Raw genomic sequence first — 123,313 nt, forward strand, 5'->3', positions numbered from 1 at the left:
CAGGGTCGCGTCATACTGACAATTCTGCTGAAGGAAGCCAGCAGACCACAGCGGAGCCGGAAATGGCAACTTCAGGTGTGCTTAACCGCGTTAGTTTTCTAGTTCAAAACTCGCTCCCAGTAATTGCATTCAGATCACGTGACCTACAGCAAAGGTGCGAGGATTGTGCCATTTTATTTCTGGGTTTATCAGCTATTTAAAAAAAAAAAAAAAAAAAAAAAAAAAAGTAATGAGTGGCGGATCTTAAAACCGCCACCACAGACACTAATTTTAACCCTGCTGGTAATTTGCAGACGCTGATGACGCCCTTTCCAGTGTTCACATAACTTCAATACAATCGAATACACTGCTAGGGAGGGGCGGGGTTTATGAGGGGTCGGATTCGGGTCATTAAAACGCTCCCAGTCAAAGTGATGCTCAGAATTCAGAACTCAGAACTCAGAACCCTGGAATGGGAAACATCTGCTCGTGCGGGACCGGCCTGGACCAGGCTGTGATTGGCTACTGGAGGGCAGCGGGTGTGGCCGTCGATTTAAAGCTGTGACATCACTTTTCCTGACGAAGGGAGACTCAAGCTTCTCAACACAGGGGGGAAAAAAATACAATAAAACAAATTCTGAAGGTATTTTTTTTAAAACAGCCCAAAGAAAAAGATGAAATAGGTGGATAACATTTTAAAATATTTCTTTTGTATTAGGTGTTTTTTTTTCTTCTTTTCATATGTTGCTGGGCTCTTCCTGCAGGATTTGGGCTGCCGGCGGAGCTGGTTTGTTCTTGCAGAGTAATTAAACATCGCGAGGTAAGGATTATTCGTTTACGGTCTTTCCACGGCTCCGGTTTTTATTTGTAATAACATATATTAGTGTCGAGCGCTATCGCTGTTTTTCGTGTCTTTGTTTCGTCGCTATAACAAAGACTGGCGACAGTATCAGTGCGGTGTAAATACAGCGGTATTTAAGCTCGTATACGGCGCAGGGTTACGTTTCATTTTACAGTTAATTAACTATACAAGCGCCGGATACAGACCGTGTATTCAGCGTGGCTCGCCTGTGTGAAAGCCGGCTCATGGCGCACTTTATTTTTATTACAGTGTTTATTTATAGAACGCAGTTTTGTTTGTTTGTTTTGGTTTAAGAGTTAATATGTGTTTTAATAATTCTATCGTTTTTAAATGGTGTAAGCCGTTCTTAATTAAATTCTCTCTCTCTCTATCTCTATCTATCTATCTATCTATCTATCTATCTATAACAAAAAAACGCAGCACAGTTTTGAGCAGTTACAGTAGCTGTTTAAAATGCAATGAGGGGATGATTTAAAACAATAGCTTATTGGCCCTGCACAGGAAAGCTGTGTGTGACTAAGATAGATAGATAGATATAATATACTGTAATGGGTTTCACATGTGAACATTTTCACATGCAGCTTGACTCACTGACTGGGTTAAAACAAGCTCTTTTATTAACCCACTTTTAATTCTTCGTATTTAGCTGTATATTACACAACCTACACTACAGTGTGCTGTGAGAGATGCACGGTCATTGATTTCTTTAATTTATTTTTCTTTCACCTACTCAAGGTCCGAGCGAGCCAGTAAGATAATTTGATGCTTCTTGGGGGGGGGGAAATCAATTTTCCCGCGAACAGGTAAATCAATTCGCTCTTTTTTAGAATGAGGTATTGCGCGATACTCCTAACAGGGTAGCGTATGAACTAGCAGCGGTGTATTGTGCGTTAATCTCTTGCCTGTTTGTCTTGTTTCGTGATAAAATGCAGCCAGCATCGTAGAAAAAAAAATAACTAGCCCTACGTCTGTACCAGCTGTGCCCCCTCTGCCTGTTAACACAGGGGCATTTCCACAGGCTGGCAGCTTCACAGGAGAGCTCAAACCACCCCCACTGCAGCATGGGGGAAAAAAAACCAAACCAGCAGGAAATCATAAAACCGGCCATGTGCCTTTTAGATCTGTGCTTGATGTGTGTTTCAGCTTTGATTCTGTCAGTATGTAAATGCTGTCGAGGATCGTATTGATTTAGCAGAAGCCAGCCGACGCACAGCAGAGCCTCGTAAATAAAAGGGATTAAATACTGAAGCAGTAACCAGTGGCACTGTGGGGCATTGCCAGACATTACAGAGTGGGTTTCTGGTCAGTAATGAGGCAGAGATGGCTCTCAGTACAGTGGTGGCGCCTGTACTTCCTTGTGCTGTACCAGGCAGTTGCGTCACAATGATACATGTGTCGTTGACTTTTCTTTTACTGACCCCCGATTGGCTACTCTGTAAAAGGTTCTATCTTGGCATTCACTTGGTGATTGTTTAATTGAAAACAGTGCCTGGGCGTTTGCTACAAGATGCTCGCCTGCATGCTGTGGGTACCGGTTGGTATATAAAGCCTGCAAGTATTTTCTTGGGATATGCATGTGATACAGGTTGTGAGTGTTTTTTTCCTCTGGAGAACTAAAATAATTCCATGCCTAGTGTGTTTCTTGGTGTGTTTTCGCTCCCAGGTGCAGGTAGATTTGTGTTTCTTGATTGTGTTTTCGCTCCCAGGTGCAGGTAGATTTGTGTTTCTTGATTGTGTTTTCTCTCCCAGGTGCAGGTAGATTTGTGTTTCTTGATTGTGTTTTCTCTCCCAGGTGCAGGTAGATTTGTGTTTCTTGATTGTGTTTTCTCTCCCAGGTGCAGGTAGATTTGTGTTTCTTGGTGAGTTCTCTCCCAGGTGCAGGTAGATTTGTGTTTCTTGATTGTGTTTGCTCTCCCAGGCGCAGGTAGATTTGTGTTTCTTGGTGTTTGCTCTCCCAGGTGCAGGTAGATTTGTGTTTCTTGGTGTGTTTGCTCTCCCAGGTGCAGGTAGATTTGTGTTTCTTGGTGAGTTCGCTCCCAGGTGCAGGTAGATTTGTGTTTCTTGATTGTGTTTTCGCTCCCAGGTGCAGGTAGATTTGTGTTTCTTGATTGTGTTTTCGCTCCCAGGTGCAGGTAGATTTGTGTTTCTTGATTGTGTTTTCTCTCCCAGGTGCAGGTAGATTTGTGTTTCTTGGTGTTTGCTCTCCCAGGTGCAGGTAGATTTGTGTTTCTTGGTGTGTTTGCTCTCCCAGGTGCAGGTAGATTTGTGTTTCTTGATTGTGTTTGCTCTCCCAGGTGCAGGTAGATTTGTGTTTCTTGGTGAGTTCTCTCCCAGGTGCAGGTAGATTTGTGTTTCTTGGTGAGTTCTCTCCCAGGTGCAGGTAGATTTGTGTTTCTTGATTGTGTTTGCTCTCCCAGGTGCAGGTAGATTTGTGTTTCTTGAGTGTGTTTTCTCTCCCAGGTGCAGGTAGATTTGTGTTTCTTGATTGTGTTTTCGCTCCCAGGTGCAGGTAGATTTGTGTTTCTTGATGGTGTTTTCTCTCCCAGGTGCTGGTAGATTTGTGTTTCTTGGTGAGTTCTCTCCCAGGTGCAGGTAGATTTGTGTTTCTTGGTGTGTTTTCTCTCCCGGGTGCAGGTAGATTTGTGTTTCTTGGTGTTTTCTCTCCCAGGTGCAGGTAGATTTGTGTTTCTTGGTGTGTTTTCTCTCCCAGGTGCAGGTAGATTTGTGTTTCTTGGTGTGTTTTCTCTCCCAGGTGCAGGTAGATTTGTGTTTCTTGGTGTGTTTTCGCTCCCAGGTGCAGGTAGATTTGTGTTTCTTGATTGTGTTTGCTCTCCCAGGTGCAGGTAGATTTGTGTTTCTTGGTGTGTTTTCTCTCCCAGGTGCAGGTAGATTTGTGTTTCTTGATTGTGTTTTCTCTCCCAGGTGCAGGTAGATTTGTGTTTCTTGATTGTGTTTTCTCTCCCAGGTGCAGGTAGATTTGTGTTTCTTGATTGTGTGTTTTCTTTCGGTGGGGTGGGCTGGTTTTGAATAAACGGTGCTCTTGTGTAGATCTGAAAAAGCTGCAGAAGCCTCCCATGCCGCACCCCAGGAGGAAGGGTTCTGTATCGTTCCTCCACGAGTCCTTGTCGATATCCATGAGCTCTTTATCACACCCCGGAAACTCGCCGCTATTTTTTTCCAGGCAACAGAAGCAGTGTCTGTTTCGATGGCTTGCAACTCATTTGCATGCCTCTGTTTGTTATAAACCCCCCCCCCTCCCCTTTGTCAGTTCTGGAGGTGCAGAATGGTTGCAGTTTAGAAACCACACTAGTTACCCCCCCCCCCCCGCCCCCCCTAACTCTGTGACTTTCAGATAACACAAGCATTCTTTATATTACATTGTGTGTGTGTGTGTGTGTGTGTGTGTGTGTGTGTGCATTCTACTCTCGGTCAAGGGGTAGCTGATTCCATATTTAGCCTGCCAGCTAAAGTTCGCCTTCCTGTTTTCACCACAGGGGAGACTACATCCTCTCTAGCAGCCCCTATAGAAAGATGTAAGTTTGGGAGGGGGAGCGGCTGGCGCCCCCTTCAGCACCTCCAATATATAATAATAAACTGTCCCTTGAAATAGCTTGATCATTTTTTTTTAGTGATGAAGACTAAAGTGTTCTTAATCCAAACTGACCAGAGTTCCGGAACCACAGGCTCAAATATTCTGACGCCTGACCTGTACATGTCAGCTCTTCATTTACATTCTGTATTCCCTCTCAGCCAATCGGAGTGAAGGATCTGCCCCCCATTGTGATTGCTTATGGGTTAGTTAGTGTGTGTGTGTGTGTGTGTGTGTGTGTGTGTGTGTGTGTGTTTCGGTGCACGCAAGCCCAAGGCCCTTTGTGAGATCAGCTTAACTGTAGCAAGCTGGGGCACCTAGAAATGGGAAGTGACGAGGGCTACTGAAGAGGCTGTAGGCTACACTGAAGCACTCAAGCAACCTCATATCTGTTTATTTCCCCTTTCATTGTGTGGTGGCAGGAAGTTTTATTTTATTAACATACATAAATATTCAGGAGCTGCTGAATCGAACCCAGATCTCCTGGGTGCACCAGTCCAGATGCTCAACAAGATGAGCCATCGGGCAAAGCTGTCATTCCTATATCCTGCTAGAGAAGGATGTGCAATTCTGTATTCCATTTTTACCAAGAATGGTCCCATTAGCCCTGGATGCGCTGCTGCGCTTCACAGTGGCAGATGTCCCTGTGAATGTGTTTGCAGTATTTCAAAGCAGTTTAAGATGTCCTCTAGACAGGACTGCAGTGTTTATAAGACAGCTTTTTATATTGCAGAAGCCTTTTGTAGCTGTCATTTTTAGAATATCCTCCTTTTTAATTGGCTGTCCTGGGACGGACTGAGTTAGACAAATATGCAAATACATTTAGACAAGTGTGTGGACACCATACCAAGGACGATGTGCCAGCTGGATGCATAGGATTTCCATTTATTAATCTATTTCTTAAGAAAAATAATGCTTTCTTCCACGTCTGTGTGACTTAACTTCATAACATAAACGTGCAGACAGACGTCTGAGCCCAAGCCTGCGCTTAGCGTGTAAAAGGGGCTGTTCTTCTGCACAACTCCTCTCAGTCCCAGTTATGAATGCTGATATTCAGCTGATTGCTTACAGATGTAGCTTTTACCAGCCTGCCCCTCGTTCTTAACCCTTCACTACCCGCGGTATGTGTTTTTATTAAATCTCTATCGCAATTATTTTTTTAAAATCACATTTAGAATTTTTTTTAAACGGTTTGTGTGAACTCTGTGGATGTTTGAGAAGTATTATAAAATCATTATAAAATAGTTACATAGATTACTTGGTACAATTCTACACGCAGTGACTGAAGGGGATATATCTATATAATAAGCATAGCAGTGCCTTTCATTGTCTGTCTACCTACCTGTTGGAGATCATGCTGTGTTTATAACAAGGGTACACAAAGGGCCCTGGATTAGTGATCTAAATGGTGGTGTTTTTAAGATCCGTCTCGCTGCTCTCGTGTTGTTACGCATGGAAGATCTTCAGGGGAAGATTACCAAGCCTGGTCATTATTCAACCCGCCAGGAATACAGAGGAGAGGTGTCTGAACGCGATGCCAGGCACGTCCAGCGACCTGCCCTGCGATTGGGATGGAACTTGGTACAGACATTCCGTCGTTCCTGGCATTCCATACTGAGAGTGTTGCATCGCCTAGAATTTTATTTAACATCATGTAATCAAAGAAACTACAAAATGAGATTGCAAAGGTCTACCGGAAGCCATAATAGCAGTACAGTATTGCATGTTAGATTTCGAAATGTCACATTTATTCATTCATTCATCAAAGCGGTGTGTAATTCAATATGTTAACGTAACATTATACAGCAGGTTTCGTTCAACCTTTTATGAAGCTAAATGAATTCATTCTACGGGGCGATTGCAAAACTTTTTCACCAGACCTGTAGATCTGCATGCCATTGCGTCTGTAGTTTTGCTGTTTCTAAAGTAGGTTAAGGAACACGCAGAGCGTGGCTGACCGGGGTTGAAAAGTGTACTGCTGCTCTTGCTACGAGCGCCACGTTTTCAAGCGCCACGGCGCTGTATTGAAAGCCTGTTGGATGGGGATCAAGTCAGCGTGGCTTGTGGGCTGATTTGAAGTACGGGTTCAGTAAATAGCTGAGCTCCACTCCGCTCAGATGTGTGTAGGCCTGGGAGATGGGTGTCAGGCCGGAGTCTGCTGTGCAGATGTGGACAGCTGTGCCTCCCTCCCTCCCTCCCTCCCTCCTCTGCAGCCGGCGAGGAAATCCAAGGAGCTGATTCGCTGAAAGAGAAAGTGTTCTGAGGTCTTCAGAAGCTTTGTGGATTTATTTATGTATTTAAGTTATGAACAGGAAGTTCTGTAACCTGTTTTATTTATATACATATCATTTTTTTTTTTTGAGGATGGGATAGTTGTAGTACATCGTTAACGGACTGCGTTTCAGTCTTTTTAAAAATTTTAATCGTCTCCTTTCGTTTTAAGTCTTCAGTTTTATAAAACTGTAAGTGGTTGAACTGACTGTTTGTTTTTGAAAAAGGGGCGAATGGATCTTAAGATTTCATTACTGTGGCGATCCGTTCTCTGTACAGTTTAGAACAGAACTTCTACACCAGTCCTGTCTTCATTAATACTATAAACAAATGTGTGTGTGTCAATGATTACTGTTCTGAAACTGGCTCTGGGGATGTGAAAATACATTGTGTGTGTGTATACAGTACATGCATTGTGTGTGTGTGTGTGTGTGTGTGTACAGTGTATGCATTGTGTGTGTGTGTACAGTGTATGCATTGTGTGTGTGTGTGTGTGTGTATACAGTACATGCATTGTGTGTGTGTGTACAGTGCATGCATTGTGTGTGTGTGTACAGTGCATGCATTGTGTGTGTGTGTGTGTGTACAGTGCATGCATTGTGTGTGTGTGTGTGTGTGTGTGTGTACAGTGCATGCATTGTGTGTGTGTGTGTGTGTGTGTGTGTGTGTACAGTGTATGCATTGTGTGTGTGTGTACAGTGCATGCATTGTGTCACTGATACACGTCGATACAAGCATGCTGACGATGATGATTCGAGACAATCTGCTGTGGTTGGGTGTCCAGGCAGTCTGTATGCTGAGGTGCTCAAGCCAGTCCTTGTCTGTGTAACACACAGACCTTCATGCAGTGGAGAGGCTACTGTAAAGAACCCTGCGGAGGGATCTTACCAGTGTGTGCAAAGCATCTGCAGCTCCGAAGGGGAAGCGATGCACAAATATATACGTAGATGTAATGTCAGGTTGTTTCGCCTGCTTTGTTATAAATGGCATGCGGGAAATTGAAAACGCGGAACTGAAAGAGTCGTTGTCAGCAGCAGCATTGTTACTGCAGAATGGCGCGTCGGCATGCAGGCTGGCAGATACACAAGCCCTTCAGCCTCCTGTGTGAAGAGTGAGCGTGCAAACAGCATTGTGATTTACACCAGGGTCTCCGAGGAGGGGCTGCAGAGCTGAGCACAGCCTGGCTGTGCTTAAACACAGAACCGGGACCAATTCATTGTGAGAGAGAGAGAGAGAGACCATCTGTTAATTCATTATTAATATCCTTGATGAATCATGCAGATCCTCATCAGAATTCTTCTTTCCTTCATTATAACAATTTATGATCCTAGAAAATCTTATTCTTTTTGGGGAAGAACTGATAGACTTTATAAATGCAATGCTTTATTTAGATTGACATACATAGATACATACATACACACTCACACACAGATATATACACGCACAGATACCCATACATACACACTGACACACTGACACACACAGATTTTCATATATATATATGTGTGTGTGTGTGTGTGTGTGTGTTTTTTTTTTCTACAAAAATAAAAACTGTTCTGAATTCCGTGTTCTGTGTTTCAATGTTCGAGATGGCTGTCAGGAGGGACTTTTCTGAGCACAGAAGATTTCAGCTCGTTTCAAGCGGTGTGTGGAGAAGTTGCTTCTGAATCAAGCCCTCAGTTTTGATTGATTGATTGACCCAGACTCTTCTGAAACCTGATCTTTATCTCTTCAGCAGGGATTGCTTGGTAGATCACACCCACACTCTCCTGTGGACTAGCTGGGGAGTCAGTAATGTGATCCAGGCCCGTTCCTGACCAGGCGTGTTTGTTTTCATTGAAATAGATGCTTGGTTAATAGAGGAGAAATGTACAAGCTGTGAGGAGTTGTATGTATAGAGGCTATTGTAGTCCTGCACCCAGTTCTGAATTTGATAGATTTTCTTTAGTACATTTTCAAATTGATTTACGTTTTAAATATTTAAAAAGCAGCTATGTCTCTGGTTAGTTTTCAGAAAGTAGTATCCTGTTTAGACCTGTGTGCTCCACTGATCGATAGTTCTTGGTGATGTTTAAATATAGATCTGGGTGATATTTAAGTAGATAAACCCCCCCCCCCCCGCCCCTCCCTGACTGATGCAGTCCCTCATCCTGCTTCCTTGGGCTGCACAGTTCAGTCCTGAAATGCTGCTGAGAAAGATTACAGCTTACCAGCCCTGTGGACAAGCGGAGCGCTCAGTGCAGTGCAGTGTGCTTTCACTTCAATCTGCTTTATAGTCAAAAGAAGTTAAACTCTTACTTGTGCTATTGATGCAGTGTGGTGGTGGGGAGGGTGGGGGGGGTGATCAGTGGTGTTCTGCAGTGTTGACGATTCAAAGGAAGGTCTGTCTGTGATTGCTGCTTCCCATCGCTGGAGGGCATGGCTCTGTGTTGGGATAGTGTTGCTGCTTCCCGTCGCTGGAGGGCATGGCTCTGTGTTGGGATAGTGTTGCTGCTTCCCATCGCTGGAGGGCATGGCTCTGTGTTGGGATAGTGTTGCTGCTTCCCATCGCTGGAGGGCATGGCTCTGTGTTGGGATAGTGTTGCTGCTTCCCGTCGCTGGAGGGCATGGCTCTGTGTTGGGATAGTGTTGCTGCTTCCCGTCGCTGGAGGGCATGGCTCTGTGCTGGGATAGTGTTGCTGCTTCCCATCGCTGGAGGGCATGGCTCTGTGCTGGGATAGTGTTGCTGCTTCCCATCGCTGGAGGGCATGGCTCTGTGTTGGGATAGTGTTGCTGCTTCCCGTCGCTGGAGGGCATGGCTCTGAGTTGGGATAGTGTTGCTGCTTCCCGTCGCTGGAGGGCATGGCTCTGAGTTGGGATAGTGTTGCTGCTTCCCGTCGCTGGAGGGCGTGGCTCTGTGTTGGGATAGTGTTGCTGCTTCCCGTCGCTGGAGGGCATGGCTCTGAGTTGGGATAGTGTTGCTGCTTCCCGTCGCTGGAGGGCATGGCTCTGTGTTGGGATAGTGTTGCTGCTTCCCATCGCTGGAGGGCATGGCTCTGTGTTGGGATAGTGTTGCTGCTTCCCATCGCTGGAGGGCATGGCTCTGTGTTGGGATAGTGTTGCTGCTTCCCATCGCTGGAGGGCGTGGCTCTGTGCTGGGATAGTGTTGCTGCTTCCCATCGCTGGAGGGCGTGGCTCTGTGCTGGGATAGTGTTGCTGCTTCCCATCGCTGGAGGGCGTGGCTCTGTGTTGGGATAGTGTTGCTGCTTCCCATCGCTGGAGGGCGTGGCTCTGTGTTGGGATAGTGTTGCTGCTTCCCATCGCTGGAGGGCGTGGCTCTGTGTTGGGATAGTGTTGCTGCTTCCCATCGCTGGAGGGCGTGGCTCTGTGTTGGGATAGTGTTGCTGCTTCCCATCGCTGGAGGGCGTGGCTCTGTGTTGGGATAGTGTTGCTGCTTCCCATCGCTGGAGGGCATGGCTCTGTGTTGGGATAGTGTTGCTGCTTCCCGTCGCTGGAGGGCATGGCTCTGTGTTGGGATAGTGTTGCTGCTTCCCGTCGCTGGAGGGCATGGCTCTGTGTTGGGATAGTGTTGCTGCTTCCCGTCGCTGGAGGGCATGGCTCTGTGTTGGGATAGTGTTGCTGCTTCCCGTCGCTGGAGGGCATGGCTCTGTGTTGGGATAGTGTTGCTGCTTCCCGTCGCTGGAGGGCATGGCTCTGTGTTGGGATAGTGTTGCTGCTTCCCGTCGCTGGAGGGCATGGCTCTGTGTTGGGATAGTGTTGCTGCTTCCCGTCGCTGGAGGGCATGGCTCTGTGTTGGGATAGTGTTGCTGCTTCCCGTCGCTGGAGGGCATGGCTCTGTGTTGGGATAGTGTTGCTGCTTCCCGTCGCTGGAGGGCATGGCTCTGTGTTGGGATAGTGTTGCTGCTTCCCGTCGCTGGAGGGCATGGCTCTGTGTTGGGATAGTGTTGCTGCTTCCCGTCGCTGGAGGGCATGGCTCTGTGTTGGGATAGTGTTGCTGCTTCCCGTCGCTGGAGGGCATGGCTCTGTGTTGGGATAGTGTTGCTGCTTCCCGTCGCTGGAGGGCATGGCTCTGTGTTGGGATAGTGTTGCTGCTTCCCGTCGCTGGAGGGCATGGCTCTGTGTTGGGATAGTGTTGCTGCTTCCCGTCGCTGGAGGGCATGGCTCTGTGTTGGGATAGTGTTGCTGCTTCCCGTCGCTGGAGGGCATGGCTCTGTGTTGGGATAGTGTTGCTGCTTCCCGTCGCTGGAGGGCATGGCTCTGTGTTGGGATAGTGTTGCTGCTTCCCGTCGCTGGAGGGCGTGGCTCTGTGTTGGGATAGTGTTGCTGCTTCCCGTCGCTGGAGGGCGTGGCTCTGTGTTGGGATAGTGTTGCTGCTTCCCGTCGCTGGAGAGCGTGGCTCTGTGTTGGGATAGTGTTGCTGCTTCCCGTCGCTGGAGGGCGTGGCTCTGTGCTGGGATAGTGTTGCTGCTTCCCGTCGCTGGAGGGCATGGCTCTGTGCTGGGATAGTGTTGCTGCTTCCCGTCGCTGGAGGGCATGGCTCTGTGCTGGGATAGTGTTGCTGCTTCCCGTCGCTGGAGGGCATGGCTCTGTGCTGGGATAGTGTTGCTGCTTCCCGTCGCTGGAGGGCATGGCTCTGTGCTGGGATAGTGTTGCTGCTTCCCGTCGCTGGAGGGCATGGCTCTGTGTTGGGATAGTGTTGCTGCTTCCCGTCGCTGGAGGGCATGGCTCTGTGTTGGGATAGTGTTGCTGCTTCCCGTCGCTGGAGGGCATGGCTCTGTGTTGGGATAGTGTTGCTGCTTCCCGTCGCTGGAGGGCATGGCTCTGTGTTGGGATAGTGTTGCTGCTTCCCGTCGCTGGAGGGCGTGGCTCTGTGTTGGGATAGTGTTGCTGCTTCCCGTCGCTGGAGGGCGTGGCTCTGTGCTGGGATAGTGTTGCTGCTTCCCGTCGCTGGAGGGCATGGCTCTGTGTTGGGATAGTGTTGCTGCTTCCCGTCGCTGGAGGGCATGGCTCTGTGTTGGGATAGTGTTGCTGCTTCCCGTCGCTGGAGGGCATGGCTCTGTGTTGGGATAGTGTTGCTGCTTCCCGTCGCTGGAGGGCATGGCTCTGTGTTCGTGAAGATCGGATACTCCCTGATTTTTGTGGCTTAATGACATCCTGCTGCATGGTGTAGATTTCTTTTGATTTCAAGAGAGGATGTGTTTTTTTGTTCACCCTCTGTGTAACCTCACGGCACACTATTAGGGTTCATTCAGATTTCAACATTTGGCTTGTGTCCCTACAGCTGAAACGACTGCTGGGAATGTGGACAAGCTTCCCTGTCAACTGTCTGATAAGATTCCACACAAGGGACCTTTCTTTGTTTTTGTAACATTTCTGCAATGATGTGCACCACAGAGGTTTGAAATTCACTGACAGGTTGTCAGTTTCCTCCTGGTGATGCTCGAGTCGCTCGCGAATGTATTTGAAGAAGAAACCGTTTGAACAGCAAGCGCTCGATTTTCCTTGCGTACCTTCAGGGGTTAAACCAGATACTTTGATAAAGTTTGATGCTTTTTTTTTATTGCTTTTACAATATTACAAAATTTATTCAGCGCAGTGATCTGCCTGTCCTCAAAGACCAGAAACTGATCGTTCAGGGGAAGAAAATCGCTTCAAGTTCTTTGCAAACAAACAGAGTGCATCATTACTGCTTTTGAATCGGTGGTGTGCATATTTCGGTTTATATAATCTGAGGCTCTTCTGGGTCTTTTTTTTTTTTTTAATTTGTATTTTTTTCCTTCTGTGTCGCGGCGGCGCACAGTTTAGAAGAGTGAGACAAACAGAAGCACAGCTTGAAGCGGCTGCTGCCCTTTGCACTGTGCGTCCTGTCGTACCAGCATGCACTCCACCTTCTTTATTACCTCTCGAGACGCCCTTTACTGGCTAAATATAAAGCTGGGGTCTTTTTGTTTGTCCACAGGCACAGATCAGAACAGTTGTTGACCCCCCTGCCCCCCCCCATACTCCCTGGGCTGGCCTGGCAGCCTTACTTGTTTACCTTCTGTGCTATTACTGAAGCATTCTGTTATTTATTAGCAACCTCCCTGATCCAGGGCATTTGCAAACATTTTCTATTTTGTAATTAAGCATGCTGTCCGATTTGCAACCACACAAGCACGTGTTTAATTCCTTTGTTCTTCCAGTATAGTCAGAGACACTTCATGTAAAGTATTATCATAAAATAACTGTGTACAGTAATAAATATTGGTATCTTACAAACACTTCTGCCTGTAAAACTACGCCCAGGGTAATTGTAGCCCCCACTTTGCTTTTAAATCCAGAATATTTATTTTTGGTTTCGGTTCGCATCGCACAGCTCTTGCCACTCCAGTGTGTCTTGTTTTGTTTCCGTGAATTGACCTTGCTTCAAACCGACACGATGTGCACTCCCAAGAAAGGGGACCGCGCTGCAAGTATGCGAGGGATCGGAGCTTCCTTTGTTGTAGAATCTGGACCTAATGATACACTCAATCCTTTTGTTTTCCTCCCTGAATTTATTTTTTGACCCAATTCCTTGACCGTGCGTGTGGGTTTTTATTTTTTTAATTTTAAAACTAGCCTGTTTCCTCTTGTTTAAGGGTGATGTTGTTATTTTCTGTCCAGCACTTGCGGGGTTAATGCAGATCTGTGTGAAGCTGGCAGCAGCAGCAGCTGTTGTAGGAGCCTCTCTGTAAACCCAGCCTCTGCTGTAGTGCTGCTGCCGAGACAATGGAAGCAACAGCAAGAGCAGGGATCGCAGCACACACTCGCACACAATGCATGGAGGAGAGACCGGCCCTGCCTCTCTAGACAGCTGAACACCCTTCAGAAAGGGAGAGCGGGCAGCCCTGAGGGGCAGGCGAGGGCCGGCTTGCGCTTCTGGATTTCACGTCTCAGCATCCAGGGTGATCTGCAAACAAACAAACGAATGAATGAATTGCTGAGTGCGTCTCTACTGCTGCAACGGGAAAGGACAGCGGGGTGATGCTGCAGCTGCAGGTACCTAGAGCCCACTAAAGCATGTTATTGTTTATTATTATTATTATTATTATTATTATTATTATTATTATTATTATTATTATTAATGTTATTAGGATGGATGAGATCCGGGGGTGAGAAAAAGCAAGACGAGGAAGATTACAATTAGGAGAGCAGACTGTGTGTCTCTCTGTGTGTCGGTCTGTCTTTATTTCTGGGGGGGGGTGGGGGTCGAAACAAGGGGATTCATATACAACAGTACTTCATTTTTCTTGTCTCTTTCCTCTTTATTTTCCTGTCCTATACAGTAGCACGTGCCTGTGTGTTTTGTTCTTTGTGCGGCACAGCATTGTGATGCGCTGGTTTCGGAGTGCATGTGGGACTCCATGCAGAACTCGTGAAGGGCCTGCAGGGATGTGAACACAGGCCAGCTTGGGTCTGAAGGGCTGCAGCTACAGTGGCTGCTACTGGCTTCTCCGCTTCAGAGCTGCTGTGCACATAACATATACCCACACATATATGTATATGTATGTATGTATGTATGTGTATACACACACACACACACACACACACACACACAGAGTAGGGGGACACGGGACATTTGTAATCTAGTTTATACAGTCTTAATTTTCTCTGCAGCACAGCAGGAAGCCTGAGCACAGCAGTACAGCACAGCAGGGAGCCTCAGCACAGCAGTACAACACAGCAGGGAGCCTCAGCACAGCAGTACAGCACAGCAGGGAGCCACAGTACAACACAGCACAGCAGAGAGCCTCAGCACAGCAGTACAGCAGTACAGCACAGCAGGGAGCCTCAGCACAGCAGTACAGCACAGCAGAGAGCCTCATTTGATTGATGTATTTTACCAGGCGTCTCTAATTGTGATTTACATTACTGATTTGTTTCTAATTATATAAAATGTACACAAGCCTGGGTTGAATTCTATAGAAGATATAGATTTTTTTTTTTTTAATTTATGTAATAATTACACTTCCATTAACCCTGATGGCTTTATAACACACATGCAGTAACTGCCTTTTAACAAGCGATCTTTCAAATAATAGTTAATGAAGTGCTGTTTGTTTTGAAGGGTGTTTTTTAAAGAATAGAGGAGGGAGTTTATGCAACGGCTGATTTGCAGAATTCTGCACTGAAGGAGGGGGGGGGGGAGGGGGTGTGTGTTGTGTGATTTACAGACCAACACTAATCGTAAATAAGGAACATAAGCTGTCAATTATTTAATTTTGATTTTAATATTCATTAGCTTGTGTTTGAATAATCAGCCGAGCCCAACTCATTAGACTGGTTTACAAATGGGCTGTCGGGCAAATTCACTAGACGACTCCTTTTGTGGTGGTTGGCAGGAGCGGGGGAGGGGGGGGGGGGGGTCCTTGCCAAGTCTCCGGAATGCCCCAGGGGCTGCTGGGAGGTGGAGTTTATTCTTTTGATCACCTTCGCGTCGGCGCTGATCCTCTCAGCAGGGACTCCTCTCCATCCTATCACAGCTTGCCTGCTAATTCTGCCACGCTGTTCTGTACATTAGCAGCGATTTGCAGGTTGTGTTGCTGGGAGACCCAAACAGAACCACGATTTGGGATTATTATTATTATTATTATTATTATTCTTTGGTGATTTTAGCAGATGCATTCACAGCTGCTGCTGCAGAGTCACTTCCAATAGGACCTCATTTGTTTTGAGTCTCATCCGAAGGACGGAGCACAAGGAGGTTCAGTGACTCAGGGTCACACGAGCCCCTTTCTTTAACCGCTGGACCACAAAGCCGAATGGAAACGTCTGGTTTTATAAAGTCAAACCCAATCCCTGCTGCATACCAGCATGCAGAGCTGTGTGTTCAACGCATCTCCATCGGTTTTGCTGAAAGGGGGAAATTGCTTCACGTCAGCCTGCAAGGGAAGCTTCATATGAAGTCTGTGATGCAGTATGTTTCAGTGAAACCTCATTTATTAAGGTCTGCTCATTGAAATGTCCTGAAAAGGCAGGTGGCCTCGCTGCCTTATTTTGAGTTTTCTCGGTGATTTAGCCTCATTGAGTCAGCACGTCCCTGAGGCCAGGAGTTAACAAGTCTGCAATTAAAACAAAATAAAAGCCAGAACTCATCAGCATTTATTATGGAGCGTGGGGGCGGGGGGGCGCTTGCATGAAACTGACCCCTGAACCCTGCGTAGTGTTTCTGTCGCTGACTCTCTGGGTAACGGCTGACTGCAGTTCTGAACGTGAGCCGCTGTGATTTAGCCATGTCTCGTCCTTTTAGTTCTCCTGTCCTGCGTGGCGACATCTTCACATTGCCTTGAAGGTCCTGCCAGGAGGGATCAGGCTGTTTCTTTGATTGGTGTGTGTGTGTTTAACCCGCTTTGTCGTTGGGTCTCTGCGTAGGCACACGAAGCAACACATGTGGAAGGAGATTTAGCTAGAGGGTGCAAAATGGAAAGCTTAATAATAAAAAAAAACTGGAACAGAAGTGGTGAAAAAAAAAAAACCTTCACTGGTGCAGAATATATAGTGCAGCCCATGAGTGTTTACAAGCCAGTGTCGTCTGCACCCCGAACAGACCTGAAAATAGAAAAGCAAACATCTCTCGTGGGCTGGAGGAATGCAGCCACCCAGTACGGCTCCATTTTGCTCCACAGGTGGGATGTCCCGTCGCTTTATTTTAGGACCTCCGGAAGTTGCTTGTAGGAGCTGATCAATTAATTGCATTCCGAGCAGGAACTCCAGCAACTGCTGTGGAGGTGCTGGTCAGTGTGAGAGAGTGCTGTGGAGGGGCTGGTCAGTGTGAGAGAGTGCTGTGGAGGGGCTGGTCAGTGTGAGAGAGTGCTGTGGAGGGGCTGGTCAGTGTGAAAGAGTGCTGTGGTGGAGCTGGTCAGTGTGAGAGAGTGCTGTGGAGGGGCTGGTCAGTGTGAGAGAGTGCTGTGGAGGGGCTGGTCAGTGTGAGAGAGTGCTGTGGAGGAGCTGGTCAGTGTGTGAGAGTGCTGTGGAGGGGCTGGTCAGTGTGAGAGAGTGCTGTGGAGGGGCTGGTCAGTGTGAGTGAGTGCTGTGGAGGTTTTGAAAAGGGGACATAAGGACTGCTGGCTAAAAATAAACTTAGTCATGAAGTTAGACCAGGGCTGGCCACAGTTGTCCCTTCCAGTCCTGCTCTTTGTTCTAAATTGTTTAATTGAGTTGCTGTTGGGTTGGCAGTGAAGTTGGTTCAGGATGCGAAGTGACGAAGGACATTAGTGACTGTTTTCAAGAGCAGCCTCGCACCAGCGAGCGGTGAGAGGGTTTGGTTAATTTTAATCCGTGATCGTTGGTGCGTTCCAGTATATGCTAATCCATTCACCTAACGGGTTATAAAACAAACTCCTCTCCAATTAAACCTTCTTGCCCTCCCATTAAGAGGTTAACACAGATCAACGATCCACACAGCGCTGGCATGATCAATACTCGCAGTGAAACCACGGTGAAGCATCTCTCACGTTACGAGGGCAAACGGTCAGACTACATTAGTGGGAGAGGTGTGTGTGTGATATATATATATATAATATATAATATAAAATATCAAATTAGAAGTCTCAGAATAATAATACTCCAAGCCCTGAACTAAATAACCCGCCTGTTTTTGTATTTGAGGGTAAAGAACCTGCCACAGTGCCCTGGCTAGATGCTGAGGATGCTCATGTCCTTTCTCTACTCTAACTGGGGCAGTAGGGGGATCTCCTCTTACCCCTGCTAATGACACTGTAAATCCTCTTGCTAATCCGGGCTCGGGTTCCTCCTCTTGCACCCCAGTTTTCAAGCAGCAGCAGCTCCGATCTGCAGCGAGAAGGGCTTGCCCTGGTGGCGCGCCTGTCAGCTGTTGCATTAACTGCAGTATCCTTCTGAGAGTCTAGAGCGTCCGAGGTAACTTTCTGCCGCTACTCGCTGAGACTTCTCAAAGAATATTCATGTCGTCTGCAACCACTGCAGCTGCTACGGGGGAAGCATTGCCTTACCTTAGTGCTGCATTCCCGTTTTTTCGTCTTTTGCGTTTCCAGACACCGCTGTCTCTCTCTGCTATTCGCTTGTATTGGGTTTGTGTGTATTGGTTGGGTAGAGCTGGTGATTTTGTTTCACTGTAAACGGTATGATAATCTCTACAGTTTAAAATTAAACAAGGACGCAGAGGGGAGTTGGTAGGGGACGGTCTGCCAGCTGTGATGCACGTTTTTATTCATTTATTTATTTATTTATTTATTTATTTATTTATTGATTGATTGATTGATTGATTTTGCCGTGTGCTCTCTGCAGGAAACCATGTCCGACGCTGCAGAGCACAGGGAGTGCACCGACGCCGGGGAACCACCAGAGGGTACCAGCGAGCCGCGCGTCGCCGAGATGGAGGGAGGAGAGAAGAGCGAGGAGCTGCTGGAGAGGTTAAGAGTGCTGGAGGTGGGAGCTGTCTTAAATAGTTGTACCGATTTGCCTCTTTTTATACTGACTGAAACATCGTTGTGGAATTTTTTTTTTAATGCTGGCAGCCAATGCATTCCCTCTGCATGCGGCTCTGTAGGTTAAACTGCGAGAAGGGAATGGAACCCTGTACTGCAGCAGACCTGAGCTGTGACGTGCAGTTCCACTGCTATCCACGAGGTGGCAGCAGACAAGTCTTTCTGTCTTTGTCCGAGGCAGTAAGAAGGCACTGAAATTCTATTCAGATTTGATGTAATTTTTTTTATTTTATTTTCTGAAGCAGTGAAGTCGTTCTCCTCTCATGATGATCTGTGTGTGTGGGATGAGTGGGGTGTCTCGTTCCCTCGCACGCTGCCTCAAGCCTCTCATGGGATCCCTGTCAGTACAGTACAGGCTTCCAAAGCGCCTTTCATCTCAAACTTCAAAGCCGTGCGGTTCTCTTTCTTTATGTGGTTTTGTTTTTGTAGAAATGTTCTGCCTTTCTGTCGGCAGTCTGAATTTATCAGCATTTAACTTTCTTTTTAATGAAGCCATGAGGTTGCTGTTAAAATGCTCCAACAAAAACCGACTCTGTCTGATCTCTGCAGGGGAGAGATGGTCAAGTCAACCCCTGAAGTGGGAGTGGCTATTGCAGGTTACCACCGGCGACAGAGGAATTGAGAGTGGAAAATAGAATGTCTCCCTGGAATAGAACGACACCACCATTCTAATCACGCCCCTTGAAGTTTATCTTCAGCTATGGATGGGGAAAATCAAATCAATCAATTACCTTTTATCGCTCGGCACACAATATTACTTTATATTTCCTCAATGCAGATATTAAATGCATAAAATTCCCTTGGGATATAACCCTTCCTTTTACTCCTCGTATTCAGCACACATTACACAGACACGTTCAATTTCACTGAAATATATAAACAAATAATACAAAAATATATATTTATCCTCCCTTCTCCAAAAGATCTGGTCGTATCAGCGGCTGAAGTAAAAATGTCTTTAGAAATGTAGCGTCTCATTTCTCACAGGAGAGCCAGGGATCCACACCTCTGAATATTAATGTCAAATTGCATGCTCAAATATGCAGTGTGTGAGGAGTCTTACACGTGAAACCGAGGTAACACTTCACGTGAACTGTCTTTTTAATTGCTGTGTCTTTACATAGTCGTTACTTACTAAACACACATGTACTTGCACAATTGCAGTGTTATAAAATAGCGTGCATGATCAAGGACGGAGCCCGGAATGGCTGTCTGCTAATTGAAGCTTTTAATTTTTCATTTCCACGAGGTTCCTCTGCAATCTGTTGTGCCCGCACTTTCATTTCCTCAGGTAGCTCCGTGGTAAACGCACGCTCAACACGTGTATCGCTTGAGAGAGTTTTATTTTCCTCTTCATATTTAAGAGCAGCCTTGTCTTGCTGTGTTTTCTGTGCCTGTGACAGCTATTCATTTGATCCCTATTAAATTGTTCCTGCAGTTTCATTGTAATGTGCGATGGCTTCACTTTGCGCGGGTTATTAATACCCTACCTATGCCCTGCTTGTCGCTCACACTCTGTGTCTTAATTATATATATATATATATATATATATATATATATATATATATATATATATATATATATATATATATATATATATATATATATATATATATATATATAAATTATTTGCACGGTATTACAGTGCCAGTGAAGAAGGCTTGAGCAGATTGATATCTCAGCCTGTTGCTGGTAGTCCAGTAATATAAAAGTTCAAGGGTCTTCAATCCTTCTGTGTTATACGAGATACATTCTCACCTGAAGTCCTGCAAGCTATTTAAAGTAAGCTGTCTTGTCGCTGCTGAAGTAAGCAGTGGGGTCTCTTGTTACTGGGATGCGGTTTCAAACACACTGAGCATGCACATCCAGGCCTTGTGCTTGAACCCACTCAGCCACCAGGGATGAAGCAGGACCTGCCTCCCTGCCAGTCTCTCAGCACCAGACGTGGTTGTGCTAATTTCCTTTTTTTCTTTCTTTCTTTCGTCACGTTAGGCAGAGAACTCTGCTCTGGCCCTGGTCAACGAGAGTCAGCGTGAAGCCTATGAAAGATGTTTGGACGAGGTAGGTTTATTCAGAGCTGGGGAGGGAAAATATTAAAATGGTTTGATATTTTGTACAGACTCATTTCAGTCCTCTGATTTGGTAAATGTTTGACTATACTGTACACACAGAGGGTCTCATTAATCAGGCTTTCCATCGCACAGGCTGAACTGCCTTACTGTTTGCTTGAGCCTTTTGATAGATATAGGCTATGTAGATTCTGTCACACTTTTAATACAAGCCTATTTCAACCTAAAAAGCAAACCCTTAAACAGCCAGCTAGCTACCCTCTGTTAATAGCAATGTGTCTCTGAGAGGTTTGCAAGAAGACACGTCTTCTAGAATCGCTGAAATCGAGTCCTCTCCTCCAGCGGGTGACCGATCACAGATCATGATGAGACCGGGATAATAATGTGATCCAGCTCAAGATTAGCACCGCAGGCAGCCTGCACTGGATTGAACAAGGAGACTGAAGGGCTTGATAGACCTGTCAGCTGTGTGTGTGTGTGTGTGTGTGTGTGTGTGTGTGTGTGTGTGTGTGTGTGTGTGTGTGTGTGTCTCTTTCTCTCTCACTCTCTCTTCTTTATTTATATTATTCAAGGTGGCCAACCATGTGGTACAGGCACTCCTTAACCAGAAGGTAAGTTTAAGTTTATTTTGCTGCTTCATTCCACACTGGCCAGCAGGGAGTAGGGAGGGGGAGGGGGAGGGGGAGGGGGAGGGGGAGGGCACTGATGCATGCACGCTGGATTCTTTCAGATGTAACTGTACTCGGAGTTGAACTGCTTGTCCCAGGGCAGGAATGTCTCGTTCCTGTATTTGACGGGAGCAGCACGGGGTACAGTACAGTACTCTGCAGATCTGCTCTGTATATTTCAAGGTGTCAGTGTTTTATTGTACAGGCACTGTAATCATTGCCAGCGATTACAGGATTGGGAATGTCATGCTGTCAGTTTTAATGGTTATGATCATCTCCTCCGAACAAACCAATCTCACAAAAAGCAATTTTCGAGGAGAGGTTTTCAGCTGAGAATCGATTCCGCCCGGCACGAAGCCTGTTGGCTGTTTGATTTCTTGGTATGAATGAGTGCTTTTAAAGCGGAGTGGCTGCCTGGTCTCCCTGCAGGACCTGCGTGAGGAATGCATCAAGCTGAAGATGAGGGTGTTCGATCTGGAGAGGCAGAACCACACCCTGAGCGAGCTCTTCCAGCAGAAACTGCAGGTCACGCCCGGCTCACTGGTGCAGGTGCGTGGACACGGTGTGGGGGTGGGGGTGTGAGCGTGCACATTCACAGCGTCGGCTCCGTTGGTATTCCACGGCTTGTTGATTTGCTGGTGCCTGTAATCTTGTTTGGAATCTGAATGCTTCTTTTTTAATAGAAGCACGTTGTCATGTAATTACCAAGGAAGTAAATCAACACTCTCTCTGTTTCTGTAAAATTAAAATGACAGCCCCCTCTCCGTCCTCCTCTGGGTTCCTCAATGTAATCTCTACCTGTGCGAAAAAATAATTTGTGTTTGAAATAGAATCTAGGGAGCCCTGTCCGTTTTTGCTAAATATAATAAGTGTGTGGAATGTGATGCCGTCTGCTGTGAATGCAATTTAATTCTCTTTTAATGGGGGTGGAAATAATGGAAGCTGACTGGGGGTTGATAATGTAATTGCGCACGGGATGGAAAAGCAAGCTTAACAGGGAAGAGATGTGAATCCACAGCCCCCTGTGTGTGTGTGTGTGTGTGCGTGTGTGTGTGTGCGTGCGTGCGTGTGTGTGGAGGGGGGGTGGGGTGTGTGTGTGCGTGCGCGTGTGCGTGTGTGTGTGTGTGTGTGTTTGCGTATGCAGACTGAATATGTTTTATTTAGTTGTGCAAAAGATTTAATCAAAGTAAGATTTCATTAAAAATGCCAGCGTTGTCTAAGAGCTCTTGGTTAGAGAGACGGGGGATGCTATTTGACTTCAGCCTTCAGTTACACACCCTTGAGCCTAATCTTACAATGGAAATGAAATGTTGATTTTTTGTATTTAGCAGACCTCGGAGCCCGTCCGAGAGCAGGTATGGGATGCTGAGCTTCGGGACTCTGAGAAGACGATCGACTCTCTCACTGGGGCGCACACGAAGGTGAGATCAGTGGAGGAATAACAGCTCTAATAATCCACGGTGCCAGCATGCGCTGCACAGCGAGGATCTCTTCATCCACACAGCGGAGCGCCACACTGCAGCTCTTTCCATTTCAAATGCACAATAATAATAATAATAAATCTGAACGAGTTCGGCGAAAGGTCATATTTGTAGACCAGTGTTATTCATGTCAGCCACTGGTTTAAGTGGATTCAAAATAAACCATAAACTATAATGGAAACCTGATACCGAGGAATTATATTTTAGGACCCTGCAGCTTTCCGTACAGAACGCGTGCGCACACACGCACAGATATGAACAGAACACACACAGGTATGAACAGAACACACACAGAGATATGAACAGAATACACGTGTGCACACACACACACACACACACACGCACAGATATGAACCGAATACACACACTCACACACACATATATATGAACAGAATTAAATGACGATGACCAGTGAGGAATCAAATCCCTGATTTTAATTTGAGGGCCTTTCATAAAGTGTGAATTCACCTGACTGTGTCCATTCTGTAACGCTTTCCAGCTTCAGACCGGAGATTAATCGGGCATCCACAATTCTGTCCCAGCTTCCAATACTGAACACGCTCCCGAGCCTTTCCTTAAGGGAGTGCGGCTCAGACTTTGAAATGCACTCATGTGGATGTTTGCAGTCTGTGCTTCAGCCTTTAGGAATAAACGAATAAATAAAAACTAATAAACAAAAGATATGAGCCGCCCGAGCGGAGCGGAATGGAAGCCCAGGACTCTGGATTCGTTCCCCGCGGTGACTGATTGTGTTTGTCAAGTCGACATCATCAGAGGTGTCGAATTGAATATGGATTCTTATTCTCTCTCGAAGTTCAGATTACTTTATTGGCATGACAAGTTCAACAAGTTTTTTCTAAATATCCAGTGTGTTAGAGAACACGAAAGAACAAACCTGAAATAAACCGAATGATATTTGTGAGTCGGTCTCATCTCCCATGTCTCTGGCCCTGTGGCAGGACTCTACAGACTCTGCAGCTGTTACTGCTTCCTCTCTCATCTCTCCCAGAAAGACCTGCAGTTTCTTCTTGTGTGTGTGTGTGTGTGTGTGTGTGTCTCTGTCTCTGTGTGTGTCTCTCTCTCTCTGTCTCTCTCTCTCTCTAGCCTTTGAGACGAAGCTTCATTTCTGAGATCTCGCTGCCATCTTCCTTCCGCGGTTGCTATTGATTTTTCATTCGGCCCCTCAAGCAATGCAAGATTACATCAAAAACGTCACTTATAAAGTTGTAGTCCCCATATTGCGGTGTTCGCATTAAAAGCTGAATCTACACGTAATTGGCAACTAGTTTCACAGAAAGTTGCGCAACCAACAAAGCTGGCTTTAGTTTATTCTGCCCCTTCGTTTTTACTGAACAATGTTAGAATTTATATAAAGACTTTACATGCAGTAGATGCTGTAGTAAGGATGCAGGTTAAAATTTTATTCAGTTTTTTGTTTTTCTTTTAAGCCAAAAAGTCTGAATATTCCCAGTATATACTAAGAGTTTCTCATTGAGTTGCCAAGCTGTATTTAATAAAACAAGACAGAATCCACTAGGGTGCCTGTGACTTATTTAAAAAAAATTATATATATTCAGCAGATTCACTGTTCCAGGGAAACCTCTTCAAATTACAGAATTAATTACTACTTTAATTAAAGCTAAACCCTCCCTGGGGTTGGTTGGTCACGTATGGCTGAGTCTTGATTTGCATTTCTCTCTCTCTCTCTCTCTCTCTCTCTCTCTCTCTCTCTCTCTCTCTCTCTCTGATTCAGTCCTTTTATTTTGTTCCTCCTTGTCTGGAGCTTTAGGGCACAGCTTGTGCTTCACCTTGAGGCAGTCTGCTCAGGGTTGTGTGCTGTACGCATGCAACAAACACAAATTATCACAGATATTGGCATAAATAGACAGGAACCATATTAATCCAACAGCAGTTTTTAAAGGTGTCGTACCTCCCAAAGAATTTTTTACATAAAAGCTTTTTTTTTTTATTTTTTGTTTTTGTTTTTTGTTCTCAACAGTTTCCTTGTTATAAATGTGTCGCTTTTTCCTCTTCCAGACCGACGGTGAGAGAACGAGCAATGGCAGCACCGGAGCCAAGGCCCCTGCGGGCTCCATGGACGCGCTGTCTCCGTTCTTCAAGAAGAAAGCGCATATCCTGGAGGTCCTGAGGAAGCTGGAGGAAACCGACCCACTCAAGTTTCTCCCGTCTTCCAGCCTCTCCTCCTTCAGGGACTTCGGCCCGACCTTTACGGGGCACGCAGGGCGGACGAGCCTCGATTCGGACATTCACGAGTATGTGAACGGGGAGGGGACGCTTCCCGAGGACAGCGGGACGGAGTACGAGAGCTGCCAGTCCTGCCTGATGTTCTCTCACAAAAGCTTGGACGGCCTTTTCAAGCGGCAGCAAGGCGACTCTGAGAACTCCTTTGCTGTGAGCCCCGCTAAAGAGGAGAAGCCGAGTCCTGCGGACTCCAGCAGCACAAACCCCAAACACCCTCCTGTTTCGGGGCGACCCGTCCGAGCTGCAGACGGCACAAGCGACCCCAGCATTCACGGTAGCAGTACAGCAGCAGAGACTTCTTCCTCGGATGTTGGTCCGAGCCCTGGTGCTGAGCTCAAACCTCATTCGGGCACAGAGACGTACCTCAGTTCCCTAATAATAGACGTAGAACTAAAGGGGTCTCGTAGCGGGGAGCCCCTAGATCCCTGCTTGGTTGACGGGAAAATGAACCTTTCCCTTAACATCCCTGGTGCTAAAATCACTCCTCAGTGTAAATCTGTACAAAGTGAAAGCTGGAATGAAATTTCTATTATGGACAATTTGAAGCACATGAAAATTGCAACTTATCAGAACTCAAGTGGAGGGCCAGTTATCAGCACAGAGGAAAATTTCCTCAAACTGGAATGTTACAAAGACTACAACAGCAGAGACCAAACCGAAGGGGCAAATACAAAAACCAGCCTATATACCACTACCTCAAATCTGACTGTTTCAGGACAATCCGACGCATCCCAAATTGCGTATTGCGAGCCGGAATCTAATAAGCAGATCTGTAATGGTTCATACTTTTCTAACGAGGCTTGCTCCTCCAAAAAGGTCTCGGTGGACTTGCATTTGCCTTCAGACTTGACCGAGAAAAATAGCCTGCAGCAGTCAACTCCAGGGAAAGCTAAATTGATATTGAGCCCCACCTCCCCTTTGGGCTTGGCCGAGCCCAAGTCCTCTCCCATCTCCTCCCCGTCCCGGCTGCTCAAGTTCCTGAAGATACCATCCATGGGAGAGAGAGTTCAAGCTGCAAACCCGCTGCGGCTCAGCCCGCAGCTCACACGCAGCTCGAAGATTCCGTGCAGGAACAACAACTACGAGGTCTATCACTCTCCTGGGATGGCACGGAGAGCAGTTACTGCCGAGTGCGACAGACCCCAAGCAGCTTCAACCAAGAACGATTCGTATCCTTCCACACATTCTGCGCCAACCTCTCCTCCAAAGCCTGAGGCCAATCTGGCAATGCAAAGCGAAACCACTTACAGCAGCCCCTCCGCTCCCAAAGCCAGCAGAGACCCCAGTGCAGCAAACTCTTCCAAACTGGTATCTCTGGGCCAGCCGGCCAGGTTCTCCCAAAAGGTCCCAAACTATGAGAATGTATCTGACATTTCCGCAGGCTGTGCCAGTGAAGGTTCGATACAGTTTCTACAAAAGGTGCACCAAACTAAACTCCCTTCCTGTTCAGAAGCGCCTTTGAATTCCTGTCAGTCGGCATCTTTGGACAATAAATTGAACAGCCCTGAATGGCAGCAGGCTTATTCGGAACCCCAAAGTCCAGCCCCTTCTGCAGATGCCATATGCATCTCTGTTGAAGTGGATCAAGAAATGTACACTGAGAATCCGGTGTGGTACAAACTCCATGATCACCACAGTTTGCCCAGTGTGTCCGTAAGCCACAAGTCCCAAAACAGTCAATTGTATTCAAGCATGAAGGACAGGCAGTTTGAGAGAACGCTGCCGGAATCTGTGGCGCAGAACGTTGAGTCGTCTCTCCAGCCTCCCGCCTCTAAGAAAGCAGAGGCTTCTTCCTCGCACAAAAAGCCAGTAGTTGGAAAACCTCCGAGTGAATCTGGCCATCTTCCGTTCAAGGAGCGTTTAGCCGCTCTAGGGAAGCTGAAAAGTACTGAAGACCCACCGCAGCAACTTGGGACATCTGGCCTGGCCTCCCCCTTGGAAAAGAAGGACATTCAGCACAACGGGAAGTTCTCTTCACCCGGTAATAATGAGAAAAGTAAAACGGCTGAAAGGCAAGGCGACAGGAGCGCTGGGGGTCCAGACCCTAGGCATTCAAAATACACAGATTCCCTTGACGGCAAACCTCACCCCAAGCCAAACCTGGGCGGGTATGGGCAGAAACTCCAAGGCCCCTGTCCTGCTTACGAATCTGGAGTCAAGTCTTTCCAGTCGAGCTCCTCAAACCCCAGGATGGAGCTTGAAACGTATGCTTCCAGAGCCTATGTAGCAAAAGCAGAGATCAGTAAAAGCAAGGCTGGCGTGCCTTCCTCCACTTCCTCTCCAGACTCGCCTCAGGTTTTGAGAAACTACATGAAATGTGTGAACGCTCAGAGCCCTTCTTCCAACAATAAAACTGTGACCAGCCCCCAGGGCAGTCCTACCAAGGTACCTTCCAAATCTCCGTCCAAACCTCCAGGCCAGGCTTGTCCCAAGGGAGCAAGGCAAGCGCACGAGGAACTGAGGTCGTCCGCGTCTCAGAAAAGAAGCCCAAAGACTTGTCCAAATAGCGAAGCAGACAGAAGCAAGATTCAAGAGCTCAACGAAAAGAAGAACCATGCGTACCCCGAAAGCACTTCCCCTTCCTCCACCAAGGCTCCCCAGCCAGATCTCAACGGTGACAAGAGGCCTCTTGCTCCAAGCATCCAGTCTGCCATCGAAGAGAAGGTCATGAAGGGGATTGAGGAGAACATGCTGAAGCTTCAGGAGCAGGACCGGGGTCAAGTGGCCGAGGTCAAGCAGAAAGCGTCCAACGGGATAGCCAGCTGGTTTGGACTAAAGAAGAGCAAGCTGCCCGCACTGAACAGGAAAGCTGAGCCGTCCAAGTTCAAGGAGGACAAGAAGGAGTGGAAGCTCGGCGCGTCGTCGTCCTCGTCTTCCAGCAAGGACGCCAAGAAGAAGCTGGAAGTGGAGAGCCTCAACATCTCCAAGCTGATGGCCAAGGCAGAGGACCTGAGGAAGGCTCTGGAGGAGGAACGAGCCTATGTCAACGGCATGGCCCAGGACAAGCCCAGCGGCAGGGGGCACCCTCGCGACGTCGTCGTGGAGCAAACGCAGAACGAACTGTCCGTCGTGTACAGACAGGTGGCCTCGGATAACTTCATGCAACAGCTGCTGAACAGGTAAGATCAAGGAACTAAAACTAAGTCAGAGTTGTTCAAAGGAATTCTTCAGTGGTCATTTTGAAGACTGATGCTCTTCTCAATACATTTTTGACTGTATTGAGTTAATAAAATACATCCCAATTCTTCCATTTTATACGAGGATTGAACCAGTGCAAGATAGAACTGTAAAAAAAAAAAAGTGAAATGTTCATATTGACTGACAAAGTAAAGGCACAGTGTGCAAAGGAAAGATTAAGCAGTCGTGTCTTTTTTGCATTTGCTGACTAATTTATTTAGAAATGCAAAAGAAACTTGAAGTTCCGTGACCAGCGTTTCAAAGTCTTCAAGACGTTTCTCAATCCAGCACGACCGAGTGTTTTTAATAGTTTTGGATAATTAATTAGAAGCTGGTGGTCCGTGACCGAGGAACAGAACTGGCTTTGCAGCGTGTCTGAGAGAGAGATCAAGTCTAACAAAGGTCTTCATAATCTGCAGGGTTGATGAAAGGGATATTCCCTTTAGTAACTGTGTGGACCACAGACGGCTCTCCTTCGACTCCAAGAAATCCCGTCCCATATTCAGCTCCCAGAGGAATGGGGTTATCAGCCACATTAAGAGCAGAGAAGACTTGCCAGGGGTAGACAAGGTAATGCGCCCGTCTCTGTTCAACCCCCATGTCTTATGAAAGTCCGTTTTTACAGAAGAGTTCCCATGCTCCCCAAGATCATTAAATATATTTTAACTAATTTTATTTATTTAAGGGATTGGATCTGGTCAGCAAAGATGACATCACTGCTGATGAAAGTTTGGTCAATTCTCAGCATTTTGCAGGTACCGTGCTTAAGTTTGCTATGACACCGACACACACACATGCAATCACAGACACACACCTGTCTCTCTTTCTGCAGATCTTGCATTGACTCTAATGAGGTGTAGATTTTTTTTTTATTCTAAGCTCCAAAGACATGAATCTTGGGCATAAAGGAAATGCATTTAAAGTTTTCATTTAAAGCAATGGTTTTGGTCTCGCTGTGGTGAGCAGTTGATCCAAACACACACGCTGTCACCTACTGAAGTGAGAGCCTAGAACACAGCTATTACCATCATTATAAGATCAACATTTGTGCATATGTTTTGTATTTTTGAATCCGTGTAAAAATACATTTTGCAGTTCCTTCTCCTCCAAGCAGATTGTTAAACACTTTTCATCCATCACATCTTCTTTCCCCTTTTCTCTCCTTTCCTTTCCACTCTCATTTCAATCTATACGTTTCTCAGGTTCTGGTTCTTCCACAAGGACTCTGGACAGCGGGATCGGCACCTTCCCTCTGCCCGACTACGCCGGCAGTCCGGCAGGGAAAAGCATCCCGAAAGTGAAATCCCGGTGCGAGCAGGAATCCAGTCCCCAGGGGAAACTCGGACCTGGAACAAAAGTGCCCCGCAAGGCCAGAACCCTGGAGAGGGAGCTTTCCTCTTTGGGTGAAACGTTTGCCCCGGAAAATTACTTCAGCCCTGCCCTGTACAGCACAGCGTTGGAGAACAAGGGGTCGTCGAGTCACCTTTCAAATGCCGTCCCAGGAGGTGACTGTGTCTGTGCGTTTTTACATTGCTGCTGTATAACCACGTATTCAGAACCGCTCCTATCCCCCTCTGAGCCCCGGGTCTACAAATCTGGATATAAAAACTGTGTGTTTTAAAATAATAGTTTTATTTAGCCTGTAATATTGAGACTGCGGATAGAATTATAACATGAGGAATTTACTGTAATCCGGGAACATGGTAATTCTGCTGGAAAGACCTGCTTTGATAAGAACCTCCCCCCCTCTTCCCTTTCCCTGGATATGAAGTTTGATCTCGTGACCCTTCACGCTTTCCTTCTCCCTTGCATTGCAGATGTTGATGCTTATGGAGCTCATGTACGATCCCCATCGTCCAGGCACTGGACCTTCCCCAATCTGAAAGCCTCCGGTGCCTCGACCGACGTGGATCTGGGCGTGGCTGGGGACTCGGACACGGCGCACCACGGCCCACAGCTCGGAAGGGTGAGCGCTCACGTGTCGCTATAGTAACACGGCCTGAAGGGCGATGATGATGATGATGATATCACCTGTTCAGAATAAATACCTTTTAATCCTGGGACACTGATGTATAAATATCAATATTCTTAAATATGTGTGGGTATAAGTTTATACATACATGCATACATTTTATCTATCTATCTATATATATAATATATATATATATATATATATATATATATATATATATATATATATATATATATATAGATATAGATATTATAACACGGTTGTAAGCAATGTGCTTTATTAACGAGAATACAAAGAGGGTTTGTGAGATTATAAAATATTGAAATAGCGCTCTGTATATAATACTAATTCATTCAATAAATGATGGTATTGACGTTCTCTATGGTCAGGGGTATAGTTTTATAGCTGCTCTGTCCTACAGACCAGAGACATTAAACCAATTCATTCATTTTTTGTACTGTACAGCAGGAGTTGATGGAATGTCCCCAGACGGACAGCGGATGTACCTGCAGGGTGTTGATGTGAGAGAGTGTCTAGTATCTGTCACATGTGAGAAATGAGAGGAGGGGGGCAGATTGAGAGAGAAGTGAACCTTTTAACAAAAACATTTGCCTTCCCTGTCTCCTCATTACCCAGCAGTAACTCGGGCTGTGATCAATAAAACAGTCTGAAATAAACCAGAAGCTCTCACTGCACCCCCACAGTCACGCCAATCCAGCACTTACCAGTCCTGACAGAACATCAGCAGAGGTTACTTCTTAATGAAGTGACATTGAATCCAAGACGGGCGTGTGTTGAATTCTCTCTCTCTCTCTCTCTCTCTCTCTCTCATCACTGAATTGAGATGGTTCTTCTATTACCCGGTGTTGATACCTGTGCTTTGTCCGGTAATGAGAGTCCCGAGGACATTATTATTATTTTCACGGAATGTGACAGATAAAGTTAGATTCTGTAGTTATTTAGAACTCTTCCAGCCGTGGGTGAAATGAAATGCGATGAAGGCTCAACCCACGACGCATACTAATGCTGCAGCCCGACCGAAGCTTCACTGCTGGAGACTCTCAGTGCTGTGTGTTTGTGCCCCCAACCCTTTTCCCTTTAGTTGAGAATCTTTTTTAAATTTATTTTAATACAATAGGTATTTATTTTGGGGTTGAGTGTTGATGTGGTGTGCTGTTGGGGGTGGGAGCCTCTTGCCGGATCGTCATTGTCATGAGAATTTGTTCGGGATAAATCAAGGTTTTGAGTTCTTGATTGATCTTTGAAGCGAGACGACAATTTCTTATTTTATTTTCTTATTTCTAATGCTATCTACATTTTTTTTTTTTTTTAAATATATATATTTTAAACGCGCGAGTTATGGCATTTTAAAACTATGAAGTGGATACAAGCTGTCTGCTGGATCGCAAAGCACTGCTCTTCTGAAGATGTAATTGGTTGGTAGAAGAAATGCTTTTGAAAAAGTGAAATGGAAATGATGCTCCTGTCTTGGAATGTTAGGGTGCCATTGAAGAGCTGACAGAGGGACTCTCATTAGGGACGGTTTGCAGAAAAGAATTTTTCCACTCTGCTTTTAAAAAGACAGGGCCGGGGGAGTGCGAAACGGGCTGGTACAGAAGCTTAAGAGTGATTAACTATAATATGAGACGGACTTAAAAAAAAAAAACAACAGGGAAGAAGGGAGGGGGGTTGGGGGAGAGAGAGACACGAGCTTTTAATTTGTAGCTCTAACATCTGCATAAAGAGGAGTCCTCGAGATCAGCACTCTCATCATTTCATGTTTCATTTGCAGGGGCTCACTTTGAGGAGTAGCGCCTTAAATTAACAAAAAGAAAAATTCTGCTGAAGTCATGAGCCTGGAAGCGTCTCCTTTACTGTTCCTCTCGACCCGAACCTCTAGCCTTGTAAATATTTTAAAGTGCACAAGTCATTCCTGTTTAATATTCCAGCAAAGAGGACGTTCTGTTCTGCAGTATCTGTGCAGTGACGAGGGTTGACAGCTGTTTCTTGTTTTGTGTTTTTGTAAATAAAAGATGAAAGCTGAAGGAAAGTTTCAGAGTCTCTTAGCTGAAGACTTTTTGACTTGTTCAGAGGACTGCGCAGTGCCGAGTGCTGGTGTGACAACAGAGCTGCCTCTTTGAGTCTCTTGTGTAAAATGCCCGTCGAGCTACAATGCTGTGAGGTTCAATTGGCAGCTGAAACCCACCTAAAATAGTAAGTGTCTTACCGTTGTGTTAGCAGAACACGTGAAGGGGTTAGCGGGTGCGATTTTTATCGGCTTTTGAAGGTTTTAAAGTTTGGGGCAGAGAAAGAATTTGCAGAACACAATTCCAGCCAGCTGTCGATTTAAACGGGCGATATCAACGATGGGCTGTTATATCTGTATTTGGTTAAAAGGGTTGGAGAGGGAGAGGAAGCGTTTTAATCTAAATGCAGATTATTGTTCACTGCCTGGTTTCCATGGGAACGGGGAGATGGAGATTGGACTGGCTTTTGTGCTTCGTAGGAGACAGTCGGCCAGGTCTCCTCAGGACTATGGGCTTGTGAGGGAAGGGCTGACAGGCTGGCTGGTGCTCTTGGAAACGTAATGGAAAAGCGCCATCGCAATCGGCAGGGTATTTATTTCAAGCAGAATCGGGCCTGCTGCTCTGAAGAGTCACACTTGGCCAGCCTTGTACAAACAGAGGCCAGTAAGCAAACCGTTTGTGTGTTTTTATTTTTTTTATAATGAATTTTATCCCTTGTGTACTTATCTTTTTGATCTGCAGTATTTCTCAAGCAGGGGGATGGGTGGGCGGGTGTAGTTTGGGCTTCCCCACAGCCGGAACACGTAACTCAGTAAAAACCATGCCAGAGTTGTGCCTGGCTGCTGTAGAGTTCGACTGACCTTCAAACCCTTCTGGTCCCAGGAGTCTCTCTTCTGGTTATGTGTGTGAGGAGCCCATAATTCTCTTGCCTTTCCATGCCTCTTAACCCCTGAAGGGACACAAGGTCAGTTCATTTTAAACCCTGTTTCGTGCACCTCGTTGTAAAAATAAGAAAGCATCATTTTGTTTTTTATGGGACACGCATGCGTTTTTAAACAACTGTATTTCACAATGGCTTGTGATTTTACTTCAGGCAGATGTTTGCCTAAAATGCACAAGAGAGTAATCGAGTAGCTCTGGATGATTATTATTATTATTCTAGTCACTATACTAAACTCTCCCGTGGACGTTCCTGTCATTCCGACTGAAATTAATTTGTCCCGATGTTTGATCTGAGATGCAGGAGCTTAATTAAGAGAGCGTGTGAGATGCCATCGGGGAGGGGGGATCGAAGCTGGAAGCGTGGCGCTGGGGTCCCGAGTGAGGGCTCTCTCTTGTTTTTTGTTTGTTTGTTTTGAAAGATCTTTTTAAATATTTAATGGTATAAAGGAAGAGATCAGGGTTTTGTAAGCAGGCTGGCTGCTTTTGCATCTCATGTATTAAACATCTGAAATAGCCGTGCCACATGCAATTGAGGTGTGGAGGAGAGGGGAGAGGGGGGCTTTAGAAAAGTAGTTTTATTATTTAGAAATCTGTGCTTTTGAATTTTTTTTTTTTCTAGCTGCAAGCAGTGTTCAATTCTTTTAAGTCACCCAGAATGACTGATGTGCTTCAGACATGTGTTGCAGTATTGTATTGTATTGATGGCTCTTTGAATTTCCTGAGCAACTCTATGGCTCTTTGTAACCCTTTCAGTCCTGAATGTCCTATTGTAAGGGACTCTGCATATAATGCACAGTTCACAGTCTACCTCTGTAAAGCACTTTGTCATGGTGGTCCACTATGAAAGGCGCTATATAAAGGGCAGCAGTGTGGAGTAGTGGTTAGAGCTCTGGACTCTTGACCAGAGGGTTGTGGGTTCAATCCCCAGTGGGGGACACTGCTGTTGTACCCTTGAGCAAGGTACTTTACCTACATTGCTCCAGTAAAAACCCAACTGTATAAATGGGTAATTGTATGTAAAAAATAATTAAATAATGTGATATCTGTATAATGTGAAATAATGTATAATGTGATATCTTGTAACAATTGTAAGTCGCCCTGGATAAGGGCGTCTGCTAAGAAATAAATAATAATAATAAAATAATAATAAAAAATAAAGATATTATATTATTAATATTATTGAATGATCTTCGTGGCGCTGAAGGTAGAACTCCTTTATTGAGTAAACATGAGAACAGGACATATATATATATTTTTTTTTACCTGTGTATCTACACGACCTCAGACTGGAGCCTAGGAGTCCTGTGAGGTTCCAGCATGGTTTCCAGCTGTGCATGTTAACATCAGGACTGTGAAAGGGTGAAGGCTGGACCTCTGCGCTGTCAAACTGCTTCATTTTTTAAATGTTCTGTTTGTTCTTTCTGATAGAACGTGAAGCCCTGTGCCACGCCGGGCCGGGACCCCGGCTCCTCCACCAGCCTGCCCCTGCCCCCCTCCCTGGGGCTGCCCCTGCCCCCCTCCCTGGGGCTGGGCCGCCGGGTGAAGGGCCGGGCCTGCGGGTCCGCGGAGCTGGGGAAGGACGGAGGAGGAGGAGGAGGAGGAGGGGTGGAGGTGGTGAAGGAGCGGCAGGATGACATGCTGTCCCCAAATCGGCCCTCAGTCCTGGAGACCCCCGAATCGCTGAGCGACTCCCTCTACGACAGCCTCTCCTCCTGCGGCAGCCAGGGCTGAGCCATCGCCCTGGGACAGACGGACAGGAGCCTGCCTCTCTCAGCCGGACAGACGGACATGAGCCTGCCTCTCTCAGCCGGACAGACTGACAGGAGCCTGCCTCTCTCAGCCAGACAGACGGAGCCTCACTGGGAAGACTTGATCAGATCTCTACGTGTTTGTGGGCGTTCGGACTTGTTGAATGCAGGCATTGTGACTTCCTTGCTGAATGGGACACTTAATGGACTGGTGTGTTTGTGGAAGGTGCTGGACTGATGGTAAAAAGTGCTTTAATCCAGAGAGCAGGTACAGTACCACGCTGACACGCATACATACGCACGCACACACACCATCGCACTTGCACACGCCCCTTAGGAAGAGGAAAACATATTACTGGAGATTTGCAAAAATACAACATTAGTAAAATGTAATGCTGCCTCCAGATAGGGATGGGTTCCTATAATTCACTGCAGCAGCTTAACCTTCATTCTTTGCTGTAAAAAAGGGTGGGGCCAAATTAGAGCTGGGAGTTACCATCCAAAACTGGGTGTGATCACAATGAAAATGGGCGGGGTCAAAGGAAACAGGAGCTATGTAAATGCATTTCTGACCAATAGCAAGCAACTTTTTCTTCTTCCTACCGTTTCAATTGACACGCCTCCTGTTTTGTTTCGCCCTGCCCACCATCCTAGGGGTTGTGATGAAGCCTGTATCCATTCTGCCAGGGCTGCACCTCTCCTGCTTCGTGAATGAACTCGAGACATTCAAATCAAGCACTGTACTGTACTGTACTGTCCTGTCAAACTGGCTCCATTCACCAGCTCTGGATTAAAATCGCCTCTTATTAACAATATTAAATTAAATTTAAAACAACGTACGCCTTGTGATGTTTTTTTTTTTCCCCTTCGCTTTACCTCTGCATTTCCCAGCGGTATCATAACCCTGCCACGGCTTTCGTGTGTTCTTTACCCGTGCTGATGCGAGAGGTAGAGGGGCTCTTCTGATTCCTGAGGTGGCAGGACGGGACAGCAAAGCAATGTGATGATCCTGAAGTGTGATGCCGTGGAATGCTGTGCCCAGCGGGTGGGATCTTGTAGCAGCTACAGGACGTTTTCATTTACTGGGCTCGTGCACTTCAGTCAGACTTCCTCAGGGTGCTCATTCGTAACACTCCTGTTATAGGAACTTTTTTTAAAATATTATTTTTTTACTTTTTTTTTTTATGACTTTTCATAGGTTGGGGTCACAAACTTCTACATGGAGAGTTAAGAACTGTGAGATGTTTGATTTATTTATGTGTGATCTTGTATGCAAACGTAGCGCCCGTTGGGGCTCTGGGTATTGGGTGGGAGTGGGATATAAACTGCAAGGTAAAATGTACAGTTGTCCCAGTCTCTGATGGTATACTTAATGTCTTCTCATGAGCAACACTCTTCCCCCTCATCACATCACAGCTTCCTGAAAGCACAGATCCATTCGGAGCCAATAAGGAAACAGCCTGCATCACACAGGGAGGTGTGAGGGTTGTTACAGCACTCTGTACAAATCCCGTGGATTTAAGACAGGCTGGTGAAACTGTCAGTCAACCTACCCCCCTCCCCTATTCAAACGAATGCAGTCACTTCATGATAGACCAGCGTACTAATAAGCCTGCCCTATACTCTGAGTCTGAAGCAGTGGCTGAAGGGGTCTGCCAGTGACCATCAGCAGGCTGGGTACCAGTCCATTCAAAGTGAAAATAAAGGACCGGAACCCAGAACAGAGAAAAAGCACCTGGGAGGAAGATGTTAGGTGCTGGATATCCTTCGAGGAGCCTCGCTGTCTTTATTTCAGATTGATTGCAGAGTGAGGGCCCGGTTGAAACCCGATAAAGACTTGGGTAGCGGCATGCAAAGTCTTTATCTCACATGCACAGACACCCGCAGCACGCACTTAGAATTCGTGAAATACGTTTTTTGGAAAAACAAATAATCTAGCATCATTCATTGCAAGGCTAAAGTCACTTCCCCTTTAAGACGACACTGTATCTTGGAATGAAGGGAACAGGAGTTAGCAGGCAGGTGAACTGCATTTTGGTGCGTGGATAATAAACGACTCCTGTGCCTCAATTCAAATGGTAATTAGAAGCGCACGCAGCCCTGTTGATAATGGAGGAGCTGCTTCGAGGTTTGAACTCTGAAATGCAAAAAGGAAGTTGTTAATGAGATTCTGCAGTTCACAATGGAACGGGTTTGCGCTGGAACCCCAGGCTTTCAAGGAGGCTTTCACCCAGGCTGGCAGTGCGCGTGTGCGCCCACACAACAAACACGGCTTGCTTTTCTGTAACCCCTTTAAAAAAAGTAATGCGGCCAAGAATGGGGAAGCGAAGGGAAGGAGATGAAACGAGAAGAACTGTACAAGCTAATTTGTAAAAATGCCCTCCAGTGTTGTATCCGTAAGAATGCAAACGTTGAGAATAAATCCGACACGTTGTTACAGTGGTCCCTTCTCATAATGTTACGTTAACCTTTTAAAAACGCGGTCCTGCTTGTAATTCATTTTAGTGCCATTGCGCTACTCTCTCGGTAATAATAGCAAAGTGTACTAAAGCATAGGTAAGCATTGCAGAGAATAGCATTAAACTTAGCAAACTGTGGTAAAAGCAGGGTAAACTTTTGGTAATGCACAAGGCAGGATCTGTTTGAAAACGACACGCTTTGTGACTTGTGGCTGCGTGCGTTGCGTTGGGACAGGGCGAGTGGGGTGTGGGTTGCGTTGGGACAGGGCGAGTGGGGTGTGCGTTGCGTTGGGACAGGGCGAGTGGGGTGTGCGTTGCGTTGGGACAGGGCGAGTGGGGTGTGCGTTGCGTTGGGACAGGGCGAGTGGGGTATGCATTGCATCCACACCAGGGGAAGCAGTCCCTTGTCCTAAAGCAGGGGTGCCCAATCCTGGTCCTGGAGGGTCAATGCCCTCCTGGTTTTTGTTCCAACTGTACACTAAATTGCTTAATTGGACCGATTAAGCTTCTAATAAGTGCTTGATTGGTCCAATGAAGTAATTTAGGGGACAGTTGGAACAAAAGCCAGGAGGACAGAGGCCCTCCAGGACCAGGATTGGGCACCCCTGTTCTAAAGGAACATCGATCACAGCACCAGTTCACGTGTGTCAGTGGAACGCAGCAGCGTTCTGGAACGCCAACACGTTCTTTAGAAGGCAGGATGGAATGGAAGTAATGTGCAGGGTGCCGTAAAGCAATGGTGCACATCAAACACTCCTCTGTTTGCTATTTGTTGAAGCCCTCGGTGTTCTGCGCTGAGCTGCGCTGCACTGTTTCCAGCTACGAGTGATAACAGATGGACAGGGCTCCACAAAGTGCTACCATTAGGAGTTCAGCGACCCTGGAAGTGATTCTGAATACACAGGACACAGGACAGGTTTCTCCTCTCAACCCTTCCTCACCACAGCACTGTATGGGGCATGTGCTGAACAAGATAATAAAACTGACAGCTTCCTCTTTCTAAACATCTCATCCCCTGTTATTACCCCCACGCTTGTTTTGAAACGCGATCATTAGGAACGCAGTCTGAAAGCGATGCGTGGTGCACGCCTAATGTATGCAGGATATGAAGAGGCTTTAGTAAGAGTCAGCGAATGAGGCGAACAGTCTAAACGCGCGTTGATGTCACATTAGCGCGGTGGTGTGGATATATCTTCTGCAGGCTGGTTGGCATTCAAAGCCGCTGTGTTAAAACACTCTCTGTTCACTCCGTGCTGAAGGACTGTGTGTAAATCAGCCTCTAGCTCCTGTACAAAGTCAACCAAGTCCTTTCTCCCAAATCATTTATGTGTATATTGATTTAAACATGTTCTGCTCTGGGCGCTTAAACCCACAGACGGGTAAACACAACACTACAGAATAGAATTATTGATGGGATATTATTACAGAACAAGCTGGCAGGGAGACTTTACAGTCAGCTCACATTTTAGTCTGAAAACATGGTTTTATTTTTTATTTTTTTATCTGTATTGGTTTATCTGTTTTTACAGAATTCCAGCTACAGAGCTCAGTATCCTATGTCACTAACCAGATTGACAATTGACGCACCAACACCATTCAAAGCACATATAGAACCCATTCAATTAACAAGGGCACTACAGAACAGCGCAACGAGGTGGCGTGGGGGTCGGAGTTCATTCCTGTTTTTCAATTCCGATTCCTTTTTAAAATCCATTCCTAACACGTTATTAAGCAGAATGGCACTCGGCAGCATGCTGTTCAAATGAGCTTCTCACAGACAGCAGCACCAACACGACTTCAATTGAAGCCACTCTCTGTAGTCCATTAAACTGACTTCCAATGAAAGCAGCTGTAGAATCACAGCTATTACGAAGTCTCTAAAATACACATTCCAGTTCCTTTCAAAAGAAATTGGAACTGGGAATTGATTTTAAAAGGGAGCGGGGATTGAAATACAGGAACTGACCGCCTTTGTGTGTGCTTGCAAAAAGCAAACTCACCAACCAGAAGAGCAGTCCGAGACAATGCAGCACATACAAAGCTGTAACATGTAACTAATATGATTCCTCTGAGAATGTCCCATGTTTCTGTGCCTTGTCACTGATCTCTTGTAATCCCAGTGTAAGGAAGGCAATCCTACTCCACTATCCCGGGACTGTGCGCTGGCAGAAATCTAATTAAAACAAAGCGCACGATCTCCCTGGCACACAACGTCTTTAATGGGAAGCATCGCCGCATTCACGCATCAGTGAAAGCACTGAACACCCACAGAAAGACGATGACAGGAAAGTCATTTTCAAGTCTGGGATTAAAATACTGGGGCTGCCTGCATTTCAATCACACTGTGTGTCTGCTTGAGTTACAGCCCTAGCTCTGCATCATTGTAAAGGAAAAGGCGATTCGCTGATGAGAGATCGTACATTGAATCATGACATGTATTTACAAAAGTACCTAGCAAGTCCATTGCTATGCCACTGAAGAAGTGAACCACCTAGTGCGTCCTATAGTCAATTTAGCAAACTACTACTGTGACCATTAGTGTGTTTACATTCAAAGCAGCTCAACGCCTCTCCAGTCAATGATGTGTCCTGCACAGAATACAAGAGATCACGCTCGTGATAAAAATCACTCCTCATAACCTCACGCACGTGTATCAGTCACACTGATACCCACTCCGCTTAATATCACTGCGGGAAACACAAAATCGCAAGAACAGAAGGTTGCCATGCAGGCTTCACATCGTATGATTTAGCATACAGCGCATAGCGCTGCAGTATAATCATAGCAAAAGCGTGGTCAAAATGCAGAGAGATTGCAGTCTGTGCAACACAGAGTATCCTATCATTCTAGGACAGGACTGTCTGTGATATGAACTTTATCAACATAGGCTCCCCAAACCCGCCCTGCCCCCCGTGGCGCTAATACTGCAGCGGTGTGGACGCGCTCAGGTTGCGGTAGTGTTCGCTAGCGTGTCTTGGTCGCTGCACGTTATTCGTAAGAAACGCCAGGCAGGTATAGTGGATTATTCCGCTGGTAATGCACACTAGCTCTGATAGGTCAATCGCACGGAGATGGGCGTCGTGTCCCTGAAGTGGCACGTCACGATGAAGTAGAATATGATTTTATTATGTTCAGTCCCCTTTGAAAGGAAAGGCGACAGTGTCTCTTTACCTCTGTTGCTCCAAGCTGGATCACTTTAGTCGTCAAAACTAGTCGTAGGAAAGTCGCTTCTCAAGCAAGCCGTATTTTCCCGGTCTCCGCAGCCCAGCCAGCTCTCTATACCTGCCGGTCTGTGTTGCTCCTCGCACCGCTCCGGGCTGGACCGGGCTCCCGGCTGGAGGATCTCCGCGGCGGTTCTGTAATATCGATTACTGAGATTCATTTTATTATTGTTAGTATTAAAATATGAAGAAACCTTCTTAACACTGGCAATGGACCTCTTGAGAAAATGAACGTGCTAGTCTATGCTGCCCTGTACGGATGTTTAATCGCGTCAGGTAAGCTAGTTTGCTCCGGAATGTTTTTTTTGCTCTTGTATTTTATAGACGGTTCGGTTGTAAAGTGCGCATCGGCAGCGCGTGCGGATCAAACACTATTCAGTTAACTTCTGTTATTAAACCTAAATATGGGTTCGAGATAGAAAGTGCCGAACTTGGTTACATTCGTTTTTTTTTTTCTAATACCGTAAAAGAGCCAATAGCTGTTGGAAGACATTTGTATGGATGTATTTATATATTTTCGTATCTGTGATATCGAGGCGTTTTCTTTAACACACACACGCCTGCATTTTCAATGTAGTTTTAAAAGTTTGAAAGTACTGTTGTGCTTCGGATTAATTCAATGCTCGTTTGTTCAGAAAGAAAGAAAAAACTGAATTAAGAAGCGTTTTATGTAATTACATGCTGCTCATAAAACTCATATTTTATTATTATTATTATTATTATTATTATTATTATTATTTATTTCTTAGCAGACTTATCCAGGGCGACTTACAATCGCAAGCAAATACAAATACATTCAAGTGTTACAATATAAGTCATACAATAAGAACAAGAAATACAATAATTCAAATAGTGAAATACAAATATTATATAAAGCGTTTTAGAAGAACTTTTTTGTATTTAGGTCATAGGAACGTTTTTTTGTATATCAGGACAGAGACGCTAAAGGACGTTTTTGGGGGCTGCTTCGTAGCCTCTGCAGCATTCAGTTACTGTCCGTTCCAGTCTCAAACATACCTGCTGACTGCATGCTAAGGAGAAGGATTCCTTGCCACCCTAGCCTAATTGCATTATTGAACCATTAAAAATTGAAATCGATTTTTTTTTTTTTTTTTGGTTTGGGTTGTCAGGATGTGTTCTGAGTCGCCTGGGTAAAGTCGAGAGCTGCACAGTCCATTCGCAGCGGTAACCTGTGCGGCTGTATAAACCGCTGAGCTACGGGCATGCGGCCGGGGTGCAGGCGTGTTCGTGGGGGAGGCTTCATTATTCAGTCCGTTCCGGGTTGTTGGCTCCCAGGCTGTTTGGAATGACAGCCCGTCGCTTCTTTTATCGATCTGCCGCGGGTTTTCACAACGTGGTGTGTGCGTGTGCATGTCTCTGTGTGTGTGTATCTCTGTCTGTGTGCGTGTCTGTGTGTGTCTGTGTCTCTGTGTGCGCGTCTCTCTGTCTGTGTGTGTGTCTCTCTGTCTGTGTGTGCGTCTGTGTGTGCGTGTCTCTCTGTGTGTATGTCTCTCTGTGTGCGTGTGTGTGCGTGTCTCTGTCTGTGTGTGTCTGTGTGTGCGTGTCTCTGTGTGTGCGTGTGTGTACGTGTCTCTCTGTGTGTATGTCTCTCTGTGTGCGTGTGTGTGTGCGTGTCTCTCTGTCTGTGTGCGTGTGTGTGTGCATCATAATGAAAACTATAGCGTAGTAACCCGTTGTTTTTACAATGACACGCTTCCACAGCAGCTTGAATCCTCGGGAATGCCTCATTAGCACCGCAGAACCCGTCTAAAACTGTACCACTGCATTTTAACACGCCCCTCCCTCCTGTGGTCGTACCGTGAACTGCATCCCTCATTGCAAAAAATAAATCCGAGTGTTTTGCATAATTTGTGGGACACATCACCTTAAAGGGTTAATGGAAGGGTTACACATTTTAAGACCTTTGCTGCGACGCCTTTACGTATTATTTTTAACCCTTGCATTGCATCTGGGGTTGCAGGCCTGCCGCTGCAGCTGCAGTGCTACCACTGTGAAGAATACTCACTGGACAACGACTGCTCCTCGCCGCAGTTCATTGTGAACTGCACGGCCAACATCCAGAACGCGTGCCAGAAGGAGGTGCTGGTCGGCAGCGACGGTAAGCGAACAACCCCCGCAGCGCGGAACTGTACCTCTGTCGCAGTGAAACAGGACAACACTGTAGCACATTGTAATACAGTGAAAAAGCAAGGGGTGCAGTGTTTAATAAACGTTATGCAAGAGATCAACGCACAACAAGGTGAAGCCTCTCCGGGTTGAAACGTGTTAGGCGTCATCTGTAAGTGTGCGCTTTTATTCGATGTTTTTTGGATGTATAGTAATTGTTTGTAATTATTTTATTGCGAGTGTATTTTATTGAGTATGGGTTGTTGAGAGGTCTAGTGCGCGCTCTATAAGCTGTGGCTTGTCCTTCTTCGGGCACAACAAAGTGAAAATACTGAAAACTACAACGGGATGACCTCCACCTCCTAAAACAGTGTCCAGTACTTTAAAAGCAAACAAAAAAAGTCACAGAACAACTTAAACAAGCTGTTATTTTGAATATTAACGAACCCTTACCTCTCTTTCACCCTGACAGGTGTGTCCTACCGGAAAGTCTGCGCTTCCTTCACCACCTGCCTGATCGTGTCGGCGGGGTACCAGTCCTTCTGCTCCCCGGGGAAAGTGGGCTCCGTGTGTATAAGCTGCTGTAACACCCCTCTGTGCAACGGGCCGCGCCCGCCTCGGATCTCCGCGGCCGAGTCGCTGACCCCGGCGCCTCAGCGCACGGCTCTCTCGCTTGTGATTGCGCTGCTGCTTATCACGGACTTGGTTTAAACTCGACACGCTGATTATGAATCTGCCCGTTTTTTACATAATATAAAATCAACCAATTCTTTGAAAGTAAAGGAAGGAATCAGATGGATTTGAAACCCCTCTCCCTATCCCTATCACCCAAATGAAAGACCGGCACAGCAGTGCATTAGCACGCTGCACCACGAGTAACGCAGACTCACCTGGGCGTGAAATCATTATTACATTTTGCGATGTGGACCTGGCGAGAAATTGCGCTTCATTGTGACTTGAACTGGATTCAAATGCAAACCTTATTGGTCTACAAGATAATTTAAACAATATTCTGAAAAGCGAGGGATTGACACCCGTGCCTCATGTGGGACTTGAACAGATTACCCTGGGAACCAGTCCAGTTCTCTACCAACTGAGCCAGCCAGAGTTTCTTAACACACGTGTAAAATGCCAACTCGGTCTTCAATGCATTCTTTGTACAAGATGTAGAGGCAGACTGAGGCTGGATAACAGTTACAAGACAAGACCTGAACCACAGCGCTGGGGTTTACTTATCAATTAGTATTATTAATTAGCTCTATAGCAGAGAACACCAGTTGTACTGGACCTGGGTGTTGCTCTGGGTGTCATGGCAACCGCAGTCCCCCCCCCACCCCCCATATTTGAATAACCATAATATTGAAAATGCCCTAATTTTAAATATCCATGAAGTATCTGAACTAGCCCCTATCAACAAAGACAAACAAGTCAGTATTTCGTTTTAATCAAAGTTTATTTTAACAAATGAACATTTCTCTTTTATTTATTTTTTATTAATGCACGATTTATAACCCCAATCCCTCCCCCTCAAAAAGAACAAAAAAAAAAAAAATCTTCACAGCGTTAGAGATATGGTTCACTTTTCTTATTTTAAAATTGTGAAACTGATCCTCAGCTATCAAATAAGACGTATTATTTTCTCTCTCTAAATAAAATAAATGCTGATAGCAAAGTTTGGTAACCTGGTAATAGTAACATTGGCACTTTGCAAGGACAGAAAGATTCTTCCAAAGCATTAGGAAATAAGGACGTTTGGCTTCCCCATAGTCTCACAATGAAGCTGATGTTACTGAAGACATGAGCAGGGTTCAAAATGCAAAACCTGACGAGGGGTCAGCAATGGCATTGACTGGGGTGCAATCTGGAAGAGACATCTGTGCATGAAGAGGCTGCAGAGAGCGAATGCAGGGACAGCAACCCTAATTTAATCAGAATTCAATCAAACCCCTCCCTGCACTATCAGCCTACGCAGAAGCAGAATCACTTCGAACAAAAAAAAAAAAACATTAACAAGTTTCCTTTAGTTTTTAAGGTCAATGTGTTTTAGAATCCCTACACAGGTTGAATATATTGAGTAAGATGATATTTTAAACACAACACAGGGGGCTGGGAGACTGAAGAGCACTTCAGCCCAATCCCAAACTTGCTAATTCTTACAAAAAATATAAATCCAGCTCGGATGCCAATTTCAATCTATCCTTAGTTTTTATTTATTAGTTTATTTTTTATTCAAAACATAACATATATAAATGAACGTAACATCCCAGATTGATCTGATCAGGAATTAAGACTTCATCAGTGTATAAAACTGAGCTGTGAAGCAGTTAAACACTACAGCAGAAGCGTGTGCCATGCGTTCCACGCAGCTCACACGGCCCTTGCGTTTGGTGGTAAATCTAATTTAATCCTAAGTGGAACTGAAAAGCACCCTCTTCAAACGGACGGGGGTCCCTGGCATGCTTTCTCATTCACTTCAGTGCCACAATGTTTAAAACCGGGGTGCTACGAGGGTAAAAAAAGATGGGTCACACTGATCTAAAGAAACCGGGGTGCTACGAGGGTAAAGAAAGATGGGTCGCACTGATCTAAAGAAACCGCTCTTCTCTGTCACAATCACAGGAGCGAGGCCAATTAAGATTTGCTTTATAAAAAAAAAAAAAAAATAGCAACCGGACAACACTTTTTTTTGTTAAGTCTGTTAACCAGCGTGTTTTTTTTTTTTTTTTTTTTAAATAAACAGCCCCTCCTGCTGGACGAATCCAATCATGACAGTTCTGCAGCAGAGAATGCAAGGTCTGCACTGTGCAGGAGCCCTAAACAGAAATCACATCATCACCACAGTTCACATCCCTCCTTAAAACACAAACCTAATGTGAAGCCAAACTCCCACAAGAAAATATTCAAAATGACACATTATACTAGAAGAAAAAACGACTAATTAAGAAGAAAAGACAGAAAAAAGCACCAGAAGCATATTGGATACTACTCCTCGTCTCAGAAGGTTTTCCTTTTAATGCGAGATCAAGTTCACAGCCGCCTTCAGAGTCCCCTCTACTTCCGTTCCTTTTTCTTGTCCTGTTTAATAAAAGTCACATTGAAATTGAGCGGTTTAATAAAAAGGAAGGCGTACAATGTGTCTGAAGATATGCAAGAAGAAACAGCGACTGTCCTGGAAAATGAAACCAGAACGGATTCGGCAGTGGGATATTTCTAAAGTGTTTTACCTTCTCGTTCATGGCAAGGATGACCATCAGCTTCCTGAAGATGGTGACAAAGTCAAGGAAGAGATCCACGCAGTGCCTAGGAAGGGATGCACAGAAAACGAATTAATAAAACGCCATACGGATCCCACCTCAACGGACTTCTCAAATGAAACCCTCACCAGATGTAATCCTTGTCTCCCATCTCTGCCTTCTCGATTATAAGCTGCGTGTCGAACAGCACGAACGCACACATGAGAGCCAGCCCGATGTACAAGTGAGCCTGAAAGCAGGAGGGAGATAATATTAGGGTAACACAGCGCACGATGAACAGGAAAACGGGGCGCTCAACAGTGTGAAACGCTATTAGAGGGATGCTTATCACCTTGTGCACACCACACTGAAAAATCAAACTGCTTAAACATCCTACCTTGAAAAGCAGAGCCGATCCATAGAACATGTTGAACAGAGAAAGAAGAAACAGGAGAGACAAGCCAGACATAAGCGTGCCTAGAAAAAAAAAATATATATTATAAATCTTATTTAAGAAACGAGAACGTGTGCTTCTGTGCTAAAAAGCTCCTCAGCTGTGTACATTTTGTACCAGTTCTAAACACAAGAATATACCTGGAAACAGGGATGGAAATAAGACTCCTGTTGCACAGCAGTTTCACCCATTCCAAGTTTTACTATGAGCTTCATTAACCCCAGTGTAGAGGTAACAAGCTCAGGTGTGTCTTATTAAACTCTTAGTAAAACCAGGAAAGGATCAGACTGCTATGCAATGGGAGTCTTCTTTCCATCCCTGTTGGAAACACATGAACGAAAGGCTCTGCCTTACCTCCGAGGAAGAGATAACTCCTGCGCTGGGCGTACATGGCACTCAGTGTGAAGCACACAAAGATCACAGACGTAGCCAAGAAGGCAGTCAAAATGATGCTGGCAAAAACAAGACCAATGAAACGATCACAACGGAACATCATCGCAGCAGTAATCCCACGTGTACTGCAAACTAAGCACATCCTTTCTGTGAAGTACTACATTGATTAAACGTTAATGCTGCACAACTAGTCCAAGGTTATTTTAGGAGCTCGTAAGCTCAGCTTTTTTTTTTTTTTTTTGGTGGTTAGGTTTATATTCCTTCCACACGTCTGGTTCAGAATACTGCGTTACCTGCACTCCTAGAAGACCCAACACTTACAACAACTAGCAAATGCATTTTATCTTGAAAGCTGGGTTCGAAACGTAGTCCCAGAACATGCGCATGTTTAACAGAAGGGCTATCTTCACATTAACGGTGCACACATGACACAGCTGTACAGACATTTGCTGGAGAGGGTTTCACACGGCAATCTCTCCTGATAAGACATACCTGGGATTAATCGAAATGACAAAGTCCATAGTCGGCCCCAAGCCCACACCTTAAAACAAGAAAAGAAAAATGTTACATTGTACTTACTGGCGATAATTAAAAGATGGTGAAAATACACACAAACCTACCTACATATCATTTATTTTATGTACTTGACAGACGCCTTTATCCAAGGTGACTTACAGGTGTTACAGGGCAGCACAGAGTTACAATGCAAGCTCAGTATTTAAACACAGTGTAGTTTACAGTGAGTGCAGTGATACTACTAGAATACAATATGAACTAGCATGCAGCAAGTTAGGATTACAACACATTAGATCTACAAGGACACTGTAGTGCAAGAGTGCATTGGTAAATGAATGCAAATACTCAATGCGAGAAGGTTGAAGCACAAGGACAAACTGAGCTAGTACCAGCTCTTCCAAACAGCCAGCTCTGCTTTCTGTTCAGCAGTCTGAAAAACTGATTGATCAACGGCAAGACCACCAGCCAAAACAAACAAACAACTGTGTTCTTTAACAGGTCAGTTTAACAGACATCAGAACACATTCCAGAGCAGCAATTCAGAGGCAGTCCGCTGAAGAGCTCATTTGACGTCTTTTAATCGCTTAAGACGACAAGCATTCAAATCCGGGGGCTCTGAAATGTTGACTAGTTTTCCATGTTAAAACGTTTACAGTTTCATTAGACATCACTAGCCAGTAACGAGCAGCCTTTTTTTTGGCACAGACTGCAGGCGAAGCTGCTCTTTGATACAGTGGGGTTTCCAGGAACCAAGACGCTGATGAAACCAAAAACCAGCTGAAAGACGACACACACAAGCACTGTCCTGCTTCTCGAAGCCTTTATGCGGGGCTCCATTCCAGCTTTAAGTGGCAGATCAATCACAGCTTGAATTCGAGCCTCTTCTGCAAAGGCAGGGTTTGAATAAAGGAGAACACAAACGGCTACGCAAGGTCTCAAACCATTCCCTGATTACTGGGCATGAAATGAGCCCCGCCCCTCCCCAGTCTCTCTACCTGTAAGGAAGGCAAACCCTGAGAGAATGGCAAGCCGCTTCTTCTCTGTGTCCGGACGGTGTGGGGTCATCCCCAGCCAGGCCATCAGTGCCAGCGAGCCCAGGAGGGACAGCAGACCCCCCTGCGGAGAGAACAAGGTGCAGCTTAGCTTTCCGAAAGCCCTATTAACAACATTAAACTCCTAACCCATCACGACCAAAAGCCCTTTCACAACTGACCGTGAACAGGATAAAACAGTCTCTCTGCTATGTCAGTCATCTGTCATTCCTCAGTTAAATCAGCTGCAATGATCTGAATGCTATGTCAAGCCCAGCCCAGCCCACACTGTGATGAAGATCAATTGAGTCCCACTGTACCCCTTTTAGACACCCAGACTACCACAGACTCCTGTTGCACAGCGGTTTCACCCATTCCATTGTGAAGCTAGTGACATGCATCTCCTGGTTGGTACCTGGAAGAGTCTGAGGACCACGTGCACGTACGCTCCTGCCGCTGCCATGAGCATGCAGATGGCCAGGCTGGAGTACACATTCCTCAGGTGCTGCTGGGTGGAGCGGGAGCTGGGGGGTACACACACAGATACAGATACAGATACAGACACATGTACAGACACATGTTCATATAGATACAGATAGATGGATGCAGTGTGTCTGGGTGTTTCTCTTTCATCAGGACAAAGATTTCAAACCCAACACAAAGCTAAAACCAATTTGTTCAAATGAAAATAAATAAATAAATAAATAAAATAATAATAATAATAATAATGGTTTAATAGTCCAATTATATGATTGACCTATAATACATGTTCATTATATTATATTATATATATATATAACACACGAAAGTATATACTTGAAGTACTTACATTTGTGAAAATTTAAACAACGCGTCAAAGTTTATATTCCGGTCAAACGCGTTCATCTTGAGATGATTTTCTTGGGTCTTATCTGTATTTCAATCCAATTACCTGCAAAAAAGGGTAATAAATACAATGTACTGCTCCATTAAACACGTGGCTGATTTAACAAGGCAGGGGAACGTCGATTTGCACAGTGATTTGCAACTCAAAGTGAGGGCGGGTTTAAACAGGGCTGTAGTTTTAATAAAAGCGAGACGATGTTAAGGAAACTGCGCACTGGTAATAAACAAAACAAAAAAAACAACACGATCGGTACACGTGAGGTTTGTTTCGGGACAAAGTCTAACTTGTTAGTTATTAATTCATTCCATCTAAATGCTCGATCCACCAACTGAAATAAGTACGATCAAAACGACATCAAACGACACTTGTGTTTAAAGGACAAATGATCCAACGCTACCGGCAGTGAAACTGGGGCTGGGGTAAAACCGACAGCGGGCGTCGACCAGGATTTTGGGTTTGACATCAAGTTTGAATCAATGAAAATGAATCAGGAACGAAGCGGCGGTGCAGATTGCGAATCGGAAGTTTGAGCAGGCGAAGTGATTCAGATAACGCCAGTACCAAAGTCCGTCTGTAATGAATCGACTAGGGCGACAGTTACAGCAAGAGACGTCTATACATTCCGCATATTATCCAATACCTCTCAATGACTCAATCGCCCTTATTTTAGAACTATTTATATAAAAAAAACGTCAGATTTTTTTCAACCTCCCCCAAACACGATTTTGATTTGCATAAAAAAACCTTGCCCTGTTGCTGTTCTAAGCTCGTTAGTAGCTGTCATAGTGACTAAGACAATAACAGCTGGTCCCCTGTGTGAAGGATTGCTTCGCCGGTTAGCTTGCAGCAGCAGCAGCAGCAGCAGCAGCGCGCTGATGAAACGCAGCGGTAACTGGCGCGTGGAAATCGGAGCGGACTCGTGTGATCTGACGTCACAGGGAAGGGGGCGTTGTCAAGGCAGCCGAGACAGCAGGGCCTAAAAAGGAAATCGAGGTTTATAAAACCGAAAAATGATCCTACTTCAGCACTAAATACTGACAGCTCGCACTTATTTATCAAGAAGGCGGCTTGTATGCCACAAATAAGTCCGAGTTTCTTATAAACCAGGCGAGAATTGGGTGTTTTTTTTTTTTTTTTTTAAACTCCTTCGCTGAATGCAAATTTAAACAAAAATAATTCTTTATTTGACAAGAGTCGTCATTCTCCGATTATACAAACTTAAAATCAGAGATTTCTACCTTGAACTGTTTGATGTTTAAAGATGCAATGTTATTTTAAACCCCCACTATCGACCCGTACAAAAAACCAAAACAAACTGCGCACTCGCACTATCGTATGAGAAATGCAAATCCGTTCACATATGATATACCGGTAGTTGATCAACTTGTTACAAAAGCGGACATAAGTCACAAAACGCCGAACATGATTTAGTAAAATCGTGATCTTACTTTCTCTTTCTTTTAAGTTTTTTTTTTACATATATTGTTTGGAAACACTCAAAACACAGACCGCATCGTTAATAATACCTTACCAAGCGAAGAACACGGTATTTCAACACATCCGAAACACTGCGACAATCGTGTAAAACACCTACCCGCGTGTTTTCAATCAGGGTTTTGAACGCTTTTTTAAATTTGATATATATTCGCTTTCTTTCTCTTCACAGCTTCTCTCGCTCTCCCGTCTCGAATTATCTTTCCAAACTCTGCCCCTCCGCACGGTATGTGTCGGTCAGCACGTAGCCGTGCGTAGCGTCATACGTCACGGCAAGTCTATTTTGACCGAGTCTGCCTGCTGTTTTTTGGATATATGTTCCTCGTTTTTAATTTTATACGAATAATTTTTTGGAATGATATGCAGCACATATACCCACAATGTTAGGTAAACGTTGACTATTTGGTGGTGTTGATGTTCTGCTTTACCCATGACACGTATGAACAGGAACGGGATATTCACAGAGATGCAATTCATCCACTCATCGTTTCTGTGAAGCATATTCATCAAATAAAATGCGCACAACATAAACCCATTAGTATTTTGTTTGAAAAGTAAACGGGAGAGATACACCAACGCCTTCAAGGTGTTTAAAAATAAAAAAGCAAAATAAAATAAAAAAAGACTTTAATTTATTTGATTTATTTATAAAAAATAATACAGTTCTAATACATCTGGTATTGTTTTATATGTAAGTCGTTTATTGTACAAAGAGATGGACACCCTCGTATTGCAGAGTGTGTTCTTATGTTTTGTTAAACAATAACACATATTTAAAAATAAAACACACAAGAGTATTGTCTACACACTAAGCAGGACGAGGTCTTAAAGATATCAGCCCTGCATCCGATACTTCAAGGATGGCAACGGCACTCCCATTGCTTAGCGATTTGATCCATTCCTGGTTTTTACTATGGAGTTTATCAACACACCTGAGCTTGTTACCTATACACACTGTGGCTAAGCAAGCGTGTAGTAAAACCTGGAATGGGCGCAACTGCTGTGCAATAGGAGTCTTATTTCCGTCCGTGGTTTCCTTTACCCCTCGCTGGCTTTTTAAAGTTTATGACGGTGCGGTTATTCCAACACACGTCTGTTGAGCGAAAGGGCATTCTCAGCATTTGCCACTAGGCGGCAGTTTCTCTCTTGTTAAATAATATGTTTAATCCGGGTCTTCAGACAAAAACAGGAGCGTTTTGAAGGGGGTTCTGGAGTTTTTGCATACCGTGATTGACGGGCGGAGCCACCAACCAGGACCGCCTTTCCTAGGGCTGTGTGGGTGGGGGAGGGACACAAAGTGAGCGCTGTAGCCTCACAATAATAATGAATGGAAACTCTAAAGTAGCAAGTTGGGTTACTGCGTATATTAATTGATCTGCAAGCGGATACAACATGTAAAGAAAACAATGATTTTAATAATTCGGGCACGCGTTTTAACTAAGGGAAAGACACAAACCGAAGAATATGGAGAATAATGAAATATAAAAAAGAAAAAAGCATGTTTTAAACGCATTTATTTTGAAGTGGGAGATTTTATAACTTACAGATATTGAAGTGCCTTTATGTTATTGTTTTTAAAACAATACATTTGATTTACGGTATGCGTTGAGGAAATTGATTCGTCTGACGGGTTGCCTCATTCCGAACTGGATTCGTAGTTAATTTAACGGATTTATAAAGTTCTGTTTCAGTGGAATTCGTACAAAAACACAACGAACGGGGTCATTTTTTAATGGATTTTTTTCTCTTGGCTGAACTTTGTGAAGTTTCCGAATTGTAGAGGAAAACAATTCAACAAGACTTCCCTTTGGGGAGTTGATTTCTAAAACCGGACCCGAGCACAAACCGTGGAAGGAAATCGCGTTTTGTCCTCTAAAGGGAAAATGGGGAATGTGGAAAGTTTGGATGATCAGACGGATTTGAAACCCCACATCATGCCACTGAAACTCCCCATGCCCGAACAATGCGAGCTGGAAGAACGATTCGCCCTGGTTTTGGTGAGTACTTTTGGATATTTTCCGTTCTGTCGCACTGTCGGTAATGATTCGGACTGGATTTGGTAGTTATAACGGGTACTTGAAGGACCGACTTGCTTTTGTGGTCCCGTCTTTGTTTGGGTATCCCCGTGGGAATTTCCAGAACTTTTTTATTTTTTATTGTAAATGATTATATTTTTGTCGACTTTACTCAAAACACGAAGTAGTTATCTCCATTTTCGACGCCCGGGTAACTTACACGTCTTCCAGTTAACAATGGAGCTGTATTTCTGTGTTTCTCCTTATCCTGTCTGAGCAGATGGGAGGCTGGCTCGCTAGATCTGCCTCCACGGTGCCTGCTTCTTGAGCGCCGCGATTGTACTTGTAAATTCACGTCAGGTTATTCCAATTCCGCTGAGCATTTACTTTTGATGGGGTTGGCTTTATGTACGGGACGTGAGCCGATCGATTCAAACAACATATTCTATTTATTTAGCATCACTTCGCTGTCTGTACAAATGTTGCTGTAAAATGTACATCCATCGTCTGCCTTAAAACAAAAACAAAACAAAAAAAACACAGGGGTGGGGGAAGTTTAAATTGTTGTATTTATAGGGAAATAACCGTCACATTTCAGATAGTGGAGTTTTGTAATCGAGCTAAGATGCGCAGCGTCGATAGTTTCGGTGTAAATAGCGGCCGCCGCCGGTCGAGGTGTTTTTAATCCGGCGGGGGTGCAGTCTGATCTCCTCCCTCAGTCTGACCTCCTCCCTCCTCCCTCTCCCACCGCAGTTACTGTTCTCCCGGCCGCCCCGTCTTTATTTAGGAACAAAAGAGGTCACCGCTGCTACACCCCTCTGTTAATTTGGTGTTTGTTTTTGTTTTAACTTTTGCGTGAAACAAACGACTTTCTTCAGAACCCCTGACTATTACACAGTTAGGGTATTTGAACTGTACTGTGTGTGTGTGTGTGTGTGTGTGTATATATATATATATATATATATATATATATATATATATATATATATATATATATATATATAATTATTATTTATTTCTTAGCAGACGCCCTTATCCAGGGCGACTTACAATCGTAAGCAAATACATTTCAAGTGTTACAATACAAGTAATACAATAAGAGCAAGAATACAATAACTTTTGTTCATTTATATATATATATAAATTGGTCCACATGAGCGTGTGGTCGATTTGAATCCATCTTTGTCAGTTCTTCTGTTTTGAGACAAGGCAATCCACGCTTCCATTGTTATTTAAACATTTTCCATCTGCGATAAACAAACAGAATCTGCGGTCTTTATCTCACAGAGATTAGTTTGGTCCGAGTCGTTAAACACACACACACACACACATTACCGCAGAGCAAATACACGGGTACAGCGAGGGAAGATCACGTGTGATTGATTTGCATTGCGCATGTGTCACACCAGCGCCACTGTATCGCTAATAGGTGAAGGCACCAAACCTGTTGAAAGGGCGTGGCTAATAGCGCCCACGTGACTCTACCCTGCCACTCAACTCGTTCATCTCATTAGGAATCAGAAGTGCTGTAGGGGTGGCAGTAAGACTCCCATTGCATAGCAGGTCCACCCATTCCAGGTTTCAATAGGAGCTTGGGGAGCCTCTGTGTGTTGGCCTCTCGTTTGGAGCTCCTTCTCTTTGGAACTCGCTTCCAGGATGTAGAGTCTGTCCAGATCTTTTAATTCAAGCTCTTTCGCTGTTTTGGAAAGCGCTGTCATTGCAGCCCTGGCCTTGTTGCACACAGAAACACTGGAACACGGTCAAAGGTGTTTTAATCAAACAGAATACCGCGTCTTAACCTTTTCAAGCTTTCTAAACATCAAGGGGTCGTTTCCATGGCGCTGTGTAAAGCAGTCCCTGCCCTGCCCCGGGTTCTAGGCCAGCGCTGTATAATTTTCCTTTGAACTGCTGAGGTTGCTTGTGCCGACACCACAAGACTCCCGTGTGGTTACATTGATCAGCAATCCCAAGAGCTTTTCCAGCTCCAAACTCCTCCAAGAAGTCTCTCAGGCTGGAAGATCCGAGCTGCCTGGTTTCTGGGTTTAAGCAGTAATGTGATAGCAGTTATCTGGGAGAGAGAGAGGAAAAACACATTGTTTTGTATTTCCAGGCTGAGGGTCTGTATGCACAGCTAAACGCAGGGCTCTGTAATGGATCCGTTGATCTCATTAAAGCTGCTGCTTTGAGAGGAGAAACATCAGCGGCTGCCCTGCTCCACAATCCCATTTCCTGTACAGAGCAGCTGGTTGAATTCCACAGAGCAGAGTGAACACAGTTTCATGATCAGTGTGAGAGCGTTCGGGATATAAATATATACAGTTTATTGAACTCCCAATTCCCACCGCATAGCCCTGTTAAAGCTCTTCTGCTGTTCACGATATTACAATCAGTGTTGGCATGGCTGCAAAGTCATGACATCATCCTGTGGAGCACTTCAGCCTGTAAGATCTGTGCAGAGGGAGATGAATGCATTATTGAGAGAGCGCCGTGTTTGGGGCAAATCTTCCAGGTCCAACTCTGTTTTTTCAGTCCAGAAATGAGCGATACTTCCATTTCTAAACCGTGTCATTGGATCCCATGTGATAGTCTTTCTTTCTTTCTTTCTTTCTTTCTTTCTTTCTTTCTTTCCTTTGAATTCACACATTTGGTGGTGGTTTCAAATCCGTTCTCAAATAAAACAAAGGGTGTTCCATTCCGCAGCCTCTAAGGTGGTTCCCAGGGTTGTGTGAAGGCCATTGAAGGATTACCTGTGATTATTAAAAGTGCCCAAGCTGTGCTGGCTCCCATTGTATTTACTAAACGCTGTTTAACACAAAACTCACGCATGTAATACACACTCTGCAGCTCAATTATATACTGCAGCCCCTTTACTGCACCCACTGGGTTTAGTTTAGTTCCAGGTAACACATGAGCCTCTTGAAACCCAATGCCTAGGGCCCGGTTACTATCCTGTCGAATTCTGCACCCTGCTAAATGATCCTTTTCTTTCCTGTCCCAATGCAGTGTGTAACGCACGGGGCGCTTCAGAGAGCAGGTGCTTGTTGTAAGGCAGGTGGAAACGCACTGCAAGAAGCACAACAGAAGGCTTGGAAATCACATTAATGGGGTGCCTTCAGTGCTGGCTTTATAGCAGGAGATGGATGCCAAAATGGGCAGCTGCAGCTTTCTAAAACCTATATATATATGTATAATATATATATATATAATGTATGTATTTTTGTATGTATGAAATGCTCTTGTTTTTCTAGGAAAGCAGTACAGCTGCGGGTGGGGAGTTTGTTGCTGGATAACTTCACTGGGACGACTTGTTCTCTAAATATCTTGCTATCCCTGAATAGAAAAGCGTCTCTTCTTCAAGTCCGATCCTCTTGTGAATGTTTGCAGGTGTTTTCCTTCGGAGTGGCTAAACATCCTCCAGTGTTTTTTCAGGAAACCGCAGCGTGTTTAGAGGCACAGCCTCTCGCATCCCACTGTTAGCATTTAAACAAGAAGGTGCCTGATTTCAGAGCTGGGCTTCAGTTCATAACCTCATCACCTAACATGACTTGGCAGCAAGCTAGCAAGCTAGCAAGCTAACAGCGGCCGAGGGCTGATCCACAGCAGGCGTCTCTCTCTAGCTTCCTCACTGGGCAGTCAATGCAGGTTTGGTTGTGGACTGTTGTTTTGGTTGGAAATCCTATTCAGGAAATGGTATACTCTTGTATCCCGTTTTCGTTTCTTACTCCTCCTACTACCAGCTGCTTTATAAAGGAGTAGCCGCAGTCATCTAGGTGTGCTGGGGAATGTGTTGCAGGTGATTGTTAAGAGATCTGTCTCTGTAGTATTGCACTACATTAAGTATCAGCTGAAACATTTAGGTATTTGACTTTTAAAGAGGTCATAAAACTGGGCTCTATCAGTTATCATGGAAAGGCGAATGCAAAACGTTTGGCTCTCAAGGTGTTTTTTTTTAAAGCTGCTTGATCTATGTACATGACCTTGCTTACAGTATGAAAATGTTACGTATTTGGATCCTACCTGATTTCCTAGATCATTGCCGGGTATATCAAACTGAAATGTATTTGTAACAGATGACTCGGAGATACAATTAGCGATGCGTCGTTTTTCTGTGTCGCAATTAAAAAACGAAATGTTTTATCTTGACAAAAGCGAGCTTTAATAAGAACAAACCTGCAAATAATTCCATTAAACTGGGTTTGTCAGTTTAAACCCCCCCCCTAAGTGGGGTCTAAGCTGTCCGGTATAAGATTCTTCCATTGAATAAGCCCTCCTGGTGTTCAGAATGGTCTTGGGGGCACCCAGTCGCGAAGCCTTGGTTGGGTGATCAATGGAAAACAACACTTTAATAAATGTAATGTAAGAAGTCCTGTTTGGGTAACAGTAGCCCATGACCCCCATTAGCAAGGTGAAGTAATGGACAGCAGACACGATTAGGGGTCCTGATGCTAATAACGGGGTTCTGCATCCACCTCCACAGCTGTTCAATGTCATTTCAATGTCATGCACGTGTTGTTTTTTTCAGATGCTAGTTGGACGAAGTCTGCTTTTTTTTTGCCAGTAGACCACCCAATGACATTCAAAAGAGGCTTTATTCACAGTTTTTTTTTCCATTTGTTCCTTTTCCTCAGCGATCTAAAAATGTGGTGGGCCTTGCATGACCTTTGCATTCCCGCGGAGTGCTTGAAAACACAATACGAACAGCGGCTCGCTTTCTTTCTGGGGATGTAATAAAAATAACCTTTGAAGGGAGTCGCAGACACTGGATTTATATTCTAGGTGGCGTTGTCTCCTCCTACACTGAATCGGATGAAAACCTTCAATTGAAAACTGCCTCTAGCTCTAAATAAGTGTTGTGTTCGTCCCAACTGCAATTTAAATATACAGGGGACGGCAGCTCCTGCATTTATCCCAGGCTCAAGATATTATTTGAGGATGAACAGCAGTTAAAGATGTGCAACAGTGTAACGAGCGCTTACTGTACCCACAGGGGCTGCTTTTCAAAATCCCATCTTCTCCTGTGTGTGGATGTCATCCTGCACTTTCAGGATTAACATTCACAAACAAATCGGAGAAAATAAATGACGCGCGTTTTGGATCGACTGTCGGCATTTGTGGTGTCAAAACAAAAACAGGACCACCAGCTGTCCGTCCTACAGGATTGCAATCCAGGGATTGTGCAGGGAAATCCTGGAGGTGTGGCTGCACGAGAGTCCGTGGTTTTATTTGTGTGTGTGTGTGCGTGCGTGCGTGCGTATGTGTGTGTGTCCGAGTCCTAAAGGCAGACCTGCTCCACTGGGGTGAGGGGCTGGAATGTGGACTGGTCCCCGGGTGGGAGTCTGCTTTCCTCTCCCAGTATAAAGGGGCCTCTGTCAGGCCGTGTTGTTTTTAAGGCAGCCCCTGGCTTTTGACTTTGCTTGACTCCTTCTTTTTTGAGTGGTTCTTATTTGCTGAAGGGCTTGTATTAGGTCTGTGTTGAGGTGCTTTCACCTGACTACAGGATCTGCTCTTCACTCCTGCCTGCCTGTCACACAGTAGACATGCCCAATCAGCCAGTGTCTTTATAGTGGTAAGCACCAGCACCATCTGGCGCACTGCAGGGTATTGCTAGCAAAGCAAAAGCAAACTTGATGCAGGGTGGCAAATCACAAGATGGATTTTACAAATATGACTGATCTGTGTTACATGTACAGCTGGCAGCTGGAACTTCAAATGTCTTTAACCAAATTTCAGTCCATTGCACTGATCTGATTGGACTCAATTCAATAAAATCCTTTCCGGTCGCTATCTTTTTTTGATTTGCAAACTTTTTGATGTCAGGTGAGGTTGACGGCGTTTTTTCATTTCTTTTTAGTGCACGGTTTGCTTTGCTTTACATTTAAAGAATTCCCCTTTTCCTCTACGTGCAGAAGATGACACTCGTTTCACCAGGACAGCTCCTGTCCAATCTGACGTCCGGTCCCACTTCCAGTGTATTTGTGGGAAGTGTGGGAGGCAGCATCCCGTTTGCAACGCCTCCATGTAGACAAGCACACGTCCCATCTCTGAAAACACAACACAATGGGACAGATCCCAATTAGAAACAGGTACCTACCATCCCAGCATTCCTGATCACATACCGGACGTACGTCTCCTCCGATTGAAGGGAAAAGATTAGAACACGAAACCACTGAATAGAAAAATAAGGACTTCCCTTTTACTGTGTAAGCCCCGCATTGCATACCACACGACTCACAGTAGCTTTTATTCAAGGAGAACAATCGCGATCTGTCTGTCGTTCCTGTAAGGGGTGTTAGACAGGGTTTATTCAGGTTCTGTGCCAGGTTTGCACCACTTTGGTTTTTGCAAAACGACAAGGATTTCCTCCACAACATTCTGCCATGTTGCTTCACAAATGAATGGAGGTGCTGCTCAGGGATGGGTTTGGAAGGCGGGTTGTCGTTTGTTGCAGAAAACTAGAGCAGCTCTCCCCAGCGGATCCTCGATAATTGTATTTCTGTTTAATTTTAACCCTTAGATTTCCATCGTTCTTCGACCAGTCTTTTTAAAGAGCAGAGCGTCACTGCCACATGTTAACCCCATTGTCTGCCCTCCATCCCCCTTCGGGACCCCCCCCTCTCCCTCCCGTTTACAGCAGGGACGTGCTCCCTCTTTCAGCCGGAGTGGTGATGTCATGTGTTTGAAGGATTGCCTTGATAATAAAGGTGGAGTTATGTGTTGAATGCTGGGATCTGTGTCAGCAGCAGCAGCAGCAGCAGCAGGGCTGGCGAATGCATCAGAGACTGTGATGTGTGATGGATGGGGTTAGGAGACGATGAGATCACAAAGTAAATGAAACCCTCGATGCTGTTGGCTTTCTACTGTGCTGCGCTGGTAATTTCTTTAGCAGGTTTTTCTTTTGGGATGGCTGGGTTTTAAAGGCTTTGGCACATGCTAAAACGCTTACACAATGCTGAATTGAGGTACCGTACGCTCTGCAGATGTCAAACGATTTTAAACTCCTCAAAGGTATTGCGTTTGCAAGCATCCTGGACTGCAGGGCAAGCTGGTAGTTTTAAAGGCTTCCCATCCAATGTCTCTCTTCCATCTCGAATTCTCTATGATTATTTTCACCCTGGTTATGCAGCATGAATTTCCTGAATTCAAAAAGAAACCCCAGGAAGGGGCAGTCTGATGAACAGCAGCACAGGGTCCTTTTTTTTTCCATAGAGGAATCCAACAGAAGCTATTCATTATTTTGCCCCACAGTAAGCTAGAATTAAAAAGCTCGTTTAGGATGGACCCACCAGGCCAGTAATTGAAAGCTACGGTAGCAAGCAAGAAGCTCAGGCAAACCTTTTACCTCCTTGAAGATTTAGCATTATTCCAAGGGCATTTTCTACGTCAGTGTTTACAACCATTTCAGCCCTGCTGTGCTTACATTTCCCCCATTTAATTCCTTTGCTTGCATTTTTAAAATCTGGCTTCCTCATGGCGACTCCCACTGAAGGATGAAGGCAGGGCAGGAGCAGCTGCAGGTCAGGGTTCAGAGAGTATGAAATGTGCCAAAGCGTCATTTCATTTCACAGCTGTGGCAGACTAACCCCTCCTTCAGTTGCTGTGCTTCCAGTGTTTGCTGTCCGATCCAGTCTGAATGTGTAGCAGATGAGGATTGATTAGACGGTAAGGGAGACTTGTATGAATGCACAGATATTTGAGAAGAATTCCGTGTTTTCATCCCAGCCCCGGAATTCACTTTCCTTCATTCAAGTACACCCTTGCTTAGCTACTAAGAGCTGCTGTGCAGGTGGAGGTGTCCTCTCGAGTTTCTTTCAGGGTCTGCTTTCTGTGTTGTTTGTGAAAAGGCATCATCAGAATAGGTTGGTTTGCTGGAACTAGTCCTGCTCATTTCTTAAAGCCCTCGTTAATTTATCTTTGCCGTTTGCATTTTGAGGTAAAGGCCTTCATTTGCTTTGAATGCAAAAGCAGCTTTTAAACCACAAACTTTTCCTGAAAGCTTAAACGTCTACCACAGAGCAGCGTTCCGGCGAACCAGCTGTGGATTGTGTTCAGGGTGGCCCAGTGCAGCAGTCATAAACCCAGCCTGCGGATTTTGAGAAATGGGTTAGAAGAAACCAAAATAAAGTGCGTCTTTCACAGCAAAGGCTGAAGTGGAGCGTGACGCTGCGACACGGGGAGAGGACCAGAGAGAGGCTGGGAAAGTACACTCGCTGGAGAGCAGCAGCTCGCTGCTTTTCATGTGGGATCCCCTGAAGTTCTATTCTAGACACTAATTGCTCCTGAAGACATGTTTCATATTAGTGATCTCCATGACGGCTTCTCTCTCTCTCTCTCTCTCTCCTCTTATAATGCTGTCAACAGTTCTAAATGAAGAAAGCTCTTAAGCTGTACCCCAGGGCACAGTAGTAATCGCAGTAGTAGCCCTATACTCTAGAGGGTGTGTGTTTGTGTGAGTGAATTGGCTGTATAATACTAATGGATACATTCCCATGGCTGTTTGAATATTACTGCTACTCCCTCCTGACTCTAAAGGGCCTTCATAATTGATTTCCATTACAAAGATCCCTGCACATGCAGCTCAGCTTGTGTGTTCTCGTAGGCGTGCAGTGCACCCTGCGCGCTGTGCAAGCTGTGTTAATAACGGGTGCGTTGATTCAGGAGGGTTCGTTTCGGGCTGGAGAGCTGTTTAATCTCGTTGCCAGGTGATTCCGGGCTGCTCCAGTGCCTTACGGCACGATCGCATCCCGCTGATGTTTTGGCTTTGCCTTAAAAAGATCTGGGAAGCACATGGATTGTTAAAGGGCTGCCCTGCAGATCAGTGGAGATGGGGGGGTAAACGTGGAACGAATCAGGAGAGGATGTCGGGCTGCTTTAGAAGTAATATGGTAGGGATTTAGTGGAGGAGCTCTTGTATGGCTTGATAAAACCTGTTATGTTATACAAGTAATTGCACAAGCTGAATGCAGGGGTCCTGTGGCAACACCTCACGGACCGAGGTATTAAAGGCTATATCTTGGGAACACCTCTTGTCCACTTTTGATGAAACTAGGCATGAACGTAAAAAGCTATTCCACAGTATATTGTGTAAGATTGCAGGCATGGACGTTGTACCTGAATTCTGAGTGTTTCTTTAGAAAGGGGATACATAGAAAAACTGGACTGCTATTTAAATTCATTTCACTTATTGTAAAGCTTATAGGACGAGAGGACCAATTTAAAACACCTTAGATCTCTGCCGTTATAGAAATATTATATATATGTTCTGTACAGTGGAAAATAAGAACCTGCACGCACACGCACACGCACACGCACACGCACACGCACACGCACACGCACACGCACACGCACACGCACACTGGGAAGAAATGACACACAGTGTAAAAATAGTGTGCAGAAGCACATGCCTCTGTTAAAGACTGCTTGCTCTCTGTGTGGGAAGCCTGTGATCGCCAGCTTTATGATTTCGTTGGCTTCCTCTGTGTAATCTCGCTGTGATAGACGTCTCCCGCCAGCGTGGTATAGCAATGCGATCTCGCCTCATCTCAACTCTCTTTTTTTTTAATTTTTTTTTTTAGGCGCTCTGGGTGGGTGAGACGGGACAGCAGTATTCTGCACCTTTGTTTATTTTGATTAGGCTGGTATTTAAGTGAACTGATTTGACTGACAAACGCATTTCTTTCTATATATAATGAAATTGATGGCTTTTTAAATTGCGCCTCTCAACTGTTCCCCACCCTGAATTTCGCAGACTGAAACAACACAGCTAAATCAGTGAGGTAAAATGAGAGCCCCGACTGCGCATGAATTTATAGGCAATTTGTAACCATTCGAAACGGGAGACATTCCTTCTCTAATTCTTGCCAGCTGGGCTGTGTTGAAGTTGGCTGTTTGCTGGGACAGAGCTCGACTTGTTTGGGACTTGACGACTGCGCTGGTGGAGTCTGCTTTCCTGCTTTTTAGATGCCAAAGAAATTCAATTCCAAGTCCTTGCTTCCCAAGCGAGTCTGCAGCGTTAGTGGAGATCAGCTTGTGGTGTAGGAGCTCAAGTGCATGATAATGTATTGCTCTCTCCTGACGTTTAACTCAGGACTTATTCCACAAGGTGAAAGGAAGAGGCATTGAGGTAGAGCTCAAATCTTTACACTGCGCTTCAGGGCCGCGGGGTCTTTTCATTCCAACTTCAGCTCTCAATTAAATTATTTGTTCAATTGGACATTCATATTTTTATGAAGGTATTTCACAGTTGATGCTTTTCAAAATGCACTTGATTCAAACATTTTGAGGCCTGGAGAGAAGTGTTAAATGTGTCCAATTAATCAAATAATTCGACCAATTCAGTAATTGAGAGCTCTGGGGTGGAAGCAGACACTGAGTCTGACTGCCCTGCTCCAGGGTGTTCGAGTTAGGGTTAATATGTAATGAGTTCATCATTGCAAATCCCCTAAAACTCCTTGATTGCAAAATTAAAAAAAAAAACCTAAGGTTTTCCCCCACCCCCCAAACAAAATTTGCACCCAGATTTCCCCCTGAGCACTTCCCCATTCTGGCAGCACTGCTGGGGGTCGCTGTGTCATCCCAGCATGATGGCACAGCAGCGTGATGAAAAAGGGGAAGCGCCCCTCTGTGTTAAAATAGATGTTGGCAAATGAACGCCTCTGCTTTTAAAAAGTCCAGCTTGACTCGTGAGACCTTGTGATGCGCGCTCACACAGTACAGAACAGAGCGTGAAGGGGCAGTCATGGAAACTCCCCGTGCTGCAGGAAGACACGGTTCTTCCTGAACAGCCTGCACTGCGTTCTCTCCCACGGTGCAGCGACACAATTCAGAAACTGAAACGCCCAAAGACAACAACAAAAAAAGCGGGTTCAATTGATCTTTCCTAAGCTCTCCATTAACCGTACAATTCCAACTGTACGCTAAATTAATCAGTTGGAGCAATTAAGCTTCTAAAGCACTTAATTGGCCCTGTTAAGTAATTTAGGACACAGTTGGAACAAAAACCAGGACTGACAGGGCCCCTCCTGGACCAGGTTTGGAGATCCCTGATCTAAAGCAGTGCTTCCAAACCCAAGGTTTGTTTTTTTTGGCTGTTGAAGAAGTCTGTTCACATGCGCTCGTTCTCGTGGTTTCTCACACAGACGCTCTGCCAGGAAACTGAGCCGCTTGCAGGAAGTGATGTCATGACGTGACTCTGCTTGGTTGCCTGTGCAGGCTCTGAGATGTCTGCACTGATGGGATGATAATGATTATTATTATTATTATTTCAGAGGGACCACCTACTAGAACTGACTTATCAAACTAAATACAGTCTGTACTACTAGAGAACCACACAATACTACTGTTGTCCACATGTTTGGAAAACCATAAAAGAACAGTGAGAAATGAATGTGTCCACTTTGCAGTGTCTGGAGTGTGGTGTGCTGCTATGTACATGTTGAATCCCTGGAGCCAAGCTCCAGGGATCTCTCTAGCCATCCATACCAGTAAGCAATGGGTACTGGTGGGTTTAGTTGTTCAAGGGGCCGAAACCAGCATGCACACATTCCTCTTTTTTTTAGAATCATTTTTGGTCTGGTTTAGATACAGGTAAAGAGTGCCCTAGCAAGACGTTCTCAAAGGAAAGCGTCTCTCAGTTTTATTTGGGTGCTGTGACACGGTTTAGCGAGTCTGAGGCGATGTTGTGGTTTTCAACAGCAGGTGTTGCTAAGGATGTCTGTGTCGAAGCACAGGAACCCACTTGAAAAGGCATTGCGTGGTGCGAGTGTTTAGATTTGACTCAAAACTGAACTTCCTGTATCTCCTGCAAGTTCCAAATAAAAGATTTATTTCATATTGTGGGGGGTGGGGGGGTGGGGGGGGGGGGCGCTTTCATTGCAAAAGATATTCTAGAATGGAACACAAGCATGTCGTCATCGAGGTGCTGGGATGATTGCTAGTTCCCGGTCGTGTGTTCTCTTGATGGGAGTTAACTGAAATCTTCTGTTTCTCAGCTTTCTGCAATGGGAAGTGGGTGAACCGTGCAGGGTCGTCTTACTAAGAGAGCAGACTTGGGGAGGGAGAGCGGGCTGATCAGAAGTCTAGCCAGGGAGGTGATTAAACAGCAAGTCACTGGAAACCCAGCCAGGTGCTTTATTTATTTAGGGGGGGGTTGGGTTGTAGAGTAGAAGGGGCTTCCTGACCCTCAGCATCTGGTTCATTTAATGGTAAACGGTGAGGCACTGGCAGACGGCAGCGCTGACACACATGAATTAGACGGACTCTCCCCACTCGTTTCCAGAGAGACCCGTCCCTGAAGTTCAGAGCAGCAGATCGGAGACGCTCAGTGTTGTGATATTGTGCTGCTTCACTCTGCATCCCCTGATTGCTGCAGACCTTGCAGAAGAGGCCGTGTCTGCCCCCCTCTCAGCTGGGACCGCACGTCTCTTTAGGGCTGCAGTTGGGATGCCGTCCCGGTCCCCTGCAGCGCGGCACATTAGCGCTCTGGCGTGTAATTAGCAGCACATCAAACGCGCCCCCCTCCTCTCGTCCTCCTCCTGGCTGGAAAGGCAGTCTTGGCGATCTCAGACTCAGAGCTGGCTTTAATCCTGTCAACAGGAAACCCCCTAAGTGCTGTAAATCAGCATTTCAGTGACCAGAGAGTTTCTTCAAATGGCTGAAAATGTCTGAGAGCTTCTTTTGTTTTTTTTGTTTCTTTTTTAAATGGCTGCAGTTTTACATTGGGTGAATCCGTGGTTCAGTTTCTTTATGGCAGATTACAGTAACGTGTGTCACAGAGACCACTGGACTGGACACAGCAACTCGTAGCGAATTGTAACGTGTCTCTCCAGGGATGAAATCACTTTGTAAACCTCATAGCTAGGAAACTCATTTGCTGCAAATCTGAAATGCCTTGTTTTGCATTGAGGAGCGCGCATCGATCCACAGCGGGAATGTAGTTTAACATCGGTGCTGCTCGCTGTGGCTCTTCTGTTCGTGATGAAGGAAGAACATCAGTCCCTGACCACATTCCGGCGCCTCCTCAAGACTCACCTCTTCAGAAAGCACCTGTAGAACTCCTCTGTTTTTCGCCTGGGACACTTATCACCCTTCCTTAAATGCGCTTTACTTGCTCTTATCTGCCCCCTATTTTACTGCATTTAATCCTGTACGTCAGAGTACTGTAATCTGCCAAGTGTTTAATCTGTAGTATTTTGTATTTAATCATATCCTGATGTAACTATCACTGACACTTATCTGCTGTATCATTGAATGTATTTTGTCACACTTGTACTTGCTTGAACCAAAGTCATTGTATTTATCTTGCTCTTAATTGTATTATTACTTGTACTGTGATTCTTGAAATCTATTTGCTTACGATTGTAAGTCGCCCTGGATAAGGGTGTCTGCTAAGAAATAAATAATAATAATAAATAATAATAAGTAGAACAACGAGAGGAGACCACGCCTGAGCCTCTCTGTATATTACACTGTATAAACAAGCAGCCATGGGAGAGGGCTGCCCAGAACACAAGGGGTCAGTCAGTGTGCTTGAGTGCGAAAATAAAACCATTACTCTTTGAGGAGCAAACGATTCGATTGAATCTGTAATGCGATTGGCTGATAGTGTTGTCTGGAACCAGAAGACTGGTTCTGCACAGTTGAGAGTTCAGAATGTCAGTCCCCACCCCCCATTGGTTTTGCCTCGCTCTCCTTACTGCTGAAGTAGGTATTTGGGTTAGTTTTAATATTATTATTTGTTTATTTAGCAGGCGCCTTTATCCAAGGCGACTTACAGAGACTAGAGTGTGTGAACTATGCATCAGCTGCAGAGTCACTTACAATTACGTCTCACCCAAAAGACGTAGCACAAGGAGGTTAAGTGACTTGCTCAGGGTCACACAATGAGTCAGTGGCTGAGGTGGGATTTGAACCGGGGACCTCCTGGTTACAAGCCCTTTTCTTTAACCACTGGACCACACAGCCCTATGGTTATGGTTGCCCTACGGCCCTATTAATTGTAGCCTGTGGTTTCCACCAGCGTCGTTACATAAGGAAAGTCAATCCCCTTTTTTATTGGAAAGCAGGGTGGTTTTAACAAGTTGTTCCTGGTCGTTTCAGAATTCCATGAACCTGCCTCCCGACAAGGCCAGGTTACTGCGGCAGTACGACAACGAGAAGAAATGGGACCTGATCTGTGATCAGGTAAGTGTGGGATCCAGCAACACTTCCTGCGTCTCTCTCTCCTGCCTTCCTCTCCCCGTTTCTATGTCCAGACACGGACAGGAATGATAAGGGCAGGAGACCTCTAGCGTCAGAAGTGATGTCAATTCTCAAACAAGTGGGGTCTGTATTCATGATCTTAACAGAAAGGGAGGGGCGGCTCGATGTCAATGTGTTCTTATTGCACTGTATGTTTGTGAGTTGATAAATAACCCCAGATGGCTTTAATATAATGAGCTGTAGAGATCATTCACAGACACCGTGCCCCGCAGTAAAGCGGTAGAATTAACAAACAGCTTTCCTGTTGTTTTTCCAGGAGAGGTTTCAAGTGAAAAACCCGCCTCACACCTACATTCAGAAGCTCAGGGGGTTCCTGGATCCAGGAGTAACCAGAAAGGTAAAAACCATTTCAATGCCTTCCTTCGTTCGTTCGTTCGTTCGTTTTTGGTAGATGTGTATTTATTTTAACTGCTTGTCTCTGCCTTGCTCAAGTCTGACCAGCAATACAGCAAACTGTTCAAAGGGCTTGCAAGACAGGTCGAGAACGTCCCTGCACTGTCGCACTCCTAGTCGATTTGCAAAGTAGCTGACTCAGACTTTCAATCTGCATTGACAGAAATTCAGGAGGAGGGTCCTGGAGTCCACTAAGGTGCTGAGAGAGCTGGAGATCTCCCTGCGGACCAATTACATTGGGTAAGAACCGGGACTTCTCTCTTATTGGATGAAACAGGGATGATTGATGTTAACCGGGCAGCAGTCTCCAGTAATCACAACTGCTAGATTGCGTTTGTATAACTTTGTTGTATTACTATAACCCTAAGGGCTAAGCCTCGACCTCGTGGTGTTCTGTTACTGCTGGGGGGGCGGGGGGGGGGGGGCGGGGGGGTGGGGGTACAGTGTGGATTTCTGCTATCGCCTGTATAGTGCTTCCATCTGTCTGAGGAAAAGTCCGCTTTAAACAGAAGCCGTGATCAAAAGGGACTTTCAGATATTGTAAATGCAGATCTTCTAGACAGACCTACATCCAGGGGAGGATTAACAGTTCTGTTTGGGTGCGCAGCCAAGGGATAGAAAATACATTTTTTTGGTGACCTTTTAGGACAGAATGTCGCCGCTGACCTTTTTTTTTTTTTTACCTTGACCTGGTGCTGGACAACAGAAGGTCAGAGCGGTGGCCTGATTTGGGTGTGCGATCGGGGGAAATGAATTTCGGAAATGCGATTGTGTGTGCCAAGCTGGGAGGAAAAACCTCCCTTTATCTGCTGGCCAATGGTTTCCTGGTTTCTGCTGACTGCATCAGATGGGCTGATCAGGACTGTGCCCTCTCTCTCTCTCTCCTCTCTCTCTCTCTCTCTCTCTCTCTCTCTCTCTCTCTCTCTCTCTCTCTCCTCTCTCTCTCTCTCTCTCTCTCTCTCTCTCTCTCTCTCTCTCTCTCTCTCCTCACCCGCAGTCCTGGCATTGCTGTGCTCCCACCACCTGCCTGTGTGTGGAGGAGGATGTTGTGCAGTAAACGGCTGCGTGCTTCTCTGTCACAATGGAAGCTGAACATGTGCAGCCTCAGCACTCCGCCCTGTGGTAATCTAGTCACTCAGAGAAGTCGTGCTGTGCTTGTGTCGGGGGGGCTGTCATTGTTTGTATGTGACCATTTACACCATTCCAAAGTTTCAGGATGAGATCATCTCATGAACTCAATCCAGCCAGGATGGTAAGGAGGTGCCATATCCAGAACTACATTCCATCTCCAACCTCCCTTAGAAACGATATCCACCCAGAACCGTTAATCCCCTTCCAGATCCTTCACTTCCAATCAGCACCGTCCTGGCGGTGGCCCTACACCTTATTGACACTGATATGGCAGGTGGCTTTCATTTTCTGAAGGTCACGTTTTTTTTGTTTGTTTTTTTTCTTTTCCTAAATTGGCAGCCTTTGTTGGGAGAGACTGGGAAGCAGGATAAGGCTGGTAGTACTTTAGGTTAGGAGCTGGGTGTGATGGGATAATAAACCCTTGGAATGAGAGCCGCTGTTCCGTTGCAGTTGTGCAGTGATCAGTGAAGTAGTCTTGAAGGTTTGAAATGGAGAGTGGATGTGAGGCGGGGCAGGGCGGCCATGTCTGGTTTGGTGGCGTTTGGAACTCTCTCACCCTGGAGTTAAAGCTGTGAGGAGTCAGAGTTCAAGACTGAACTAAACAAGAAATATTTACTTTCGACAGTTATCTGTCAAGTTGTTGAATGGGTTTCCACAATTCTTTTTTTCTTCATCTGAAATGTGTCCAAACTTTGACCCCTGCGATTTTGTTATTCCTGAGCGAGCCAAATTAATGAACCCGAAATAGCTGCATCTGGTCAGACAGGAAATAGGGGGAGGGGAGGGGAGGGGGAGGCAGACAAGCAGGCGGGGGTCCAGATATCCCAGTGAGGAAATGTGAGAGTCGGGTCTCTCCTCAGCCAAATCACAGTGGCTCAGAGATTAAGGTTCTCCTGTCTTGTTTCTGAATTAGATCGGCAGGAAATGAATATTTTTTTTGGTTTTAATCTCTGCAGAAATCATGGGTCCTCGAAATGGCAATTAGTGCTGTTGTTGGGCACTTTCATTTCAGCCCTCCCTCTCCTTGCACAAAGACTTCTCGTCAGAAATAGTTTTACTAAGTTTCTTTTAGCATTGCTGCTTAATGTACCCTAGCGTGCTTTATAGATCTGGATGAGATGAAGCTAGGTATGGATCTCTGAGGGACTAAGTTATCGAAAGCTGTAGCATCTTGGAACCCCCCCAGTTAAATGAAACTTGTTCATGCTGTTGGCATCTTCTTCAGTGAGCTATCGAAGGCTTCATCGTGAGAATCGGTTATACATCCACACATGGGCATTTCTCTGAGTTCTTTTATTTTTCTTTCTTTATCATAAATCGCAGGCTTCAGAAGGTCTGTGTAAGCTTGCTGATTTGATACATAAATAGATTGGTGACTGATGTCTGTGGGTTTTTGATTGCTACAGTGTGCGGTTTGTTCATTATTAGAGTAGATTAAAGGGTATTTTTGTGTGTTCCACCCTATGGCATGGCGATCCCACAATCCTCTTTTCCTTCGAGTCAGTGTACAAGAGCTTTCTTCAGAATGACAGCACTGAGTGGAGACATAATTACACCGGGGGGGGGGCATCGCTGTCAACATTTTCCATGTCTCTCTCTCTGTCTGTCTCTCTCTGTCTGTGTCTCTCTCTCTCTCTCTCTCTCTCTCTCTCCCCTCTCTCCTCTCTCTCTCTCTCTCGTGTGTAACCACACAGGTTCCAAACTTGAAATAGGTTTTTGTTTTTGAATGGGCTATACCTTTTAGGGTGTCCATCTAACATACTGGACCATGTTCACAAAGCATTTGCAACGCAAACAGGAAGTTGGTGTTTCAAAGCTTCATTTTAATAAAAGCGTTGCATCTTCTAGTTCAGTAACATTACCAGTTCATTTGTTCCTTTAACACTTTTTCATGTTTATTAGTGGTTCTGGAGCAGATGCTGTTTGTTTGATTTACATTGCTGTCGTCTCACCCCTAAACTACACAAGATGAGATCTCTTCTAGAAGAAGAGCCCCCCCCATATACACACACTTCTTATAAAGCACACAGTCATGGGTTCTGCTGGGGAAGGTTGTATATCTGTTTTCCCATTGGCCATTGTAGCTTCTGCTTCCCAAGGAAAATGCTGACACCCGAATGTAAAGCAAAACAAAACTCGATCATGTGTTTGCTCGTGCGCCGCCACAGACACTGAGTGCGGATGCAGGATGTTTGCAAAACCACCGAATAAAACGGCAGTCTGTTCAGCTGCAGCCTTTATCTTCAGTGGCTGTTTATAAAAACTGCGACTTGGAAACCCGCATGAAAAAAACAGAGAAATGTTCTGCTGTCTGCTTCACTGCATAGAATAACTTCTAGTTCTTTCTTTCTTTCTTTCTTTCTTTCTTTCTTTCTTTCTTCCTTCCACTGGAAACTGGTGTCGTCATAACAGAAGGTCACAACTTTAATAAAAGAGAGATTAATCGCGGGTAGGGATCCTTTTCCAGAGTGTGAGTAATGCTGCTGTGGTTTAATGTGTTGCCAGACGGGTAGACCGCTTAACAGTGAGACTAACAAAGTGACTGGTAATGACAGGACTGCAGCCAGAGCTGAGAGCTGCTGTCGTCTCCCCTTTTCACTGCTCGCTTCCAATGCAGAACCTCCAGGCAAATCGCTTGACCACAACCCTGCTGGTTATTTGATTGTAGTGTTGCCCATATTAAATATGCAATCAGTCCTTCAGCTGTCTACGCTGTTCCTAGTTAACTAAATCCTTTCAACAGCGTGATTCCAGTGCAGCCTGGATTCACAGCAGGGTGGGATATGAGGACCGTGAACCTTGATGCTTCCACCCCTGATGTGTTAAAACATTGCAGTGCTATAACACTGAAACGAGAGCCTGTGCTTCTGGGGAAACGCGACACGCCTCTTGTAGCTTGTCTGCATCTTTTTGAGTAGATTTTCAAAGGAGAATGGGGGGGAAGAAAGCCTGATGCCGTCCGTCTTGGTTTAATCGCATGCTGGTTGCCCACATAAACTGCCATTTTAATACCAGCATGAGTCACTGTGCTCTGCTGAAGAACAGGAAATGAAACAAATCACTGTGGTTGACGTACAAGAGCGATTACATGGGATGGAACACAGCTCGGCTGAACCAAGGCGGTGCTGGAAGGGGAGGGGGAGGGAGTTTAGACCGAGTGATCCGTTATTGAAACTTCTCTTCAAGGGGATTGTCGGGTTCACCTGCCAGTAGAAACCCCAACAGACGTGATGACATCATTTGAGCCAATTTTCCAAAGACAGTATTTTTAAATGTGGCCGTTCCCAATTAGCGTGACCCTGCATTCAAAATACACCTTACACAAAGATACAACAGACTATTCACACTGCCCTGCCACAGGCCCTGAAACTATCAAACCTGTGATCCTAGGGTAGTCGTTCTGTAACATTACTGAGTTCAGAGTTTAATATAAAGTGCCTCCCCCCCTCTCTCTCCCCCTCTCTCTCCCCCTCTCCCTGTCCTGCAGGTGGGTGCGAGAGTTCTTGAACGATGAGAACAGAGGTCTGGACGTGCTGGTGGAGTACCTGTCATTCGCTCAGTGTGCCGTCATGTAAGTACACAGGAGGAGAGAGGCTTTGTGAAGCCCAAGCTGCATCCAGATAGACATGCAATTCATAGCACTGCTTGTGCTACTGAAATAGGCTTTAAACCACAATAGGAATCATTGTGTCTTTATGTGAAGAGCGTGACATCATCTCCCTGGACAGCCGTGCGTCGGGGAGTGAGACTAGCGATTCCTGCAGGCTCTGTTACAGCAGCAGCGGTGGAAGCAGCAGTTTAATGGCATCCGGAACAGAGCTGCCAGCAGTCTGCTCCAAACAGAAAAGTAGCCCCGGTCTGAAAGCAGTGTTGGGCAAGCTTACATTGTGAGCTTTCTTTGTGCTGTCTGAGCTGAGGAAAAGCGTCTTCGAGATCCAAAGTCCGTTTTCCTCCTTTATTCACTAATATCAGGTTTGCTGACAACGCAAGCCGAGGGTTAATTGAGATTACAAACAAAAATATCCCAGTTTAAAAAAAATAAAATAAAAATCCCAAAAAACGATGTCATCTGTTTAACAATCCGTGGCAGATTTGAACACTGCGGGCTTTACATTTCTAAACACGAGCGGATCTCTGAGCTCATTTCACTGTGTTTTCTGGGTGTTCTGGTGCGTCTGTGAAGATCTGGGGTCAGGAAATCCTGGGTTTGCTCAGCGGCTGAGTCACTGTGTGAGCAGGGGGGTAAGCTGCTTGACCTTTTCCCCTCGGTCCAGCCCAGCTTTAAAACTCATGAGAACCAGGATCAAACTGAAAATGAGATGACTCATCTCAGCTGGACTGAGATCATCTCTATTTAAAAGAAGCTGTGTAAGGGGGAGTTGATGACGGTGTTGTCTCTCCTGATGTAGGGAGATGTATTAAGTCATCTCTCATGAGTTGTTTTCACTTGCGTATTTCAAGAAGGGTTTCCAGTTTTGTTTCCACATCATATTGTGTTTATGTACTGCGGAGCGCTCTAGCAGTATAGGAAAGAGAACTCCACTCTCAACACTGCAGAGCGCTCTAGTAGTATAGGAAAGAGAACTCCACTCTCAACACTGCAGAGCGCTCTAGCAGTATAGGAAAGAGAACTCCACTCTCAGCACTGCAGAGCGCTCTAGCAGTATAGGAAAGAGAACTCCACTCTCAACACTGCAGAGCGCTCTAGTAGTATAGGAAAGAGAACTCCACTCTCAACACTGCAGAGCGCTCTAGCAGTATAGGAAAGAGAACTCCACTCTCAACACTGCAGAGCGCTCTAGTAGTATAGGAAAGAGAACTCCACTCAACACTGCAGAGCGCTCTAGCAGTATAGGAAAGAGAACTCCACTCTCAGCACTGCAGAGCGCTCTAGCAGTATAGGAAAGAGAACTCCACTCTCAACACTGCAGAGCGCTCTAGTAGTATAGGAAAGAGAACTCCACTCTCAACACTGCAGAGCGCTCTAGCAGTATAGGAAAGAGAACTCCACTCTCAACACTGCAGAGCGCTCTAGTAGTATAGGAAAGAGAACTCCACTCAACACTGCAGAGCGCTCTAGCAGTATAGGAAAGAGAACTCCACTCTCAGCACTGCAGAGCGCTCTAGCAGTATAGGAAAGAGAACTCCACTCTCAACACTGCAGAGCGCTCTAGTAGTATGATTGAAGACTTCTCTGTGTTTTGTCTAAATGTATTATTTTCTTTTTCATACTACTGTATCGAGATACAACTGAAAACAGAAATCCTGGTCTGTGTGTTCAGAAATGGGACCCTGCCTTTTACTACGTGGATTTGAAATCAGTGAAGCATCTTTATCTGTGTGTGTGTGTGTGTGTGTGTGTCCCTGCCTGCCTGCCTGCCTGCCTGCCTGCCTGCCTGCCTCCGTGCTGCTGTAGCCGTGCTGCGGTTGTAACCCCGCCTGTCCTGTTGTTGTCGTCGTGTTTGTGATGCAGGTTTGATTTTGAGGCTCTGGAGAATGGGGAGGATGGCGTGCTAGACAAGTCGAAATCCTGGAGCAGGTCCATTGAGGATCTGCACCAGAACTGTGCCCAGCCTTTCAGCAACAGCCTCGCTCGCTCTGCCCGCCAGTCTGTCCTACGGTATGTAACCCAGCGAGTCGCTGCTGCTCCGATCAGGGGTGCAACAGACAGGCAGGGAGGAGCCTGGAACACAGGGGGGAGGGGCCAGCTTTCAGTTGTTCTGAAACGAACCCATGTTGCATCCCTGCTGGGCGCTCCTGCATTGACGTCTGTGTTATGCTAATGCTGGTTTGCTAATGCAAGTTGTGTTTTGCCTGTCTTCAGTTGAATGTACATGATAATATGCTTACTTCTCTTCCAGGTGTTGTGCTCCTAATTCAGGTTCTTGTGAGCTAATCAAAGGGACAGTGAAGACTAGCCTCATTATTAATGAACCTCTTTCTCTCTGCAGTCCAGTCAAAGGTGACCAAGGAGAACGTGTGCCCTTCTGTTTCTTTACAATCACAATGTTACCAGGATCTGCTCTCTCTCTCTCTGATATAAACAGAGACACCTGCAGCATGATGGACACACTTTAGTGCAAATGCTTAGCGCCTCGCATGCTGAGGCAGCACTCCTCTCCGCGCACACTTCTCTACTGAACGACGTCACTTTCCGTTTGAGGTTCCACTGCTTCGTTTTCTGCTCTTAGGTCACCCTGTATTTAAGGCATGCATGTCACCCTCCTGGCGTCTCGAGATCTTTTATAGGATCAGATTTTACTTCAATGCAAACATTTCAGAACTGCACATGCTAAAAGTTCACAAGTTCTTTCCACAGCAGGTTTGATTCAACTTTAGAAATCATTTCATCCAGACCCAGAGTCAAATAAAAGGGGTATTTTTATTTGCTTCCTCTTTCCTACTCTTTCAGTGCGAGAGAAGAAGCACTGAGGTGTAAAACCGTGTCCCTTGTCTGTTGTAGCTACAGCACGCTGTCAAACAGGAAAACCATAAAGAACTCTCGTCTGGTGAGCCAGAAGGATGACGTGCACGTCTGCATCATGTGCCTGCGAGCCGTCATGAACTACCAGGTACAGAAAACCGACACCACTCGCTGCTGCCTCTGCGCTCAATGGATCGCAAAGTCTTTACTCCAGTGCACCAAAAATAAATACATAAATAAATAAAATAATTGAATTGTGACAATACTGCAGATTGCCACAGCAGCTTGTCTACAGCAGCTGCTCACCCTGTCCTGTAGAACCCCAGCAGCTGCTCACCCTGTCCTGTAGAACTCCAGCAGCTGCTCACCCTGTCCTGCAGAACTCCAGCAGCTGCTCACCCTGTCCTGTAGAACTCCAGCAGCTGCTCACCCTGTCCTGCAGAACTCCAGCAGCTGCTCACCCTGTCCTGTAGAACTCCAGCAGCTGCTCACCCTGTCCTGCAGAACTCCAGCAGCTGCTCACCCTGTCCTGCAGAACTCCAGCAGCTGCTCACCCTGTCCTGCAGAACTCCAGCAGCTGCTCACCCTGTCCTGCAGAACTCCAGCAGCTGCTCACCCTGTCCTGTAGAACTCCAGCAGCTGCTCACCCTGTCCTGTAGAACTCCAGCAGCTGCTCACCCTGTCCTGTAGAACTCCAGCAGCTGCTCACCCTGTCCTGTAGAACTCCAGCAGCTGCTCACACTGTCCTGCAGAACTCCAGCAGCTGCTCACAGTCCCATTCTTGCTCTTTTCCTTTTCAGTACGGCTTCAACCTGGTCATGTCCCACCCTCACGCCGTCAATGAAATTGCACTGAGTTTGAATAACAAGAATTCCAGGTAAGGAGGAAACGTTTCTCGTTGTTTCTCTCCCATCTTCATTACATTGCCAGTGTTGTTGGGATTGCACAGCCTTGGCTCTCAAGGCAGGGCTGTTCTGGGTAAAGGGAAGGGTGGTGACCTACCATGGGGTTGAGATCTGGGGGGGATTAACTGAGATAGAACAGGCAGAAAACGGACAATTTGAATTGCAGGAGCTTTTCTATTGGATTATTATAATATATTTTTTATTGTTTTGCAGAACGAAAGCTTTGGTTCTGGAGCTCCTGGCCGCGGTCTGCCTAGTGAGAGGAGGCCATGAAATTATCCTGTCCGCATTCGACAACTTTAAAGAGGTAGCTTTCAGTGTCCAGGTTCTTGCTTTCCTGCTGTGGGTTACCAGCGTGTGGTTCATGTGGAATCACTGGGACCAATGCAAAATGAACAGAATTTAGATTTGTTTTATTTCACATCATGCAATCAAAGAAACTACAAAATGATATTGTAAAAGTCTACCGGAAGCCATAATAATAGTACAGCATTTCATGTTGGATTTCGAAATGTCTTTTTTTTCAATTTTTGTCAGTTTTTCATGAAGTAGATTATTATTATTTTTTAAAGGGTTCAGTTTGACACCGTTGTGTCTGTGTCTGAGGATCGGTGGTCTTTCTTGTTTTGAGCACTGAAGTCTCCAGCAGCGACGTGTTCCCTGAGTCTCTTAAAACAAACCCAGGCAGAACGACGTCAAGTGATCAGGGGAGCCTCTTTCCAAAGCATCTGTCACATGACTGTCCACATTGAAAACAACAGATGTCAGCTAACCCTGGCAGTGATAAGGATCTCCCGGTCTGCCCGTGTGTTTGATTCCTCAAAGGAATCCTCAGGCTATTGTTTAGGGGCTCCATTCAGCAATCCGGAACCTGCCAATTAAAAGAACAATCGGAATGTAAATGCTTCTCAAAGTGAGACCCAGCTGAGTTGTTGTTGTGTTTTTGTTTTCCTCTCAAGTTTTCACCTGCTTTTAAAATGCTCCCAGCTGCAACGCCTGAATCCATTTGGAGCGGAATTCATTTGAACTCTTACTATGGATTAGAATCCATTCTCCCAGATAGTCAAGGTCTCATAGATTAAATTGCACGGGTATAAAGAAAATCAAATTTTCTTCCTGATGGTAATCTTAAAAGACTTGAACTGAGCCCTAGAGGTGTGATGTTGTGTAGATCACTCTCCAGATACTGGATTGATTGTTTTTCATTTTGAACACGTTCAGGTTTGTAAGGAGAAGCATCGCTTTGAGAAGCTGATGGAATATTTCAGAAATGAAGACGGGAACATCGATTTCATGGTGAGTCGTCCAAAGTCTGATCACATGTGTTTAACCTGGAAGTCCCATTTCCTGATTTATTGATGACCTGTGCTAGACTGCGCAGGCCGAGGTTGAGACATTTTCACTGTGGAATGAGTGCTTTACCTGCATACCGATACACTGCAGATGGAAATTACTTTATAGATGGATGGATGGATGGACAGAGAGAGAGAGGACTGGACGCCCCCTGTTGGATTATTGATGACATTACTACTGTACAGATAAATAGCAAGTTAAATTCTTGGGTTGAGTGAGCTGTACCCAAGCCATATATAACCATCATTTTCACCCCACCCCAATGCTTTTTTCATGCAATATATATATATATATATATATATATATATAGCTATTGTACAGTAAGCTGATGCTGGCGTGTTTTCTCTGCAGGTGGCCTGCATGCAGTTCATTAACATCATGGTGCACTCCGTGGAGGATATGAATTTCCGAGTCCACCTGCAGTACGAGTTCACCAAACTGGAGCTGGACGACTTCCTGGAGGTGAGGCTCACTGCCTTCTGCAGGGCTAGAAATAAGACTCCAATTGCATCGCAGGCTGGTCCCTTCCAGGTTGTACTGTGAGCTTCATTAACTACCAAGTACAGGTGCCGTCAACTTATTAGAAATCACACGAGTGATGATTAGTACTTAGCGGAATATCTTTCAAAACGAAAAATATTTGTATTTTTGTCAAACCTAACTTTTACCCCCCTGCTAACCGAGCCCGGGTTCTGTGCCTGCAGAGATCGAAGCACACAGAGAGTGACAAGCTGGCCGTTCAGATCCAGGCTTACCTGGACAATGTGTTCGACGTTGGGGGGCTGCTGGAGGACGCAGAGACCAAGAACGCGGCTCTGGAGAAGGTGGAGGAGCTGGAAGAGCACCTGTCCCACGTAAGAGACACGCTGCCACGTGACTGGAGAGCCGGGCAGACCTGCTGACCCCCCCGTACTGCCTGCAGCATTCTGCCTGGGCGCCATCCAGCCGAGGGGTGTTCACAGTTCAGAGTTCATACTTTTCAATGTGCTAAACCATTGCAGTTGCTCCTAAATGCTATCCATTGCCAAATACATCAGCTGTAGTGTTATTAGATTTAAAATATCACAAATCTAGCAGTATATCAGGTTATTAGGTCAATTCCTCAATGTACAAACATGAGGGTCTTTAACACTATTTTATAGAACCCACCCCGTTTTTTTTTTTTTTGGTTTCACAGGGGATAGCCCCTTGTTGATAAAAAACCATGAAAATGAAATCTGTAATTTTGGGGGAATTTGAGTGGATAGAGTTTTTTCCCTCCCTAGTCAGTATGAAAGTGAAAGTGAATCAAAGTTTAGTGCCTGCCTCCCTGCCTGCAATGCTGTGTCATAACGCGCTCCCTCTGCATTATTAATGTATGAAGGTATTGTGTTGATTTCACCCTCTGAGCAGTGCTGAGCAATGCCCAGGCCACTCTTCTGCAGTGTGTGGGATGTTTCCAGCACGGCTGACTCGTTCTCTCATAGAGATCTCTGCTCTCTCTCTCACAGTTAACAGAGAAGCTGCTGGACCTGGAGAATGATAACATGATGAGGGTGGCTGATCTGGAGACCCAGCTTCTACACAGAGACAAAGAGCTGGAGCTGGTGAAGGTAAGGGGGCTGGGGAGGGACCAGGGAGCTGGCAGCTACACAGGGCGGGGGGGCCTGCAGCCCCCCTCTTTCTGGTTCGAACAAACGTGCCGGAATGTTTAGAAAACATTTTCATTGTTGTGACCACACCCCAGGACTGTTTGGGTCTTTTTTTATATTAATATTTAAATATATATGTAATCATATATGTTAATGTGTATAGGCTGTTGGAGGGTGGTCGGTTGGGGTAGGGTAGGGTAGGGTGGGGGTGGGGGTGGGTGGGTGGGTGGGTGGGTGGTGGGGGTGACAGTCCCTGACCCCAGTAATGGACTTTTCAAAATCTTAATTTTTTTTAATTAAAAAAAAAAAAAAAAAAAACTTTTACCAACATTTTACAAATTAATTAAAAAAGCAAAGGATAGATAGATAGATAGATAGATAGATGGATACACACACCACACCCTTACATTTATTTATATACTGTATCACACTATACCACAAATGCTGCTCTGTACTATTTTTACCTGAATGAACATGCATGTGAGAGTTGAGGGCTGGGATCAGTAAGACTCTGGACTCCACCCCCTCTGACCTGGCGCCCCCTGGTGTCCCCCCAGGAAACGTACGAGTCGACGAACTCGCAGGTGCACACGCTGCGCCGCATGATCAAGGAGAAGGAAGACGCCTACCAGCGGCAATCCAACATCGAGAAGAGACTGCAGGAGCTGGAGCAGCAGGGAACCATCCGCCTTCACAAGCAGGCCGACGGGGACATTGACATCGTGCCTCTGGGAGGAGGAGGAGGAGGAGGGGGTACAGGGGGAGGCTCGGGAGGGCCTGGAACTGTGGAGACGCCCTTCTCAGAACCTGCACCCCCACCCCCGCCCCCACCCCCACCCCTGCCTACAGCAGGTACCGTACTCTCGCTCTGTTTGTGTCATCGATTGCATCCCCCGATGGTGTTGGATAGCCGTGCCACAGAATGGCTGAGAGAGAGTTATCTGACTGCCGACACGCATGCATTTGCTGATCAGATCGACGACGAACAGGATAAAGTGCGTCTGTGAAACGCACACAGTGGATAGCTGGAATCGCCAGACGGTGGGATGGTTTGCAAGGTTTTAAATGGTTCCCCCCCCTCTCATTTCTTTGTGTTTCCAGGGGAGAGTCTTCCAGCGCCAGCCCCGCCCCCTCCTCCGCCCCCTCCCGCAGCCCCGCCCCTTCCTGGAATGTCGCCTTCTGTCATCCTGAGCGTCGGCCTATCGGGTGAGTCCGTTTTGTAATTCCACCGCTGCGTGTGTAATTGTGTCGTGTTAATCACTCTCTCCGTCGACCCTGTTCTGAATCTGGTTCTGTCTGCCGGACTGATCCGTCTCTTATCTCTGCCTGATCTTGTTGTCCCGCTGCAGCGATCCGGATAAAGAAGCCCATCAAGACCAAGTTCCGTCTGCCGGTGTTCAACTGGACAGCTCTGAAACCCAACCAGATCAACGGCACGGTCTTCAACGAGATCGATGACGAGAGGATAATGCAGGTGACAGTCATGTTTGATAGTGCAGCAGTAGAAGGTTTTATATATAGATCTCTCACTGTAGCAGCATATTTAACTCCCGTTTTGTGTGTGTGTGTGCTTCTTTTTGTTCCCCAGGAGCTGGATTTGGATAAGTTTGAGGAGCTGTTCAAGACCAAGGCTCAGGGGCCCATCGTGGACCTGGTGTGTCCCAAGAGCAAGGTGGCGCAGAAGGCCGTCAACAAGGTGACCCTGCTGGAGGCCAACCGGTCGAAGAACCTGGCCATCACGCTGCGCAAAGCCAACAAGAGCACGGAGGAGATCTGCAAAGCCATCCACACGTAAGAGCAGCCAGGCGGCGATTTCTACAGCATGAACACGGGAGCTGCACGAGCCCGTCACCCCATCATTCGGACCGGGCTCTCCACAGAAATCAGGTGCCGACAGTCTGGGGAGGCTCACTGGGGTCCATCGGGCTCATTTACCATACCGAGGGAAACGCGAGCTGCTTGGGTTTGAATGGATTCTCTAAGAAAAGCAGCAGTCGTCACAAATCCGGGTTTATTCACTTTGAATGGTAAATCAGCCCAATCCACGGCAATGACACTCACCTGGCTGTCAGCACTTGGATTTTGTGGAGCGCAAAATGTGAATAATCGTTTCACGCATCTCCTAATAAACACACTGACTTGTTAAGATTTCATTTGGTTTATTTGCCCTTCCCTGCTTATCAGCATATGCCACAAAACCGAAAAGAAACCCCACCCTCATTTGTGCTTTCTGTTTCGGGTTCTTGTATTGAAAAGCGTACTGGAAGAAACGATCATGCTTGTATCTTTTGATTTATATATATATATATATATAAAAACATGTTAAAAAAACAAACACATACAATGTTCACCTATGTGTAATGCAGAGTATATCCACTGGGGGGAGTGGTAACCCTTGACTTCTCGTTGGCGTGGTGGTTGGCAGGTTCGATCTGAAGGTGCTGCCCATCGACTTCGTGGAGTGCCTGACGCGCTTCCTGCCCACGGAGGCGGAGGGGAAGCTGCTGCGGCAGTACGAGCGCGAGCGCAGGCCCCTGGAGGACCTGGCCGACGAGGATCGCTTCATGCTGCACTTCAGCAAGATCGAGAGGCTCACGCAGAGGATGAGCATCATCACCTTCATCGGCAACTTCAACGACAACGTGCAGCTGCTCACGCCGGTACTGCGCCGCCAGCACGCTCTCCTTCTGATATATATGTGTGTTCCAGACTCCAACTGCAGAGCAGCTTCATCCATTCCACATTTTAATACGAGCTTGGTCAGCCGCAGTCTGTATAGGTAACGAGATCGAGTGTGTTTGATTAAACTCCATAGTAAAACCAGGAATGGATTGAGCAGCTATGCAACAGGAGTCTTCTTTCCATCCCAGCTTACATTTATTTATACACTGTGACCCACTTTATCACAAATGATATATCTCACTGTTTACCCCAAACAAAGCCATGCATGTTATTCATTTTATAAAGCTGGCAGGTTGTAATAAGGGGAGGGGGTGGGGGTGGGGTCTTATGCTTACAGGAGTTCAAGTAAGGCTTGAGTTGAAAAGAACTTCTGTTTTCCTTGAAACATTCTAACCTGTTTTTCTTTCTTTCGTTTAGCAACTGAATGCCATAATCGCAGCATCAGCTTCCGTTAAGTCCTCGCAGAAATTAAAGAAAATGTTAGAGGTAAGAATGCTCAGTCAGTCACTACTTGATTTATATTGCGCCTTTCATACAGAAAGTGTATCGGAGCGCTGCACAGGACAACACCGGAGCAAACCAAATGCAAGACGTTTGAGGAGAAATGATGATGATGATGATGATGGTGATGATGGTGATGATGATGATGATGATGGTGATGATGATGATGGTGATGATGACGATTGTGAGAATAACAGCAGCAGTACTGACTGTCGTAGTAATAATGGCTTTGATTTTAAGAACGCAGGTGTATTATTTTTAACAAGCTTCTTGCACTCTCCATTACAGATTATCCTGGCCTTGGGAAACTACATGAACAGCAGCAAGAGAGGAGCGGTCTACGGGTTTAAATTACAGAGCTTGGACCTGGTGTGTGTATTATTATTATTATTATTATTATTATTATTCTTATTATTTTAATTATTATTATTATTATTATTATTGCTGGATTGAAGCGAGTGCAGTACTTGCTCCTTCGTCTAGCCCTGTGCAATTGTGTTACTTTACAGCTGGGATTGAAATTTGCATAGCAGTTTGATCCATTCCTGGTTTTACTAGGAGTTTAACTGCAACCTTGTTGTGTGGTTCCCTTCTATTCTGCCCCACCAATGATACCTGGATGATTGATCAGTTCTGTATCGGAGTTTTCCCCGACAGACACAAATCCTTTTTTTTTCTTTTCGTTCTGTTTTGAAGCATTTCAAACAGACTCTCATTGTGAGCTATGTAAACATCACCCACCACTGACTCAGAGTTCAGTATTAAATTGCAGTTTCCTGTGTCTCAAGGGAGGGGGGATGTAGAGGGGGGGTGGTAAACCAAGCCAGATGCAGTCTGTGTTGAAGGCTGTTTTTCCTGCTTCACAAAGGCAGGTTGCTTGTTGTTTTCGTTACTGCTGGCTCTCTCCAGATGCCCCGACTCTGACCCCAGAGTGCTGTGGGTGTGCCCCTATCTGGGCAGGACCTGACACGGCTACTCTGACCTCTCCCAGCTCTCCGTGCCAGCTCTGTGTTAGGCTTGGTGTCAGAGCTGGTTCTAGTCATTCTGTGTTCGTTTCCAGCGTAGGCTGTCACCATCCAGCGTCCTGCTGCCAGGGGGTCTCACCGTCTTCCTTTATTAGCAGTCGCTTTCCTCTCGCTTTATTTGCTGTTCGGTTATTGAACAGCTGACCTCCGTAGGAAACAGTGGGAGAGGAGGGTCCAGTGATGGTGTAATAAACGGTATACAATGGCATGTGTTAATCTGGAACCTCCTTGCTCCTGTGCATCAGGCTGCGTTCCCCTCCTTCCACCCGCTGTGTTCCTCTAGGCTAAGTGTTGGTTTCTCTCCAGCTCCTGGACACCAAGTCTACAGACAGGAAGCTCACCCTATTGCACTACATAGCCCTCGTTGTGAAGGAGAAGTACCCCGAGATCTCAGCCTTCTGGAACGAGTTGCACTTCATCGACAAAGCGGCGGCAGGTAGAACAATGCAATACATATAGAACCTGATATTGATGCGATCCAGCCATCGGGAATGTCTTTATAATATACAGCACTAGACCCTGATATTGATGCGATCCAGCCCTCTGAAATGTCTTTATAATATATAGCACTAGACCCTGATATTGATGCGATCCAGCCATCGGGAATGTCTTTATAATATACAGCACTAGACCCTGATATTGATGCGATCCAGCCATCGGGAATGTCTTTATAATATACAGCACTAGACCCTGATATTGATGCAATCCAGTCATCGGGAATGTCTTTATAATATATAGCACTAGACCCTGATATTGATGCGATCCAGCCCTCTGAAATGTCTTTCTAATATATAGCACTAGACCCTGATATTGATGCGATCCAGCCCTCTGAAATGTCTTTCTAATATATAGCACTAGACCCTGATATTGATGCGATCCAGCCATCGGGAATGTCTTTATAATATATAGCACTAGACCCTGATATTGATGCGATCCAGCCATTGGGAATGTCTTTATAATATATAGCACTAGACCCTGATATTGATGCGATCCAGCCCTCTGAAATGTCTTTCTAATATATAGCACTAGACCCTGATATTGATGCGATCCAGCCCTCTGAAATGTCTTTCTAATATACAGCACTAGACCCTGATATTGATGCGATCCAGCCATCGGGAATGTCTTTATAATATATAGCACTAGACCCTGATATTGATGCGATCCAGTCATCGGGAATGTCTTTATAATATATAGCATTAGACCCTGATATTGATGCGATCCAGCCCTCTGAAATGCCTTTATAATATATAGCAAACCCTGATATTGATGCGATCCAGCCCTCTGAAATGTCTTTATAATATATAGCAAACCCTGATATTGATGTGATACAGTCCTCCTGAAATTTCTTTGAATCGGATGTTTAGGTATAGCTCTGCTAGAAAAAAAAAAAATTCTGGAAAAACCAGACCAAATCTACAATAATGAGCACCCTACACACAACGTGTTCACGTAGTGTTAATCAATCAATCAATCAATCAATCAATCAATCAATCAATCGATCTCTCTCTCTCCCCCTCCCCTCCCCAGTATCCCTGGAGAACGTGCTGCTGGATGTGAAGGAGCTGGGCAGGGGGATGGATCTGATCCGACGGGAGTGCAGCCTCCACGATCACGGGGTCCTCAAGAACTTCGTCAGCGCCAACGAGGGCAGACTGGAGAAACTGCAGAAGGACGCCAAGACTGCCGAGGTACCAGTCCACACACTCCCTGTCCCCTGCATCTTGAGATCAAACTAGATACGCACCCAGGCTTGAGGCTGTCCAGCACAAGATCAGCTAGCCTACGTTTGCCAAACTTCGCACGGGCAGAATATTTATCTAGTACAGCAAACGCCCTGCAGTCATTTGACAGGAAAAGCAACCAACCCCTTTTCCATGTGGGATGACTTCTGGAACGTTGACGGTAGAGTGTTCTAAGCCATTGTTTTAAACGCTGCTTAGTAATCACTAGACCAAACACCTGACCCCCCCCTCTTCTCCCCCCCCCCCCCCCAGGAGGCCTTCAATACCGTGGTTCGTTACTATGGGGAGAATCAGAAGACGACCCCCCCCTCGGTATTCTTCCCTGTGTTTGTCCGCTTTGTGAAGGCCTACAAGGTAAGCTCTATCTTTGTATACAACTTGCAGGGAACAAGCAAAGCACACACGGGGGTTTGCGTTCTATTGAAAGAGGGCCTCACCAGCCGAGCGCTAGGAGGAGAGCCGGCAGTGGAAGGAAGGGAGGAGCTGCTGCTGCCAGGCAGGAAAGAGGGCTCCGACAGAGGGGAGTAAATCTGTCTGCATCGGGAGCGCTTCTCGCTGTCGGATAGTCTCGTTACAAACAGATAGTCAGCGGATCAGTTTACATTAAAACAGCTCCTTTTGCATCTTCATCAGCTTCAGTATGAGGTTTAAAAGGTGTTTCGAAGACCTCTCTGGTGTTTCCCATTCTCAAAGCTGGAGAGGAGCTGCCAGGCTCACGAGTAGCCCTGGCTTCCTGAGATTGTTTGTTTGCTGCTGATTTATTAAACTGTGTTTGCTTCGCAGCCGTCTGGCACCGCTGTAGCTGGGATGGGGAGAATAATTCAATAACAGGACAGCTGTTCAAGATCCAATTAGAGTTTGTTTTCTTTTACTTGTTAATGTGAAGCCAGGCCATCTAAAGAATGCATTTACAGTATTTAGTTTTTACAAATTCAAATAAATGTATTATCCGGAATATTCTTTAAAAAAAAAAAAACACACCTTTTTTTAGATGGCTTTAAATACTATAAAAATTTGATTGCACACCTGTGTAGTCTCTTGTGATATATTTAAGTAAATTAAGTTTATATATCAGTGCTTGCGATATCTTTTCCAGGCAGCAGATCAGGGTGATGCCTTCAGTTTTAGCGACCGGAATGCATTTGTGTGTTTTGTCATGTCGGTGTCAAAAAAAAAAAAAGTTCATCAAGTGACTCTGAACTGCTCTTCGTACTGTGACTGTTTCACTATAGTGCGTTAATGAACTGAATGAACTGAGCCACTCGGAGCCTCTTAACAGCATGCTGAGTTCAGACAGGAGCAGTGTTATTCCAGCGCTGTCGGGAGATGCGTCACGTTGATTTCTTTTCTTGTAATTCAAAGGAAGCGGAACAGGAAAACGAGCAGAGGAAGAAGCAGGAGGAAGCCATGAGGGAGAAGATGCTGGCACAGGAGGCAAAGCAGCAGGATCCCAAGGTAAGAGTCCTGCCAAGAATGAGCTGTGCTCTAGTGTGTCTCAGTGGGAGTGCGCTGTGCTCTAGTGTGTCTCGGTGCGAGTGCGCTGTGCTCTAGTGTGACTCGGTGTGAGTGCGCTGTGCTCTAGTGTGTCTCGGTGTGAGTGCGCTGTGCTCTAGTGTGACTCGGTGTGAGTGCGCTGTGCTCAAGTGTGACTCTGTGTGAGTGCGCTGTGCTCTAGTGTGACTCGGTGTGAGTGCGCTGCACTGTTTCAGTATAGCTTGTTTGCCTCCATCAGTCTCAGGTCCAGAAGAACAGCAAGAGGCAGCACCAGCAGCACGACCTGATCACTGAGCTGAGGAGGCGACAGGCCAAGGAGCACAGGCCGGTGTACGAGGGGAAGGACGGCACCATCGAGGATATTATAACAGGTAGGGCAACGCGCTCACCATTCAGGCGCTGTCTTTTTCCAGTGTCTGTTCCTGGTGTGATGTTCTCTCTCTCTGTCTCTCTCCTCCGATCCACTCCCTGCAGTGCTGAAGAGTGTCCCGTTCACGGCCCGAACAGCCAAGCGGGGCTCACGGTTCTTCTGCGATACGGTCCTCTGTGAGGAGTCCAACTGTTAGTGCCCTCTCCGCCCAGCAGCACCCTGCCAAGGTCGAGCCTTCCCCCTCCCCCAGTACCTCCACCTCTCCATCCCTTCCAACTGCATGCATGTCTTACATAGAGCTGTGCATGCCAGCAGAGTCTCCAGCCTTCACTGCATCCAGCCACCCATCCATCCATCCACTACTAACCCAGACCTTCCCTTCTCATTACTACAGGATCTGTCTGCAACGGTATCCTCCGAGTGCTGCTGGATCGTTACTGCAGACACAGACACAGCCAAACCCCTTTTCAAAGAGTCTCTTAAGGTGCACCGCGGTTCAAAGCAGTGTTGCTAGGTTACGGTTGTGGTTGAAACTGCAATACCACCTTAAATCCGGCACCATTTTAAGACAATGATTTGACCTAAATTGCAGTTCCCCCGAAAGCAAACAGAACTTGTGTTGTTGCTTCAGTTTCTTTAGCATTTAAAAAAAATCTAAAATGAACAGGGATTCACCAGCACACAGATCTAGATTTGAGTCATTTCAACTTTTATTATCAGTTCTACTATTAGTAGTCCGGTCTTTCTGAAGGTGTTTGGCTGTGTCAATTTTAAAAAGAAAACACACGACTGTTTCTTTCATTCATGAATGAACTGTGCCTTTTATTTCTTTCAGTCTTTTTTTAACCCCTCGCTCACCCTTCACTCGTTGTCTTTCTCCTTGCAGCTGAAAGAAAGAGGCACCTCATTAAGTTATCAAATTCTAAACAGCGGGTAAGACTGACCAAGTGTCGCCACTAAGCAGCAGCAGACAGCAGACAGCTTGCCAGCTTCACGCTATAGCAAACCTCATTCCAATACAGCAAGAGAGGCTTTCTATTGCAAAACAAGTTGCAGAACTAATGGATTTCTTTATTTGTAGTTTTAGGATGTCTGACACTGCTGTTCCATTCCACAGCACCTTTTAATTCTAGATTCAAACTCTTGGGGTTATAAAACTCTAGATACAAATAACTGCTGTTACTAATCAAATGCTGCTTTGCTTTTAAATGTGGTTTTAAAAAATGCTTTTACCAAGTCCGGTGCCGAGCTGTACTAAACTCATTAGGAATGTTTGTCAGCTGCAGTAACAACGTGATGCCACTGGGTGATGCTGTGCAAGAAATGGTGCACAGTCACAGCCTGATAGAGTTGATAGAAATACATCTCTGCCCAGCCTCACAACTCCCTCAACCCTGCCCTTTATCAAGCTGAAGTCTGCAGACAAAACCACCCAAGAAATCCATCTCGTCACCTTTCAAAGCAGGCTCCTGTCTTTAAATAGAGGTGTATCAGAGTCCTGCTAAAAATTAAGCAGATAGTTAGTCTAAGGTGCATAAAGTCCATTGCAGCTGGTTGCTTGTATTATAGGCTGATCACAAATGGTTGTCTCTTAAGCTGAGGGAACACAAAGCCACTTTTTCAGGAGCAGCGGCTTGAAACCTGGTTCCAGGAGACCTGAGGCTTTACTGTATCAAGTCTCCCCTGGTGTGCCGTGCAGCGGCTCCGTGTTCCCTCAACTTCACAGAATGCTAGTTTGCAGGCTGCATAATGTATTGCCAGATTAGCAAGGCAAAGGGTCCAACAGTCCAGCTGCTGCTTAAAATAATCATACGCGAGCAACAACCAGGAGCATGGTGGACTTGATTCAACCAGGAGGCGCTTTGCTGTAGACATCGCTGCAGAGGGTTCGAAGCACCTGCTTTCGCAGAGAATCTTTCATAGCCTCGGAGATGGAATGGAGAGAGCCGGTGCTTGTGTTTTTTAATATATATCTTTTTTCACAGATCTCAGGAACCAGCCCTTTCTACGAGCTGATGCGGTGATCCGGAGCGGCTGGAGGAGAGTGTGAGGCGGGGGGCTGGAGTTCCCTCGTCTTGGAGTTCACCCCTCCGCAGCAGACTGGAATCGGATGGGATTTTTCAGAAGGAATTTGGAAAATGCCCCCCCCCCCCCCTCCTCCTACCCCCGCCTCCCCAGGTGACCTTGAAGGAACGAGGCTGCTTCCTCCTAAAACCAAATAAGACTTTCATTGTTTTTCTTAAAAAAAAAAAAAAAGACATTCCTCACAATATTACAGTATTACTGCTAAGGTGTTTTAGCCATAATTTGTAAAAAATTTTAAAACCTATTTTAATATTATTTTTTTACTTTTTATCTTTAAATATCCAATACTGTAAATTGACTGTGTTTAGCCTCTCCGTGTTTTGCCCTTGCCCGCTTATACTGCACATGGAGAAAGCGATGTGGTTGCTTCTCTGATGTATTTAAGGTGTTCACGCTAGGCCTAAGCTTCTAGCGTTCAAATGCAAAATACCCTCGTTTCAGTTCCGGAACGCACAGTCCTGAAGATTCCGAATTCCCACAGTGATCTCGTCCAGCTCCAGCAAACATCCTCCCAAGCCCAGCAGCACTGCACAGCTTTTCAATTCATACCCACGCCTAGCTGGTACCTGCACTCTACAGTAAGAGCAGACTGGATTGAGAGCCTTTTATTACAGAAATCTTCAGTGCAGTTATTAAGAATAGGACCTGAACACAGGGTCCCAGAATGTGGGAGTGCTTGAAGCCTGTTAAATACACCAGTTGAAGAATGAAATATCGTCTGCAGCCCTGCGATTTGTATTCTTCGTTTTGTTGTCTTCTTGTTTTCAATTTAAAGGATTTGCATACAGAGATTAGGCTCTGCCCTGTGCCAGTTTAATCACATGTTTGCAGCTAAACCTGCATTTTTTTCCTCTAAACACTAAGTGGCTAAACTTTTCAGTATTATAAAATTGTCAGTATAATTTTAAAAAGGCATTTGATTTCTCGAAGGCCACACCCAAAGGTTTTCTGTGCTTTGAGGAGCGAGTTCTCTTACTCGTACGGTCCTGCATTCCCGAAAGGGTTTATCTAAGAACACAGCACCTCTCCTTGCGTTAGAATTGAACCCCATGGCAGCCCCTCTCCTGCTGCTAACGCCTGCTGTTTTGAGGGTAACAGAAAAAGCAATGGAAGCAGTGTAATGTATCATAAACACTGCATTTCACGAGAGAAAGTGAGGGAGAGATGATTTCAAATAGCTACTCAAACCTTAAGCTTTTTTTTTTAAAAGCAATGCACACAGCTGTAGGTCTCTTGAAACTAGTAATACCAGAGATTTAAATAGCTAGCCAGTGCATTGGAAATTGCTTACCAGGTAACTGTTGTGCAAAAAAAGTCCAGTGACATGAACTAGCCACTGTGTCTGTGTCTAACTGTCGTTATCAGAATAAAGAAAATGATGCAGCTGTTTTTAGATTTTGGTTGTGGGACAGTTCAGACCGGTTGGCTTTGACCATTCGCTAACGGCTGCTGTGTCCTGGCTAAGACAATCTGGGAGGTATTACTAACTTCAGTCTGTTTGCAGCTCACATTATATCCAGCCTGCTACTCAAAGCGAGATCCCAGAGCTCGTTTCTCATTTCAAACAGAGCCTCCTGTCTGTCGGGCCGTTGCCCTGTTTATATCGTTCTTGTCTGTTGTTTTATGTTTAGCTACGAAAGGGTCTCGGTGCAAAAAATATACACTATCCAGTTAATATTGTATGATAAAGATATATCCATCCCCCTCTATATGTGTTGTAAATGTATAAAGTAAAGCCTTTTCATTCCTGTGTAACACTTTATTTTGTAAAACTATGCCAAACCAGATTGAGGCTTCTAGCCCCCAGATCTTATATTCTGTACATATTCTTAATAAATTACCAAAAAAAACAAACAACAACTTGATTTCTGGTCTGAAGTGTCGTTGATTTAACAAGCTCGCTTACCTTGCAGCAGGAGGTGGTTATTCTGGAAGTTCTGATTGAGAAGCAAAAACGCAAATTTAAAAATGAAAACAAAAACCTACTCACTTTTTTCCACACCCTAAAAAAAACCGCATTACACTGAAGGCAGTATTTAACAATGGCCATGTAATGTAACAACCTTCCTGAACAGAGCTTTAAAACTGAACAGCTCTAAAATTATTAAAATCTAATAATCATCCACTGATGATGCAGCTCTATTGCTAAAAAAACAAAAACACACATACTTCATTGGGAAACGTGTCAGATCTTTTAGAATGGTTTTACTGTCAAAAACAAACCTGTTCCCATCCCAATGGAAAATGAGCTTGACTGAGCGATCCCTGTGCAGCACAAGATAAACGGACAGAAGAGCTTCAGCGGCTGCCTCACAGTCCAGTGAGTCGTGTTCAATCCAGAAGGCAGGGCTCTCGTTTCCAGATATTCCAGCACCCCTGAAAATCTCACCGATTTGGTAAACGTGACCCTTTTAAACTCCTTTATCCAAGACCCTCCTTTCCCACCGTGGAGAAAGCAGACGTGTGCAACTGGGAAATGTCAGCAGAATCGTCTGAAGCTGTTTTTGTAGGCTGCTAAGTCCATCTACATATGACAGTTGCTTCTGGGTTGTCCGAATGCTTCGGTCGACCCTGCATGATTTGTGGAGAGTACCAGAAACATGGGGGGGTCCAAACTCAGCAGTGTTCCTCACATGGGCTCTTCTCTGGACTGGAAGCCCCCCAGCACTGCCCAGGTTTGTGGACGCTCCCTGGAGTAGGAGCCTCGTCTGATCACTGGTCATCGCCCAGCTGCTGCAGGAGGGTCCGTCTCCTCTTCTCCAGCTCTCCTTCGCTCAGCTCGCTCTCAGAGGTGTCCCATCCTGTCTGGAGAACACAAGAAACTTAACAACCTGCTCGTTAACATAACAAGTAGCTTTCCCCCAGTCATTCTGCTTCGTTCTTTGGTGTAATTTCAAGAATGCCGGTTCTGTCACCCGAGTTCATGAGCTGCGATTCAGTTCTAGTCGCTTGCCTGAGATCCATGCAACACAGGCTTGATCAGCCAAACCCCAACCCCAAGCCTCCCCTGTTGAAACCAAGTTCCAAGTCTTCCCAAGGAGACCTGGGACTCTCACACCTTTGTTGAGATTCTTCCTCCCCCGCTCTGCTCACCTTCTCCTTCTTGCCGGAGCGTTTGGGTGATTTGTGCCGCACCTCGGCCCGCTCGCTCTCCCTCTCCCTCTCCTTGTCGTTCTCTTTGTCCTTCCTGCTCTTCTCCTTCTCCGGCTCTCCCTCCTTTTGGGGAGTGTTCTGTGGGAACAGAAGCTCATGGTCACTTCCCTGCCAGCTCCCCTCCACACACACTCCCGGCTGCGCGAGACTCACAGATCTGCGTCTTCTCTTTTTGCTCTTCTTCTTCTGCTTCTTGGATTTCCTGGAGCTGTGATCTTTAAAAGAAACAAGGAAACCACGAATAGTGATCTGCAGTGTTGAGAGCTGATTAAATGGGGAGTGCTTGCGCTGCTGTACTGGAAAGCAGCCCCCAGATCGGTGCTGTTTTAGGGACAGCATCCCACCCAGGAGCGTCCCTGCTGGAGGTACCTGATTCCGGGGAGGAGGAGCGCTCGGACCCGGACTCGGAGTGGTTGCGCTGCTTCTTCTTCTTCTGGGAGCGGTGCTGGTGATCGTCATCCTCAGACTCCGAGCCCTGGAGGGAGAAGCAGTCGACAGTGTGAACACATTGACGGGACAGAGAGGATTCGTGACGCGTTCAAATCACTGGCTTGTGCTGCAGAGGCTCAAATTATTAATGCTGCATGAACCCATTATTCAGATAAAGCTCTCCACACGTCGGGGTCACTGGTGTTGATCAGGCTGATTTATCATGTGAAATGAGGGAGGGAAAAGCCGCGTGGGTTTGTGTGGATCGCCGTTCTCTGAAGAGTAAGAAAAGCAGCAATCATTGCAAACCCAAGCAGCTGTTTCTTCACTTGTTTCACGTGGAATGGTAAATCACCAATGATTGTCAGCTCCTGATTTCTGTGGAGAGCTGAGCGGTTCACGCAGCACTATCGGATAGCGTGGTTATTTATTTTTCTTCATGTTGGTCTGCATGAAGTTAACATGCTTCTACCCTAGAAGCAGCTTTGCTAAACCCTGGTGAAGGGCTCTTACCGATCGGGAATGGGATCTCTTGCGATGGTGTTTCTTTGACTTTTTCGAGTGCTTCTTACTCTTGGAGTGGTGGTGCTGGCACTCGTTCTGCAGGCGAAACAGAAAGAGAAGAGGTAACCCCCTCGACACAGAGAAGAGAGGCACCGCTGCTGTAGAAGAGCTTCAGCAGCCTCACAAGGAAACCCCTCCCCGGCCCCTGGAATTACCTCGAGCACCTGGGTGAACTCTTTAAAGAGCCGGATCCGCTCCGACTCCAGAGTTATCTGATCGAAGGCAGAGTCAGTGAGAAAGCGCTCCCGCACCTGCGAGAGGAAAACAGAGGATTACAGCGACCCAGCGTCCAGACACAGTAAAACCATCCAACACTCTTCCTTTACATCTTCCACGCAGCACCCCGCCTGGTTCACAGCGTGCCTGCCTGTGAAAACGACCTCTCAGGGATGCAAACACGCCGAGACGGAAACGTGCTGGAAATCAGCCCTCACCTCCTCCCAGCTGGAGTCTGGCTCGAGGAGGGGCGCCGCCTGCTTCAGCATGCTCTTGAAGGCCGCTTCCTTCCTGCGCAGTTTCCGTGCTTCCTCCTTCTCCCTCTCCCTCTCCCGCGCCTCTGCCTTCTCCAGCAGCTGCAGAGCAAACACACAGCGCCCGGGACTTGAGCAGCACCACCCAGCAAGAACACAAACAGCCCTGCATTGCCGCGACAGCATGGCATCACAGATCATTACAGCCAACTGGTTACTGATTAAAAGCACTGGCCTGACACTATACAGACTGCACAGGACCGGACACGTTCTATAGCAGCGCTTTTCAAAGTCTTTTCTAGACTGGCTCTGAGTTTTTTTTTTTTTTTTAGCAGAGATACTTCGGGCACTCACACTGTTGAAGGTCAGTTTAATGTTGCCAGCGTCCAACGTGGCAGCTCTCTTATCGAAGCTGATGACGTGGGCAAAGTCTTCAAACGTGGTGTTGACCTCCACTGTGAAATCCCTGTCCTGCAGACAGACAGACAGACAGAATGACTTGCCTGTATACACCACTGTCACAGACAGAGTAGAATGTGTTGGTAATCACATGAAATAAAAAGTCAGTGGTTGGTTGCATTTGAACGGAGTAACAGCTGAATAACTCATTTCTATTATAAGAAGTAAGATAACAGAAACAAACTGTAGTCATGTAGTCTTAGAGTATAAATACCAGCAACACAGACAGAGAAGATCCCAATACCTCCAGATCATCAGTATAAATACCAGAGATAGAGGCGACACAGACAGAGAAGATCCCAATACCTCCAGATCATCAGTATAAATACCAGGGATAGAGGCGACACAGACAGAGAAGATCCCAATACCTCCAGATCATCAGTATAAATACCAGGGATAGAGGCGACACAGACAGAGAAGATCCCAATACCTCCAGATCATCAGTATAAATACCAGGGATAGAGACGACACAGACAGAGAAGATCCCAGTACCTCCAGATCATCAGTATAAATACCAGGGATAGAGACGACACAGACAGAGAAGATCTCAATACCTCCAGATCATCAGTATAAATACCAGGGATAGAGGCGACACACACAGAGAAGATCTCAATACCTCCAGATCATCAGTATAAATACCAGGGATAGAGGCGACACACACAGAGAAGATCCCAATACCTCCAGATCATCAGTATAAATACCAGGGATAGAGACGACACAGACAGAGAAGATCCCAATACCTCCAGATCATCAGTATAAATACCAGGGATTGAGGCGACACAGACAGAGAAGATCCCAATACCTCCAGATCATCAGTATAAATACCAGGGATAGAGGCGACACAGACAGAGAAGATCCCAATACCTCCAGATCATCGGTGTGTCAGTCCGAGGGCTCTCTCCAGGGGTTCAGGTAGTCAGTTGATTATCTCTGTTAATACTAGGTGACACGTATTGTATCTAAACAATAACGTTTAATGTAGAATGTAATGTGGGGATTTTGAGACCAGACCATTTTAACAAAGTACTTGACTCCATGTTTACTTCAATTCATAAGCCTTACACTGCTTGTAAAAGAGACACTGATCCCAATGCTATCACATCGATGACAACATCAAACAGAGCAGAACGAACACAGGACGCACCACACATTGCGCAGGATCACAGGAGAGGGGTTGCCACGGAGACAAAGGGAAGCGCTTACCTTCAGAATGTCTTTTAGAATGTTCTTCTCGTCATGGAAACGGGCTTTCAGATCCTCAACGTAAAACTTAAACAGATCTAAGGGGGTGGAGCCTGGAAAGTGAAGACCAGGAAGAGGCGTGTGTGTGTCTTGCACTGTATAAATTAGATCAACTCTGCTTCACCAGTTTTCGGGCTATGTCACTGTACTGCCACACGAGGGCGATATTGTGCCAATATCTTTTTTTACTTCAAAACAAATGGGGTCCCCAAAAGTGACAAAGAAATGTGTAATTTAACTGTAAAATCGATCCATTATATGGTATAATTACAATCGTGCAGGTGTGCCATGGTTCAGCTACAATTACATTGCAGTTAATGTGTTGCTGAATCCTCGGCTAATGCACTCTTTGCATTGCTAAGTCATTGTAAATTTAACTTGCTGTAATCCTAACTTGCTGCATCCTAGTTCATATTGTATTTTTTGGATTTACTATAAACTACACTGTGTTTAAATATGCAGCTTGCATTGTAACCCTGTGCTGCCCTGTAACACCTATAAGTCCCCTTGGATGAAGGCATCTGCCAGATAAATTAATATTACTAATTCCCAGCTACTGTTACCCCTGACCTGGCTGTCCCAGCAGGCTGGCGAATCGGAAGTCGCTGCTGACGGAGGGGTAGAGCTCCACCCAGGTGGACATGGAGTGCAGCTGCCCAGTCTCATGCAGCTCTTCCAGGGAAGCCTGAGAGAAACGGGGGGCCAGCTTTCAGCTTTTACAGCATTGTCTACCATCCAGAACCAGGGATGGAAATAAGACTCCTATTGCACAGCAGTTTCACCCATCCCAGGTTTTACTACCAGCTTGATTAGCCCCAGTGTACAGGTATTGTATGCAACGGGGAGTCTTATTCCCATCCCTGCATAGCTATTGAAAACAGCAGTTCTCAATTACAACGGTGAGCTCGTGTTTCCTGCTCTGACCTGGAAGTACTCTCGGTTCTTGCGTTGCTGTCTCCGTTCTCGGAGCCGGGTCTTCTCCCTGTCCTCCTCCTCCTCCTTCTCCAGCGCGCGGACGTGCTCCTCGAAGCAGATCAGAGCGTCCTCCTTGTCCATGTCTGAGGACACAGGCAGGGAGGGAGTCCCTTAGAAACGTTCCCCCGCACTAACAGCACAGCAAAGTGTAATAAAGCACAGTGAAAGTATGGTAAAGCATTGTAAAGCACAGAGGGGTCTGGTAAAGCATAGACAAGCATTGTAAAGCTCAATACCTTTTTTTTACTGTTATAAACTTCAAATCAAGTCCCCTCTTTTCCCTTCTTTTTTCTAGGTTGAAGTCATTACTTTAACCTTTCCTCTTAGCTCCTGTGACAGAGTCCTGGGGTCAGCCTAGCTGCCCTTCTCTGCACCTTCTCGAGTGCAACGGTGTATTTTTTGTAGTGAGGAGACCAAACCTGCACATACTCTGCAAGTCGTGGTCCCCTGCGAAGGTGGGGTTGTCCATGAGGTTCTGCTGTGCCTCTGACCAGGTGGTCTGGTAGCTCACGCTGGTCATGCTGTCCAGAATGCTCTTCAGCTCCTGGATGTTCCTCTTGCGGACGTGCTTGGCCTCTTCCTAGAAGAATAAAACAGGAAAGGCTTCATCAGCTACAATGCCAGAGTCCAGGGAGTTGTTTGTTTTTAAGAATTCATTTCAAATAAAGCCGAGTGGGGCTTCAGGGTAGAATGTTCATCCCACAAAGCTTCAAAAGTGAACGAGTCAAATCAACGTTTCAGTGCCGTGCACCTATATCGGGATTTCACAAGACATAGAAGAGGTGGGATTCTAGCGAGCGGCACCTTGACTTAATATAAAGCTACAAATCATCAATCAATAACCGTCGCGTTTCTTATGATGTTCTCAGAAGAGAAACAAAGTGACACCGTTTTTATTTTTGATGCTCCAGTTCAGTCGTTCTGGTTTCTGGCAGGAGAGGATGTTACCTTCTCTTTCCTGGCCAGGAAGAAGAGCACATCGTCGTAGATCTCCTTGCGCTCTCGCTCCTGGACCACTGCCCACACCTCCAGCTCCCCAAACATCTGCTCTGCTTTCCTGGGGCAAAATGAAACAACAAGGACAGCTTCTCAAATCAAGCAGAAATCAGAGCGTTCCTGTGTGAGAGGACTTGGACTTCTGTGTGATTTTAACAACTCCAATTTCAAAATCCCACTCTCTCTCTCTCTCTCTCTCTCTCTCACCTGTAGCGCGTGGTGGAGGTCATGCGTTCGTGTTGCTCCAGGTATCTCTGCAGCCTCTCCTTGGCCTCCTTGGCTCTGAGCCGCGCCTCCTCCTTCTCCTCCTTCTCCCGCTGGGCCTTGTACGCGTTGAAGGCCTGCTTCTTCTCACTCAGCTTCGGGAGGGCGCTGTGCGGGGAGCAGGAACACGGACCATCACCCTGACTGTCCTCCCCACGCAGCACACAGAGCCACCTCCAACACGCTTTCAACCTGTACCTGTATCTGGGGTTGTTGATGATCATCTTCATGGCCTGTTCCCAGGATGCATTGGAGGGTATCCCCTGTGAGAGAGCCAGGAGACAGACAGAGAGAGAGAGAGTGAGGGTGATGTAGAGAGCGGGCGGGGGGAGAGCAGACACTGGGTAATCTCAGCCTCCGTCCCACACCTTGTCCTTCAGCAGCTCTTTGAAAGCCTGCTTGGCCTCCTCCTTGGTGCTCCAGGTGTAGGTCCTCTTCTCCGGCTCCCTCTTCTCCTCTTCCTCCCTCCTCGGCTCGCTGCGTCCCGGCAACAACCAACAGAAACAAAAAACGTTCTTAATGCCCAAAGTATATAACTTGAACACTCGATCACAACACACGCACACACTCGCAGGAATATACACAGATACACAATCTCTCCCCGTCTCTCTTTTCTATTGCTACCCCGGCGCTGAGCAGCCTTGACTTGGTCTGGGAACAGTCTGAAGTCCTGTGGTTTCAGATCCAGTGCTGATGGAGTGTTTAAAGCCGAGGATGATGATGATGATGATGTCTGCCTGGGTACCTGGCTGCCTGTTCCTCGGGCTGCCCCGCTGTCACCCCCTCCTCTAGCGCAGCGTTCCCCCCCTCTCCACCCGGCAGCGAGGACGGGGGTTCCTGCTGCTCCTCCTCCGAGGGGGCGGGCTCGGGTTCCAGCGAATGGACGGACACCACAGCACCCCCGGAGGCCACAACTGGGTCTGCAGCCGAGAGCTCCGGGGACTTCCTGGAGGAGAGAGAGAGGGTTCAGACGAGTTTAACAGCACACGCCTGATACCTAAACACACTGCGGTTAATCAGACTCATAGTAAAACCCGTCCCAGAAGTTAAACATATGGGCCACACCAAGCAGCCCTAAAAGATGGGAAAAACTCACCCAGCTGCTTCCTCCTGCTTGATCATTCCTGCGGGGGGAGAGAGAGCGAGGGGAGTTACTTTCTGATTCACCGACACTAACAGAACAGAAGCTGCACTGCTGGTGCAATCCTATCACTGTTCAGATGCCTGCTCTCAGAGCTGTTTCATACCTTCCAGCTCTTCCAGGTCCTTGGGCTTGGTCCAGCGAGACTCCTTGCTCTGTGAGTTGTAGTAGTAGGGCTTCCCCGTGTCCGATCGGTACTCTTTCCAGGGGCACTGAGACAGCAGGAGCTGCAGAAGAGACACGCGATCGCAAATCGCAACGCTTCCATTCGAGGATCGATCAGCTTACAGCATGTAAACCGCAGCCTGATTTTACACAGTGTTTTACAGCACTGAGGAATCAACCTGGGCTGCATCACCCAGCGATCTGTGGTTATCCTGAGATTACAAATAAGCCAGGGATGGAAATAAGACAGTGTAGAGGTAACAAGTGCTGAGGTGTCTTATTAAACTCCTAGTGAAACCAGGACTGGATCAAGCCGCTATGCAATGGGAGTCCATCCCTATAAGAGGCTGATGCAATCCAGGGGGACTCCCTGATGCTGTAAAAACTAATAAAATCTAGGAGAGGAGAATCATGAATGGAACCCACCCCCAATTTATTTATTTTTACCTCCGCTTTAGACTTGAGCTCGTCTGGTTTCTCCCAGGTAGACTGCTTCGATTCTGAGTTGTAAAAATACGTTCTCCCATCGGGGGCCTTGTGCTCCGTCCAGAGAGCCTTCTAGAGATGCAGACACAGAGTTATAATGAAAGCAGAGAGGGAGGCACCCGCTGGAAAACACTGCAGCGGTGTGACTGTCTCTAACCCGGCAGAGCCATGCTGCCGCGGGGGACTGCGAGGCGAGCTCCGGAAGCTCCTGGACGTACCTTCTTGGATTGCTCCTGCACTGGAGAGCTGCCTGCAGGCGCTGGCTGCTGGGAGGTGCTACCCGCAGGGTTGGGGGTCTGACAAAACAGCAACAAGAGAAAATTACCAGTGGGTTATCTGGGGTGGGCAGTTGTAAAATATATTAGGCTTTGATTGGATTGCTTCGAAACATTGTGATTGAAAATACATCGGAGCTCATATACTGTATATAAAGCAAATGGAAGGGGGAGAGAAAGGCTAGTGAATCAACTCCCTTTTAATTAATGCCAGGGGGTCAATTGCTTGTTAGAGGGGGTGCAGATTTGTAACCCTTTCAGTCCTGGCAGGACCTTGAGGTCCCACCTTATCTTGGCGCCCCATGTTAACACAGGCTGTCGGAAATCACATTGGCACCTCACGGGACTCCTCGGTCCCAGTCTGAGGTCGTGGAGAAATATATGTCAAAATATATATATTGTCCTGTTCATTTTTATTCAATAAAGGAGTTTATTCTTTAGCTCGATGGGAAATGTTAATCTTATTCGTTATCCTGATTAAATTACAATTTGAAATCACCATGAATAGAATCCCACAATCAAGAGCCCTTGAAGAGCTCCATGACACAATGTAACTAACCAGAGCTCCATGACACAATGTAACTCACCAGAACTCCATGACACAATGTAACTCACCAGAGCTCCATGACACAATGTAACTCACCAGAGCTCCACGACGCAATGTAACTCACCAGAGCTCCATGACACAATGTAACTCACCAGAACTCCATGACACAATGTAACTCAGAGCTCCATGACACAATGTAACTCACCAGAGCTCCACGACGCAATGTAACTCACCAGAGCTCCATGACACAATGTAACTCACCAGAGCTCCATGACAGAATGTGACTCAGAGCTCCATGACACAATGTAACTCACCAGAGCTCCATGACACAATGTGACTCACCAGAGCTCCATGACAGAATGTGACTCACCAGAGCACCATGACACAATGTGACTCACCAGAGCTCCATGACACAATGTAACTCACCAGAGCTCCATGACACAATGTAACTCACCAGAACTCCATGACACAATGTAACTCAGAGCTCCATGACACAATGTAACTCACCAGAGCTCCATGACACAATGTAACTCACCAGAGCTCCATGACACAATGTAACTCACCAGAGCTCCATGACACAATGTGACTCCCCTGAGCTCCATGACACAATGTGACTCACCAGAGTTGCCGGAGATGCTGGAGAAAAGGAACAAAAAACAGGAGAGAGGAGATAATATTTTAGAATTATCTTTCATTTATCAAAAAGCTGCAAAGGTGACACTATATATAGACCAGCCAGGCTACCTGAATCTCACCCTAACCCTTACCTTAATCTAACCATCACCTTACTCTTACCATAACCCTAAACCTCAGCATTAACAATTTTCAAATAGATAAATGCAATATTAGAGGCAGAACTGTCCATGGCTGCTAGGAGAGCAGATTCCTTTAGCTAAGCCAGGAGAATGCTGGGTTTGAGCGTTCCTCACGCAGAGATTTTTAAAATGTCAAAGTTATCATTTTATTATTTTTTTTTACAGCAATGTCTATTGCTTATCAGCTAATCCCCACTCTAACCAGCCAGTAAACAGAAGCCGTTTAGGAAAAAACAAAGATCTCTGAATAAAGCACCTGAAGAACTCACCTGTCACAGAGTCTGATCCTGATGTAGACGCCTGCGGTGGAGAGAAGTATAGAAAAGGAAACAGTATTTAAATCATCAGGTCTTCTGAATGCAATTCATAAATGTATCAAGTTCTGCATGAGCATACCGCTAAACTATTTAAAATAAAATACATGGCTGGTTTCACAAACCCCGATTAGCACTCATCTTGGGCTGCCTAATGTTACCTTAGGTAAGGTGGTCCAAGATTAGGGCTAATCAGGGTCTGTGAAACCAGCCTGAAAGTGTAACTGAAAAGCTCGAGGAGTCCTGTGTTGTCACTGTGGCAGACAAACTAATACTGTGGAACCACCGTTTGAAAAATCAAGTGCTGATCGTCATGAATCTGTTCAGTAACAATAGCAACACAGGGGTAGAAACAAGACTCCCATTGCACAGCAGCGTGATCCATTCCTGGTTTTATTATAAGTCTAATCAGACACACCTGAGCTTGTTATCTACATAATTGGAGCTAATCGCGCACATGTTAAAAGCTGGAATGGGTGAAACTGCTATGCAATAGGAGTCTTATTTCCATCCCTCCAATGTTCTTATTACAAGACCTATCAGTGGGGTATGTCAGGAGTGGGGTACTTACCGGTGTGGGGGTGGCGACGGGCCCAGATGGCATAGCTGGCATGATCATACCTGGCATCATTGGGGGCATCATGCCCGCCACCTAACAAGAGAGACACAGAGGATCAGACTTTACCTTCGTTTCGTTTACTTTACCATGCCAGGGTTGAAAACAAGACTCCTATTGACAGCAGCTTCACCCTTCGGGATGGGTCACCCACCCAGGCACTCCTGATCTTCTTTGAATGAGGGGCGTCACCAGGGTCTCGCCCAACATCTCCAGGACAATTCTGCGTCGATACAGCTTGCCAGCATTGTATCAGAGGATGAGTCACCGTAATCAGGACCAGCATCATTACTGTCTTCAGTGTCTGACACTTCCTCTTCCATTTCACTGTCTCTGTCCAGCTCTGCTAAAATGTCTTTGTCTGATAACCACATTTCTGAACCTCTTTATCAGAGAGATGCCTCTAGTAGCCTCTGCCTTGTAGAGATTTGTATAAACTTTGTTTATAAAACATTTCTCCAGACATCATCATAATAATACAAATCTAATAACAATAATAAAAGCATTTTATTTTCTTCATGCAGATAAAGCTACACAAATAAACACCCGAGGGGAGTGACTAAGGTCAGTGGAACCCAGTGTCACTTCAAACAGAGTTTGAAACAGGACAGGAGGGTTGAAGCCATGACTGCTGCAGATCTTGCTAGTTCTGTAACATTTATTTTTTCCATTTCAAAAACATACAGCTCTGGCCAAAAGTGTTGCATCCCATGAATACTTAATGAAATGTAACATTTTGCACTATCTCATGAAGTACTGTTCTGGTTTCCGGTCGACTTCATTCTGCAGTCTCTCTGATTGCATGATGTGAAGTGAAAGATCTGAACGGTGTTCATGAATGTGGTTCTGTGCAGGAGGTTCAAGGCCTCCTCTTTCCTCACCTGTCCCATGGGAGGGGGTCCACTCATTGGGGGCATCATTCCAGGGGGCATCATGCCAAGGGGCATTGGGGGCATGGCCGGGGGGCGCTGACCCATCGGGGGGATCCCTATCCGAGGGAAAGGAGGCGGCATTCCTGGGGGAGGCATCTGAAAGGGGAAAGGCAAACTTTTTAAATTGAATCTTTAAAATTGTTCTAAAACAGTCAAGTAATAATGATCTATAGTCAGCACTTGAACCCTTTGTTGGTGGGGGGGGGGCAACCCTACTTACGAAAGGGGGGGGCATCATTGGGGGGGCACTGGGGAATGGCGAAGGCTGTCCTGGTGGTCCGCTTCCAGACTCCGTCCCAGACTGCAACAAATAAATACAGAGAGAGACAGAGACAGAGAAAGGTGAACTCCATCGCAGACACACACCTGAGCACAGTGTCCCATTCTCATTTACAGAACGATACATTTAGCCTATATAAAACGTACTAAATATATCCCACGCTAAATATAGCACTGAATGAATGAATAGCTGCCATTAAGGTCTAGTCTACAGCAGTGGGGTTTTGTAATGGGTTTCTCTTCCTCTGATTTATGGCTCTGTTTCTAACAGGCTTTTTCTTTGGGGAAATTGGAATGACAGAATGCGGTTGCATTTCAGAGTCTATTGATCAATTCTAGCAGTGGGAGCGAGTGGATAAATACAGAATCTAGTAAGTGTGTTGAGATGCTGTGTGAAGTGTAACAGGGCTGCAGTTTGTTAGTGTTGGGAAACGTCCTCAGTACCCCTCTGCCCTTCGGAGAGGTATTTATTATAATATAGTACCGACCCGACATGTGGACCCAAGAACTACCCCCACTGCAAGGTTCTTCTGTATCAAATGGTTCAATTCACCCACTGGAAACAATGTTTATTTTTTATTTGAATGGAACTTTTGATTGTGAAGCGCTTTGAGGTGGCTTGCTATGAAAGGCTCTATATAAAAATAATGGGATTGACTGAACCTGAACAACATAACGCTTCCAGAGAAGGTCCAAAGAAATTCTACAGTTCTACACAGAACGCTCGGGAATGTTCCTAAAAGGGGTAACTAGAAATTCTACAGTTCTACACAGAACGCTCTGGAATGTTCCTAAAAGGGGTAACTAGAAATTCTACAGTTCTACACGGAACGCTCTGGAATGTTCCTAAAAGGGGTAACTAGAAATTCTACAGTTCTACACGGAACGCTCGGGAATGTTCCTAAAAGGGGTAACTAGAAATTCTACAGTTCTACACAGAACGCTCTGGAATGTTCCTAAAAGGGGTAACTAGAAATTCTACAGTTCTACACGGAACGCTCTGGAATGTTCCTAAAAGGGGTAACTAGAAATTCTACAGTTCTACACAGAACGCTCTGGAATGTTCCTAAAAGGGGTAACTAGAAATTCTACAGTTCTACACGGAACGCTCGGGAATGTTCCTAAAAGGGGTAACTAGAAATTCTACAGTTCTACACGGAACGCTCTGGAATGTTCCTAAAAGGGGTAACTAGAAATTCTACAGTTCTACACGGAACGCTCGGGAATGTTCCTAAAAGGGGTAACTTCTGTGCAAACACAGCACTAGATTTCTAACAGTGTCGCTCACAAAAACACAATTTTCTTAACAATTATTTTTAATTCAGGATATATAAAGTTAAGAAATATAAAATAGAAATATCTATATATTTATCGTATGTGCTGGTGTTGCACCTATCCAGTGCTCTGGCCGGTGACTGGACCCTCCCCCTACACCAGTAAATAGTATATTGTCTCAGTCTATTCATCCTTGCGTGTTCCAGTGTGGATTTTGGAATGCATGACTTCTCAGTCTATTCATTCTTGCGTGTTCCAGTGTGGATTTTGGAATGCATTGATAAATGATGACGTTTTGTTCATACCCCAGGCAGCAATGCAGAATGGTCTATGTTAGCTGTGTACGGTATATTATTAATTATGAGCATGCATTTCTCTGGATGTTGTCTATGTGATCTATTTGCAAGCATGTCTGTGAAAACTGGCACGACACTGGAAGAAGCATACAGAAAAGTAACAAACCATTATTACATGCCATCAAAAAAAAACAACACAATGCTAAAATACAACGTGCAGTACAAAATTAAAAGCAGCGAGATGTTTTCATCGTTACCATTCTGTGCAGTTTGCAGAACCTCTCAGCCGGTGCAGGTACAGCCTACTCTGCAGTAACACGCAACTGCATTGGTTCAGACACAAAGCCGCTGAAAAGACCAGACAGAAATTTCCAGGAGGGGGAGGGAGTCCAGCTCTTTCACTGCCGAGTGTTATTAAAGCGATAGCAGACTGTGCTGTATACTGTGCATACCATCTCGTTTTTATTTTAATTTTTGTAAATTGTAAATTGTACAAAACTTAAAACAAACAAACAAACAAAACATGCATGCATTATAAAATAGATGCATAGAAACCTCAGTGCGGTACAGTCGTGCACACAGTGACTGAAGGGGAGAGACAGCATTGCATTTATTCTGATTTGTGTACATTCAGCTATATTTAGTTATAGAAAATGTGCATTTGTATTTGTATTCAGGGGCTAATAGCTCATTATACACATAATAAAATGCATATGATGTTACTAACGCGATGTGTAATTAAAAAAAAAAAAAAAAAAGAAAACGTCACTGTGCTAATTAACATACGGGATGTCATTTTCGAATATTGCATTGTCCACCGTTTTACCTAAAGGTGGCGCTATTACCGAGGTTAACAACCCAACCAAAAAAAACACAAAACAAATCCTACAGCACTGGCCCTGCCGTCGCGCAGTAGAGAACGTGTTTCTGGATCCTGTATCACTATAGAATGTGCTCGTGGGATGTCAAACCATTTCATTCGCTGAATTTCATTTTGTTTTAACCATGCCTTGTTCTTCTGTGCTCATGAAGCTGCACTTTCTTTAGTTTTTTTTTTTTTTTTACAGTGAACTTTATAACGGCAATGTGACCTTACTTCTGTGTCCGCATCAGGAAACACGGGCGCTCTGCTCTGTCTGCTGGAATCCTAACACGCATTTCAAGTGTTGGTTACATAACGGATCTTGTGGGGTTTTAATGCATTTATTTTTATTACATTGACAAAATATATACAATTTATTAGTTATAATAAAGTCTTTATTTCCCAGGACCCGATTTAAAACATGCCCTTCTTTGCATAAGACTTCACATTAGTAGATTCCACAGCAACTATGGAAACACATACAAGCTAGAAACAGGCCGTGCTATTTAGTTTAAGAGATTTTTTTTTTTAATTTGGTCGGTTTTAACTGATTGGGTCAATACTGTGCATGCCTAACCAGACACGTTAATTGTATTATGAGTGTGAACATGGGGTGTCCACCGCCTGTCAGCCGTGTCAGGTCGCATTGATCCCGGCTAGGAGCGTCCCGGTGGAGCTGTCCTCCTTCATTGCGCTTCAGATCCCACGCTGCTCCCGCGGGGCTTATCTCCGCTCATTCGGCAAAGCGAGCGTGGCAGCTGTGAAAGGCCAGGCTTCCGCGGGATCTCAAGTGGAAGTTAAGCGCACACGCGCTAAACACTTGCACGCTCCCCGAACACATTTCTAATCGCGTTTTACTTCTGATTGCATTCTGTGACGTAATGCAGCTGCGGGGGTTCGAGAGGTAACAGCTCGGCGTTTAGCACATTGATGAAGTGGTCTTTCTGTTAGATTGTGAAAGAAACTTTAAAATCGGATAATAACGATTCCCTTCATAACTTGATCTATTTTTTTCTGAATATAACACACACATCATTTTATATTTTCTTATTAGAAATGCAATTGGAATCACTTCTCTGTAGATAAATTTGAATCCCAGTACAGACTTTGTCAAACCCAGTTGACACCGTTATTACCTTATCAAAAAAAATCAGGTAAGATTCTGCATGATTGCACAGCAGTGAGGACTATTGGGTTGTATTGTGACGTCATCAGAAGCTTTCTTCAGAACCACGGACAGTGGCGTCGTCTTTATAATGTAAAATAAACTAGTATTGCCGTGCCAAAGAACTGGGGCTCTTAGAGAACCAGAGACAATGTAAACACGACAGCTCTATTAATGAATAGACACGTTATATTTGTGTGTATTTAACAGTTTAGAAAGTTGAACGCCAAATCATTTGAACTGTACCTTCTATCAAATGCTTCCCATTATACACTGCGCTCTTTGTAATCCAATAGAAGGGCCTTGGACGGTTTTAAAAAAAAGAGGCGTAATCTGGCGGCGGCTACACGTGTTAGAATATATAATCTTATTGTCGCGCTACTTCTTCGGGGCTTAGTTAGAGCTGCGTGTCCCTGTGGAGGCCGCTAGGAGACTAATTAATCACACGTTTAACAGCTGTGTGATGTCAAAGAATAACGATCATAAGAACAGGTGCAGCACATGGCAGATAGCGGGCGATGTCATTGCTGGTCACATAGCATTTCTGTTCCCGGGCTTGACGTTTGAGCGCCGCAGGGTGAATCGGATCAGAAGGATAGAGAGACACACATCGTGTTCTGTGAGACGCCAGTGGTTACATGCAAACGGGCAGCTTCTATTTTTAAACACGGGTAACCTTGGTTGGAGTGGAGCGTTGCAACCGCATTAATGCCGTCAGCATGGGGTTGACTTTATGGGAAACTTTTGTGCTCTGCGAGTTTTGCATGGTATTTGTTCACTTTTGCCACGCTTTCCCGATGGTTACACTTATGCGTTTGCCACAGTTCATCCTGGTTTGCCATGTTTTTTTTTTAAATCATGCTTTACCATACCTCCCTGTGCTTTACAAGGCTCACCTGCACTTCATCACATTTTAACTTTATTACACTTTGCTGTGCTTTTACTGCAGCAAATGCTTAGTATACGTGTACAATGTGCCAGCAGTGTTTTAGTACAGCCCTGGTCCTCAAATAAAACAAATAGCAAGGTGTTTTCAACCAGAAATGAAAGTCCTCTGTTAAGCGCGCGTTATTTTCCTAGACAGCACAGAGACACTGAACAATGTGGAGGTTCAGTGATCATTCTAGCGCTCACCAGCAGACTGCAATACAAATTAATACAAAGGGGGGGGGGGGGGGGAATAAGGGACGTGGTTTTGAAGATAAGATGGACATTTGGGGGATGAAACCCATCGGCTTTAGTTTACCGTCTCGTTTTTCAAAAGAAGGGTGTTTTTGCGCCTTGGTTGTTTACCGGCGTGTTTCTTAATTAGCTACTGCAATTATCAGGCAACAAAGCGGGATCTGGATGCAGGTGTGAGCCGAGAGAGCATTCGCCCAATTACTGCTGCAGTTCCTGAGCGCAGATGGGAGAAATAAGACCCATTTAAATAAATGTAAAGCGGGTATTACGCAGGTACAGTACTAAGGGATTCTGAACAGCATCCACTGCGGTTCTTAATTAACTTGGGTACACAGGGGGCTGTGTCTTTTATTAAAGCACTGAGCCGGTCATGGCTTGTATATTTTTTCTTACAATTAAAAAACAAAGAAACACCACCTGCCAGATGTACATAAGAAAAAGCACCGCATTCAAATGGCAAGAGAACTAAAATGTAACCCCAGCCTGGTCAAATACATATTGTACTGGGCAATGGCAAGGATCGTCCTTCTGTTCATTTTCAGTGGGGTGTGTGAAGTCATAGCCGTGACGACATCTCAGGGCATCTCCACGGTTCTTTAAATTCAAATGACCTCACAGCCATTGTATAAATCGCAATGGCCCTTCACGTGGCTTTGCCTCGTTCTCTTTTCTTTCACACTTAATGAGTTGAGCTCAGTTTTCAGGGGAGGAGGCATAGTCTATTTTTACAGATCCAAGGCAGTAATTACACTGCTGCGAATTACCATCCCTGCAGGCAGACCGGCTGTCAAAACGCGGTGGCACTGAGGCGCCCAGGAGCTCAGAAACAAGGGCTTCTATCACACGGCTTCTTTACTGTCACGCGTACTGATTAATTGATGTCGAATTGATGAAAATTCACCCAATAGAAAATATTTAAAAAAAAACAAAAAAAAACAACCTACTGCTTTACTGAATCCTGAGTAAAGCATGACAAGGCACGTCTTTGATTTTCTCATTCCAGAAACTCACAAGAGGCTATGACCTATATATATATATATATATATATATATATATATATATATATATATATATATATATATATATATATATATATATATATATATATATATATAATTAGTTTCCCCTGTTGCTTTTACCGCAGCAGTGCTCTAAGCAGCTGTTGAGTACAAACAGGTTAGCCGAACCCCTGGGAGAGAGAGCGCGTTTGGGTGGAGAGCTCATTAAAACTTACACCCCGCTGAAGGACTTTATATTTCAGCTGTCACAGTCAGCGCTGTGCCTGGCGATGTCCCTGGAGAGCTGACGTTTCTGCTTCCCCGCTCAATCAGCCCTGGGCAATCTGCACACGCAGACAGGGTGTCTAAACTACAGCTAGTCAGCCCATTATTGAACTGCATTATTGGAATTCCAAATGGTTTAAAATCTTTAAAATCGTTTCCCCTGCCATATATAAGCTCCCCGCACCTCGCAATCAGTAGAGTTGCCAATGCAGCGCTCCCGGCGTGACCCTTAACCGCAAACTTATAATTTCTGAATGCATGTTCTTCGCTTTGAAGAAGCTGCAGCGCAATGACAGCAGCGCTCCCAGCTCAGAACAGATGCACACCCAAGTCCCATTTCCCTTAAAACCTCTGCAGGCGCAGAGGCTGCTCAAAACACATAGAGACAGTGGAATCACACGTTTCTAACCACAATCACTCCAAACACCAACCCTTACGCAGCGACCGCCTGTCTGTGTCACGCTCTACAGGGTGAGCTGCTCCATCAATTGCTCTTTTAGATTCCAATCACAGGCAAATCATCCTCTCTGTGGTAAATGCAATCAGCCCACAGCGGAAAAATCAGGCCCCTAGCCTCCGACAGACCCCTCAGGTTGCATTTGCATTCAATCAATGGACTAAACGGCTGATTTCTTACATTAAGTCTGAGTTTATGAGGAGCTCCCTGTGTGGCTGAACTGGTTTCGGTCCAGCTCTGTACAGCTCACGTGGCTGCTGACCAGGACGGGACTGCGGGACTTGATTTAAAAGTTTGAGCGTTTGTAAAGAACAGGGGTCCGGGAAGATGGGGAAGCAGTTAAGTTTACATAAACAGGTCGAAGATCCAGTGCTGAGGGTGTCATCACGTGTGCATTTACTCCTGCATAATGAAGTCCTTCGGGCTTTCTGATGCAATAACAACAGGTTAAGAGCATTTTTTCCGGTCATGTCACGGGTATGGATTATGGAGCAGCCAGTTTTCCGGGTCTAGCATAATTTGCCCGATTCAGTGCAGATTGAGAGCGGATTACAGTGGGGCTTTAATAACAGAGAAGAGTGAAGGACCAGGGGAGAAGTGGGGAGGGGCCAGGGTAGAAGAAGGGAGGGGCCAGGGTAGAAGAAGGGAGGGGCCAGGATAGAAGAGGAGGGGGGGCAGGGTGGAAGAGGGGAGGGGAGGGGAGGGGAGGGGCCAGGGTAGAAGAAGGGAGGGGCCAGGATAGAAGAGGAGGGGGGGGGGGGGCAGGGTGGAAGAGGGGAGAGGAGGGGCCAGGGTGGAAGAGGGGAGGGGCCAGGGTAGTTGAATAATAATTGTATAGTTGTATATCACATAAATTACATAAGCACTCTATTATTATTAAATCAAGCTCAGGGTTTAAATTAGGAGAGGTGATGGTACATGAGCACCAAGCTGCTATATTTAGAGGTACACTCGTTAGGTGAAAAATATAGATTACATTTTCTTTTATTCCGATTTGATAAATAGTGTGTAGAACGGTTTGCCTAATAAAGTGGAACATGGTAAAACCAGGAATAGCTCACCGCTATATTTCATGTAACCATGGGTTTACTTGAAGACATCACAAGACAATGAATCTGAATCCAACAGCTCGACTTCCTCGTGACATCTTTACGATTTCTAATCAGCTCCCTCGTCCAATGAGCAGAGCGTGGGGTCTTGCGTCACGGCACGCACGCGGCTTTGGGAAGGAATAAGTGGACAGAGATAATCAATCAATCAATGAAGCAGCAGGGGCGCCGCGATTCATCTTAAAGTACAAACCGTCACGTGTACTCTGTCTTTTAAACATTCCTGTGTAATTGACAGTGACAGAGGCGTGGGGTTGTAAGCACAAAACGCTGTTCTGCAGAACCACCAAGCAATTATATTGGAACAGGACTGCGGGACGCTGGATTCAGCGTTAAGACAAGATGACAGTATGGATTTCTGAATTAATATCTGTGGGTGTTTACGCACTACCAGTCAAACAGATTTCTTCAGTTTAATGATTGAGCGATTGATTCAAACTATGGCTTAAAAACAAAAACAAATAAAACAAACAAACAAAACAAAAACTATTCAAACGGTTTCAATTTTTTATTGGTGTTCTGCTTCCAATATATTTGTACATGCGCTTAACTTTTTTTTTTTTTTTTTACAAAACAAGTACAAATGATCAGTCAACTTGTTCAAACCGTGCATCAACAAATGGACAAATAAACTACAACAGTACATTGCATACACATTATATAAACTGACGTCAGCTATAAGCAGGGGTTCACATAACGGGTGCGCAGGTACGCATGCGCACCAATAAAGAACAAGGCGGACTTCGATAATGCTCTTTTAACAGGAAAGCATTTTAAATAAAGGCAGGGATGGTGCTCGCGGTCGGAAGGTGAGCTGAAGGGAGATCGTTGACAGAGCCCAGAGCCCCCCCCCCCCCCCGTCCTGTAATAAGGTATAGATTATTACAGGACGGGGGGGGGGGGGGGGGGGGGGGGCTCTGGGCTCTGTCAACGATCTCCCTAAAGATCGTAATTAAATGAATTCTAATTGCAATTGGACTCCAGTTGTCTGTGATGCACCGATCCTTTAATTCTTCACGTGGTTAAAAGCATACAGTATCTGGAGAATTGTCCCTCACACGCAATGCTACACAAGAGAGCGACTTGTCATGCAGTCTCCAAAAGAGACCAGGAGTTGTAATTTTAAGGTTGTTCCTTCGGTCCAGGGCAGGTTTTGGGGCTCATAGTCTGAACAGCCCCCTTCCTCAACCCCTAGGAGAAGTGGTGCTCCCTCCATTCCCTTAAGAGAAAGCATGGTCATCCTGCATAGGGCAACAACTAAGCGTTCAAAACGTTTTCTTCTGGAACACGAAATACATGCCCGTTTTTTCATGCGTTCCCCATAAACGCTGGTATTGATGCATTATTGAAAAACTAACAAAAGACAAAAAACGGGATTACAGTACCACCAATTTTGACAAGAAAAAAAAAGTAATTTCTAGATTCCCGCAACTTAATAATTGCCGATAAGAATCGCCTCCACTTCTTTGGAGGGTCTCCTGTCGTTCACCAGGAGGGCGATCATGCTCTCCGATTTGATCATGAGGTTGCATCCGAGGAAGAAGACACCGAAGACCACGGTGAGCGACAGGACGCACAGAACCGCGATCTGGACCACCCGCGTGATGTACAGGCTCCGCTCATCCTGGATCGACATCCCGAACCCGTCGTCGGTGCTTACAGAGCCGGTGAAATTGCAGCACCGGAGAACCGACTCCACTACGTCCGCTCCGACAGCGGGGTTAAAAGCCCCTACTGTCCTGTTCACAGTGGTCGTTGAGTTCATGCTGCGGTTGATTGAGTTAATAATGTATGTATTTCCAATGTGTATTACTGCATTTACTACCCCCCTGACTTCCAGTTTTGATGTATTTTAGAACAGCAGCGATTGCTCTTGATTAGGGTTGAGAGCCCAGTCAGAGAGGTTTCAAGATAACGAACAGACTGTCTCTCAAGCTCTTATAACTGTAATGACGGACAAAGGAAGCCGAGCCGCGTTAATTCAGTCACTCGCACGTCACTGTCCGCCAAATGGGCTCATCAAGCAAATTCATAGCAACCATGTAAACAGCTTCACCATTGCACACAGTCCTTCCTGTGGACCAGACAGCACTAACTAGAATGCATGTTCCTGCCGTGCAGTAATCGCTTTCAAAAGATAGGCTGCTGCATGTGAGTCCATTCAAGCACAGCGGTTTGAGTTCTTTTGAAGCTGTCGTTCATGCCAGTGGTAAGACACTCTGATGACGGTGTGCGGTTCTGTAGGGCTGGTTGTTAATTAACCCTTTAGTACCCACTCTCAACAAGTTCTGTCTTCTTAAGACCCGGCGTTCCGCCAGCACCCCCTCAACTGAATCAAGTAACCCAGATTACTGCATGACACGTCTCATTCAACCAATGTCTTCCAGAGAAAGTGAGTTAATATCTCTTCCATTACTCGCATGAATTACCCGATACTGGTAATAATGCACCCTACCCTGCCTCAGCTCAACTCTCCTTCATGTGACGCTATTCAGAGCCAGACTCTCCTGCTACACAACTTGCACGGCTTTATATAAGTTTTGGTCGCAACCATTAAAAAATAGGGATTTAACATAATTACAATGGCTAGAAGACTAATTCTATTAGCTGTATTAGTTTAATAAGACACTAGCATTTAGGAATTGGTATATTCATTGTCTTTATTATACGACCCTACAGCCCAGAATGTATTTGCTTTCTTAACGCAATTATACTAACCCGTAGACCACCCCTCTACTCATAATTGGTACGAGCTGCACAGGAGCATTCTGTTGCACACGCACACCTATGATGAACACTGTTAAAAACAGCAACGCATCGCTGTAAAACAGTGTAAGCAATGCACTGTAGCAATCTTAGTAAAGCACACGGATAGGAGTTCTTTAAGCCATGGTAAACTGCGTGTTTTAGTTCATTCGACGTGCTTGCTTCTATAGAACATTAGCGCTCTTTAAAGAACCCACATCTCTTTTACGTTCTATAAATCATTCTTGTACATTGTACCCGTATTGTTATTATCGTTCTATACAGAACGCCCGCAGAAGAGAATAAAGCCACGGTGTGTATAATATAATAGACAGTTGCAGGAAAGGTCCACTAGATGGCAGTATATCACTCCCAGTTTTTGAAACGGGTCGGGGTGAAAAGATAGGGAAGCTTACTTACTGTATTCTCAAATTGTATTATTTATACAGGAGCTTATAACTGAGCCAACAAAACAGCGGTTACCTGCAGTGTTACTTACCCTGCAAATGACTGCCCGGGGTCTTTATGCCTTTATACTGTACACATGGGTTAAAATGAAGAAACAATGACTCGTGGTGTAGAAACGTCATGCATTGTGTTAGCATCGCGTAAGGCAGTTAATGACGAATTGCAGATATCATTTTAAGTGACCCGGGTCGGGCGTGTATCGTATTTCTACTCAGTTTCCTATCTAACTGCCCAAGGTCTTATATACACCTCCGGCCACACGTTTTGCATCACCCTATAGAATGAACTAATTTCGCTTCATAAAGTTGAATGAAACTGGCTGAATAGTGTTATGTTAACATACTGAATTACAAACCGCTTTGTAGTTTTTCATATACTTTTGCGATATAATTTTGTAGTTTCTTTGATTATATGATGGTAAATAAAAGATCTAAATTATGTTCGCATCTTTTTTTTTTTAATTGTCAAATGGCTCCGTTTCTTTGCTTCAGATTGGCTAATGATATAATTCCTCAATGTTCAGAAGATTAATTCTTGTGCATTTGCAGCCGATCTGATTAGAATCAATCGATTTAACGAGACGTTATCAAGCAAAATCATCCCATAGGAATGGGCCAGTAGATACCTACTAGCTTCCTAACCCCTAAATCTACCCTCTACCCCTAAACCTAAAGTCTACCACTGACGTAATCTCTACCCCTAAACCTAAAGTCTACCACTGACGTAATCTCTACCCCTAAACCTAACTGTGTTGCTATTAAACTGTTACTATTATTTCAACACTGCTTGTTTGGCGCCCTCTAGCGGCTACTACATCCGACGTCCATTAAAGCGCTTGATCCTGACCTACTCTGCCTGTTGGGAGGTAGTAGGTACCTACTGGACCATTCCTATGGGATGGTTTTCCTTCCTAACGCCGCATTCAATCGACTTGAGGTTGAATATCTGTTGCTTAAAGCACAGCACGCAGCGGACTGGCCAGGTGCAGTGCTATTAAACTGCTGTCCCAGGAGCAGACAGTGCCTTTTTAAAGTGTCGTGATGAATTAACTATCCTGCTATTTTTATACCACAATCTAAAGTTAGGTAATGAGACTGTAACTCGGCTACGGGTTTTAATATTAGCTCTGGGAAGAAACGACCGCTGGACTGGTTCCTGGGACACAGTGTTCAAGATTAACCCTGCGAATGAAGATAACACTGCATACTCATTGTGTTGATGAGAGCTCTGTATAGAACGGCATGATTTAGCTGTGCATCTGCAATGCAGAACAGTATGTAACACTGAATCTCAGACCTCGGTGATCATTGCTGCAGTTTCTGTTTCTGTATTTAGAACAGGGTACATGTGTGTTACTTTTTAGTGTAGCTGTAATTATAATTGGGATTACTGCAGCATAATTGTACCTGGAACTGAACAAAATAGCGCTGGAATGGGACTTGCAATTTGAGCAAACTGTTGCGCTGTCTTTGTAATTCTAATTATATGTATCATTCTGGTTGACCCCAGGTCTGCTGCATGGCTCTGCCCACGCGCTTCTTCTCCCCCTTATGTAATTACATACACACAACATCTTACATAAGTGTCCTCTGTCACTCTGCATTGATGTATCGTTACTCTCCAATCAAGCCTTATAAAAAAAGCACATTTTATATAGAGGTTTATTTACCGTAGCGTAGTACCAGACACAATGAAAATACTAAATGCTCAACCATAATGAAGACATTTGCAAACGTGGAAAATATATGGGATATCTTCTTTTATTTAAGCACCTAGTAAAATGTGGCATGGATCAAACTCAGGGATGGAAATAGGACTCCCATTGCACAGCAGTCTGATCCACTCCTGGTTTCAATACGAGTTTAAGACCACACCCCCGCGCTTGTTATCTATACACTGAGGCTAATCAAGCGCGTATTAAAACCTGGGATGGGTGAATCTGCAATGCAACAGGAGTCTTATTCCCATCTTTGAAAATGTTTTGCAAAGGGAGTTCAGATTCCTGTACCAGAGTAGACGGTAGTCTGCTGCAATCCACAGATAATAATGAAAGATCACGCGATTACAATGGAACAGGATAGCGCAGCGCTGCGAGTCTGCTCAGTATTCGGTCTCCCTTCGCGCACTTAATGCTTCAACGGCACTGCTTGTTTTGCTGGCTTCCATCCCACCCCTTTAAAAGAAAGGCATTGTGGTTGGCTGCAATGGGAATTTGCATGGATTCGCACAAGCACAGCAGTTCCAGGCGAGGTCTCCCTCGGGTAATGTATGAGTCAGGATTTCCTCAGCCTACGCATTCAGGAATGCCTCGCGTTTTCAAACCGTTTTGTGTTTCTGCTTTTTACCTCAACCCCCTTTAGCCGTTGTGCATTATGGAGACGGGTAAAGCCCAGTGGAACAGTGCCTCTGTTATGCTGCGCTGCATTAATGCCTCGAGTTGATTTACCACGCCATCAATGGCTCTCTTGTCCGGCTTTGTCCGGCCCTCGATTTCAATTTCAGCTCCTCGGCCAGGCATTCCACTTCTTGAAGATGTTGCTCTCAGGCCTTTTATTGTTCAAGTTTCGAGTTCTTTTCTTTGCAAAATGATCACGTTCCCAACAGACTTTCTTGTGTTGTTTCCCCGACTTTATTTTCACTCCAGTGTCCGTTAAACCTGATGCAATGTCAGGGTGAGAATCGTGCACTAGCCCTGCGCCTTAGAAAGCGACCCTTTTCCTCTCTGACTGTGTCCAACCATCCACCTGTCTGTCTTTCTGTCACACACTATCAGTCATCTTCACCAGAGTTTTATCATACACTCCCGCAGCCTCCTACGGACGTTTCGGATTGCATTACAGTTTGATATGATCCGATAAACAAACAAAGCAAAGACTCAAACTCAAAAGATTTTTAACCCGTACATTTGGTTTTGTTCAGTTGATTCACTTTGTGCCCACAGAGCCAGCACAGGTACATCTCAATAGCGGAGCACTAATACAACGAGAGACCTAGGTAGACCTGTACTCAATAAAATAACAATACAACGAATGAATAATTCCAAACAATTACTATACAGCCACTGAACAATATTACACTTTAAATAAATAAATAAATAAATAAATAAATAAATAAATAAATAAATAAATAATAATAATAATAATAATAATAATAATAATAATAATAATAATAATAATAATTATTATTATTATTATTATTATTATTATTATTAATAATAATTTCTTAGCAGACGCCCTGTGCGATTATGAGGTAAACTGTTCGATTATGAGGTCCCTCTGACTGTGCTGCATTGGTTTATATATATATATATAAAAGATAATCAATCTCAGGGTTTGGATCTGATAATGAAGTTGACAGCTTTATTGCTGGAGTCCTTGCAGTCTCGTTACCTGAGAAGGGACACAGTGTACAGATTGCTAAATGTGCCCTGTGATGAAGCACTCATATGTTGGTACCTTCATTTCACCCTGCAAGCTGCGATGCCAGTTCCTGGGGCGCACTTCAGCTATCAGCCTGGCTTAATGGTTAAGTGCTGTGTTCTGGATGCTGGCGGACTTAGTGGGTTTAGGTTTTTTTTTGTGCTTTTACTGCATGTTGCCTCTGGCAGTGATGGCTATAATAAATATAGTACCCTCTTCAGACAGACTGGCCAGGAGCCGTCCAGAACATTGGTAAACTTAGATCGCCCCACTGTTAGTTATGCCTCTTAATGGAAATCGAATAGCATTATATAACTATTGGAACAGACCTCATAATTGCTAAAGGTCCCTGTCAATTTGGCCTGCCAGTTGCTTGGCTCTTAATCTTCTCTGCATCTTGATATTAAATGCTGATAAACCCATTCCGAAGGGAGTATTGGATCTGACGCTCCCGCGGGTTAGGGATGCAAAACCGGCAGGGACTGTTTCTCCTGCATCACTGCAAAAATACAAACACTTACAAGGGCGTTCCTTTTTAGTTTTAGATGACTGTCGTTATCGATAACATACTTTCAGCGCGATAATGATCAAACAGAACAAATTACCGACAATATCACGCTTATTGTTCCAACCCTATATGACGCCGAATGTTAACCCTTTTTAGCTGTACAAGGAATCCAGCGCTGGCTGTTCAAACGGTTTCTTCTTGAAACACATTGTGAGAGCGACTCGAGCATCACGAGGAGGAAACTGACCATTCGGACGACCGGATCCAACCCCTCAGTGCATTTTAAACCCGGTTTCGTGCCCCCTCATTGCAAAAATGAGGACGTTAGCATTGCTTTGATTTGTGGGACACACATATGTCCCTCGTACCTTAAAGGGTTAAAAAAATGAAAGCTACACAATTCAGCCACAAGGACAGTCTCCCTCGAAGCTGAGCCTAGCATCAGAATATCCTCTCATATCTGCCTCAGGGAGCACGATCTCGGGCCGAATGCCAGCGCTACTTTCCATGAGTGAAGGCCGAGGCGGCCCGTCACTCTCGTTTATAATTATAACATTCTCATATTCCGTGGATGTGTGGGGGGTCTAGTTTCCAATCGAGTGTGTCTGCCCGAATCGCAGGGACAAATGTTGAAATCTCATATGACGGCTGTAAATCCGCGGCGCGTAACAACGTAGCGAGCACATCTTATTTTCTCAGCTGCACAATCAAGCCGGCGTTGCTTTTACTGACGAGATATAATGTTAGATTTATTTCTGATACGACCCCGCGATCAGTTATTCCACCGGGGGGTCTGACATTTCAGTGACTTTATCCAATTACTACCGCATGACTCGCTGGCACCGGACCTTAAGGTCGAGCTGCTCTTTATCATAGAAAGCGATGTTAGATTCTGCATTTTCAGAGGTTTGCTGTGTAACCCAGAGCAGGTGCTTGGCTGTGGGGTGTTGCACTGGCTCCCAGGCTTGCTGATCGATGGCTTCACCCTAACCCTAACCCGGAGAAACCACCTTCTATGAAAAGACCCCCCCCCCCCCCACTCCAAGCCCCAGCCAATCCTTTCAGAGCCCCTCAAACTCCAATTAGTGTCGGCGGAATGTCGTTTGTTCTGGGAACTGCGCTGATCTCCTTTCACGCCGGCCTCCATCACAGCCACGGGGTTGTCTTACAGTCGACTTTGCGTCCTCGTGCTGCTACAATGCAAAACTCATTGCTGCCACTCAGTAGGGGGGGTCAAATAATTACGGTTGACAATTCCGTCCACAAGAACGATTTATAGCCGCAGTCCGGTGAGTTTCGCGTCTTTCTTTGGAAATTGCTTCCATGCGATTGCTTGTTCACTTGGTTTACTGGAAGCATGCCCGGGCCACGACACACATTCGCTTTCTCACTGAAAAACAGAGATGCGACTGAATGCAAGTCACGCAAAGAAAGTCCCTGGGGAGCTTGTGACCCCCCCCCCCCCATCGGAGCACTGCGCTGGCGCTGCAAATCCAGCTCGAGCGGCCCTGAACTCTTCTACTCTGCAAAGCAGCTATTCCTACACCTCCCATCGTCCCCTACCTTTCTAGCGCGGGTTGGATTACACAGTACATATCCATTTTAATATACTTACATAGATATATAATCTAGAGTTATAAACGTATCCACACATCAATTATCCGTGCATGTATGCTTTCATACGAATGCCATAGAGAAAACCCTAACTGGGATCATTATGTGTTTTACCTTTTGTATAAATAGTTAATTCATGGTTTCTCCTCATTTTAACAAAGCCGTTTAGCTTTGCTCTCTTCTCTTGTAGAAGTTGTTCAGTTTTTAGTAAGTTAAATCACATAATGTTTTTCACTTCTGTTTTTTTCCTCCTCAATATTTAAGTAGTCGTTTTTTTGTGCCATTAAAGATGCATAGGATGTCATAGAAAACTATTCAATGTAATACAATTCTGATACCAATTTTCATTCCTGAGTTTAATAAATATTATAAAAATGACAAACAGCAATAAAAAGAGACCCCAGCATGTATTGTTGAGAGTTTGATCCTCTTTGATTCGATCTTTTATTTATACAGTGGCAGTGCTGGGATCTCTCCATCCTTTACATCAGTGACTCATACCACTTTGATTATAGTAAATGGGGACAGAGGAAAATAAACTGGCAAGGTATGGATCAGTTAACCCTGAATATTTATCTTGCTTGGTCTGCGCCTGTGCCGCGATCCTATTCAGCCAGGCCATCGCACTTGGGCTGTGTTTTTGTGTTTTGTTTAAGTAGCTGTGATGCGAGGCGGGGTTATGTTCAGTACTTCAATACAAAAAGGTGTTGTCAAGGTGAAGCAAACATTGCGAAATCAGCAACGGCCCTGACCTTGGTTTGCCCGTCATGTTTGTGTCGCGCAGGCGATGTTATTCAAGGACCTGCATTCAGTTCTAAACTTCACCTCCGTTCGGAATTGTGTTTTCATTTAGAACCCCTTTTAGTATACCAGAGATAGAAAGAAGACTCCTGTTGCATAGCAGTTTCACCCGTTCCAGGTTTTACTACGAGCATGATTAGCCACAGTGTGTGCAGGTAACAAGCTCAGGCGTGTCTTATTAAACTAACAAAGCAAAACCAGGAATGGATCAAACTGCTGTGCAATGGGAGTACAAGCGGTGATTTAAGAGGGTGGTAAAAAACAAGGTTACACATCTCTAGTTGAATTCTCATCTCTGGTTAAGAATCTTTTTGCAAGAGTCGGTTTAAAGACTTTATTTTCTTTTGACAGAGGTCCGTTCAGCCGACCAGCGCACTGCAGATTCACCACCTGAGCAAAAAGCAGCGGGATCGTCTCCGTAAGTGTCAGCATTCACAGTTCTGTGAGAACCACAAGCAGTGTAAGGTTTCAGATCTGGTCAATGCCAGCTGTTGCACAGGGAGTGATAGGCAGTGCGTTTTGGCAGCTCCACTGCTTCATCAGGCTCAATAAAACAGAGATCTGTTCTCAATACTGTAAGGGCAATTTTCATGACTTTTTTTTAAGACCATTAAATCGAATTTGCAGATCAAGGCGCTCGTTTTCAGTTGTTCCAGAGAGAGCTCGAAGTTGATTTTTCTGATCTACAAACACACACACACACACACACACACACACACACACACACACACACACACACACACACACACACACACACACACATTCCTTAAAACCGTCTTTTATAAAAACTGAACCGGCTACAGAGGAATGATAATGGACAGTCCCCTTTTAACGGATGACGTTGAATTGCAAAAAAAGCAGGTTATAGCAAGTTCATTTTTAGCTGGCTTATATCTGTATTAGAGCATTTTGACAATCCTTCAGCTGCTTATAGAAACAATCACATTCTATAAATACAGGCAACAGGTATTTAAATGGGGGTTGCTGTTCTGCACCTTTATAAGTAGACCCCACTAAAAGGAACTCTTTTCAAAAGGCAGACAAAATAATTCTTTAGATCTCACCTGCCTTAAATAGGTTTTATTAATTTAAAACTCCGGTACTGCCTTAGGTTCTGAAAAGTTGTTGGTTTTGTACACTGGTTGCACTAATATTGTGAGCACACTTTAGAACACTGTGCTTCAGCCCAGGTAAAAGGTAAACTACTCAAGATAAGGAACAAGCTTCACACGCACATTCAGGCAAGATATATAAGACAGGCATTAAGATCCTCCATGTGGGCTTTTCATAATGGCTGTTTGATTGTTTCCAAATTTCCCAACACGGCTGAAACATTTAGGAAACTAAACAGCATATCTATCTTAGAGAAAATGAAACAGCATTTCTATCCTAGAGAAAATGAAACAGCATATCTATCCTAGAGAAAGTGAAATGAAACAGCATTTCTATCATAGAGAAAATGAAACAGCATCTCTATCCTAGAGAAGATGAAACAGCATCTCTATCCTAGAGAAAATGAAATAGCATATCTATCCTAGAGAAAGTGAAATGAAACATCATTTCTATCATAGAGAAAATGAAACAGCATCTCTATCCTAGAGAAAATGAAACAGCATTTCTATCATAGAGAAAATGAAACAGCATCTCTATCCTAGAGAAAATGAAACAGCATCTCTATTCTAGAGAAAATGAAACAGCAAGTCTCTGTTCAGGAGCTTCACTGTACACCCTCCCATTCTCCCCTTCTCTTGAATTTAATCCTGTGCAGGCCCACGCCCACCTAATAAAAATTAATCTCTTGAGCTCCGAGCGTGTCTAGCGCTGTTTCTCAAGCAACCCTGTGAAGAAATGTGTTCTCTTGAACCGGGAGCTGCTGAAGATGACCAGGTCTGCCAATCATGCCCCCTCCCCATGCTGGCATCACCATTCCCTGGCTATTTCAAGCGCTCCAATCAACAAATAACAGGTGTGAGGCCAGAGGCTCTCGAAGAGGGGATTATTCCCCCCGGCAGCTCTGTGTCCCAAACATCGAACGCCGGGAGTGCACATGCAAACTACACGGTTCATAATCTCTGCATGCTAAAATGATAGCCTCCTTTATGGGCGGCTGGCTAGAACGCTGCAAAGTTGTTGTCATTATTATGATTATGGTTATTGTTGCTTTTGTTATTACTGTTATTATTATTTAAAATGTGTCACAATTTAATCATTTTAGGTAAGAAAAAAATTGTTAACGATGAGAATGGTTCGCGTTGGCTTAACGAGCATAACCTAATGACCTTTTTTTAAAATTATTTGATATATTTGGGTTTTTCATCATAGATCAATGAACACTAGATAAATCACCCTAAGCCAAAAATATATACTGCTGTTTATTCTAAAACTATATTTAAAGAAACCTTCGTCAAGCATAGAAACACTTGGGCTGACATAACTAATGGACGGGTTTGAGATTATGGATTATGGGAAAGCCCAGGGTCAGAGTAATTCCTGTTTATCAATTCCAATTCCTTTGAATGAATCTTTTAGAAATTGCTTTGATGGTTCAGCTGCTTTCATTTGAAGCCAATTTAATTGACAAACAGCGACTTCAATTGGAGTGATTCGCTGCCACAGTCTGTGAGAAGCTAATTTTAACAGAATGCTGCCTAATTGCAGTTCTGATCAGGGATATGTTTGGAATTGATTGAAAGGGAACGGGAATTGGAAATGGATTTTAAAAAGGAATTGGAATTGAGAAACAGGAATTGACCCCAGCCCTGGTAAAGCCACTACCTTTTTTTCCACAGTGGTTTGTTATTTGAGCCTTTAGAATGAAGGAATAAAGAGGAACAGAGAAAAAGAAAAATGTCTTTAACCTTGACATGTTTCACTTGGGTTTTCATTTTTAGACACATTGACAAACATGGCCATAAATTTGAAAGCAGCTTGTCATTGGGCTGTATTGAATGTGTGTGGGGGATTGTATTTCAACACGGTAACCTTGACTCAGGGTATGCTGTGCTGCCTGCTCTGCAGCATTGGCAGGACTGCAGAGCCATTTATTTCTTTGATTTATCTTTTTTTATTTTAGTTGACAAATTTCTTACCAAATCTAAATGCAGTTTCACTCTTCATAATGCATTCTTTTTTTGTGGTTTACTCAAGTCCTGTTTTCATTTTTGGTGAAGATCTAAATAGATGTAGATCTCCAAAGAAAGCAGATCCAATGTCTCTAATACAGTACTTGTACTTCTTGTTAGTTTTTTATCTAGTGAGTGAGGAGTCCAGCTGGGTCTGTGTGTCACAGTTCTGCAGGCATCTCTAGTTTGGGTTCTGGCGGGTCAAGCTGTGTGAAAAGATGTTTTATAACAAAAGATTCGCCAAACATTGCGTATTAAAATCGAAACTCCACACACAAGCTACATAAACACACGAAAGGGACTTTTTCTTGTATATGTCCAAGCCCTTTATTTGTGCAACCGCATTGCTTTAGATCTGTCTCTGTAATAATCAATAACCTTCAATGTCCTCACCTCAGAGACAGCTGCACCATAGGCTGGAAGTAGTGTCAGCGTGCCATTGGCTGGAACATCAGCCCACTTGAAGAATGACTTTGTTGCCATAGCACCATGATGTCATCGTGCCCCGGAATGCCACCTTCATGGATGATGCCG

The 123,313-nt window shown here is 45.4% G+C and overlaps 6 protein-coding genes across 18 annotated transcripts; 3 read left to right on the forward strand and 3 right to left on the reverse strand.

Annotated features, from left to right (window-relative positions):
- The first annotated feature begins 409 nt into the window (after window positions 1-409).
- LOC131709222 (nck-associated protein 5-like) lies at window positions 410-35,365 on the forward strand. Of its 5 annotated transcripts, XM_059011301.1 has the most exons (13): window positions 410-622; window positions 744-799; window positions 17,985-18,125; window positions 20,177-20,245; window positions 20,826-20,864; window positions 21,351-21,470; window positions 22,250-22,342; window positions 24,440-27,783; window positions 28,261-28,411; window positions 28,527-28,596; window positions 29,044-29,358; window positions 29,659-29,807; window positions 34,211-35,365. In XM_059011301.1, the coding sequence occupies exons 3-13, from the start codon at window positions 17,991-17,993 to the stop codon at window positions 34,511-34,513; spliced, it is 4,788 nt and encodes a 1,595-aa protein (XP_058867284.1). In that variant the 5' UTR covers window positions 410-622; window positions 744-799; window positions 17,985-17,990; the 3' UTR covers window positions 34,514-35,365. The 5 variants fall into 5 exon arrangements, with proteins under 5 accessions (XP_058867284.1, XP_058867285.1, XP_058867281.1 ...); XM_059011302.1 differs by lacking the exon at window positions 744-799; XM_059011298.1 differs by lacking the exons at window positions 410-622; window positions 744-799 and adding an exon at window positions 13,442-13,718.
- A 5,104-nt stretch (window positions 35,366-40,469) lies between these two features.
- On the forward strand, window positions 40,470-43,982 carry LOC117971067 (ly6/PLAUR domain-containing protein 1-like). The gene is made up of 3 exons (XM_059011388.1): window positions 40,470-40,486; window positions 42,103-42,329; window positions 42,810-43,982. The coding sequence occupies exons 1-3, from the start codon at window positions 40,470-40,472 to the stop codon at window positions 43,046-43,048; spliced, it is 483 nt and encodes a 160-aa protein (XP_058867371.1). The 3' UTR covers window positions 43,049-43,982.
- Window positions 43,772-52,669, reverse strand: LOC117967094 (probable Bax inhibitor 1). 3 transcript variants are annotated; one of them, XM_059011602.1, is made up of 10 exons: window positions 52,580-52,669; window positions 48,794-48,895; window positions 48,380-48,488; window positions 47,929-48,049; window positions 46,910-46,958; window positions 46,379-46,476; window positions 45,968-46,047; window positions 45,720-45,820; window positions 45,562-45,637; window positions 43,772-45,412 (listed from the first exon to the last, which is right to left on the reverse strand). In XM_059011602.1, exons 2-10 carry the CDS (start codon window positions 48,847-48,849, stop codon window positions 45,389-45,391), a joined length of 714 nt encoding a protein of 237 aa, XP_058867585.1. In that variant the 5' UTR covers window positions 48,850-48,895; window positions 52,580-52,669; the 3' UTR covers window positions 43,772-45,388. The 3 variants fall into 3 exon arrangements, with proteins under 3 accessions (XP_058867585.1, XP_034770182.2, XP_058867584.1); XM_034914291.2 differs by lacking the exon at window positions 52,580-52,669 and adding an exon at window positions 50,445-50,600; XM_059011601.1 differs by lacking the exon at window positions 52,580-52,669 and adding an exon at window positions 50,382-50,401.
- LOC117971064 (formin-like protein 3) lies at window positions 51,623-90,216 on the forward strand. 5 transcript variants are annotated; one of them, XR_009311439.1, is made up of 28 exons: window positions 51,624-52,341; window positions 66,454-66,537; window positions 66,872-66,952; window positions 67,172-67,248; window positions 71,627-71,710; window positions 73,613-73,759; window positions 74,603-74,711; window positions 75,364-75,440; window positions 75,682-75,775; window positions 76,690-76,764; window positions 77,173-77,283; window positions 77,526-77,675; window positions 78,312-78,413; window positions 79,010-79,304; window positions 79,554-79,658; window positions 79,802-79,926; window positions 80,041-80,243; window positions 80,878-81,112; window positions 81,552-81,620; window positions 81,924-82,004; window positions 82,967-83,096; window positions 84,188-84,348; window positions 84,655-84,756; window positions 85,765-85,857; window positions 86,135-86,267; window positions 86,371-86,493; window positions 87,153-87,199; window positions 88,252-90,216. XR_009311439.1 is itself a non-coding variant. In XM_059011595.1 (27 exons), the coding sequence occupies exons 1-27, from the start codon at window positions 52,228-52,230 to the stop codon at window positions 88,288-88,290; spliced, it is 3,123 nt and encodes a 1,040-aa protein (XP_058867578.1). In that variant the 5' UTR covers window positions 51,623-52,227; the 3' UTR covers window positions 88,291-90,216. The 5 variants fall into 5 exon arrangements, 4 of the variants coding, with proteins under 4 accessions (XP_058867578.1, XP_058867580.1, XP_058867577.1 ...); XM_059011595.1 differs by lacking the exon at window positions 86,371-86,493 and having other exon boundaries at window positions 51,623-52,341; XM_059011594.1 differs by lacking the exon at window positions 87,153-87,199.
- On the reverse strand, window positions 89,984-104,431 carry LOC117400945 (pre-mRNA-processing factor 40 homolog B-like). Of its 3 annotated transcripts, none has more exons than XM_059011600.1 (27): window positions 104,302-104,431; window positions 102,415-102,495; window positions 102,144-102,290; window positions 101,218-101,298; window positions 100,602-100,632; window positions 100,137-100,153; window positions 98,914-98,991; window positions 98,657-98,767; window positions 98,151-98,271; window positions 98,000-98,027; window positions 97,649-97,849; window positions 97,272-97,380; window positions 97,102-97,166; window positions 96,847-97,011; window positions 96,592-96,700; window positions 96,073-96,223; window positions 95,593-95,726; window positions 95,239-95,353; window positions 94,630-94,721; window positions 93,322-93,438; window positions 92,932-93,069; window positions 92,653-92,748; window positions 92,447-92,533; window positions 91,874-91,979; window positions 91,658-91,719; window positions 91,445-91,582; window positions 89,984-91,152 (listed from the first exon to the last, which is right to left on the reverse strand). In XM_059011600.1, exons 1-27 carry the CDS (start codon window positions 104,302-104,304, stop codon window positions 91,126-91,128), a joined length of 2,610 nt encoding a protein of 869 aa, XP_058867583.1. In that variant the 5' UTR covers window positions 104,305-104,431; the 3' UTR covers window positions 89,984-91,125. The 3 variants fall into 3 exon arrangements, with proteins under 3 accessions (XP_058867583.1, XP_034770074.2, XP_058867581.1); XM_034914183.2 differs by having other exon boundaries at window positions 89,984-91,156; window positions 104,302-104,430; XM_059011598.1 differs by having other exon boundaries at window positions 89,984-91,156; window positions 91,445-91,719.
- A 6,587-nt stretch (window positions 104,432-111,018) lies between these two features.
- Window positions 111,019-112,591, reverse strand: LOC131709314 (protein reprimo A-like). The gene has a single exon (XM_059011745.1). The coding sequence runs from the start codon at window positions 111,865-111,867 to the stop codon at window positions 111,535-111,537; it is 333 nt and encodes a 110-aa protein (XP_058867728.1). The 5' UTR covers window positions 111,868-112,591; the 3' UTR covers window positions 111,019-111,534.
- Window positions 112,592-123,313: the final 10,722 nt, after the last annotated feature.

This window comes from Acipenser ruthenus, chromosome 42, assembly GCF_902713425.1.
Source record: "Acipenser ruthenus chromosome 42, fAciRut3.2 maternal haplotype, whole genome shotgun sequence".
NCBI lineage: Eukaryota > Metazoa > Chordata > Actinopteri > Acipenseriformes > Acipenseridae > Acipenser > Acipenser ruthenus.

Coding starts and splice junctions, on each gene's coding strand:
- LOC131709314 (XM_059011745.1), bottom strand. CDS start 111,867: ATGAACTCAACGACCACTGTGAACAGGACAGTAGGGGCTTTTAACCCC.
- LOC117400945 (XM_059011598.1), bottom strand. Junction 97,850..97,999: donor AAGCAGGAGGAAGCAGCTGG/GTGAGTTTTTCC, acceptor TCTCTCCTCCAG/GAAGTCCCCGGAGCTCTCGG. Junction 97,167..97,271: donor AAGAGCTGCTGAAGGACAAG/GTGTGGGACGGA, acceptor GCTCTCTCACAG/GGGATACCCTCCAATGCATC.
- LOC131709222 (XM_059011298.1), top strand. Junction 27,784..28,260: donor ATGCAACAGCTGCTGAACAG/GTAAGATCAAGG, acceptor CATAATCTGCAG/GGTTGATGAAAGGGATATTC. Junction 29,359..29,658: donor CCCAGGAGGTGACTGTGTCT/GTGCGTTTTTAC, acceptor CTTGCATTGCAG/ATGTTGATGCTTATGGAGCT.
- LOC117967094 (XM_059011602.1), bottom strand. CDS start 48,849: ATGAACGCGTTTGACCGGAATATAAACTTTGACGCGTTGTTTAAATTT. Junction 46,477..46,909: donor GTCATTTCGATTAATCCCAG/GTATGTCTTATC, acceptor TGTTTTTGCCAG/CATCATTTTGACTGCCTTCT. Junction 45,413..45,561: donor TCCTTGCCATGAACGAGAAG/GTAAAACACTTT, acceptor TTTATTAAACAG/GACAAGAAAAAGGAACGGAA.
- LOC117971064 (XM_059011594.1), top strand. CDS start 52,228: ATGGGGAATGTGGAAAGTTTGGATGATCAGACGGATTTGAAACCCCAC. Junction 52,342..66,453: donor AACGATTCGCCCTGGTTTTG/GTGAGTACTTTT, acceptor TGGTCGTTTCAG/AATTCCATGAACCTGCCTCC. Junction 85,858..86,134: donor CAAAGCAGCAGGATCCCAAG/GTAAGAGTCCTG, acceptor TGCCTCCATCAG/TCTCAGGTCCAGAAGAACAG.
- LOC117971067 (XM_059011388.1), top strand. Junction 42,330..42,809: donor GGTGCTGGTCGGCAGCGACG/GTAAGCGAACAA, acceptor TCACCCTGACAG/GTGTGTCCTACCGGAAAGTC.